Here is a 143,402-nt window from a genome sequence, read left to right as displayed (position 1 = left end):
GGAAGAATGACCAAGCTGTCTGTCTGCATATTGTGTGGGCTGGCTTACTAGAAAGTGAAGACTTTGGATGGCCAGATTTTAGCTGCTTCTCCCTAGGGAAGGTAATTATCTCATTGTAGAAATTTATAAATGTAGCCCTTGCTAATTACATTATTTGGGGGAGGTTTGATTCAAAAAAGGGTAAAGTAAAGATACGTTGGATTTAAACTGTCTTTCTTTTTGGCACTATTCTTCCGGTTGTGCTAAATCTAAATCCCAGGAAATTTAACCAGATGAAAAGTAGAGTTTAATTTTTTTTTTAATGAATTTATTTCTTGTTTCAGAAGGGATTCAAATAAATAATAAGTTGAAGGATTCGCTGACAAGTAGGGGAACAAACATACCATTTGAAGAAGATCAACAACCATACAAAACCAACGTCCAAGGAAACTAAGACTAATTTTGTCACCAACTGTCAAAGAGCAACGAATGCAAGATTTGAGAGAAAATGTGCTATCATTTGCTCAGAGGCATAATGAGGGATTTCCAAACCCAAACATCTTGGCAGACAATGGCTCAGATAATGGCTGAATTGAATAATCAAAACCACTGGAACAATGAGCCACAGACGCAGAAAGGGCCCTGGGTGGTCAGGCTCATGGTGAGGTAACAGCTTGCCAAGCATCAAGCCCCCCGCTGAAGAGTTCTGCACTTATATTCCTTCTTCCTCTGGATTGAGGTCACAGGAGATTATCTGTTCTGGTTTAACCTACCAAGCTTCCAACTACCTCCAAAGTTTTCAATGTCTAGGATGTCTCCAGTCTTGTTCTGTGGCAGGGCAAAGCCTGATTGGAGTCTGGAAAAGATATTTTATGACATATGTGTTTGTTTTTGACATAATGGAAGCCAAAGGTTGTTGAAGGTAAATGTCAGTTTCACAGAACAACTAAATATGAATAACCTTATTAAGGAAGTGTCTCATCACAGTATAAAGGCAACAGATGATGCAGAGACTATTACACCAAACGAATGTGCTGTAAAATGCATTTATCTTTGGGAGATGATAAACCAATGAAGGGAGGGGATTGTGAATCTAAATGTTAGAGCTAAAAACTATAAAACTCCTAGAAAACAGAGAAGTAAATCTTCATGACTGAGGATTAGGCAATAGTTTGTCAGCTATCACATCAAAAGCACAAGTGACAAAAGAAAAAAATAAATAAATTGGATTTCACTAAAATTAAAACTTTTGTGCTGGTCCCAGTCACTGAGCCGCCGCCCAGGACTCAGCAGCCTCCCCCTTGAGCCCCCTCGCTTCCCGACGCTCCGTCCCCCCCCCTGCCTTCTCCAGCCGCCGCCTTCCGCAGGCCGTTTCCACCGAGGAAAAGGAATCGTATCGTATGTCCGCTATCCAGAACCTCCACTCTTTCGACCCCTTTGCTGATGCAAGTAAGGGTGATGATCTGCTTCCTGCTGGCACTGAGGATTATATCCATATAAGAATTCAACAGAGGAACGGCAGGAAGACCCTTACTACTGTCCAAGGGATCGCTGATGATTACGATAAAAAGAAACTAGTGAAGGCGTTTGAGAAGAAATTTGCCTGCAATGGTACTGTAATTGAGCATCCAGAATATGGAGAAGTAATTCAGCTACAGGGTGACCAGCGCAAGAACATATGCCAGTTCCGTGTAGAGATTGGACTGGCTAAGGACGATCAGCTGAAGCTTCATGGGTTTTAAGTGCTTCTGGCTCACTGAAGCTTAAGTGAGGATTTCCTTGCAATGAGTAGAATTTTCCTTCTGTCCCTTGTCACAAGTTTAAAAACCTCACAGTCTGTGTAATGTAACCATTTGGGGTCTGCTTTTAACTTGGACTAGTGAAACTCCTTCATGCAATAAACTGAAAAGAGCCATGCTGTCTAGTCTTGAAGTCCCTCATTTAAACAGAGGTCAAGCAGTAGGCACCTGGCAGTGTCCAGCCTGAAACAAAGCAATAACAGTGATGTTTCAGCCAAGTCCAGAGCCCCAAGATCACAGACGGCTATGTCTGGCCTGAAGCTCCTCAGCAATCCCTCTACACAGTTCCCTGCCCTAAGAGAATGTCGCCACCTGAACAGCCCTCGGTGAAGCTGAGAGTGGAGGATGGGGTGAGGCAGCGACGGCAGCTGTACTGCTAGAGGGAGTCTTTGATCATCAGGGGAAAGATCCCCTGGTATCTCCAACGTGACCAGGTGGGCAGAGCTTAGAGCAGCCACCTTCATTCTGTTGAGGTGAGAGGACATCTGGCCTGCCACCAAGGTCTTTTTGACCAGACGTATCCTAGCTGATTGATGTCCAAACTAGAATGTGAGGCCAACCTTCTATCAGAGTTAAACTTTTGACAAGGGAACAAATTTCAAACCGATGTATCAGTCATGTAGCTGTAGAGCTCGCAACTTACTAGCAACAGCTGCCCAATGCCATGTGAAGTAACAAACTGGTTTTTGGGTTTTTTTGGGTTTTTTTTCCCCTTCAGTTTTAATGTTATGTAATGTATTTAAACCCTTATTTAAATAAAACTTGTTTTCAGAAAAAAAAAACAAAAAACAAAAAAACTTTTGTGCTTCAAAGAACATCTCAAAAGTGAAAAGACAACCCACAGAATGGAAGGAAATATTTGCAAATCATATATCTGATAAGGGACTTGTAGCCAGAATATATAAAAACTCTTTAAAAAAATTTATTTACTTATTTATTTATTTGGCTGTGCCAGGTCTTAGTTGCAGCACACGGGATCTTGGGATCTTCATTGTGGCATGCAGGATCTTTAGTTGAGGCATGTGGGATCTAGTTCCCTGACCAGGGATCGAACCCGGGTCCCCTGCATTGGGAGCATGGAGTCTTAGCCACTGGACCACCAGGGAAGTCCCTAAAAATTCTTACAATTCAACAATAAAAAAACAAATAACTCAATTTTTAAAGTAGGCAAAGGAATTAAATAGACATATCCATAAGCACATGAAAAGATACTCCACATCATTAGCCATCAGGGAAATGCAAATCAAAACCACAATGAGATACCACTTCATACCACTAGAATGGTTAAAATAATACAGATAATCACAAGTATTGGCAAGGATATGGAGAAACTGGACTCTCATATATTGTTAGTGGGACTGTGAAATGGTACAGCCTCTTTAGAAAACAGGCTAGCAGTTCCTCAAAAAGTTGAACAAAAAGTTACTTTGTGACCCAGCAATTCCACTCCTAGGTATATACCCAAGAGAATTGAAAACATATGTTTACATAAAAACTTGCACGTGAATGTTCATAGTAGCATTATTCAAATAGCCAAAAAGTGGAAACAACTCAAATGTCCACCAACTAATGAATGAATAAATAAAAATGCGTTGTGCCTCTACAGTGGAATATTATTCATCTCTAAAAAGGAATGAACTACTGATAAATATTACGGTAAATGAACCTTGAAAACATTATGCTTAGTGAGAAAAGCTAGATATAAAAGGCCACGTATTATATGATTCCATTTATATGACATAGCTAGTCTAGAATAGGCAAATCCATAGAGATAGAAAGTAGATTAGTGGTTGCCAAGGCCTTGGGGGGGCGGGAATGGGAAGGGGATGGGTTTGGGGATTCTTTTCAGGGTTGATGAAAATATTCTGGAATTAGGTAGTGGTGATAGTTGCACAATTCTGTGAATATATTAAAACTGCTGAATTGCACACTTTAAAGGGGTGGATTTTATGGTTATGTTAATTATATCTCAATAAAGCTGTTATAGTAAATACATAAATAAATTAGGAGAGACATAAATAAATGAATGAATAGGTGAATGGAGGTCACTGACAGCCCGATACCCTCTCCCTGATAAGCAGGAGCCCGAGGCCCCAGGTACTGACCTGGGTGGGGTGGCCAGGCTTGGCCCACATATGAGCTGCAAGGGAGGAGTGAGGAATGAGCAGGAGGAGACACCCATGGGCAGAGGTGTCACCAGTGCCTTTCAAGACAGTCACTTCTCAGTGGGAAGATCCTGGTAGGTGGCGACCCATGGAAACTGAGGAAACCTGAATTGAGCAAGAGGGCTTGGCAGGAAGGAGGAGGAGCCAGGGTATTTCCTGAGTTTAAGAGCACAGCCAATTTTATAGCTGCCTGGAACCAGGTGTGAGCAGACAGGGAGAGGTTAAGGGCACCAAGCAGAAACTGTGTGGTTTTTAAGGAGGCTGGCTTGTGGAAGTAGTCATCCACTGCCCACAAAGTGATTTGTGACACTCATTTTATTCAGTAAGATTGTGTGCCTACCTGGGACTAATTGTAGGCAATAAAAGGAATGTAAGAGCCAGGAGCTTGCAGCCTGGGAAGAGAGACAGTCAGTCTATAGCACAATAGGTGCCATGGTGAAAGTGACTTCCAGAGTACAGAGAAGGGTCACCAGATTCAGACTAGATGGTCAAGGAGGGCTGCCTGGGGGAGGAGGCACTTGCGAGGTATCCGTGCCTTTCAGGAGATATTGCTACTTCAGGAAACTGCAGCCTAGGGAAGCTGACAATCCAGGATAGAGGCTTCATAAGAGCCCATTCCCTGCTCACAAACCAGCCATCTCTTCTGTGCTGAGACCTCCATCATCCGTGAGGAAGGACTCCAACCTGGAGAAGAAGACTGTGGTCATGGGTTCTAGCTCTGATCCTGGACCAGGCACTGGGCTGCTTTGTCATCTTAGACACCTTAGATCTATTCTACCTGTGAACAATTTCCTCCCCTAAGGAATTAGAACTGTGGTCATTCTTCATGGAGGTGGTATAATTTAGGTCAGTTCTTTCCTTTTATTCAGTTGAGTCAGGTGTTCGTGCATATGAGGAAAAAGTCTAGAGACACCAAATGAAGATCCACTGAGGGGGGAATGGTGGTGGTGGAGTCAGAGTCCTGCCTCTAAGGTGACATCTGAGTACAATTGTCTAGACCCAGGCTTCCCTCCCAGTGTCCATGAGTAGCTAGGTGCCGGGTGGCCTGAGGTGGTGATCTCCTTAGTCTTTAGAAAGCTGGACAGGGCCTGCGGTGGCTAGAGGGGCCCTGTCCCTTTCCCCAGGCTTTATAAATCCTACCTTTCCCCCCAACCCCTACTGTGTGTCATGATGTAAATAAAAATGGGAAGCATTGATATAGCATCAGTGGCATTGCCAACCCTGGAACTCAAACTATTTCTTACCACAAAGCGCCAGAAATTGACAGGTAAATGACTTTTTTGCCCTAGTGATGCATCTTTGATCATAGAGTTTCTGCTCAGGAAGAAAAGGCAGAGAAATATTGTCTCCCGGAAATGAGTGACCCACAGTTAGCATGACCCTGGAGTTAGAGTTCTAAAAACCAGCAGGACAGAAAGGTTTGGCCAATCAGTCTTGGCTAATATACTGGGAAATTGGATCAACTGGAGCCTGATGATTTGTATTGACTTTCAGAAGGTAGTGGCCAAGCAGGTAACAATTTGGTTCTCTGGGTCAATTGAGTCACTGAATCCTGTTTTACTTGTACCATGTTCCAAAAATGCCTCTGTTAGGAATTGTGTTATGTTACCCACAAAAGCATATGTTGAAATCTTAACTCCAGCACCTCAGAATCTGACCTTATTTAGAAAGAGGTCATTGCAGATGTGATTAGTTAAGTTGTAATAGCTGAGTAGGAAGGACCCCTAATCCAATATGACTGGTGTCCTTATAAGAAGATGGTCATGTGAAGACAGACACACTGGGAGAAGGCGATGTGAAGATGAAGACAGAGATCGGAGAGATGGAGCAGCAAGCCAAGGAGTGCCAGGGATTGCCAGAAAACCACGAGAAGCTAGGAAGAAACAAGGAGGGGTTTTCCTGCATGTTTCAGAGGGACTGTGGCTCTTCTGAGACCTTGATTTTGGACTTCTAGACTCTGGAACTGTAAGACAATAAATTTCTATTGTTTTAAGCCATCAAATTTGTGGTACTTGGTTACAGCAACCTTAGGAAACTAATACAACCTCCCAAGGCTGAGGTTTTATCAGTGTGCACAAAAAACAGTTTGTAGTCTTTATTTGAAGGGCAGAATTTTGGCATTTTTTTCCCTAAATTTTTTTTCAAATCCACTAGGACTCTGGTGCTGTTTTTGAAAGTGCTGGAGTGTCCGGATAGAGTCAGGTGCTGGCTCTAATCCTCTTACTCCCGTGGTATGGCTTCCTGGAGAAGCACCTGGAAATGCCATTTTCAGGTTCAACGTGAGACCAAAAGAATGAAAAAATTGGGCTTCTTTTTTCTAGTTTTTCACACACGTTGCCCAACTTACAATTCCATATGCATTGGTAGTCTTTCTCAGTCACTCATTCATTCATCATACCCTTACTGCATACCTGCTGCATGTCAGTGATGGACAGATAGGACTTTGCTTGTCCAGAGGCAGCCTCACATGGCTCCACTGCTGCTGACCCTTCCAGGCTTCCTCGCTGAGTCACGCCTACCTAACTCATAGCATATCCTCAGTGGTGACAAACCTCTATCCTTGAAGGAAGAGATGAGTTTTTGGACAACCCAGAGTCCTCACAGCCATGTCTGGGGAATGAGGTGTATGATTAAACTGAAAAAAAAAAAAAAGTCTAGGTCTTTATTTTTCCCCTAAAAAATTTTTTTTACTAACAATACCAATGGGATATTTTCATAACTCAGAAGGTGATGATGTGGAAGAACAATGTTATTTGGATATTTTTAAAAATGCTTATGACATCCTGGTCGTAATAAGGAGACCCTTTTATCTCAAGCTTAAGGTCCACACTCAATAGCCTTGCCCTCATCTTTTTTCTTTGTCTTTCCTTTGCCCTCGATAAAGGGGCAGGTGAAGGAGCAGGATCTTCTCTCTCTTCTTTCTCCTTATCTCTTCTTTCTTTCTCTTGCTATTACTCTTGAGTAAATAGATGGTGACTAGTTCAAGGCTCAGAACTTTCAAAACAGCCAGTACTTCCCAGAGTGAGAACTTGTCCAGGGATCTTCTTCCAAGGTTGTCATCTACTTGTGATGTGAGCCTCATCACAGCTGACATAACATGTCACAAGACATATATACAGCAAACGCTCAGAGTTGAAGATGTAAGTGAAAACAGGAAGCAAGCTGGGCTTTTCATCACTGAGAAAAATATCTCAATATGTCTGGGAGAATGTCCTGAGCTTCTGCCTCGGTGACCTGACCCTTATCTCTTAGTTTAAAATATTCCTTTATGGGACTTCCCTGGTGGTCCAGTGGTAAAGAATCCACATTCCAATGCAGGGGACGTGGGTTTGATCCCTGGTCTGGGAACTACGATCCCACATGCCGCGGGGCAACTAAGCCCGCGTGCCACAACTATTGAGTGTGCAAGCCTCAACAAGAGAGCCCACGTGCTGCAAACTACAGAGCCCACACACTCTGGAGCCCGCGTGCCTCAACTAGAGAGAGAAAACCCGCACACCACAACTAGATAGAAACCCGAGCGCTGGAACGAAGAGATCCCGCGTGCCTCAATGAAGATCCCATGTGCCGCAACTAAGACCCGATGCAGCACCGCCCCCCAAAAAAAAGGAAGATAAATAAATTTTTAAAAAAGAATAAATATTATAAAAAATAAAATATTCCTTTATGATGTATAGAAATGGCAAAGATTAAATTCAGTGTTTCATGAAGCAATTTATCTATTAACCACATTTTGGTATATCAGAAGAAGACAACCATCTCTGCAAAGGGTGAAGGGGGATTCACTCATTCATTCATTCATTCATTCAATCATTCATTCAATCATTTATTCACCAGATATGTATGAAATGACAGGCACTTTGACAGCCAGTGGGAAAGCCAAAGCTGGAAACACAGTCTCTACCGTTGAGGGGCTCATGGTAGGGAAAGAGATAGAAACAGAACCTGGTGCGATATAGCCTGAATGTAACCAGGACTTTGAGCCACGCTGCTATACCTTGAAGACCTAGGCCAGCATCCAAATCACCGTGCTCCAAATGCCTTCCACAAGCAGGCCAAGGAGGGGCATACACCACTCATCACCAATAAAACTTCCTGATCACCCCCTCTTTAAAGCATCTCTGCTTGTTTCCCAAACCGTCTCTCACGTCGTCTCACCCCCAAAGCAGGATCTTAGCTTTTCCTCTCCTCCCCACATGACCCTTCCTCTTGCAACCTGGCTTAGTAAAACAAGACTTGATCTCAAGTGTCTCAAGATTGCTTCTGTTGCCTTGATTCAGTGTGTCTGGTGCTGCCGGACTGTAAAGTGTAAGGCAGGGGATGTGAGACCAGAGACCAAGCCGGGAGTCAGAGTAATGTGGACTTCATAAGCCAGATCATTTTTATAGTGGCTGCACCTACCCTAGATTTTTGAATCAGGATCCAATAAACTTCTCTCCTGCCTCCCTCCTTCCTCCCCCATTCTCCCCTATTTGTTGAAAACCTATTTGTTGAAAAAAATTGGGCAGTCTGTCCTCACAGTCTGCATATTGCTGATGACACTGCCGTGGTGGTGTCCTTTAACATATTTCACTGTCTCATCATGTTTCCTGGTAGTTAGATTTTGAGGCTTAATCAGATTTAGACTTTTTTGGCTAGACTACTTCTAGTGTTGCCAGGCTTGGCAAATAAAAATACAGGATTCCCAGTTAAATTTGAATTTCAGATAAATAATGAATAATTTTTAGTATATCTCATGGATTATTTGATACCTATTTATACTAAACATTATTTATTATTTATCTGAAGTTCATCTCTAACTACTTTATAAGAGGCAGTGTGCCCATCTAACAGGAGGCATATAATATCTTCCTGGCTCTGTATCTGCAACGTTAGCAGCTGTTGATGATCATGGCCTAGATTGATTATTTCCCTAGAGCTTGTAAAATTGTGATGTTCTAATTCTATTTTTTTTTCTCTGTTTCTTAGATGGAATATGTATATAAAGAGAAACTTTCCCTTACCAAATATTTACCTGGTCATATAGGAAACCAACTATTTACCTGGTCATTTACCTTTCATATAGGAAAGGCAGTTCTTTCATTTACCAGTTTCATTTACTAGTTTTCAGAACAATTGATTCCCTAGCATCCCCCAGAGGTAACCAATGAGTTGTGCTCTTTCCTTTCAAAGCATCATTATGGACTCAGGGATTTTGATGCATATGTATCTTGATCCATTGCTATCATTATTCTTTTAGACACTCAAATTGTCCCATCTTTGGCCAGTGGGAGCCTCCTGAACTTGACTTCTGAGTCCTTGTGATGCCGTCCCTGAGGTCTTTGTTAGCCTCTTTGCTTTCTGATGTAACAAAATGTTCCAGACTCATCTTACACATTTTTTTAGCCCAGATTTGGAATCAGACATTTCTCTTAGAAACGCCTTTAGTGGGAAATGACATTTAGAGATCCAATATTTCTGACTCCCCTATTTAAAATTATAACAACTTCCCATAAACAAAAACATATGCTTCCTGGGATCCCCTTACTCTGATTTATTTTGTTCCATACCATCTATCAATCTTCTAACATATCACATAATTTACTTTATCATATCTATTGCCCATCTCTCACCACTAGATTGTAAACTCCTTGAGAGCAGAGACTTTTGTCTATTTGTTCACTGCCTGTACATATTAGGCACTTAATAACTATTTCTTGAATGAAAGAATGACTGAATATCACTGAATTACATGTTAATTCTCACATGAGAATGTGAGAGTGAATTTGGGAGGTACCACTGTGAAGCAGAGGGGTCAGGCAAGAGCCTATTTCAGTTGTTCAGGTGATTGATGATGGCAGCTTAGACTAGCAAGGTGCCCGTGGAGATGGGGAGAAAAAGTGGGGAGTAGACTAGGTATATTGTCTTGGAGGTAGAACTGACTGAACATAGTGATGGCTTGGAAGTGGGGGATGAGGGAAAAGGAGGAATGAAAGGTGGCTTCTAGAATCTTGGCCTGAGCAAAAGGATGGATAAAGATGCTAAAGAGGTGAGAGGGGAGAGATGAGGGGGAGAGTTCAAGATTGAAGAGAATCAAGGGCTCCATCTGGGAAATATATGATTGGAGGTGTCTATTAGACAGCCAGGTAGAGATGTAAAGCAGGCAGTTGAGTCTGGGTTCAAGGATGGAGGTGTAAGATCAGGAGTCGTCAGTATTCGGGTGGTATTTAGAGCTCTGGGACCTAATGAGATCATCTTGAGAGCTTTAGAAAGAGACTAGAAGCTGTTTTAGGACCAATCCCTGAGATACCCCAACACGGAGCAACCAGAAGGAGGAGCAGCCTGCTAAGGAGACTGAGAAGAGGAAGTTAAAGAAATAGAAGGAAAACCAGGAGAGAGTATCACCATTAAAACCAAGAAAGAAGAGTGCTTCAAGGAGGAGGAAGTGGTCACCTGTGTCAGATGCTCCTGATAGGTCAAGTTTGATGAGGACAGAGTTAGACTCATTGGGTTTTACAACATAGAAGTTGCTGGTGACCTTGACAAGAGAGGTTTCAGTAGTAGAGTAGGAGCGGGTGAGTGAACAGGAAGTGAAGACTTGAACCATGGAGAACAGATGACTAGTTCAGGAAGCTTTGTGGTGAAAGGGAGAAATGGGAGCAGTAGCTAGAGGGAGATGAGGAGGCAAGGAAAGATATATTCAAGATGGGAGATGCTGTATATAATAGTGGAGATGACGCATGTAGCAGGAGATTCTAACGACACAGGACTGCAAAGCAACTGTAGGAGACTGTTCGTGTAAGCCAGTCAAGAAATAAGACAGGGCTTCCCTGGTGGCGCAGTGGTTGAGAATCTGCCTGCTAATGCAGGAGACACGGGTTCGAGCCCTGGTCTGGGAAGATCCCACATGCCACGGAGCAGCTGGGCCCGTGAGCCACAGCTGCTGAGCCTGCGCGTCTGGAGCCTGTGCCCCGCAACGGGAGGGGCCGCGATAGTGAAAGGCCCGCGCACCGCGATGAAGAGCGGTCCCCGCACCGCGATGAAGAGTGGCCCCCACTTGCCGCAACTAGAGAAAGCCCTCGCACGAACCGAAGACCCAGCACAGCCAAAAATAAATAAATAAATAAATAAATAAATAAATAAATAAATAAAATTTAAAAAAAAAAAAAAAGAAATAAGACAGACCTGAACCCAGACAGGGAAATAGGGCTGACTGAACTTATGAAGCAAGTGAACCTAGAGATCTCCCAATTTCAGACCACAGGCAAATGCCAGGGTGCATAATTTCTCAGGATCCAAACCTACCTGCTAACAGCCTTTGCCCTCTTCACCATCACCCCAAACAAACACACATACCGAAACATCACACCCTTTCCAAAAGCAGAGAAAGCAGGATGCATATTGGGATCCTGGACAAATGCCCACTGCCCCCAGGATGGCCTGATTTGGGTTCAAAGCCAAGAAAGCACACAGAGTTTCCTTGTCCCCCCACTGGATTTAAGGGAGTTTTTAAAGTGCTCTTCTCTGGCTACCCAAGGATTAGCCATGTGTTTCAACAAGTGATTTAAAATCATTACTCGTCTCTTTTGGTTGAACCTCAAACGTTTGAAATGTACACAGCTTGGCAGGCTGGCCAGGGCAGCTGAGCTTCAAGAGGACATGTCCCGGCCATCTGTTGCCCCGCTTCATACCAGCCTTCTGCCCTTCCCGCTGCCGAGAAGCACTGGGCTTGTCAGGCAAATTCAGGACAAAGACAACTGCAGCCTTGGCTTCAAACAGTTGCTCACACAGTGTCTTGGGTGGAGCTGGGGGGATGGGAAGTTACTGCGTTGTTTTGAAATGCTTTGCCTGGAGGTATGGAGTTTTCCCTCAATCTCAGAGATCCAGAGTGTTTTAGGAACAGGGACAAAGGACATTACTTGTGATTTCCCCTCCATCAGAGCAAACTGTGCGCAGCTACTCTGATGAGATTCAGGGATGCAATGTGAAGATGTGAATTTCATTCTAAAAGTATTGAAGTATTTCAAAAACTGCTATTATAAAGTGTTTAGTCTATAATAACGTGAATGCATTAAATAGACAATTTTGGCACACCAAGACTTCAATTGTATAAGCTGCATCATCAGGTAAGCTAACTTTTTTGAGGGGAGGGCAGTCAATTTTATGATTCTTCTAAAACAGTAGACTTTTAAAATAAAAATTTTAGATTTACAAAGAAATTGAGCAGATAGTACAGAATTCTCATCTTACCCTCCCCCTCCCCAGCTCTCACTTTCCCCTGTTAATAACATTTTACATTGGTATGGTATATTTGTCACAATTTATGAATTGATATTGAGACATTATTATTAAGTATAGTCCATTGTTGATTCAGATTTCCTTAGTTTTTACCTAATGGCCATTTTCTGTTTCAGGATCCCATCTAGGAAACCACATTACATTAAGGAGTCATGGCTTAGGCTCCTCTTGGCTGTAACAGTTCCTCAGACTTTCCTTGTTTTTCATGACCTTGTGAATACTAGTTAAGTTTTTTATCCTACTTGCAATCCCTCTATTGGGATTAGTCTGATGTTTTTCTCATGAGTTATGGTTTTTGGGGAGGATGCTCACAGAGGTAAAGTACAATTTTCATCATATCGTATCAAAGGTACAAGCTATCATCATGATTTATGACTGGCGATGTTGACCTTGATCACCTGCCTGAAGTAGTGTTTATCAGATTTCCCCACTGTAGAGTTTTCTTTTTATTTATTTTTTCTTTTTATTCTTTGGCTGTGCCACGCAGCTTACAGGATCTCAGTTCCCTGACCAGGGATTGAACCAGGCCACGGCAATAAAAGCCAAGAATGCTAACCACTAGGCCATCAGGGAACTCCCTAAAGTTTTGTTTTTAAAAAATTGTATGTACGTACGGACTCACGGATATTTATTTTATATTTTGGATTATAATTTGACGCTACTTAATTTTGTTCCTCAAATTGTTCCAGCTTTGGCCATTGGGAGCGCTTTCGTTTGACTCTTGTGCCCTGTGACATACCTCCATCAATGTGATATTTTTTTAGTAAACTCAGTTTTGTGTGGACTTTGGCACAAGCTCCTCCTGCCGTCTCTGAGCACAGCCCGGCCCTGATAGTGGGTGTGCCTTGCGCCAGCCTGGGCACGTCTGCTTACAAAGTCAGAGCAATGAAGAACTGAGTACTTCCTGCACTGGATCCACGAGGCTCCATAAACCACCAGGCTTGTAACAGTGAATACAGAGTGATAAAAGTGCCTTGTTTGTTTAGTACGTGCTGTAAGTTTTAGTTGTTTATTGCCTGACTTTTATGTTTACAATGAGGATGAAGAGCAGTTGTTGGATATTTTGACAGTTACTCATTCAACTTTGAAACAAAACTTTTCACTTCTCTTCCTAGCTTCTAAAGTGGTTTAATTGAAGACTATTCTAATCTCAAAAGACAAACTGAAAAAACACTGTTAGCAGGAGTTAAGCGCACAAACCCTGGTGCAGGACTGCCTTGATTTAAAACCTTGACCTTGGGCCAATTACTCCACTCCTTGGTACCTCAGTTTCTCATCTGTAAAAGGGGAAATTTAATTTTAACAGACCCACCTCGAAGGTCTGTTAAGTGAGTTAATATATGTTAAAATGATTAGAATAGGGCCTGGCATATGGTGGGTGCTATGTAATGGTGTTTATTGCTATTATTTATAACCATCTGCTACGGTCTGAATGTTTGTTTGCCCACAAAATTCATATGTTGAAATCTTAATTCCCAAGGTGATGGTATTAGGAGATGGGGCCTTTGGGAGTGATTAGGTCATGAGGGTAAAGCCCTAATGATTGAGATCTGTGCCCTTATAAAATAGGCCCCACAGATCTCACTAGCTTCTTCTGCCAGCCTGCAGCTCAGAAGAGGGCCCTCACCCAACCATGCTGGCACTCCGATCTTGGACTTCCAGTCTCCAGAGACATTAATTTCTGTTGTTTGTAAGCCACCCAGTCTATGGTATTTTGCTATAGCAGCCTGAATGGACTAAGACATCATCCACCTGTATGATCAGAATTTTCTCAGAACTGTGTGACCGAAGCAAAATACAAAAGTAAGTTGGATGCCTAGACTGACATATGACTGTGAATTGGCCAGGGCTGTGACTTTAAAATGCAACAGGAACTGACTCTGGATGAGTTAAGCAGAAGAGGAATTCATGGGAAGGATGTTGAGTAGCCCACGGAATCTGGGAAGGCGAGAGGGGCAGGCTCACGGCATGAATGAGACCAAGGATGCTGGGAAACAGCCAGGAGCATGGCCAAAATGGTGGCACAGAAGCTATCCAGAGAGTCCTGCCCTGGCCTCAGAACCCTGGTAAGCTTGTGCCACGACCATGGTCAGAGCCTGAGTGATGACCCTGCTGCTGCTGATGCCCTGGGATCTGGACATGGCTGCCACAGCTGCTGCCACCCCACTGCAACAAGGTTATCTGAGGGGCTCGCTCTGTGGTCTCTTATTCAGAGTCCAGGGCACTGCACCTGATTGGCTGAGTCCAGGTCACATGTCTAAGCCCTGCCTATAAAAGAGGCTGGGAAGCAAGTGTCTGGCGTTTTCAGCCTCTGTAGTGAGAGGTGAGCAGTGGGCTCTAACTTCCACTAAGACTTAAGATGGAGTCTTCTACACACCTGGGGAGGGATTCTGAAGCTGGGCAGCCAAAAAGTGACAAATGTCACCCATCACCTGTGCTTTCAATTTTTGTTCCACCATGTTAGCATCATTGATGGACTTTATAATAAGTAAAAGTTTGAAAAACACTTGCCCAGTGCTGTGGTGTCCCTCACATTTTTCAAGTCAGAGGTATAGGTGACTAACTTCTACGAGTCTTAAGGAAGATGAAGGCTCTGCTGGTGGGTTTGGGTAGAAGCTTTTCATGAAAGATGAGACTCTGGGCCTTTAAGGATATTGCACCCCTAATTTTTGTAAATGACAGCAGATGCTCTTGTGATTGATAAAATGCAAATTCCTTTAAAAGATATAAAAGTGATTGTTTTTATTATTTTGCATTTTCTTTTGATCAGCAGATACCAAAATGATCACTGCCATCCCGTGGAGTCTTTGAAATTTTTTGCTTTGAAAAAGAAGTCTTTAGATTTGATGGTTGGAAATCCTTAACATTGTCCCAACCTTCCTTTTCTAAGTGGAGAAATGGAGCCCCAAGAGGTAGAGTGACTTATGCAAGGCCACACAGCTGCTTTAGAGCAGGCTCCAGGCCTCATGCCCTAGTCCTCAGTATTCTCACATTGCCATGCTTCCAGCAGCTAGCCCAGGAGCAGGCCGGACCATCCAACCCCACAGCTGCTGCCTTCCTGAGGCACGTCTTGACAGGAGACCCAAAGCTGCTTTTGAATACAGGCCTGTGGCTGCTGCTGCTCCTTTATTCACCCTTACTTTTGGGGTGAGAAATCTTGAGTGGCTTTCTCTTTGTCTTCAGCCTCCTTCCTGGAAAGAAGAAGAAAACAATAGAGAACAAGCAGATAAAAGCCGCCATGCTGGTGCTAGGCTTCACCTGCTGGACTCCGACCTTTGCTGGTCTCAACTCTGCCTCTTCTCAGTGTGGCTAACCTGCTGCCCTAATTTGACTTGCTCCAAATCCTAGGAACCAGATTTCCCGGTCTTGCATTCACGCCCTGGCTCCCAGTCATGCGGCTAGGTTAGATCCTGACGTCTGCTGAGTGCACCCTGCGATAGAACTGCCCACCTCCTTGTCTGGCCAGCCAGATCTGGACCCGGCCACCCCTCAGGAAGCTCCTGAAGGCAGGGCTCATACCGTACCACCTCCCCCTTTCCCCCCCCCCCCCCCCCGTATCCTCAGCACCCAATAGGGCGTGGCCCAGCAAACCCTCATTGAAGGCGTGAAGGCATGTCCTGCTCTGTTTGGGTGCTGCCCACACCTCATCATGACAAACTAGAGCAAAGGGAGGTGGAGGTGCTGAGAGGACAAACAGTGTGAGAGTTTCCTTCTACCCTACCTGGGGGTATTTCTAACTTGATTGACACCACTTATTTAGAGCTGCCATAGGCAGATTCGGGCTGTGGCCTGCCCAGGCCAGAGCAGGGACAACTGGTCTTGGGAATCCAAAGAGAACATCAGGTTCAGGCAAAGTTGACTTAGCTAAACCAGGGAGCAAGACATTCATTCATTCATTCATTCATTTGTTCAGTAAATACGTACTGAGTACCATATGTGTCAGGTTCTATGCTGGGCACCCAAAGATTAATGGTGAATGAGACACACTCTCACACACTCTCTGCCCTCAAGATGCTTAGAGTGAGGAAGACAAAACAGGGGACTGGTCTTTACAATAGATTATGGAGTGTGCTGAAATAACAATAACTAATATTTATTGAATGTTCACTATGTGCCGGACCCTGCACTAAGCCATTGGCCATGCATTGTTTCATGTAATCCTCACAGGAACCCTACTAGTAGGTACTATTACTATCTCCATCTTACAGATGAGGAAATGGAAACACAGAGAGGTTGAGTGACTTGCCCAAGGTCACACAGCTCAGGTAAGTGGCATACCTAGCATTTCAATCCAGATAGCTTGACTCCAAGGCCTATGCTCCTAGCTCCTCCACTAGAATAGTTCTGCCTCATTACAATAGTAGATGATGCAGGATACTATTGGAGCACGTAAAGGTGCACCGACTGTGTGCCAAGGACATCCAGAAGCATTCAGAGACTGCAACTAGTGTTAACATGACCGGCTCATAGGGAGCGAAGACTGCAGAGAGAATAGGCTGAAGGGTTCAGTAGGCACCAGTTCACAAAGGTCTTTAAAGCCAGGCTAAGGGGTCAAGATTTTATCCAAAGGACAGTGGAGAAATGCCGAAGGATAAGCAGGAGAGTTTCACAATCGGGTGGCACTTCAGAAAGCTCTGTTTTAACTGTACTTTGGAGAAGGAATGGAGTCAAGCAAGACTGGAGTGTGTTCCAGTTGTTCAGTCAAGAGCCGATGGTGGTCTGAAGCATGGATTGGCAGCGGCCCGAGAGAGAAGCAGCCTAAGTGCTGCCCACACACCTACTCATGACAAACTAGAGCAAAGGGAAGTGGAAGCGCTGAGAGGACAAACTGTGTGAGAGAAATTACTTTGTTGTAGGGAAGTCACCATCGAGCCAGAAGACTGGTGGAGACCAAGACACCTAGGTGAGCCCCAGAGGGTCAAGGGTCAGCACTGGTCCAATGTCAGGCAATTGTCCAAAGTCTAAACAGGCAAGAGGGTGGTAGAAGAAAAAGCCAGCAGAAGGTGGTGGGGACCCAGCAACAGAAATAAGAGGCCAATGAAAGGACTCCAGTCCCTGAATGAAGAAGAGAATTTTCCCCTGGGCAAGTGGGGACAGGGGAGACACTGGGAAAACAGGACCAGGAACCAGGGTCCCTGAGGCTGTCCCAGACTGGCAGTGAGACCGAGGATGCTCACCAGCAAGACAGGGATTCAGGGTTCCTTCTGTGTCCCCCTCTCCCCACCTCTAGCCAGGTGGTTCCTATTTAATCAGGTCTGGCTTCAAAGTTGGTGGGAGGGGCAATGTGGTGAAGGGGAAAGAGAGCTTTGACGTCGGAGAGATTGGGGTTTGAATCTCACCTGGAGCCACTGGTTCTAAGACTCCAGACAAGTTACTTAACCTCTCTGAGCCTCAGCTCACTCATCTGTAACATGAGGAGAACAACATCTACATCGTGGGGTTACTGAGTGGGAATAACAGCGCCTACTGCACAGGGTTATTGTGAGGATGTGGGAGTCAACATGTGAATGGCCAGGGCTGCACCGGGGTGGGTGCTGAGTCAAGTTGTCAACCTTTCTCCTTTATCAGAAGTCATCTACCAGCTGGGCCCTGGGCCAAGGGTTTCGGGTGCTATGTTACTTCCTTCTTAACAAACCGAAGGAAATATTACTCTTCCCGCTTCGTGGGTCAGGGAAAAGTGCTGTCTGTGAAGTGTCTGAGTTTGAGACCTCTCTCTTTGCAGAAAGGGAGACTAGCGCATATTAATGAGCTGTTAAAGACACACTAGCAGTAAACTGAGACCCTCTCTTTGGCATAATCAGAAAAACAAAAAGAGAATTGAGGGCTTCCTTGGTGGCGCAATGGTTAAGAATCCGCCTGCCAGTGCAGGGGTTCAAGCCCTGGTCCAGGAAGATCCCACATGCCACAGGGCAACTAAGCCTGTGCGCCCCAACTACTGAGCCTGTGCTCTAGAGCCCGTGAGCCACAACTACTGAGCCCGTGCGCCACAACTACTGAAGCCCGCGCACCTAGAGCCCGTGCTCCACAACAAGAGAAGCCACTGCAATGAGAAGCCCACGTACCGCAACAAAGAGTAGCCCCCGCTCTCCGCAACTAGAGAAAGCCGGGTACAGCAACAAAGAACCAAAGTAGCCAAAAATAAATAAATAAATTTATTAAAAAAAAGAGAATTGAAAAGAAAATTACTTTTTCACTGTGTGATTTCATGCACATCCTTGACCTAAAATCATCTTGCTTCCTCAAGCTAAGCTAAGTGACTTGTCCAATGTCATATAGCTGGGTAGCTACAGCCTGGCCCTGGAATTCAGGCTTCTTTCTTTCTTTCTTTCTTTTTTTCAACAGCGAATAACTTTATTAGTAGAAAGAAGTGTTTTCACTGAAACCCAAACCTGAGACAATGTAACCCATGTTTTATCTAGATCTTTTATTTAATTTATTTTTTTTGGCTGCATTGGGTCATGAATGTCTAGTGACTTCTTGGCCTGAGAACTCAAATGACACCTCCCACGTCAATGTTAAGACCAATGTCCCAGGACCATTACTGGCAGAGGATTGTGACAAGACTTCCTCCCAATGTGCAGCAAGCTTAACCTTTGAGCTATGCACAGGAAAAAGCAACCTGCACAGAGTGATTAAACCTCAGCATGCTGGCTGACCCAGATCCCATGAATGCTGTGTAGATTGCCTTGACTCTTGGGTTTGTGTTTTTCTCTTCATTGTGAAAAGATTCATTTACAAACGCTGGGTGGTTATACAACCTTGCTGGGGAAGTGTGGTCATCAAATGCACAGAGAATTTCCACAGCAGCTTTTGACAGCTGACTCTGGTTTACTTTTGTTAAGCATTTCCACGTTTGGCCTCCACATTTTGGCCTGCTAGCACCAACAGTTACCAAGTCTGAGAAGAAGCTCCAAGACACAGTGTGCGTATTGGAGTTCATCCCTAAGCCAGGGGACTGTATACAACTGTGCTTTCAAAGTACTGTCTCAGAGTTTCTAGCGGCCTGTTATTCTGGAAACCTCCCCGTGTGCTGGCATTCTGGGATTGTGCCTGGCCCACCCAGCCAGATTTCCTGCTCAAATTGTAATCTGAAAACCGGGGCTTCTCATACACATGGTAACACATGTATCTAATACATGATGCAAATACTTCCCAGAAAATACTACATTTAGAAAATGCTCCTGCATGAGTTTTCTATGGCTACTGTAACACATTACCACTAAATTGGTAGCTTAAAGCAACACAGATTTTTATCTAATGGGCTAAAATCAGGGTGTTAGTAGGGCTGCATTCCTTTCTGGAGTCTCTATGAGAGAATCCGTTTCCTTGTCTTTTCGAGTTTCCAGAAGCCACCTACATTTCTTGGCTCATGACCCCTTTTCTCCGTCTTCAAAGCCAGCAACCTTGTATCTCTCTGATCATTCTTCCATAGTCACATCTCCCTCTGACTGATTCCTCTTCTACCTCCCTCTTCTACTTTTAAGGATCCTTGTGATTACATTGGCCCACCCTGACAATCCAGAATAATCTTATTTTAAGATTAGCTAATTAGCAACCTTAATTCCCCTTTGTCATGAACCTAATATATTCATAGGTTCTAGGGATTTGGACATGGACATTTTGGGGAGGACTGTTATTCTGTCAACCATAGTCCCAACTGCTCAGGGACTTCCCTGGTGGTCCAGTGGTTAAGAATCCACCTTCCAATGCAGGGGACGCTGGTTCGATCCCTGGTCTGGGAACTAAGATCTCACATGCCTGGGGGCAACTAAGCCGCGTGCCACAACTAGAGAGAAGCCGGAGCACTGCAACGAAGAGCCTACCACAACAAAAGATCCCGCGTGCCGCAACTAAGACCTAATGCAGCCAATAAATAAATAAATATTTAAAAAAAAAAAAAAGAGCTGCTCAATGTCTATCTTCCAAGCCGGACTGTGTAGAGGAGCTAAACATTTTAACTTACACCATATCTTAAATGTACAGTCTATAGCTTATCCAACTTTCCCCATGATCTGATGGTTGGGGGGATTTTTACTAAAAGTCCAATTTGGAGGTCTTGGAGTTGTATGATATCCATATAGAATCCTTTTGGTTGGTGAGTGATTTCCTGATTTAACTGACACTTAAGGAACACATATATAAGAGCTTTACAAACTAGTTTAATTCTTATAACAACCTTATCAAGTACATACAATTATCCTCATTTTACAGACAAGGAAACTGGGGGAAAAAAAGGCTAAGTAACTTGTCCAAGGTCACACAGGTAGTATGTGGTAGAGATGGGACTTGAAGCCAGGCAGTGTGTGGGCAGCCCAGAATCCTTGTTCCTAACCACCATACCAAGCTGCCTCATCCTCTCGTTTTCTGCTGGCTGTGCAGGCCCCTGCTGGTACCGGTTATGGCACATGAACTTGTGGATTCTTCAGCAGAGCCACCCCCTACCTCCCAGCACTGGCTTCCCCCCTTTGCAACTTGGTGCTCATTTCCCCCTGTGTTCTCACTAGTGCAGACCCCTGACTCCCCTGAGCTTGCTGCAGGGTCACCTTGCCCCACCAGGGCAGTGCTACAGCAGGCTGCTGGCTCTAAATGTGATAGTCATGCCATGTGGAAACCATGGGGACTCAGGAGCGCTAAGCCTCAGGGACTCGCTCTGCCTACCCAGCTTGACCACCAGGTTCACTTTGACGCAGTTGCCCTCTTTTTGGTATAAAACCACTTTGGAGGCAGCTTCATCCCAGAATTCCAGTGGGGAACTGGGTGAGAACTGCACCTCCACCTCGTGTTTGCAGTGCACTCATTAGGCAATGCGCGTTTCCTGCTTCCATCCGAGACCTGGAGCAGAGGAAAAAGCATGATGCGTTTCTGACCCTCTTCTCTCTCCTCTTTCCCCTCCCACCATCCGGCAGGCCAGAAAGGGGGTGGCTACTCTTTCACTGCCTTAAAGCTGGCCTAGCTGGCCTGGGTGGAAGGCCTCTGCTCTGTTCAGAGAGGATTCAAGGAGCTGGTCCTTTAGGCTTGGCCTTGATTTACTAAAGAAGGAGAATTCAGAAGGATCTGGAAACTGTCTTAAGTCATGGCTTGTCTCTTCAACTCTCCAGTGGGACACCTTGAGGCCTGGCCCATCCTACGCCGTCAGTGTATGGTAGTTAGTTATTACTCTCTAAACCCAGAACTTTCACACTTCTTTGCCTGCATGTAGGAAATATGTTTTACACTATGACCCCATACAAATATACACATATATTATACACAACTGAAACAAAAGCTACACAAAACAATACTTATTATTACTTAATGCAATGCATCTGATAATTTTTAATTTTTTTTTAAAGAAAAACACTGGTGGTGACCCATAACGCCCCTCTCCCGACAGACCTACTTGCTTCCTTCTCTGGAAGCTCATAGTGCCTGAGGCAAAACTCGATTATAATACTTCTCATGTTGCATTGTAATTTATGTGTCTTTCTCTCCACTAGGGACAGACTTTGTCCTTTTCTTCTTTGCATCCCTAGCACACCCACTAGTAGACATTCAGTAAGTGTTAATTGAAGGGCTGAATGAAAAACGCCTGCTTGCATGCACCGCAGAAGAGGACAGTGGTTTCTCTTACCGTGGCACACATCACCTAGTTCTGGTGTTCCAGAGCTCAGACTTGTCAGTGAGCAGCCTGGGCTCAGCACAGGATTTCTACAGAAGTTAGGACAGACACCTCCTGCAGAAAGGGCCTCAATGTGTAGAGAATGAAGACAGAGACTTTGACTATTTCCCTTCCCTTAATTTTTTCCCCTGAGCTAATCTCTTTGCACACCCCTGCTAGAATGTCTTATGTCCCCCATAGTAATTTAATAATATAAAACTGTGCAGACTCAAAATTCAGGGCATTTAGCATTTTTGCAAAGCCAGACTCTAGGAAACGTTCCCATTGCCGAACACACTGGATGTGGTTTAGGTAGCAAAGCAAATGACCTAACAAGGAATATATGTGCTGAGCCCAGTTCCTGTTAAATTAATAGATTCACGTTCTGGCATATCCACAACCTCATAAGTCATAGCAACCAGATGACAGCATGGCAACACAGCAGCTGCAGCCACTGTACATGAGAAAAATCAGAGCCTAGCGTCTCTGGAGGGAAAACAGAAATGGGCTCTACAGTTGCCAGCTTCTACGGGATTGGCTGAGGGGAGGTGGACATGGCGGGCAGCCATAAGTAGATGCCTGCCCTGGTAAGGGATGAAGGAGTATAATATCTTTCCTGCTTCCTAAAACTTTGTTTTGTGTTTTTAAAGTAAATAATTAGCTCCAGTCAGAGAGGAAATGATGCTGAGAGAAAGATAACCACCACGTGGACAGAATGTTCTTTGTAGCCCTGCAAGCAGTGTGGAGGTGATTCTTATCAGAGATAGTTCACGGCTTGCTCTTCGATTGTAGGACCACAAGCTTACATTTGGACCCTCATTGAAATCACCTATCCCTTCTGGCTGCCAGGGTTGAAGTCCTGTCTTTCAAGCTCCCCTTCCAGGACTAGGGCCTGACTCCACAGTCACTGGTTGTGCCAGAGCCTTGGGGATCAGGGCAGATGTCCTGAGGAGGAGGAAGAGGGTACCTGGACAGATGTCAATCCTTGCGACATAAAGACATCTGCACATACTATCAGGTTGATGGCATCCAATACCAGGGCTGCCAGGGACCGAGCAGCAACACACACCCTCTGACCTAGTTTAAATTCAAGGATGACCCTTAGTCTGCGGAAGGGGTAAGGGCTGGGTCTTCTGTTCTTAGGATTTACATGTTACTCTTAGATCTGGTCCAGGACCCTGCCTCTTTCTCCATGTTCTGCTTTCCAGGTGAGGGAGCAGGAAGTCTGTGTGGGGTTGTCATCGGGTCCACATGACTTCCTTCTCTTTTTCCTGTGCATTAGTTATCGATGCCTGTGTAACAAATTACTCCGAAACATAGCAGCTTGAGACAACAACTATTTATCATCTTACATTTTCTTTGGGTCAGGAATCCATGCAGCTTAGCTGGATGCCTCTGCTACCAGGGCTCTCATGAGGCAGCTGTTGGCTGGGGTTGGCGGTCTCATCTGAAGCCTTGATTGGCATGGGGGAAGGGGGAGGTATGCCTTTCCAAGCTAACTCATGTGGTTGTTGGCAGGTCTCGATTCCGGTCTACAGGGCTGCCTTAGGACATGGCAGGTAGCTTCCCCTACAGTGAGTGATCCAAGAAAGAGCAAGAAAGAAATAGAGCACCCAAGATGGAAGCCACAGTAGGTTTTTTATAACCTAATCTCAGCAGTGACATCACATGACTTCTGCCATATGCTATTTGTTAGAATTGAGTCAATTAGTCCAGCCCACACTCAAGAAGAGGCAATTATATAGGGCATGAATACCAGGAGGAAGGGGATCACTATTAGCTGGGGGCTGTCTTCAAGTGTGCCTACCACAGGTTCTACACTTTGTGGAACTCCAGCAAATGCCACCCTACACAGAGAAAAAGCAATGTGTGTCTGTGCATACATAAATATCAGGCCTTCAAACATTTACATCGTCTGCTAATTATTCCTGGGCATGCAGAAATACTGAATATTCATGAAATTGTGACTGAGAATTCAGAATCACAATTGTGAACAAAGAAATATTCTGCTCTTGTCCTAGCAAATATGGAGTATCAGATGATTGTTTTTAGAAGCATATTCTCTCTACTCCTCTTGATTATGGCATTGCTTGCCTTAAGCGGAATGCATTAAGGAATTACTTCTATCTATTTCAAAATTGAAATGGACAATCCCTCCACCACCAGCCCACAATGTGTGAGGTCATAAAAACTTCAGAGAATTATAATTATTGAGAGTATAATAATGCACTTATTTCTCAAAACAATGTTATTTTTCTTACATGATACATTTTGTATTTATAATGTGCCATTAATAATGTCTCAGTAGAAATCATAATTGTGCATAAAGGGCTGCAATGTGGGGGATTTCATGTTGCTAGGAGAGCTTCTATCTTCATACTCCTGGGGAAGTCTGCGTTTGTGGCTTCCCATTAGGTATTAACACAGACCTGGGGATCATTTCTCAGATGTTACTTTCTATCAATTTTACATCCACCTTTCTGGACAAAGCCTTCACTCAACTCTGTGGTTTCCTGTGCTTTAGTAAAAAGATGAAGCATTAGAACGGGAGATTCTGTGATCTGGCCAATGTGCTTGTAGAAGCAGTATTTGGGGAAAAAGGGAAAATTGTTGAACCCTAACTGATGCTTTTGAACCACCTTTGAAAAGGCCCCTGTTTTCACAAGCTACAATGAAGCTAACGTTTCTGTTACGAAAGCCCTCCACTGCAGTTTCAAATGTCTGCTTTTTTTTTTTTTTTTTCCTCAACCACAGCAAAGGCTAACCCGTTTTCTTTCCAGCTTTACCGGATCAGGAATTCTTCCCGAAAGACTGCTGTTTAACTACTTTGTTGCTATTTATCAGAAACCAAAAAGATGGCTTTTTGTTTTTGTAGTTTTGAATACGGTGAGCAAATTTATTTCGGGCAACGATAAATTTCAGAATTACTACTGCCTGAAGCTCCTTTTGTCAGGACTCCACCCTACCCTCCAAGTCACTTTTGGTCCGTGACGAAATACGGAATGCATCAGGCCCCAAAGAGACCTGTGAGTTGCCTGTAAAGGAGGAGGTGGAAATCGCGGGGGAGGATTAGAACAGAAACTATTTTTCAGCCCCAACTTGGGCGCTGAAATAGCCCCCTGAAGTCATAAACGCTGAACGTCCTGTGCCCTTATAATCAGTGGAAATGACGAAGGACAAGTGTGCAGATCTTTTGAGGGAATGTGGGAAGAGGAGACCCGCGTTTTAAGGCCCTGCTTAGGCATTATTTGGTGGGAAAAAAACCAAAAACAAAGCAAAAACAAACACAGAGCACTGTGCTTTCCAACAGGACCTTCTAGCTGCAACACCAAACTGAAAAACTTTCTCCTTCCCCATCCTTTGTTTTTCCCGGAACCCCAGCTCTGGGTCCCTGAACCCCAACACCATCTTCCAGATCCAGCCTGAGAGCAGCCTCGACCGCACTTCTTCGGCGCGGAAACCACCCTGCTGGAGCGAGCCTCCCCCAGAGGGCTGCAGGCTCGGCGGACTGCAGCCCGCTTTCCCCCGCAGCCGAGGGCGCGCAGAGCCGGGGGCGCGGGCGGCTGCAGGGCCCGGCGCGCCACCGCGCGAGCTGCTGGGTCACGGCCCGGGCCGCGCCACCCGCTCAGCGAGGAAGTGACGACTGCGCCGTCCCGAGAGCAACAAAGTTTGAGTCTGCGGGCCGTGCTCGCCTGCGCCCCGCGCTCGCCTGCGCCCCGCGCCCCTCCGAGCGGCCCCGGGATCCAGCGCGCAGGTGAGCCGCGGAGCTCGGCTGCCCCTCCGCAGCCGGGGCGCCGACGCGGTGCCCGGAAACGTTCGGGGCAGGGGCTTGGCCGCGCGGGCGGGGATGTGGCGGGACGGGTAGGGCCGGCTGCGCTGGGCTTGCGTGCGGGGGGCGCTGCAGGGAGGGAGCTCGGCGGCCGGGATCCGGGCCCTGGGCTGCGCCCCTGTAGTCGCCGGTTTGCCGCGGGACTTAAACCAGCCAGGGCTGCAGCCGGGCCGCTCCGGGCGCCGTTGGCTAGCGGAGGGGTGCAGGGAAGGGGCTTCCCGTGTCCTGCGTCCGAGGCTAGTCCTCCGCTCGGCGCGCCCCATCGCGACAGGCTGGGCGCAGCGGTCCCCCAGTTCCCACCCGGTGCTTCCCAAGGAAGCGTGCTCTTCCTCTTCGTAGCCCTCGCTGAGGTCGCAGGAAGGAAGTTAAAGGAACTTTCCCCCCATTTTTCTTAGCTTGGCCGACAATGACGAAGAGCAGAGCAACTCGGAAGTTTGGGAAAACAACCCTACGTATTTCCAAAATGCAAAACCAGAATTGCCCCTAAGCGCCCTTTGAACAAATCCCTCTGACTCCCCCACCCTTTCTCCTCCCACACCACGTCCCGAGCCTGACAGTAATCACTAAGGCCTAACACTTTGCAATTTAGCCATAAAAGCTGTCAGCGCACCCACCTACATATGTGAGTGTTTTCTATATAAAACTCCAAAACCCGCTTCCAGTGGACTCTTTGAGGCATCTCGCTCTTCTCTGTTTTCGAAAACTGCTAGGGCTGCAGGAATGTGCTTGGGAACTTTGATGGTGGTTCCCGCCGCCCTCGGTAGCCTCGTGGAAAAGGCTTTTTTTTTTTTTTTTTTTAAGAACAGCTGAGAAGTTTATGACATCCCTGAAAAGTAACTTGGGACTGGCGGGCCGGGCGGGTGGCGCTCTAGCTCCCTGGCTTGGAGTCTTCAACTGTAGCAGCAGCGGCGGTGGCGGCAGGGACGCGTTGGTGTGTGCAGGAATGTACGTCCGTGCCGTGGAGACTCCTTTGACATGGGATGTCTAGAAGTTGAATGGTGCAGTTCCTAGCAGCAGCTTCCTGGCGGCCTGTAATTACAGCGTGATTGCACAGTCAGGCATTGTTGGCGTGGATGTTTATACACAGGCTATTGTGCAAGACCTCGGGGCAGAGAACAAAATGCAGATTTGCATTGCAGATGCCCAGAACAGATCTGGGTCTGAGCTGCAGTCACCAAGTTCTTTTTGGTCTTTCACCTTAGCTAGGTGATTTATTTCCTCGTTTCTCCCTAAAACTCGGACAGTTTGCCAAACACCAGAGAAGTGAAGTGGACCCGGGAGGGCAGGATCCTTTCACTTCCACCTCAGGCAGCCTGAAAACTATCCCAGGAACTGTACCCTTATTTGTGCCTGTAGAAAATGTGGGATGATGTCAGCAGGAAAAGGAGATGGGAGATGGCTATCAACATCCCTAAACGGGAAAGCAGTTTGAATTAGCAAAATTGCATGGCAACTGGATTGGGGCCTGGTTGCAAAGAGGACACGTCAGACGTGTGACTGTGCTGGTGAGCTAGACTTTGAGCCTTGAAGTGTCAGCTGCAGAAACTTAGTAGGTGGGTCCTAATTCCTTCTTTGTGTTCTGGGCAAAGGGAAGGGTGCTGGGGCTTTAGGCTGTGTGTCTGTGCCAGTGTCGGGGCGAGGGTCTGACGGGGCCGGTGGCGGGGGGGGGGTGGCGGAGGCAGAGGAGTGACTCATGTTCATTTTCTCCAGAGGAACTCCCCCACCCCCTTCCTGAGCAAGGCCTGCTGCACAGACCAGGGTGGGTGTCCTCACACCTCCTGAACTGCTGTGCTGCAGGAAGGGAGCGAGAGGTGGCTAACTGTTGTAGAGGGATTTAAAACACAGTCAAAAACATGTACAGGATGCATGCTGGGTCCTTCTTCTCACATGCCAAATCTCAGCCCCCTCTCTCCCTGCCCTAGGTCGAGACTCTGCCAGGGTAGCACTCAGCCCTGCTAAGGGGACTGTGTGACTCGGCAGCAGGTACTGATAGCCTGGCACACCAGACCTTCCCCATGCCTGGCCTTCTCCCCAGCCTAGTAACTGAGTTTCACCTGGTGGGAAAATGCTGTTTTGCAACCTCATGCCAGCTGCGTGTCACGGGCACAGTGACCATTTGTCAAACCAGAACATTAGGACATAATCCCTGGCAGACACCTATGCGCTTCCAGAGACTCAAGGAAAAGCATGTGAAATCAGGACGTTTCTGGAAAGTCTGGGACTTCAGACACAGTTGCCACAGGGGAATGAGGGTTAGAGCAAAAACACCACAGAAGTAGGAGTTCCCATGAGTTGCACAACCCCTTGTTTTGGGTACATTTGGGTTTTCACTGAACTTGACAGTCAAGGTCCTGGTCAGCTGTATCACCTGACCATGGTTGCTTTAGTAAGAGCCTGCTGGTACCCAGAACTAGTCTGGAGGGGCGGGGAGGGGAGCATTCCCTTCTGACTCCAGCAGAAAGACAGCTTTGAGTTTGCAATCCTTTGTGTTCATGTAGACCGTGCAGAGACTAAAAGTGCCCAAAGGCCCCAGGGAGTGTGGGCAGGAGAGCAGGGGAGAGGGACCCCTAGCAAAGGCCAAGGAAGGAAGGACTCAGACCCCTCCCCCCGCCCCCCAGAATTGTGGAGCCACCTGGAGCAGTTTCCTGTCCATGTCATCAGTTCAGCCTGGCTGATTCTTGTGCATAACTCATGCATGCCCTTCCCCTGGCTTGCTCAGCTTTGCCTCTGTATTCACAGAACTTGCCCTGCAGTTGTACCCAGCCCAGTTTAAGACCGGAAATTTAATCCTGACTTCCTCTTCCACCTTACATAAATGCTGATTTGTGGCCTAAAGTTACTGCCCAGTTCATGGCCCCAGAGCAGCCCTGCCTACTGCCTCACTATGCACAAGTAGGAACAATATTGAAAAAGCTCTGAATCAAAACGTGACAGATTATAAAAAATCATTTTATTGTTTTAAGAGGAAAAACTATTTGGGTAGTTAGGAAGCTTCCAGCAACTTTGACAAAAACTCCGAGGCTCCACTGAGAGAGGCAGATGGCAAAGTCCTCTGCAAGAGGATGGTCTTAGTATGGAGGCCTTTTATGCTCTCCGGGCCCAGTATTTATATTTCTGTTCATCTGCCTCCTCCCAGCTGCCTCCCTACACTGCAATTCCATGTTTTGACATCACAACTAACCTCCAAAAAAGGAGGCAGAATACCTCCAGCCAAAAGAGGGCATTCCAGACTCTGAAGAAAGTGCTGCAGTTTTCCAGATGCCCGGCAGTTCTGTCCTGCAAATTTGTTTCCTTCTTTAAAATGAGCCCCCCTTCATTTCTCATTCTCACTGAAGCATCTCTTTGTGAGACCCTTAAACCTTTTTTTTCTTTGTCTACATGACACAGGGCAATGCTTTACGACTTTCTCTCTCAAGTGCCACTTGAAATACACACAGGTTCTTTGAAAAAGCCTGGGATAAAGGGCTCCTCTGTAATCTCACTTAAAACGCCTGTTTGCAAGGGTCAGCCTCCTGCTCAGCAACCTTCAGTGGCTCCCCATTGTCTGCACAGTAAGGATCGAACTTCTAGGATGGCAGTCAGGGCCTCCCACGCAGGGGTCTGGCCTCCACTGCTCTCCTGCCCTAGCCCTTTGCTCTGACCTGGTGACCCACTCTGTGTGTTTGTCCAAACTGCTTGTGGCAAGCATTCCTACCTTTCATGGTTCCCCGGAAGTCTGGAATGCCTCCTCTTTCCTCTCTCCCACTTGGCTCAGTCTTGCTCTCCTTTTTAGCCCTATTCATGTTCCCCTCCTTAAGAATGTCCCCTGTTCCACCCTGTGGGCCTCTCCCTGGAACTCCAGTAACATCCACTGGGGGCCTCTGATGAAGAAACGTTGAAACTTGGTCTAAAGGATTTTCAACTTCTCCTTTGGACCATAGCTCCGATCATACCCTTCACTTAGCTTCTTAAATGTGCTTTTGGGTGGATCAGTGTTATCACTTTTCAACTAAACTGGAAGTCCTTGTTTTATATATCTTTGTATTCCCAGCCCTGGGGTTCCTGGTGAATATTGGATGATGAGGGTGACGGTGATGATGATGAGGATGCAGCAGATGCAGTGGCTTTCAGATATTGTTGGCTGTGCATAGGCACATACCCAAGCCAAGCACCAAGGACCATGGTTCCCAGTCTTTTTTTTTGGCGGGGGCGGGGGGGTTATTTATTTATTTATTTATTAACATCTTTATTGGAGTATAGTTGCTTTACAATGGTGTGTCAGTTTCTGCTGTCTCACAAAGTGAGTCAGCTATACGTATACGTATATCCCAGTTGGTTCCCAGTCTTTATTCTGAACACTTACCCAGCCCTGCCTCCTTCTGTCTGTTGGCCTCTCTCTGGTGCCTCCTAGCTTTGTACCTCTTGTTCAGCTTCTTTTCCAGCACCTCTTCCCCCTGGTTGCTAGACAGTGTCTGCCCAGCTTCAGCACTGGCTCCTCCTTGTCTTGATTTGGGCCTAGCTGATCTGCCCCAGGGTGTCCTAAGCCTGAGCACTGGCTCTGTGGGGAGAACATCCATTATCTGGGTTGGCCTGGTCCTCCAAGGGAACCAGACTGATAGAAGGAGGTAGGGCCAACTCTCAGACACACTTGTGAGGAAGGCAAAGAGATGCTTCCTGGTTGACCATAGCTTTGATTTGCCCAAATAGGTACTGACTTATAAAACTAGGCTAAACTATAAAACTGAGTCTTGGGGAGATCCTTGCTAAACCCTAACATCAGGTTTAACTAGGAGGATTCTGTTGTCTCCACCCAGTTCTTATGCTATTAATCTCAACCTTGCCATATAAGCTAGGTTCTTTCTTTTTTAATTGAGATATAATTCACATGCTGTAAAATGCACCCTATACACTAGATTCCTTAAAAAAGTTATTTTAAAATAAAATCTGGTAGATTCTTTTTTCCCCAGTTTTCTTCTCAAAAAGGTAATATACAACCCAAAGGCCCATCAACAAATGAATGGATAAAGATGTAGTATATACATACAGTGGAATATTACTCAGCCATAAAAAAGAATGAAATTCTGCCATTTGCAGCAACATGGATGGACCTAGAGAATATTATGCTCAGTGAAATAACTCTGGCAGAGAAAAACAAATACTGTATGATACCACTTATATATGGAATATGAAAAATAATATAAATGAAGGTATATGCAAAACAAAAACAGACTCACAGATATAGAAAACAAACTAGTGGTTACCAAAGGGGAGAGGAAAGTGAGGGGGACAAGTTAGGGGTATGGGATTAACAGATACAAACCACTATGTATAAAATAGATAAGCAACAGGGATATATTATATAGCACAGGGAACTATAGCTGTTATCTTGTAATAACTTAATGGAGTATAATCTGTAAAAATACTGAATCAGTATGCTATACACCTGAAATTAATATAATACTGTAAATCAACTATACTTCAATTTTTTAAAAAACAGGTAATACATACCTGTAGTTCAAAATTCAAAAGAGGTAAGTTATACAGTGTAAAGTAAGTCTCAAAAATAATTTCAATATAGACAATAGATTACTATACAGATAAATACATACGTATAAAAATGCAATGGAATTAGAAAAATAAATGTGTATTTTAACCTTGAGGGAAGGAAGACCTTCTTAAGAAAGAGACAAAACAGAACTCATAAGAAAATACTGATAAATTTGATAACATAATCCGTTGAAAAAATAAATTTTCCATCCTCTATTGTTCCCCATTTCTTCATTCTGTCAGTGTCCCTGTCTTAGGCAACTACAATTTGTCATTTTTCAGCTATGCTTCCAGATGTAGCTTTTGCACATAGAAGAAAGTATGAATCTATAAACAAATGCTGGCATACTCTACACAGCATTCTGCCTTTTGTGTTTTTCATTTTTAATGTGTCTTGGAAGTTATTCTGTATCAGTGCTCATAGAGCCACCTCATTTTTTCCATTGGCTAAATTGTATTCCACTGTATGAAAATGCCATCATTTATTTAACTAGTCTACTACTGAAGAACGTTTGGGTTGTTCCCAGGCTTTTGCTGTTACATACAATGTTGCAGTCAATATGTTGAATTCACTTTTAATTGAAAATTCTTGATGAACATAAAAGGGGTGAAACTGGAATTTACCTAGAAAACTATTTCTGAAAAATTATGCATAAACTGCACTTAATAAACCAATATTGTCTAGAATCTGCTGTTTCACAAAATAATCAATTTTTAGAACTGTAGAACATTCTATAACTTTTAGGACCTTAGGGACTGCTATCATCCCGCCTCTCTTTTTGTTTTTTGTTGGATTTTTTTGGCTGCATTGGGTTTTTGTTGCTGCACGGGTTTTTTCTAGTTGCGGTGAGCGGGGGCTACTCTTCCTTGTGGTGCACGGGCTTCTCACTGCAGTGGCCTCTCTTGTTGAGGAGCACGGGCTCTCGGCACACGGGCTCAATAGTTGTGGTGCATGGCCTTAGTTGCTTCGTGGCATGTGGGATCTTCCTGGACTAGGGATCGAACTCGTGTCCCCTGCATTGGCAGGCGGATTCTTAACCACTGTGCCACCAGGGAAGTCCCCCGCCTCTGTTTTATAGTAACTGCAGTAACAGCATCTCAGAGAATTTAAATCTGGGAAGGGAACCTACAGTAACTCACTTTTAACTAAGTGTCAGAGACGATAATTGACTTCTCTAAGGTCGCACAGCTGCAGAATGGAAGAGTCAGGCACAAACCCCACATTCCATTTCTTTTCACCATCTTGCATTGATCATCTTAGTCATCATAATCATCAGTTCCAGCCTATTTGTGAACCAAGGATTTTGTTTACAATTCCATCTCTTTAGTTTCCTTAAGGCAGTACACAAAGATTTAAAAAGAAGAAACTTGACAAAAAACGAAACCAAAAACCAGGGTTGGAGTGAGGTCCTTAAAAAGAGGGATGCTAGAAGGCCCAGGAGCACAGACTCAGCACCCCTTGGGCAGCCGGTTAACGCAAGGCTGACTGTCCTCACTGGGCATTTACAGAACAGCTGCAGTGCTCTCAACACTGCATGTGGCACAACAAGGGGTGCAAAGCAGGGTCCCACTTGCCCCTTCTCTCCAGGAGGCTGACAGTCAGCTTCTGAGATAGGTTGTAGCCAGAGGGAAAAACAGACTCAGTGTGGATCGGTCACTTAAGAACGGAATTTGGTGGAGTTGCATTTTCTGGGGGTCAGGTTCTAAAGTCAGTGTGTAAAGTGAAAAATAAGAATATAATCAAGATTAACCTTGAAAATCCCTTAGGAGGGCACCAGGTAGGCGGCAGACATACTGGCTCTTGATACTTAAATTCATCATAGGCTGTTCCTCTAGTTCTGGAAGAAGTTGCAGTTTCCAAGGTCAAGCAGCAGATGAAGTGGCTTGAATCTGGGGGCTCTGTAGTATGAAATATGTGTGTGTTCAAATACTGCAGTCTCACTCAGCATGCCGAGATACTTATACTGTGATATCCCGCAGGCAGCAGGCAGCAGGCTCAGGGCTCTTAGCCCATGCTCACCCCTGAATAGACGGCAGGTTTATACGTTAGGAAATAACCATAGGAGGTTAAGCAAAAAAGGCTCTTAGAACAGGTGAGCAGGGTGTAAAGGAGAGATCCATGGAGTGGGTTTTAACTGCAGGATTGCAGAGGAAGGACTTATGCTTAGGGTGACCTGTCATTGCCGTGGGGCTGGGCAAGGGCAGTGCCATGTGGAACAGACACTTTTCTCTGCTCTAAGGCCCTAGCCCTCCACATCCGCTCTCCTCTCCCCTTCCCCTGCCTCCCTTCCCCAGCCTCCCTATTGCAGGCCATTGTAAGGGGCCTGCAAGGGATCTACCTCATGAGTCTGTGTCTACTTCCTCTGTGGCCTCCCAATAGCATGTGCTTTGGGACAACTTAGGAGCCAAATCCACTCCCCGATCCCCACTTCCACTTGCACTAGAGGTGGGGAAAGGCTCAGGATTTCCTCCAAGGAGGCTGTGCTGACCTACCCAGCTGGCATTTAGGATCTGAATTCCCAGTTATGGAGAAAAAGAAACCTGGCCACAGAAGTAGCAGTGGAACCCTGCCCATCCTTGTTTATAGAGTGCTTTCCCCCACATTCTTCCTTCTTTTACTCACTCATGCTGTATGCATTTATTGAGTCCCTACTGTGTGCTTAGCTCTGTGCTGGGTACTGGGGATGCCTCCCCCTTCAAGGTGTTCACGGTCTGTGAGGGAGACAGACACACACAAAAGCCAAGAGCCATTAATGCCACGGATGTCAATGTGAAACTATCCAGGGGTCTGCAGGGCTCAGAGGAGGGACAGGTCGCTTCTGCCAGGCCGGAGGAGAGAGGACCATTAGCAAAGGTCTAGGACGGCCCCAGTGCCTTGCATGGTCCCTGTGCTCAGGGAAGCCTGGGGAATTAATGAATAAGAGGCTTTCTGGAGAAGGTGGTGTTTGAGCCGAGTCCTGAGAAACGAGTAGGCGTCCACCAGGTGGCAAAGGGGGTCAGGGCATTCTAGGCACAGGGAGCAGCTCAGGCAGGGCCTGGAGTGGAGGCGTGACACGACAGGGTCTTCTCCGGCAACTGCAAGCAGCGGTTGTGATGGAGCACTTGTACGAGGGGGGTGCAGAAAGGGACAGGCAGGGGCCACGTCACGGGCCAGCCATTTGTGTCAGTGGAGAGATTTAGACCTTACTCTGAGGGCAGTGGGGAGCCACTGAGGACTGATTGTGTGTGTGTGTGTGTGTGTGTGTGTGTGTGTGTGTGTGTGTGTGTGAGGGAGAGAGAGGATCAGATTTTCTTTTTAAAAGGTCACGCACTGTGATGTGGAGGATTGACTGGAGCTGGGGGAAAATGGGCAGTAAAGAGACCAGTGAGGAGGTCATTGAGGGAGGTCACAGTGGTCCCTGCGGCGAGATGGAGGAGTCTGAGCCAGAGCAGTGGGGGAGGGAGAAGCTGGATTAGGAAGGTGTCGAGGGAGTTGGGTTGACAGGCCTTGAGGACCAACCAAATGAATAGAGCAAGGGAGAAGTTGAAGTGTTTCCTTAGGTTTCTGCTTGAAACAAAGAAGGAGGAGCAGCTTTTAGGGAAGAGACAATGAGTCTAATTCTGTACATGTTGAGTTGGAGGTGCCTCCGGGACATCCAAGAAAGCAGTTCTAGTGGGCAGTTGGACATATGGGTCTGGGGCAGGAGATTCCCCCAAGGGATGGCAATGGGCGGCATTGCCCCCTCCATGAACTCTAACCAAGCTACCTCAAATAAACAGCATTTAAGTAAAAATGATTACTTACTGTGCAGCTACAGCTTCAAGACAAGTTCCAGACAAACCCAATCACCTCCCAGTAGCCCCCTCTGTCTGTCAGACACTCTGGAACAGACACTTGGGAATCACTAGAACACAGAAGGTGGTTGGAGGTAGGGGAGCTGATGGCATCACCCATGGAGAGCAGGCAGTAGGAGGCAAGGGGGTCACCGTTTAAGGGGTACGGTATAAGGCAAGTCAGCAACGGAGACCAGGAAGGAACCAATGGTGAGGAAGGAAGAAAACCAGGAGAGCATGATGTCATAGATGTCAAAGGAGGAGGGAGCTTTGCATTTTATAACAGGGACCATGGTTTTGTGCACCTAGTACAGCACATGGCACATGGAAAGTTTTCCATAAGTCTTTATTAAACTGAGTTGAAATTGATCAACTGTTAATCACTGGGGACGTCAAGAAAGAGAGGACTGAAAAGAATGATTGACTTAGGAATTAGAAGGTTCCTGGGTCTTTGCTATGGGTGGGGACTTCTCATTTGATTTAATCTCCCTGAGAAATAGATGGTGCAGGTATCACCAGGTGCCCCAGGGTTGGAGTGACATGTGCAAGTTCTAGAACGCAGGTTTCTTGACTCCAAGTCCACCTTTCCCTGAACTGATGGGGAAATAGGGAAGAGTCCAAGGGAGTGATAATGCTTTTAACTTCTGATATTAATGCTCCAAATTGGGACATCTGGTTAGAACCAGGGGCAGGATGAATTGTTATATTCAGCATTTACGTCATTTGTTCATATTTGCGATTATTAGGTGGCTGTGATCCTCTCAGGTGTGTGAGTATTTAGATGAGACTCTTTTCCCGGAGGGAAAGATAGAAGCTTGAGCCTAGGTGTTGTCTTGGGGGGGTGGGGGGGGAGTGCAGAGGAGTCAGTGTAGAGGTAGAAGGACATGCTGGGGTAGTCTAGGTCTTTGGTCTGCAAACAGCAGAAGCTGGCTCTGGCTAAATTAATGAGAAAAGGAATGTACTGGAAGGATATCTGGTGACTCACTGAATGTCCTGGAAATCTGGAGACTGAGGCTCAGAAATCAATCAGGACCTGTGGGAAGTTGGGTAGCTGAAACCAAAGACAAGGTGATGATGCCACTGGCCTGGCATCACCGCTGCCTGCTAACCTGACTGCTGCCACCACCTCCAGTATGAATTTTGAACTCTCCCTGATTCTTTGTGTCACTCAATCCACAGGCAGAGCCCAGGCTGAGCATCTGGTTGGCCAGCTTAGGTCACATGCTCATGTTCTCACAGGTTCTGGAGGTTATAGCTTCCCCAGTTGCAGGTGGAACTCTCCCTCCCACAAGGACTCACAATGCCAGGTTCCTCAAACCTGCGGACAGGTATGCATGCCAGGTGGACAAGTGTCCACCATAGAAGCCAGAGCCCGTTCTAGCCCTCAGACTGGGATGACTGGGCAGTGCTGGACATGAGGTGGAGATGGGGCATCCCCCATAGGCCACTGAAAATATCCACGTTTTGATCTTAATCTTTTTGGACATCTTTCTGAATCCTTTAGCCTCCAGCTAAACTTTAGGATTCTTTTTTTTAAAATAAATTTATTTATTTATTTATGGCTGTGTTGGGTCTTTGCTGCTGCGCGTAGGCTTTCTCTCGCGGCGAGCAGGGGCTACTCTTCGTTGCGGTGCGCGGGCTTCTCATTGCAGTGGCTTCTCTCGTTGCGGAGCACGGGCTCTAGGCACGTGGGCTTCAGTAGTTGCAGCACATGGGCTCAGTAGTTGCAGCACGTGGGCTCAGTAGTTGTGGCCCGTGGGCTCTAGAGTGCAGGCTTAGTAGTTGTGGCACACGGGCTTAGTTGCTCCACGGCATTGGGATCTTCCCGGACCAGGGCTCGAACCCGTGTCCCTTGCATTGGCAGGCGGATTCTTAGCCACTGAGCCACCAGGGAAGTCCTAGGATTCTTATATGCTCTGGAGATCTGAGCATTTCATTAGCAGTTGGATTTTTCCTCTGGAATTTGAAGGATTCCAGTGGAAAAGAGAGCTCATCCCAGCATCTGGATCCTCCCTGCACATTTGATTCCACTTGGAAAACTTCAGCGCTGCCTTGTAAGGACAGAGGCCAGAGCTTGGCTCTCTCTGGCTAAAAGGCAGCTACAATGCAAATTCTGTTTCTCCTCTGGGGTTGGGCGAGACCCACAGGGCCGTGAGGTGTTTGGGAGGTGCTACCTTGCTTTTGACTGGGGTTTGGCTTCAGGCTTGCTGCCGAAGTTGTCCAAAGTGACAGGAGTAGGCTCTTCTCACCTTCCAAAGATGTCAACCTGGTGGAGATGTCCTATCCAATATCCTGCCTGAGAGAGAGCTAAAGGAGGTTGGGCTTCATCTGCCTGGGGCTGTCAGCATTGCCAGTCGCATCCCTGCCCAGTTTCCTCATCCAAACAAGAGGGTGTTTGTTCGGTGAGCACCAGCTCCCTTCTTGCCCTCAGATCCTCTGGTTATAGCTCTTTGACATCAGGGCACCCTGACTGAAATCTTGGCCGTTCAGTTCCAATAACCTTAGACGAAGGGATTAATTTGCTTTAAAGAGAAAAATGCAGTTTTGAACTTCTGGACTCATGGCTGTGGCGGCTACCAGCATTTCAAGGGTCTTTTCCACTGGTGCCTGTTAGTGGGTAGCTGCTGCCTTCACGAAGCTGGGTGTGTCAAGGGCTGGGTTCTTGCACCCCGGACTGGAGGTGATTCCTGAGGCTGAGGCCTGCTCACCAATGTGGGGTCAGGGTGACCCCCGGGAAGGACGGAGCAGGAGTGTTCCTAGCCAGTATTGGCTCTGGCACAGTTTGCACTGATTTGCCCATTTTTGTCCAGATGACACAGAATCGTGTTGAGAACAACACAGAAGCAGAAAAGAAGTCTTGGAAGGATCTGAGTTATTTTTACTAAAACACAGCTTTGATCACGTCACCCCTCTTAAAAACCTTTGAGGGCTGCCCAAGTCCTGCAGGAGGAACCTCACATTCTTCAGAAAGGCACCCAAGGCCCTGAGAGCCCCAGCCCACCTCTCCACCTCCTCTCCTGCCACTCCCCCTTCCCTAGCGCCACCCTCTATGTTCTCTCTGCTCCTCCGCACTCCTCCAGGCCTCTGTGCCTTGTGCATTGTTGTTCCCCCTGCCTGGAGCCGTCCTCCCTGCCCTTTTCCTGGCAGAAGCCCACAGAACCGGCCAGAAGTCACCTGCTTCCTTGCTGCCTTCCTGAGCTGCCAGCTTAGCGTTTCTGCAATCGAGCTTCCCCACAGGAGGACGCTGGCATCAGCTGCAGGTGTGCCTGGCTCCTCCCTGGCCTAGCACTGTGCCTGGCACGCAGTAGGTGTCCCGTGATGGGACCGGAAGGGCGGCCTGAGGGGATGTGAGGGCGTAGGGGCAGGCCCAGGACCTGGCCTCGGTCAGGGGGCACGTGTGGTTGGTGAGCTGACAGCCTCCCTTTGCACCTGCTGGTGGAGCTGCTGCCTTGGTGGCTTTGCTGTTTCTCTGAACCTGAGGGAGACCCTGGTGAGGGTGGGAAGGGGGTTTAGGGCCACAAAGCCCAGCACCTGGGTCCCCCGCACCCTGAGGATGACCCTGAGGAGGCATCTGTGGTGAGGAGCTGGTTTAAAGGCGGCAGAGACTTTCCACCCCATCAGCCCAACCCCTGAAGAAGGCTAAACACCAGCTGCCCTTGGAGGACCCCTTAGTGTCCATGCCTGGCACTGTCTGCTGGCTTTGCACGGAGAAGGAACTAGGGAGAACGAGTCAGCACACCATGAGAGGACGCACTGAGGCTCTAAAATGGAAAGCGCTGTTCAGCCGAGTGACTGTCAGGACAGGCTGTGGCTCTTTCTGTTGGAGGAAGAGGAGCACCCACCTGACAATGACTGCAGGATGCAGCAGGAGCCCCAGGGACTTGGGGTCTCAGTTTGTCTATACAATGAGACACTTACACCACATGTGGTTCTTTCCTGCTCAGAAATTCCCCAAGCCTGTGAACGGAGCCTGGCAGACGGTGTCTTTATGGTGCCTCACGGTGGGACCTGTGTTACCCCACAAGAGCCTTCCTGGTGTGGAATAGTTATCCGCGGTCTGCATGCCACCTAGAGAGAGCCGTGGAGGAGCATATTTCCCACCATACCTGATGAGGTGGACTTTCTTTCTTAAGAGATTTTCTTTCTCAAAGTTGAACCCGTACATGCATGGGCCTGCTTGACTGCTGGTGAGTGCATGGCCTCTGTTGTTTGCAAAATATGTTTCCATACCTGGAATCACATCGTATTTCTAAGATCTCTTTTAGGAACCCCTTGAAGTGTGTCTTTGTTCTTGGCCCTTGGAAGATCAACTCAGAGGAAACTTGAGTGGTGGGGTGGGTTTGATGTCCTAGGGAGGTGTTGGCCCATTTTGGGAGGGATCTGCCTTTGTTTCTGCCTCCAGGGGCCTGCTCCCTCCTCCTGTCCAACTCAGTCCTCCACCTTCCTACTCCCATCTCTGTCCTCCTTCCTCATCCCTCCCCAGCAAATCAATGGAGCTACCTCCGAGCCATCCTACCTTGCTTGGTAGGATTGGGAGGTGTCAGGAAAACTACTTTGGAAAAAGATAGTCCAGCTAACTCACATAGAACAATATATATATATATATTTTATAAATTTATTTATTTATTCATTTATTTAATTTTTGGCTGCATTGGGTCTTCGCTGCTGCACGCGGGCTTTCTCTAGTTGCAGTGAGCGGGGGCTACTCTTTGTAGCGGGGCGCAGGCTTCTCATTGTGGTGGCTTCTCTTGTTGCAGAGCACAGGCTCTAGGTGCACGGGCTTCAGTGGTTGTGGCACACGGGCTTCAGTAGTTGTGGCTCACGGGCTCTGGAGCACAGGCTCAGTAGTTGTGGCTCACGGGCCTAGTTGCTCCGCGGCATGTGGGGTCTTCCCGGACCAGGGCTCGAACCCATGTCCCCTGCATTGGCAGGCGGATTCTTAACCACTGCGCCACCAGGGAAGCCCCAATATATTTTTTTAAATGTAGAACTTGAAGCTATAAAAAATGTTAATTTCCTTTTACGTACTAGTATTACTCTTGGGAATTTATTCTAAGGAAATAATTCTAGAAAGGAAAAGAGCTATACGCACAAAGATATTTATAGCAACGTTGTTTAAAATAGCAAAAAACTGTAAACAGCCTGAGTGTTCCACATGGCTATATAATTGGTGATACCTAGACTCAGTGGAATATTGTGCCACTGTTAAATTAATATGAAGATGATATTAATTCATGCGAAAGTGCCGAAGAATTTTGGTGAAAAAGTGGCTTCTGTTTTAACAGGCAAATTGTACATACACTTGGTGAGTGCATACAAACTGATTACATTGGCTATGGTATAAATTGGCATAAGGTAAATACAAGATTTAGATGAAGTGGTTATGAGTGGAGTATTTGTGTGTTTGAAATTGCTTTATATATATACTTTTATATAATACTTTAATATATATTATATAATATATATTAATATACTTGAATATATTATACCTTTATAACATTTCTATTATATATTAGTATACTTTAATATATACTATACTTATATAATAAATACATGTATATACTTATATATTATATACTTTTTAAAAAAAAGGACCTTAACTTATCAACATCTTTGGATCTGGGTGGGAAGGAGGCCAGGGGGAGGAACTCCAAGCCTCCCATCTGTTACCACCTGAAAGAAGGAACTGCTGTGTCTTATCAGCCCCCTGCACTGCAGGGGCTGGAGAGTTCAGATTGGCTGAGCCTGACTTCATAGGCTGGCTAACTACATAACTTCAGGGCTCCCAGTGGACTCGGCCTGGTGCAGGCGACCTCCAAGTGGCCTCAGAGCCCCAGATGATTGTTTGCACCTGGGTTTCTAGGGAACCAGCCCAGTGAGTACATGTGGCCCTGAGGCTCTGGCTCTAAGCCGCCCACTCATCTCTAGGCTGCCCGGTCCTGCTGGCCCAGCCGCAGTGGGAGGCAGATTCTCTCTTCTGCAGTTCACACAGGCAGGGGAGAGGGTGTGCTTTGCAAAATGACCTCCTGCACAGTGTTGCACAGATTCATTATAGTATTGAAACTTAGAGTTGCCCTTTAGCCAGCCTCATGAAGCCCTCCACATTCATCCAGCCTACCTCTGGCTTGGCCTGCAGGGCCCTCTGACCCCTCCCATCTTGCCATGAGCTCTGCTGGGACTTGCAGCTGCAGGTGTGGCCTGTGGCTGAGCAGCTGACTGTCTTCTGACCGCCTTCTGACCACCTTGTATCTCTGGCATCTCAGAACCTTGGGACACCTAGTACACGGCCGTCTCACCCATCACTCCCCCTTTGGGTTGCCTCCCTGTGTGTAGCCTTTTCTTCTTAGTGGGGAACTTTCTTGTCACGTGGAGTGTCTGTTGGAGGGCCCATGATCATTCTTTCCCTGTGACTAGCACAGTCCAAGGCAGGAAATGGAGACTCCTTGTGTTGCTTGGCGTCCTGAAGTGGGTGGAGCTGGAGAGCCCTGGGCAGACCTCGAGCGGGCAGGTTGGAGCCTGCTAACACAGAAGCCACCGCAACAGAACGTGTGGGAAGATGGGTTATCGCAAGCACATATCCGCTAAAGCCAAATTCCAGAACTGTCAAAGATTTGGAGTTTGTTGTTCCACGATCAGACTGAAATAGGGCCTTGTGGCTGGCGGTTTGCCAGAGTCAGAGAGAAACTGGAGAGTGTGTTGGGCACAGGGCTTGCTTGGATACTCATGAAGGGTACTCAGGCCGGTTTCATGTCTTCCATGACACGCAGGCTTGTGCGTGGGTTTGGAGGCAGGGGTGGGGAATATCCATGTGCTTCCCTAGAATATCGTGTTCATTCCTAGATGCCGTGGTCCCATCCCCACCCTCTACAGTGACCGCCAGCCAGCTCCAACGGGATCATTGCTGGTGGTGTATTAACTGACACAGAGTCTAAGTAACATGCTGTCTTCCTGAGCCCAGGACCCAGCAATAACTGCTCGTCTCAGTTCCCTAATTTATAGACCACGTGCGTGCCCCAGGGTTGTCAGCAGCTCAGTTTCTTGAAACTTGAAACACATTTCCATAGAAACAATGCTATAAATGGTAGTTGGGTTCCTAGGCTAGCCCACAAAGAGCCCTAGTGTCACCTACGAAGTTGCTGAAATAAGGTATTAGTAAAATTGAGAGTGCAAATGCAGCAGTAAGAGTTAGCACCCAGGACTTTGGAGGTTAAATGGTGTGGGTTTATTTGTGTAATAAATACAAATGGTATTTGTATTTATTACAAATAAATAAATGGTGTGGGTTTATTTGTGTAACTTTGTTTCTTTTGGTGGAGGTGTCTTGCAGAGCCCTTCTGACAAGGGAAGCTCTGGGGCCCTCCCCCTACCTACAGTCATAACCCCTCCTCTCCCAGTTTACATTCCTTCTTCCTTCCTCATCAAGCCAGGGCCCTGGGCCTACCTGCGCTTGGGACCAGGGCTGGGGTGTTTTTATTATGAGGAAATCCTGTTCAAAGGCCTTTACATCGTCTGTATCATCATCATCATCATCATCATCATTATTTAAACCATCTTGATCAACTTAACATAATAAACATTACACCTTAGCAATTTGCATTGTTCAGAATTCTCTCCTGATTGCTGCTAATGTTCCTATGGAAGTTTTAACATAGTTGATAAGTCCACCTCTACTACTATTTTTTGTACCGATTTTGTCCTGTAACATGAGTTCATCAAATGGTTTCATCAGATTGTTTCCATGTGTCAGTCCTTTCCTATTTCATTCTGTTAACATACCATTCTGTAATCTGAATGGAGTTCCATTTGGGGGGGTGTCTATATATATAGGTGCTATGAGCATCTTTTATAAAAACTCCTTGGTGGTGCTATTTTAAGTTGTTTTCATGGGATCTGGTTCCCTGACCATAATTACCTGATCGAGTCTTAAACTCTTGCAACATAATGCAAATCACATTCTAGAAAGATTTGAGCAGTTTATGTATGTGCAGCTGTTTTCCTGATGACCCTGCCAACAGCTTTCTTGTTTAATTTCTTTACTTATTTTCATGTTGACTCTGGCCATAATGGGCCCTTAATGGTGTTCTAATCTGCATATCTTAAATTGCTGCTGAGACTGTACCTTTTTCCTCCTGATGATTTACTGCTTGTCCTTCCTTATGTGTCAAACGGTGCTCATCTTCTGTGACTGCGGAGCCTCCCCACGTACATGTATCTCCTTGAACCACTTTCCTGTTGGGAAGTACAAAGTCCTGCCTTCCTCCCACCCTCCCTGGGTGGGGCCCCACCCCTTGACCTGGGCTAGCGCTTCCCCACACCGGCCTGGTTCACCACCTCAGCCATTCCCTCCACCGCCTGCAGCCCTGGGAACTGGCTGGGACTGATGCTCTGGGTGGGGCCGGCTGGGGCTGGGAGGGACCAACAGTGGGGGCCCTGTGATGGAGGCAAAGGTGCCAGGCAGGGGCTTGCCTGAGTGGTTCTGAAATAGGTTCATGAAGTGACCTCCTTGGAGGGAGGCCGCGCTGGGAGATTCTGGGAGGAGCCACAGGCTGTGAGGGCTGGAGAGGGCACAGGAGTTCATCTGGTCTAAGGGTCACCCACTCAAAGGCCTGTAGGGAACAGGGGGGATCTCAATAACAGAGGCTGGCTGGGTGCAAGAAAACAGCACAAATGAGATGATAAACAATAGTGACCCGTGGCCTAGGAAGGGGTGGAATCTGTGGAACGTTGGAATGTGTGCGTCCCATCACAGTGCCATTCCCCCCTGACGCCACTCCCCTTGTGCTGCTACTTAGCTCCACCTGCGAGAAGGAGGGCCCAATGTGGCCAGTGTTCCAATTTTTTTCATGACAAACCAGAAATCCCGATTTTTAGCTTAAACCTCCTGATTTAAATAAATGTTGAAAATCAATTTAATTCAATTAAAATAAAATACATGAGATGGGTCAGATACAGTGTATCTGGGAATGAGAATGGCTTGTGAGCCTCCAATCTGTGACGCCTCATTATTTGACGTTATTTCTGGGAAAATACAGGCCCAGGGAGGTATCCTCATATAGCCGAGAGAAGGACTCAGAGAGCCCAGCGGTCAAATACCATCTGTCTGACCTTGGAAGAGCTGTTTAACCTTTCTGAACCTCAGCTTCCTTATCTATAAAATGAGGATAATGGCTTCCTCTCAGGGCTCTGGGTGGACCCACTGGGCTTGCATCATGTCAAGCATTTAGTAGGTGCTCAGTAAATGTGTTGATAGGTCCCACGTGGGGTCATCCAGAAAATTAGAGGAAGAACTAGGCTTAGAACGTTGCTTTCCTGACTCCCAGTCCAGAGCTTGTTCCACATCACATTGGCCTGCTTTCATGGGAATTTCCAGAGGTGTTTGGACACAGGGGTCCTTCTGGTCCCTGGGCAAATGCAGGTCACTTTATGAGAGCTTGCCTGACAGCTACTGAGCTCAGGTAATGGGGACTTAGCTCTGTGGACTTTGCCTTGCAGTCCGCAGAATCCAGGAGATCCAGTCTCAGTAGTAGTAGTAGTAGTAGTAGTAGTAGTAGTAGTAGTAGTAGTAGTAGTAGTAGTAGTAGTAGTAGTAGTAGTAGTAGTACCATACAGGGAATTCCCTGGCGGTCCAGTGGTTAGGACCCAGTGCTTTCACTGCCGGGGCCTTGGTTCGGTCCCTGGTCGGGGAACTAAGATCCCACAAGCTGTGTGGCATGGCCAAAAATAATAATAATACCATACACCACTGAACCTAAGAAGCCAGTGATTATAAAAGACCATTATTTTATTTACAACTATGAAAAAGAAAATGCTGCTAATTAAACCTTGATGTGCTATCAATTGTAAGATGCATCCTTTAATGTTCAGAGATATTAAAATGGGGGGAAATGTGCATCTTAGAATGGAAGAAACAGAATAGTAATAAAAGTAGTGATAATAATACTTACATTTTATTGCCTACCTCAGAATTCCACAAATGTTATTTGTGCATTTATCAACAAGCACTTACTAAGCACCCAGCATGTGCAGGCACTGCATAGGCACCAGGGATACAAGGTGACTAAGATCTAGCCTGTGCCCCTCAGAAGCTCTGAACCTAGTAGGGAAATGGTGCAGGAAGCAGCTGTAGAGCAAGGTGTAGGGGATGGAGTCAAGATAAACAGACCGTGCCATGGGAGTTAGGAGAGAGAGTGGCTGGTCTGATCCTTAGGGACAGAGACCAAGACAGTTCAGGGTGCCTGGGATTGATTTAAGTTCTCCCAGGAGGCAGGAAGTGAGGGAAGCAGATTTGGGCTGGGGAAGAAGCTAAGCAAGGAGGGACGTGTTGCAGCTGGAGCTAGCTTCAGCCAGATACCACAGGGAGCCCTGCAATAGGAACTGCATCACCACAGATTTTTTTTTTTTTTTTTTCATTTGTGTATTTATTTATTATTTTAAAGGAGACTTTACATTTTAGGCTGGCTTTCGATTTACAGAAAAGTTGGAAAGATAATACAGAGAGTTCCTGCGCAGCCCACACCCAGTTTCCCCTAATCCTGATACGTGTCTGTGAAACCCTTTTTTCACTCCTGACTTGCCCCCTTGTTTGAAATAGCAGTCCCAGCTGACAAGGGCGGCTCCTTCCAGCAAAATGCTAGCTGTCTATTCCAAGTCAGATAAGAGTTAGATGAAAGGACCAGGTAGATGCAGGGCAGGCAAATGCCCAGGCCCACACCTCAGCCTGCGGGCAGCCCCTTCTCACCTCGCTTCCTTTAGTTCTCCTACCCTCTTCCCAGCCCTGGCACTTCCCTGCCCTCAGCACCGGGTGGGGGGAAGGGGAGGAGGGGGGTGAAGGGAGGAGGCTGCAGCAATGAGTTGGTCTCCTCCCCTGTACCAGAGGGCTTTTTTTTTTTTTCTCAAGTGCTTTTTTTTTTTTTTTTTTTTTTCTTCTCCTGTTTTTATTTGCAAAATGTGTTTTACTCAGAGTTAGTCTGATTCTCAGAAGTATCAAAGTAAATTCTTTGGAGGTACAGACTACTTCTTAATTTAGTATGATCCTGTCTAGATATTTCTCTGGTATTAAAGACCTAGACCGCAATCAGTTTGCCAGTCATTACATTTGATTTCTCCTTCGGAAATTGTGCCTGAGACATGGATCTCAAAAGGTGGAACATTAATGGAGTCATACGCTTTAGGAATTTCTACAGCATCTACCATAATGCTTTCCTAGTACCATTAGGCGCTAGGCTTCTACAATACCCAGCAGTCATGGCTTGTGATTAATTACAGTGAAGTATAAATAATCTGAAATCTTAAAATTAATTTTTTGTTGCAAAAACAATAATGTAAACACAATCATTTCATTTAAAAAAAATCCATACAAAGCTAAAACCCTCACCACAGATTTGATCCCACCTTTCTTTTGGACCCACTCCTCTCCCCCCCTCCCCCCCTTGTCAATCATTGGCTGCAGTGCTCTCTCCTAGCAAAGGCTCCCTTTGAGAAGGGGGCAGCTGTGAGCCCTTAGCAGTCAACACTCACAGTAGCTGGGAGTCAATACTCGCAGTAGCTGCACTCACAGTGCACCAACCTGATTAAGGGGCTCTGGGAGGGCTCCAGCAGTGTACACTGCAGTGGCCGTGCTCTGCTTGGAGGAGTCAAGGAAGGCTTCCTGGAAGAGCTGCCATTAAGCTTAAGTCAGGACCAGGGTATGGCGGGTTTACCTATGGATGAAAGTGGGGGGAGGAGGAGCACGTGTGAGAAAGCAGGCATCTTGGGGAACTTCAGGTTGTTAGGCTATGTGGGCCTGGGGCTGGGAAGTAGGGCAGAGCCAGATCATTCCAGAACTGCAAGTGCCTAACAGTCTGGCTAACAGTCTCAACTTTTTGCAGTAGATGATGGGAGGTCTTGAAAAGGGATGTGATCACTCTGATGGCAGTGTGGGTGATAGGTGTGCAAGACTAGAAGATCAGTTAGGAGATGAGAAAAAATGGGAGTCAATACTTAGGAAGACTTAATGTACGCCAGGCACTGTTTTAAGCTCTTAATCATCCCCATCTTGCACATGAGAAAACCAGGTGGTTAAGAAACTTGCTCAAGGTCATCAAGCTAGTGTGAGCCAAGAACTGGACTCAGGTCTCAGCTTGTGCTCTTAACCTGGACATTCCCATGAATATGAATTTTGGCTTCTAGTCCAAGGCGCATCATTTGTATTTGTTTTCGTTTAAAAATAATGCCTTAAAGCATGCCCAGTGCACACCCTGGATCTCGGAGGGCCCGTTCCTCCTGGCCCACAGACACAAGGTAGGGAGCCTGGGCTCCAGAAATCAGATCGTGAAGGAGTCTGTTCTGGGGCTGGTTCTGCAGGGGACATGGGACGGTGCTGAAACGAGGCCTTTGGGAAGCTGGCAGCTCTGGTTCTGTGAAGAAAGGGTGTTTCTGTCCCCGTGGCCCTGCCGGCCCACCCTCCGTGGTAGCCACACCTGTTTTGTCCTTCTCCCTATCCCCAGCCAGACGTCTCTCCTAGAGTGACAGCAGCAACTGGGGACATCTGCAGAAGTTCCCTCTCAGGCTTGACAAAGGCACTCAGAACCTGGCCCAGGCCTGCGAGAGAGGGAGGTGGAGGCGGGGGTAGGAGGGCCACGGGATGAGGACAGCTGGAGGCTGCTGCGGCAGGCACGGCCCTGCCCCGGAACAGGTGAGGTAACCGTGAACTCAGGCGGAGGGCCCCCTGGGTTTTCACGGGTAAAAGAGAAGACAGTGCAGGGACTTCTCAGCACACGGTGGCTTAACTTCACAGCTGGGGTTTTGAGCTCCCTGCTCCCTCAGAAAGGACGTGGCAAAAAAGGGGTGAAGAGAAGGCACAGGCATCAAAGGAGCGTCCCTATTCGGGCTGGGTGGGCGCACAGTGGAAAAGCTTGGAGGGAAGGACACAAAGAGCAGGGACTGGGCAGAAGCCTTGGAGAGACACCTGGATGGGACATTGAGTCAGTGTTGGAAAGAGTCTCTCTGGGCAGAGCCCAGCATAGGGTCACCCTGAGGCTGATGGGGGTGGACCTGGGGTCATTTCAGAGGAAAAAGAATTTTGACTGGACTAGGTTTTTGAAAGGGAGAAGCTAGTTTTGGGAGAAGGGGATATAGGGTAAAACATTAAAAAAAAAAAATTGTAACCTCTTATAGGTACATAGCATGATAAAGCAGTTTTCTTGTCCTTGTGATTCTCCAAAGTCCCTAGAAAGCAGGCATTCTTTTATTGTTTGTGTAGCAAATACTTACAGTACATCTAGGGAGCCAAAATGCAAGACTTGGAGAAGGTAAGTGTCAACTTTCCTAAGATCACACAGTGGGTTGGCTTTAGTTAGGCAGGACCCAAACTCAGTCCTGGTTCCCTGTTCTTTCTACAACCTTGTCTTTCTTCTGTTTTAACTGTAGGTAATGAGGTCCTAGAAGTAGTACCTTTATTCTGAAAAGGGAAATGACAACAGGGACACAAGGAACATAAGGGACATAAGGAACCCAGCATTGTGGACTTGGGATTTCCTCAAAGGTATTTGTACCCCCTATTCCCCACATTCCTGTAAAGGTTGGTTATTCACTTAAACACACCATGTGTGCTGGCCTCGATGGAAAGTCCTGACAGAGAAAGGACAATGGAAAAAGGACAGGAAAGCAGGCATGGGGTTTGGGGTGAAGAAAACTCCTCTTTTAAATCGTGAATGATGGAAGCAGAAAGTTAGAGGCAGGTGGATGGGTGGTGAGAACCTGGCTTCCTTGGAAGCTTTGGGTTTTTTTCTCTTAAGAACAGCTTTATTGGGATATAATTCACATACCACAAAATTCACCCTTGGAAGCTTCTTAATGGTCTCAAGTTGTCCCAGAAGTGGATGCTGATGATGACCACTCAGGGCAGTGAGGGATCACTCTGAGCGGAGTCCAGAGAGCTGATGCCATTCTAGGAAGCGTCTCTAATGCCATATTCTACTGTCACTGGGACCCAGAGTTTGAAATCCTGTCTAGGATGCTTTGCTTCCTGGAGTGTTTCTCAGCAGATGCACTCCCTGGGAACTGGAGCTCTGTACCTCTCTCTTTTCTGCAGTTTGTAAAGAAGCTTGCTGGTGGAGAAAAGTCCGCTGTATGGGTAAGGTCCCTGGAACACCTTTATTTTTTTCTTACCCAAAGGGCACTCTTCTTAGCTGCCTCTGTAGGAAGGGCTGGAGCTTCTAAAACCAAAACTTTCACTTCACATGTCAGTGATTCTGCACTGTCATATCTGCAGCAAAACTGACCTCCAGGGCTTTCCTGGAAGAGCTGCAGCTTTCTTTATACATCCTCAGCTGCCTGCCTTTGGGAGGGAGACTTCTCCTGCCAGGCAGGGGCCATCTGGGACAGTCTTGGGCCCTCCTCCCCTACACACGCACATGCCGTTTCTCCTCCCTCTCTTCCTTTGTGAGCATGAGCTGCTCCAAGATGAGCAGGGCTGTTCCAGGTCACTGACTTCTGTTTCTCATGCATCCTGCCACCTACCTCTGCTCCCTGTGCTGCTTCCTGGGCCTGGCCCAGCATCCCGGCGTAGAACAGAGAGGAAGTCCTGGCGGGACAAGGCTGAGGAGTGCCCTTTGGAGCGGCTCCCACTTGTTCCCTGGAGGCTAGGCTCTGGCTTCATGGTGGCAGGCTCTTCTAGAAATGTGCTCCCCAGCCAGGGTTCTGCTTGGTGGGGAATATCCCTGGGCTTGTCTACACTGGCTATTGGGGGACTTGCTCTGGACTGGCTCGAGGCCAGCTCTGGGGGCCAGGCCCAAGGGGGAGGTCGGGATGGCTGCAGGTTTGCAGAGGAGTGAGCATTGCAGACCAGGCGGCTTTGCTTTTGCTTCCCTCACTTGGATGAGGTGTCAGTGGGGAGGAAAAAAATCAAATGGAAAAAACAAAAAGGTTTTACACAGAACCTCTGCCAGGAGTCCTGAGAGTCCAGCCTCTACTTGGGGGCCAGCATGCCTGAGCGTCCCAGTCCCCCAATTGCTCACTGCCTTCCTCTAGGGGAGATGGGAAGAGGAACAGAGAGATGACAGACTACTGGCTTGCTTTGTGATCTTGTGCAAGTCACTCAACCTTTCTGAACCTCAATGTTTGCATCCATAAAATGAGCGGGATGAAACTCTCTCACACACAGGGTTGTTCAGTAGGCTGTGTGTGGGGACATCCTTTGAGAATTGTCAGGAACAATACTGTCAGAGCAGACGCTAAATCCGAGAGCCTGGGCTTTTCTTTGTTGGAGGTTGTTTCCCTGGCTCCTCCATTCATTTTTTACAATCACAGAATCGTGGATTTTAAACTGGAAGGAATTTTAAAAGGTCATCCGGTCCAGTCCCCTGGCATAATTATCTTTATTTTGCAGATGAGACTAAGTTGTCATTACTGTGACATGTCTGTCATACCATGGTGCAGATAAGCCCTTTTCCTCCTGGGTAAGGTGTGAGCGCCAGATGCACACAGGTGCTCCCGCCAGTGAAGGGATGGACGAGGACAGGAAGGTCATGCCCCTTAGAAGCAAGTGTGGGGTTCTGAAGGTTTCTAGGCAGAAGGTACCAGTGTCATCTCTGTCATCCACTGGGGGCAGAGGGAGGGGCGTGGTGGGGAAGGTCCTTGCCCTGCAGGTTCAGAGTGACGTGAGAATCTGCTGCCCCTCCCCTTCCCCCTGAGAAAGCAAGGGATGCACCTGCTTCTCACGACTGGCCACAGGGGAAAAGCAGCTGCCAGGACACAGTGTATTCTTCAGTGGTTTTTCCTTCAAAGAAAAATCTCCTTCTGACCCATCTCCTTGGGGAAAAGAAAAAACAAAAACAAATGAAAGGAACTAGGAAAAAAGGGCTCCCTCCCCAGGACTTTCTCCTGGCCCTGGAGCCTCATTGTATGTGGGGGCCAGCAAGAACCTCCTGAGTAGCAGAAAGGTTTCCCATCTTCCCGCCAGTTAAGGAGGCATCAGGGGATGGTAGGGAAGGTAGGTGAAATATAGGCATGCAGTCAAAAGCTGCCTAACTTGGGCCTCAGCTGCTAGAATTAAACCAAGGAGCTTTTCACACCCAAGTAATCAAGACATGGGTCTTTCATAGGGGCTGGGAGCAGTTTCTCAATAACCTTACCACCACTAGGATGCTGATAAGCCAAAAAGTGAAGCTTGGGGAGACTTAATGAAGTGCCTTGGAGAGGATTAAGCATGCTTTACCGTATCCAAAACGAGAGTTTTCTTTGTGGAAGAAAGCGACTTGTGTCCTCCCCAACATCACACACATACTTTCCTGGCAGGCCCGCTGGGTTTCCAAACATTTCGTCACCGTCTCGTTCTGACCTTGGTGTGAAAGGAACGAGCCGCGTGGCCTGTTGGTTCCAGCAAAGCCATCGGGGGCGCTGGCCTGGGCTGGGGGAGGGTGGCGACTGACTTGGGAGTGGAGGTGAGGTCTGCTGGAAATCCCCAGCCTGGGCAGCCGCCGGAGGTTTAAAGACGCCTTCTCCGGCCTTATTTGGTCGCAGGAAGTGGGCGGCGCCGGGCCTGCTGGCTTAGAGGCAGACCCGAGACAGTTGTGCTGATGAAGTGGTAGAGCTGGTTCCTGCTCGCCGCCGTGCCGCGCGCGCCGGCCCGCCGCTGGGCGCTCCGCGCTCCCAGCCCCGAGTTGTGCAATCCTTTGTAGCACGCCAGAGAGTCCTCCTCCTTCGCTGTTGCCTCTCGCCCTCTCTCTCTCTCTCTTTTTTTTCAAGCTGTGAGCTCAACCGATGAGTCAGAGCAGTGCAATCCTGACACTGCATCGCAGGACTAGGGGGTGACACGAAGGGAGGGAGAGCGACCGCGAGGCGGACACCACGGGCGCGGGTTGCGCCGAGGCTCCTGTGCCGGGAGCGAAGGGTGACAGCCCGCGCGTCCCGCCCGGGCCCTGCCAGCAAACTTCCCGGCCTCGGGAGGCGCGAGCTGGCGGAAATTCTGCGAGCGCCGCGGGGAGGCGGCGGCGCCTGTTTGTTTTTAAAATCGGGAGTGCGTGCAGGCGGCTGGAGCCTGGGAGGCGACCGAAGGCGGCGGCCCGCGGCGGAAAGGGGACAGCCGATGCCGGAGCTCGGGTAGGAGCAGGGTAAGTGGGGCTGTTGGGCCGGCGGCCGAGGCCTGCACGCGGCTCGGCGCAGAGCCCGCCCTGGCTGCGGCGGCCAAGGGACCCCGGGCTGCGCGCAAGCAGTGGCGGCTGGGCACGCGGGCTGCAGCTCTGCAGGCGCGGCCCAGAGCGGGGGCGCGGAGCCACGGGGGCGCGGCGCGGCAACTTCTGCTGCCGGAGCGGCCGGGGGTGGGGGCGCGCGCTTGTGTACGTGCGTTTGCCGCCCCGCCGCCCGCCCCCTCGGCGGCCCGCACCCCCCCCCCGCCCTCAAGTGCCTGTGCAGCGCCAACCCGCCGTGTTTGTGCAGCTACGCAGCTCGCGCGCGGCCCCCGCCCACCCGGGCGCGGCCCCGGCAGGAAAACCCTCCCAAGCCTCCGGGCCCGCGGCGGTAGCGGCGGCTCCTCCTCCGCCTGAGCGAAACGTGGTGTCCGCCAGGACCGGCTTGCGTGACCGAGCCTGGGTCCAGGAGGTACGGGAGGGTCTCGCGAGCTGCGGGAACTTGGTGCGGGAGCCCTTTCCCCTTCCCGTGTGCACCCGAGAGCGGACGTGGAAACTGCACGCGCGCCCAGAGTTTGGGGGACAGAGGTGCAGGAGTGGCAGGGAACCGGGGCCAGTGCAGCTGAGGCCTAAGCTGGAGCGTTTAGGGCGGGCGGACCGGCCTCACCCCGCGCACCCCGGTGCTGCCGGCTGCTGGCGCACCTCAGACCTGTCATCCTTCGCCCAACCCCTCACGCCCCGTGCAGCTGCGGCCTGCGGAGCTTTCCCGCCGCCTCACCTTGTGCTGCGTTTGGTGGTGCCTGTGCGGAACTCGGGAGCCCGGGTTTTTTTTTCTGGAGCCTGCGTAAGGCCGGCTTGGTGGCGGTAGTCATACCCCCCTTACAACTCACACATCCAGGAGCGTGTCCACCAAGTTGCACCTATAGGGCCCCCACCAGGCTTCTGGATAAGGGCCTGACGCTTTCAAGCCTCAGCCCCAAGGAAGCCTCAGGAAGGCAGACCTAGAGGAGATACCTGCCACTCTAAAGTGGGAGCCCCTGGGTATTGCAGCCCAGCCTCCAGAGTGAGCTGCTGCAAGCATGAAAGGGGAAGTTACTCTCCCCTGTTTAAAACTTTGTTGGTCACAACTTTAGTGGCTACTTCCTGCTTCCACCGTCCCACCTGGGACCTGTGTGCCAGCCTGTGCAGCCTCACTCAGGGGACGGTGGGATGGGGGAGAGCTGGCAGGCCTTGGGTGACTCTGGAGGCCGCCTAGGCACGTGTGTGCAGGGGATCCTTGTTGGCAGCTGTGGCTGGAGGGAGGGAAGGTCTGGCCTGCTCCAACAGGGGGAGCCTGGCCTGGTGGCAGCCTGGAGGTCTGGCCCCTCCTTGGCCTTGCAGCTTCAGGATTGAGACTGGAGGCCTGATGAAGGTGGAAGAAATGCAGCTCTGAGGAGAAGCCTCTTCTCCCTTGTGGGGCCCCGGCTAAGGGAAGGAAACCACTTGTCTTGCTCCAGAACCTCCTAGGGATGGTGTGCATGTGCCGCTTTAACATCAGAGAAATGCACCCTTGTCACAGGCTGTTAGATGGCTTCAGGATGAAGGGGAAAGGAGAAACCATCCCTGGTTGGGAATTTGTGGATCCTCTTTTTCCTACGGCTCTGGACAGTGAATAATAGGGGTGTAAACACTCAGTTACTGTGATAAACCATCTCATTATATGGCTCTGGCCCAGTCTCCACTCTAATTGGATTGGCCTCTGGCAGGTTACTCTGGTCTCAGTAGCTCCCAGAGGCCAGGCGGGGTGAAGAACCTGGAGGGTTCCTCCCCCCCCCCCTCCCCAACCATGCAGCTTGCTCTGGGACAACCTGACCAAGCATCGGGAAGAACCCACACTCCTCCTGGCTCTGTCAGCCCCTCACCCCACCCTAGGAAAGAGTGCCCTGGAGTGCCCATGGGGATGAGAGTTCAACTTTTAAATGTGGGATTTAAAAATAGCTTGAGTGTTTAGCCCTGTGGGCTGCTGCTTTTAATAAATGGAGAAACAAAAAGGCAATATGCAGTTACAGATTTCAGCTGAAGGCCTCCTGTGGCTGCAGAACTCAGGGAAGGGGTGCCCAGTGGAGCCAAGGCCTCTGGGCCCCTGAGTGGGAGAAGGATTGGCAGGGGGGTGCGCATGGAGCAGAGTATCCTGGAAGGGGAGTGGGTCCAGTCCAGGAATCTTTGGCATTGATAGCCCCTCTCCTGCAGTTGGGTCTCCCAGAAGGAAACCTTGCTCCTGGTGGAATGGGGATGGCCACAAGTAGCTGGGAGATTCCTGCGTATCCTTCTAATCCTATTTCAAATGTCACTTCTTTGGAGAAGCCTCAGCCTTCTTCTGAATACTCATTTCCACCTTATATAGTCATTTGTGTACGTACTGTAATGTGGTGGTCAAAACATAAACTGGGAGCTAGAGTTCCTATACCTTCAAAGAGTCGAGGTGAGGATTTTGCAAGTTAGTACATATACATCAAATGTTGAAAGCACATTTCAGTATTATCATAGCTCTGCTCTAGCATATGCTCTATATTGTTACCACAGTGTCCGGCATCTAGTAGGTGTTTAGTATATGTTAGCTGAACAAATGAATGAAAGATCTCCATCCAGAAAACGTGGACTTAGCATGTGGTGGGCCCAGTGAGTCCTGCTGTGGGATTCATACTGTGCCATTGCTTTCAAAAGGGTTGGTCCATGTGTGAATCTGCTGCTGGTGAACCCAGTCTCCTGGCACTGCCCTATGGCTGGCCTTCTGGAGAGTGTGTCCCAGTAATCCTGACCCCAATGGGACCTCAGGGTGAAAGAGTGTTGGAGCCTTCTGCCTGGGAATCTGCTAACCTGGGCATTTCCTTTGGCCAGGCCAATTGGCACCCTTCCTGTGTGTGCTCGAATTAGTATAGAAGCAGCCTGGGGGCTCCATTCTTCCCTGACACACCACAGGCTGCAGGAAATGCAGCCAGGGGTCGTGTTCCATCGGAAGAGTTGCTTCTGCACAGGCAGGATCGCTCTGGCTGTGTGGGGCTGAACTAAATAAACTCCTTGAGCTGGGCTGGAGCTGGGTGGAGTGTGCTGAAATCCCCATTTCTTATTTGTGGGATCTGCATTTGCATTCGAAGCAACATTCAGGATATCGTGAGACTGTGAGCTCATTTTATGAATCAGAAGCATTACAGCATAACTTCGGTGTTGGAAACTGCTCTTTGGAATCCAGATCACCCTCCCTCCACCCCCAACACACGCACACTTACAGGGGCTCTCACAGTCACACACTTGGGAACAATAACAGTTAGTGGGACATCAATTCAGATTCCAGAGCCATCAGGCAAAACTTGTGCACACCTACTTCCGTCCCCGCACTCAGAACACCATTCCTGGATGGTGTGTGGACGATAACCTGGGCAGTGACTCTGAAGGAAGCCTGGCAGGGGCATAGGAATGAGGCCTGGGCAGAGGTTCGTTCTTCAGCTTCCCCACTTGCTGTGTGGCTTTGAGCATTGTTTAACTTCCTGAGCCTCAGTTTCCCTACCTATAAAATGGGGATGATAATAATTACTCATAGGGTTGCTGCAAAGGTTAAACAGGATTGTGCATGCAACGTGACTGGCACACAGTAGGTACTCAACAGATGATGGCTAGCATCTCACCAGTTCCTACCAAGCCCAGCTCCTGTTTGCCTTTTGCTCCTTCCAGGGAAAAGGAAATGAAGGGTGTCCTGCTTGTGGTAGGAGGGTACCCTTCCAGGCCACTGGGCTTATGTAAATGAAGCTCATTTTCGAACTCCCTAGGCCCTTGGCAAAACTGTGTGATGCACTCCAGCCTGGACCAGCCCAGACCCTGCTGCCCATGTACTTTTGCAAGGGATTCTGTCCCTGCAGCGGAGGGTTAAGGGCTCAGCTTCCCAGAGAACAGATTGTGCTCTCGGGAACCTACCCGCCCAGGCCTCGGGCTGAACTGCTCACGTGGGTGGGAGGAAGGCTGCTTTCTAAGCCAAGGAAAAAAATCCCCTTGTCTTCGCTTCACCTGAAGCCTCTCATTGTGACCTCAATGGAGTTCGGGTGGAGCCTGGGGTGGGAGTTGCTCCTAAAAGCACTTTGGCTGTTTCACCAAGTAGCAAGGGTGGAGTGGGAGGGTGGGGGGAACACCAAGATATTATATAAGAAGAAAGTTAACACATGTCTGAAGAGAGCTGGGGTTTTGCAGGGGTGAGGGTCGGGGGCTCCCTGCGGGACTCAACTTACTGGTTGTGGTTTTCGGGGACTGGTGGGGAGGAGAGGGGCTGGAGGCCTGAGCCGTCCCAGGCAGTGGGTCTTGATCTTGCTCTTCCTGGAACAGATCCTGGTGCTATGGCCACCCGGGGAAGGTGCTCCCTGTTCCCTCTGCCTTTCTTTCCAGCCACAGGGAGCTTGTGGTGAGTGTTATTTTTTCCAGGCAATGCTTCTTCCTCTAGGAGTCTCAGGAAGGGAGGAGGGGAGCAGCCAGGGCAGGTTTGTCCTGGCCGAAGCTTGGAGAGAGGCAAGTACAACAGGCTTGCAGCCAGAAGGGGGTTCCCTCTGAGGCCACCCATCTTCTCTGGGGAAATGGGGTCCAGAGAGGAAGGAAAATAGTGAGGGATTTCGATTCCCAGCTTTTTCCCAGCAGCTGGGCAGACAGAGACCCCAAGCCAGCCTGCTGTTGCCAGAATTTGCCAGTTCCTGGGAGGGGAAGGCCCTGGAACTCAGAAGAGATCTCAGAAACGGCTTGAGTGATAACTCAAAATCCTGCAAGTGCAAGTAGTCTGGCCTTTCTCCCCCTTCCTCCTCCTCCTCCCCCCAGCCTGCCGGCAGCTCTTGGGGCGCATCTGGCTGGCCTCAGATCCTCCATCCCACCTGACCTGGCTTTGTCTGACCTCTTCAGCTGGCCCTGGGTCCTAGTTCTGGGCTCTCCAGCTTCCAGGAGTTACCCAGAGCTGGAAAACACTTTGGGACCTCTAGTCCTTCACTTTCAAATGGGGAAGCTGAGAGGCAGCGAGTGCCTTGAGGTTCCATAGACTGTCCCCACTTTCGCTTCACAGAGGAAAGGCTCCTCTGTCCTGCCCCTGGTCCCTGCCCCTCCCAGTTTCGAAACGGGGGAAGGGCCGCTTCAGTGCAGGAAGAGCCCAGAGGAATACTGTCTTGGCTCCTGGGTGTGGCCCAGTCTTCAGCTGGCTCCATAGTTATTTGTCTGTTTGTGTGTGTGTGAGTGAGTTTTGTGGTTAGGAGACTGGATCTGACTGAAAGCAGAAGTACCCATGCTCTGTGGGCTGTGCAGCGTGCAGATTGGGCTGTACAGGGACAGTCGGGAGAGGAAGACAGGGGGCAGAGGCCCCTCTGCACGGTGGCTGCTGGTGCTCTTTTTGTCCTTGCACAGTGCTTGCACACTTGAGTGTAAACAGCCCTTCCAGGTTGCTAGCAGCTGCCTTTCCTTGCTGGCTTTGGGCAGAAGAGGTACCAAAAATAACCAGGCGGGCACTTCTACTTGTGGGGCTTTCACTGTGGTGGCCTCGGGGCAGGCTTACTTGCTCCCTGCAGGCCCCAGTGCCTCTGGCATCCCTGTTCAGACTTTCAGTGACCACCCTCTCCCCAGCCTCCCTCAGGTGATGGCACTTTCCCTTTTATTGCTCTTAGAGGGAGCCCAGGAGGGTGGAGGCTGCACTATGGGCTTGGAAGCTCTGCCAGGTTTTATCTGGGGACTCTTGTCCCGCCATGTCCCTGCAGGCCCTGCTGGCGCAGCTGAGTTCTGGGGAGGCCTGTGCTGAGTGTGCTTCTCGTGGGTCCCTAGGCCAGATGCCTGCAGAGCCCAGCACTGTTGCTGGGATTCCTAGTCCCCTTGTCCCGTTCCTGTCTGGTCAGCCCTGCTCTCAGCCGGCTGTGGAACTGGAAGAGGCCATTTCATTCCCTTCCAGGTGTTGAAGACTAATAATGAATGATTTGCCCCTGCCCAGCAAGGGGGAAATGAAATCACATTTATCGAGCTCTTACTTTGTGCCAGGCACTCCATACATAATATATATATATATATAAAACCCTCATTTAATCCCACAAGAACTATGAGATGAAGATATTGTACCCATTTACTGGTAGGGAAACTGAGGCCCACAGAGAGGCAGGTGATTGGAGAAGCCAGGACACATCCTGTTTGACCCCAAAGCCCTGTCTTTTTCCCAGGCAGCTCCCACACTTCTCCTGGCTATTTTCATGTGCACAGGGAACAATGCTTTGACCCTCGGAATGAAGTGTTGATGGTAGGAATTCAGGCACTATTAGCTGGCTGATAGGGGAGATATTTTGGGCTGGGAAGGGTGGGGAAGACCCCTCTGAGGCCTCCCTCTCCAAACACTTTACAGGGTAGCGAGAAGCCCAGCCTGAGCCACGAGACCCTGCTGTGCAGGGCGATAGGCACATGGGGGTCCACTGTGTTTGTGTGTTGGGGGGGATTGCTGGGGAGTCACTCGTGCATGGGAGGAGTGGAAAGGTTTAGTTTAGCCCTCCCAGAAACCTTGCAAGCGTCTCCATCTCCCCAAATATCCCAGCCTCCGTAGTCTGAGAACAGCTCTAGGACCATAGGCTGGGAGTGGGTGGGATCTTAGGCCTCCCTTCCTGGCTGCTGGGTCTGACCCCAGGGCCCATCATGCTGGCTGGCTTGGCCCAGGTCCCAGAGAGCCTGGTTGGTGTGTACTCGGGGTTTGGGCTGGATGCTTTGCTGGTGCCCGGTGCCAAAGGCCTCTGGGTGTATTTCAGGAACAATAAAGAATAAATCAACACAGGAGAAGAGGGCCTGCAGCAGCTGCTCAGAGACTGGAGAAACGCAAGGAATGTGTGAGCATTTGGCCGAAGCCCTGGATCTTGACCGGGACCTGAGAAAGGCCATGACACTGACTGGATGGCTGGACGAGGGGGGCAGGTGGCTGGCTCTCTGTGCCCGCTCTGCAGCCTGTCTAGGAGGCCCCAGGCAGCCATGTTGAGAGCTGCCCCACCTCTGCTGGCAGCAAGGTTTTGTTCTTCTTGGTCACTAGCAAGTATTGGGGAGCCATATTATCCCCATTCTTATCCTCCAAACCAGCAGGATGACCCCCTGAAAAAACTCCCCTCCCACTCTCCCCCCAGGCCATCAGGTAGGTCTTGGCTCCTTCCGGAGCTGGCCAGGCAGATGAGCCAGAGCTGATGAAGACGCCACAACTAGACACCGCTCCCACCCCCCCCACCCCCGCTTCCTTTCTCCTGAGAAGAAGAGACAGCAGAGCCAGGTCTGAGGGAGTGCTGAGTGTGAGAACATCCCCTGGGAGGCCCTGACCACAGCTCTACCCAACTAATGAGCTGTGTGTTCTTGGGCAAACCATGTTACCTCTCAGGGCTTCAGTCCCATCAGCCATGAAATTGAGATTTGGACCAATGATCTTTGGAGTGGGTGGGCACTATCTGTCTCCCTTATTTAGGAATGTGCAATGAACAACCTTTATTTAGTAGTTTCACTTCGTGAGAGGAAACCCTTCTGAGAGCCCCATGCAGAGAGGTGGCTTGTCATGCTGGGGCTGATGCTCAGTGCCCTGGGTGGGGGGCATTGGCACTAGTAGGAACCCAAGCATGGACTGACTTGACCCAGATTTCAGTGTGCCAGGGGAAGGGGCAGGAGCCTGGGCCCCATGGGGTTTTGGGGCGAGTCACGGCTTTATTTTTAAAGAGCTGTTGGCCAACTGTGGGTGTGGGGTTGGAGAGTGTGGGAGGGATGTGGCTTCCTCTTGAACTGAAGATGTTGAGCTTCACAGGTTGGCCCAGTGGTGGTAATCACCAGTAGCTTCATTTTCAAAGCCACTCGCCTCCCAGGCCTCTCTCACTCACCTTTCCTGACCAGCCACACTTCCAGGACATGACTGGTTTTCAGGCCAGCTGAAGCCGCTCTCCAGGGAGAAGATGTGAGCAGCCCAGAGGCTGCTGCCATCCATCCCAAATAGCCTGATGTGTACCCAAGCAGGAGGCTGAGCCTGAAGCCCTGCAGAAAAGGCTCTGGGTTCCAGTCCTGGCATTGCCTCTATACTCCTGTGACCTCAGATCTTCAGGTGCCTCGTTGAGAAACGGGAGTGTAATAATACCTGCCTTGCCGTGAGGATTAAACGGGATCATGTGTGTAGAGTGCTCAGCACCATGCTTGGCACATAGTAGTGCCCTCAAGAAATGTCAGAGGTGGAGATGATGGTGAAGTAGAAGACTTACATTTGTGATGTTGAGGTTTCACTTTGGCTCCAAGCCCTGCCCAGTGTCTTGCCAAAAGGTGCGGCCTCCTAAATGGAGGCATGAAGCGTTGTTATTGGCGTCCTTGATTCTGGGCCTTGATTCTTGCTCCTGTCTGTGTATTTGCAGGCAAGTTTCTTTCCTTCTCTGGGCTGCTTTGTGGAACAAGGAATTGGACTGAGTGAGCTGCAACATCCCTTGATATTTGGAATCTGTTCAGCTTCCGTAGCTATGCCCTGCTTTGGTGGTTGGCTCTGAAGAGAGGCACAAGCCACCTTTCTCCATGTGGTGTGGAGGCTCTTATTCCAGAGGGTGATCCTGCTGACTGCAGCTCCCAGCTCACGCCTGCAGTCCTCCCACCTCAAAGCCCTATGGGCTCTCCTAGCTTCCAGGGGGTCTTACAGATGTTCACGATCTCGAGGGGAGACTGTTTCTGCAGGCTGGGGCTGGGATTATTTCTTGGGAGGGAGTGTCATATACTATGCTGTACTTGGAAATGGCCCCAGGAAAAGCATCAGTTCTGGGAGGGAACATGAGAAACGGGAGGATCCACAGCTGGCTTTGTGGGGTTCTCATGTATAGCATTCCTTCTGAAGCCCACAACAAGTGTAGATTTGGGATTTTTCTGGAAGGATGATGGAAAGACCAGGGACTTTAAAGGCAGACAACAAGATTTTGAATCTTGCTTCTGCCACCTTAATAACAGAGCCTCAGTTTCCCTCTGTAGAATGGGGACAATGAGATGCCTGGGTGGGAAGTTTGTATGCATGGATTAGGGTATGTCAGGTGCCTGGCGTGGGGTAAGTGCTCTGTATATGTTAGCTCCCTTCTTTTGGGAAGGATCTGCCTTTTGGACATTCTGTAGACTGGCTGGGGAAGTGAAGATGTTTGCTTGTGGCCGTCTTCTCAGGGAGAAGTAGGCTGAATAACAAGCTGTTAACAGCCCTAAAGGGCTCTCCCTCCCCAGCTGTTTTGATTCCGGGATCAAGATTGGGGTCAGGTTCAGTGTGTGTCTGGTGTGGAGCTACCCAGGCATTTGCAAAAATCTGAGGTCTGCAGCTTCCTAGGGCTGTGCAGAAGGTGTGGAGAATATGGTCTGAGTAAGGAAGGAGTGGCCTTTCTGAGCTGAGAACTTGACAAGTTACTTCTAACTTTCATTTCCTGTAAATTCCCCAAATTTCCTTCTATTTTTGATTTCTAATTTTATCTCGTTTTGATTGGAGAACATACTTTGTATGATTTCAACCCTTTCAAATTTATTGAGACTTGTTTTATGGCCTAATTTATGATCTATCCTGGAGAATATTCTATGTACCCTTGAGAAGAATGCATATTCTGCTGTTGTTGAGTGGAAGGTTCTATGGCTATGTGTTAGGTCTATTTGCTTTATAGTGTTCAAGTCTTCTGTTTCCTTACTGATCTTCTGTTTAGTTGTTCTATCCATTCTTGAAAGTGAAGGCTCCAACTCTTATTGTTGAATTGTCTATTTTCCCCTTCAATTCTGACAGTTTTTGCTTCATGTATTTTGGGGGCTCTGTTGTTAGGTGCAAATACTTTTATAATTGTAATATTCTCTTAATGGGTAGACACTTTTGTCATTATAAAGTGTCCTTCTTTGTCTCTAATAAGAGTTTTTGTCTTAAAGTCTATTTTGCTTAATATTAGCATAGCCATTCCCAGCTCTCTTTTGGTTACTGTTAGCATGGTATATCTTTTTCCATCCTTTTACTTTCAACCTATTTGTGTCTTTGAATCTAAAGTGTGTGTCTCTTGTTAACAGTTGGATCGTGGTTTTTTTAAACCCATTTTCCCAAACTCTGCCTTTTAATTGGGGTGTTAATCTATTTACATTTAAAGTAATTATTAAAAAGGTTGGATTTATGTCTGCCATTTTTGCTATTTGCTTTCTGTCTAATGTCTTTTTTTGTTCCTCTCTGTTACTGTCTTCTTTTGTGTTAAATAGATACTTTTGAGTATACCATTCCAGAGCTGTAAAATGGGACAAAGAAGAGTGAGGGTTAAATAAGATGTTGCTAGCAATACACTCAGCGCAGTGTTTGGCAGATAGTAAAAGCTCAGTAAACATGGGCACTCAGTTGGGCCTTAGGCACTCTAAGAGCCATAGTCAGCCCTAGGGCTCATGGGACCCCTCATGCCTCCTGTGCAGGGCACGACACCCTGGCAGGTGGCTCCCAGGGGAGTGAGGAGCAGTGGGTCCTTGGAAACTGCACCGTGCCAGGCCCTGACCCTCTAGCCGTTCCTCTGCTCCAGCATCTGGGCACCACCTGGGCTGCTTATGAAGCACTGTGGATTTCCCACCTTGATTTCCCCCCGTTACCAGACCCATGAACTAATAATCTCTCAGGGTAGGTTTGAGAACCACTGCTCAACACTGACAGGCAGCAGAGTGTGATGGAGACCTGGTTTGGACTTGGTAGACTTGGATTAGAATCCTGGCTCCTCACAAAGGACCTCCGGCTGTGACCTGGAACAAGTTACTTTTCAGAGCCAACCTTTCCTCATTTCTCAGATAGGGATAAGTGGTTATACAAATGAGCGATACTCACACACATTGGACACATGAGCAGTGCTGGTGGCTACTATTTATTGTGGCAGTTGCTCATTACAAAGGTGATTCCTGGACACAGGCCTTCTCCACCCCCGCACCCCAACCCCCGGCTCCCAAATTCCTCAAAGGCAGAAACCATTGAGTGGTGGGTCCTGGACCAGACACCGGGTTACCTGACAACTAGTTCACTGCCCTCTCCATTGGGCCACACTGCCTCCAGGCTCTGCTTCTCCCAGCCTTGCTACGGAAACAGAAGGGAATTGCAGAAGCCTTGTGAGCTAGTGGTTAATAGCGAGTAAGAGCACCAAGATTCAGAAAGGGTGAGAACAGTATGTGCCGGAGGGCTGCCTGGAAGAGGTAGGCTTTGAAGGGAGGCAGGTTGTCAGAGTGGAGGCAGGGCTTCCAGGCAGAGGTGACAGCTCCAGCAAAGGCTCAAAGCCAGGGAACTCTCCCCAGGGTCACTTATTCCCTGTGTGTATCTCGAGCCCCAGGACAGGCCACCTTGCATTATAATCAATGTGTGTTTCTGTTTTTCTCCCCCAATGGACTGGGAGCTCTGTGTGGGTAGGGACTGTACCTCGTCTCCTGTGTCTCCCCAGAGCCTGGCTTACAGCCAGTGCTCAGCAAATGCTTGTTGAGTGGATGAAGGGGCAGTGGGCAGACCTGCAGGGCTACAGAGGGTGTGTGTGTGTGGGAGGGCGCAGTAAGCAGGGCAGGGCCATGTTAAGGGAGGTTCCTGTGAATGGCCTTCTCTGTATGTTGGTCTGGGACAGAGTCTGGCACTGGGCCTCAGGCACAGACTCCAGGGAGCCCTGCCCTAGACCTGCCGTTGAGCCAGGCCCTTCCAGAAGGAGAGCCAGGCCCTTCCGGAAGGGGAGGGGGGAGCTGGAGCAGCATCTGGTGGCGTGAGCCCTGTAGGGCATAGAGAGGGTTGTGAGGTCCTCATGAAGCCCTCTCCAGAGGCTCAGTCACTGAAGGGCTGGCTGCAGGGACACTTGCTTTGTCTCTTCTGGAGAGAGCCTAATCCTGCCAGCTTCCATTTTACCCCCTGGGAGTCCCGAGTCCTGTAGAAGGGGGTTTCCTGAGTTGCCTGTGATCCTTTGTGGCCCTTGTCTAGGAGGGAGGCAGCCAGTCCCCCCCGAGTATGGGCAGAAGCTGGGCCTGGAGGCTCAGTCCTTTCCTGGCTCTGCCTACGACTCAGTGTTTTCTCTCTGCCTCAGCTTCCCTCCTATAAAACGGATCTGCTATCCTGACTTTTATGGACATCCTGGGGGTGTTTGTGGGGTAGTGGGGGAGGAGATGATAAAGGTAGATGGCCTGAATGAAGCCCTGGGGGGTGCATCATAAGGCAAAGGATTTCCTCTTACCTGTATTCCTTTAAAAGCATCTCAGTGTTGGCATTTTTACAGTCAAAGCTCAAACTGCAGGCAGCTCGAACCCTGGCCAAGCCTCTGAGCCTGTCCAGCTTGATGGCTGAGCCCCTGGGACTCATGATGCCCTGGCCTATAAGGGCTGAAGTTCAGTCTGGAGAAGTGATAATCCAGGGACTCTCTCTGGACTGGGAACGGGCACAACGCGGGGCCTGCTCTCTCACACCCCCAGGGGAAGTGACACTTGTGGGAGGCAGGTCCTCATCTCTGTGGCTGGCGTCTCCTTCCTTATTGGTTTTCCATATCCCTTGAGAACAGGACTTGTATGTCCAGTGGCTTGGAGAAATGGGGCCCTGCAGCCTGGGTGTGAACTCCCAGTTAGAGGGGGTGTACACAGCATTGAGATGATTGCACTGTGCCCAGAGGCAAGGTCTACCTAGGGCCTGGGTAACTCTAGCTGGCCCAAGATGGCAATTTCAGACCACTCGCCCAGTCTGGCTGTAGCCAAAGGCCCCCGAGTATTTGAGAGAGAGCTTTTCAGGATGTGAGTCTGGACTGGAGGGCCAGCTGGGCCATGCAGGGCTCCTCTAGGGAGGGGCCCTCATCACTGCCCCGGGCATCCTAGCCAGATACCTCGGTGTCTTCAGGCTCAGCCCAGCCATGTCAGGGCATGAGATAAACAGATCCACAGGCTCACGTCCCTGGCCTTGGTCTAGGCAGGAGGGAAGCCTTGAGGGAAGAAGAATGGGACGGGGCAACAGTGGGACTGGCACTTTCTCAGTTGTCCTGCATGTAGTGTGGGGCAGTGAGTGACAGTCAAGGGGCAAGTGGCGTATGGGCCTGCAAGTGGAGAAGGATTTGTGTTCAGCTTAGTTGGATAGGGCCTGGGGCCACTGATGGGATGGGATGGGGTGGGGTTAGGAGGCTGGGCCTCTTCACTTCATCTCAGCATGATGTGCTCAGGAGCTCTGATGTGCATCAGGGAGAGAGACCAGAAGTCAGGGCTGGGCAGGAGCCCAAGGTGGATACACTGGCCGTGAGCAGTGACTCTGACTCACCTTGGGTGCAGTCTTGAATGAGCAGCCTAAGAGGCAGGTACAAGCCAAGTGCCAAGGTACAATGATCTGCAGACTCTGCCCCCTGCGGTTTGCTGTCTGCTGGGGACTAAGAAATAGGCACCCGGAATTCAGTGTGCTGAGTCCAGTCATGGGGTTTAGGAAGTATTATGGGCTCAGAGTATAGTACCTGGCTCAGACTTGGGATGAGGGCAGACTTCCCAGAGGAAGCAGTGTCTGAAACCTAAAAGGTGAGTAGGACTTGGTCAGATGAAAAGGTTGGGAATGTGTGCTAGGCAGAGGAACTGCCTGGTCACAGACCTGGAGGCAAAGCAGGAACAGCATATTGGAGCAGGAACAGCACTGAGTGATGGCTCCAGCGTGGAGTGTTGAGAGAAGTGGCAGGAGCCCAAGTCTGCAGGGACCTGTGGGCTGCATAGGGAGTTTAGACTTTGTCCTAAGACAGCCTCTTTGGTGCTCCGTGAGCTGGCTGGCCTAGAGATTCGGGGCTTCGTTGGGTGCCATATTTAAGTCTGTTTGCCTCGGGTTGGAGATGCATGAGCTGTGACTCCCCCTCTTCCTAGTGCTGAGTCTGCGGGGCCAGGCGTGGCCCAGGTAAGAGCAGGAGCTTGGAGCATTAGCCTCCCAGGGTCGGGGGGTCCTTCAGTCGGCTCTCAGCCCCAGGTCAGAGCTGAGCCCCCGTGGCCACCGGGACCAAGCTGGGCACCCCTTTCCTGGCCTGTGTAACCTTGACTCACAACAGTCTTGTCTCTTGGATGGCCGCATTGAGTGCCCCAAGCTTGTGAGTGGCCCTGGTCCCCTCAGTGGTCATGCATGCCCTGGTCCCATTGCCCTGTGGTGAGGGCTCACTGGACTCCCCCAGCCAATGTCACACATGCGGCTGGGCTGCTGATGGCACGGGGGAGCAGTATGTGTTCTGTTTGCTGTCCTTGGAGGGCGTGGTGTCACCACGAGCATAGAACACCCAACAGCCTTTTCAGTACCTTCCCTCATGTGTCTGCAGAATACATGTGGTTTCAGCACTGTTTTCTTTACTTAGTGCACATTGCTTCTTTGGTAGAGAGAAAGTGTTTCTCACCATAGATGCTCCTGAAAGCCCCAGCGGTCCCTGGCTGTTGAGATCAGATGCTGGCTGTGTCTTCTGCCCAGGGCTGTCTGTGGTGTGGTCAGGGACTGGTTGCAGCAGCGAGGCTCCCGGAGGAAGGGAAGAGTGAATAGAGCCTTGACAGTCAAACAGACTGATAGAGTGGGTGTGAGTGTCTGGGGCCCCATGATGTCTGTGGGTTTCCTTTTGCAGTGTTTCTGCATCCGTTGTCAGAGGCCCTGCAGCTGGTCCCAAGGGTGAGCTGCCTGCAGGAGTTCCTCATTACACCCTCTTCCCTGCAACTTCAGGGAGTTGGCCCATCGGTTGGGAGCCTTCAGAAAGGACAGCTTGCTTCCTCTTCCTCATTGTGAGGAAGACCAGGCAGACTTCCACCTGAGGGACAGAGGAGGAGGGCTGGGGCAGAAGAAATGGGAGGAAGTGGCTCAGTCCTGGCCAGACTCGCAGGCTGTGAGGTATGAGTGGCGTATGAGAGCTGGCAGCCCCACCTGCAGCCACCAGAACTGAGGCAGGGGTGGGCTTGCAGGGGCTGGAGGGTCCAGATCTGGAGAATGAGGCGGAAGTGACCAGTGCAGTCTCAGGCCTCCCTGCCAGTGGACCTCTCACACCTGCTGGCGCCTCTGTGAGGCGGCCCCCCTTCCCTTCCCTCCCTTCCTGTAGGTCTGAGGGTCTCAGCTGTACCAGCGCAGAATAGGAGAGGTTTCCCTGCCAACAGTTCAGGTGCGGGGAAGGGGCTTCCTAGCGCCAGTGAGTACGGATATCTGTGTTGGGAAAATCCTTGCTCTGAGACTGTCAGGAGCATGCTGTGGGAGGGAGGTGTGCAGAAAGGGCCTGGTGTCTTAGCGGCATGGCTTAGGGACAGGGAATAAGAGCTTGGTCTTGGAGTCAGACGGACCTAAATTCAATCCCTGGCTCTGCAACGTAGTTACCGTGTGACCACTGGCAATTTTTTCAGCCCTTTAGAGCTTGTCTATCTCACCTGTAAAATGGAGGTTAAAATAACACTGCTTCATGCTGCTTTATAAAGCTGTTGTGGGAATTAAACATGCACAGAGTACTTAGGATCTGCCTGGCACAGGTGCGTTGTTGTTGTTGTTATTATTACAACTACTAGCTGTTACTACTACTGCTACATACCCTACTACATACCCTGCTGCCTTGGTGTGTCCCCTCCCCTCCTACCTCCCAGGCCTCTTCCACTCTCTCCCCGCGCCCCCCCCCGCAACAGCCCAGATAATGACCTTTCTTCTTCGAGGGTCCCAGGTCCGGGTGTCTGTGCTCTTAGCATCGTTAGCAGCCTTCCAATGGGGATGACAGGGAGGCCTCTGCAGAAGCTTCAGCCTCCCCAGAACTGGCCCCCTTGATTTCTTCTAAACAAGTCCCTGGTCCAGCTTTGGAAACCTACTGTGGTGTCAGGAGTGAAGGCCCCCCTCGATGTGTAGGGTGGGGGGTGGGAGGCAGAGCAGGCCTGACCAAGCAGCTGCAGGCGAGCCAGCGTGGACTGGGGCAGGAGCAGCCCTGCCTTGGATCCCCTTTCACAGACTCCGCCCCCATCTCCCCAGCCCCAAGTGTGCAGTCGCCCTCCCCTAGGCGCTGAGCGGCCATCCCCGCGCCTGGTACCCTCCATCAGGCAGCACGCGCACGTGCACTCAGACCCATCTGCCACGTGTGCCTTCCCTTCCTCCAAGCCCCAAGCCTGTGCTGTGGCTCACCAGGCAACAAGGCTGCGATGGGGGGGGTGCCTGTACTGCCGGGGGAGGGGAGGCTCCCAGTTCCCTGGAGGCACGTGGACCTGCCAACTCCCCCCCCCCGCCCCCCCCCCCCACAGCACGTTCTTCCTTCCTCTGTCTTGCTTCTGCAGGCACACATGTACTTGTAGTTGGTTCATTCTGATTGGAGAGGCAGAGCCGGACTCCTATAGCCGGGACGGCCCCACCCTGCAGCTTCACGATGGCGCCCAGGGTTGTTTTCAGTCTGGGGGCTGGCTTTTGGGCCTCTGCTCTGTATTGGGTTGGCTGTCAGGGAATGAGAGTTTAAAAGCAAGAGAAGGGGGTTTGTTCAGAAGGCGGTTTCTGTGGCCTCAGCACTCGCTGCTTGTCCGAATCCTCCCCCGGTGGTGGGGCCTGGGTGACTTGGACGCCCTCCTAGTCTCCCCCTCCCCCAGCTTCCATATGCGAGACAAAGCGGGTGCGAGCACGGAGAGTCGCTCTCACTCAACAGCAGGGCCGGGAGCTGAGGAAGGAAATGGAGGAGGAAGTTCCTCCCCTTCTGGGTGCTGGGTGAAAGTGAAAGGCAGCAGGGGGTTGGAGTGAGTCACGGCCGCCGCGGGAGGGGAAGGGCTGGGGAGGTGCGGAAGCGTGCGGAGGAGCGATAGCACGGCCGCCTCCCTGGGGCCAGGGGCATCAACGGGTGTAGCCAGGGCTTCATACCAGAGCCTGCCCGGCATGCCCAGCCAGCCCAGCCAGCCCTCCTCTGCGCCTCTCGGCTGGTTTCCTGGGAACTCGCGGGGCTGCTAACGATGACCTGGGGCGTCTAGGTTCTGACGTCTGAGGTCAGCCTGGACCTTCAGATTTATTTGCGGGGGCTTCCTGAGCTCCCCTCCTCTGCTAGACGGACTGGCTCAGGAGCAGAATCTTAGCACGGGGAAGAGGTGGGCCATGTAGCTTCCACCCTCACCAACTTCCCAGAGAGGCAAACAAAACAAAAGACAAAACCAACCCTCTCTGAAGAAAGAAAAAGTCTTTGAAAATACACGCAAGGTATAGGTGTAAGTTATAACTTGCATGTAAGTAATAAAAACACATGTAAATTATAAAATACTGGTCTCAATTCCTCTGTAGCAGGATAAATAGAGCAACCTTTTTTTTTTTTTTTTAATCAAGTTAGAAAACAAACACAGGAACACTGTGAGCACTTTAGTCACACCATGTCATGGAGAAATCTTCTGGACTTAAGTTCTAGAAATCTGCACCCCCCTCAACATCGTAGCTATACTCTTCCTTTGCTCAAGATGCCAGGAGTTCTTTGGCAGTGGAGGAGGGTGGGTGGGGACTGTTGACCAGCTACCAGGCCAGATCCTGTCTCCAGTCAGCCCAGGCTGCAAAACAGGTTTCCATGCTCGGTTGGGGAACACTGGCAGCCACAGTTCCACCCAGCAGCTCCTCCCAGGGGTGGGGTTAGGACTGCACACACCCTTCTGGGGCCTCACCTACGTGCCTCAGTGTAAAGGACGTGGACCCAGGACTCTGTAAGGGCCTGGTGGAGCTCCCGGCCCATGGGCTGCACAGTTGGGAACGGCTAATATTTTCTCCATTTCCTGTCTGAGAGGTGCATGGAGTTTCAGAGGAGGCACTGGCTGAAAACACTCCTGCGGGGTCTACTGGGGAGGCCACTGCCTGGACAGATGTGAGAGGACCTGCTTGGCTGCCCAGTAGGCTGAGGCATGGCTTCAGAGGAGCAGGGAACCCAGCATGGCCTTTGTTACCCCTTATCCCAGCTTGACTGCAGGGGCTCAGGCTGGATCTCAGCCCCACTTGCCCCCTCGGCAGGTGCTTTTGTGCAGTGCGCAAGTTACACAACCAAACGCAGCAGTCCTGGACACTAACTAGGAGGGTGAGGTGGTGGGACAAGGGAGAGTCCCAGAGCACCCTGGGGGATGTTGCCGCCTTCTGGTAGCTTCTGGTAGCTCCGCCAAGGTCCTGGCTCCTGCCTCACCAGTGCTGCTCTGTGACCTTGGGCTTGTCCCCAGGAGGCAGTGGAACTGTAGGACCCTTGAGACCCTCCCCTCACACTTGTGCTGCCCTCTGGGGCATCCTGGGAGGCTGTGGCTGACACTATTACTGTTCTTCTGTCTGCAGGCTCCAGGGCCCTGTGCAGCATCATGAACTGGGAAGAGTAGAGGAGCCTGAGAGCCTCTCTGCAAAAAGGAAGGAAGCGCCAGCAGTTCTTTCTCCCCGTGCCTGACCGCATCATCCAGTGTTTCCTCTGCCCCCTCTGGCTGCTGGACTAGGGCCAAGCTTCCAGCAGGACCATCCCCCAGGGGATGGGCAACTGGTGAAGTAGGTCTCACTGCCGGGGCCCAGTTGGCCACACCATGAACCTCCAGGCCCAGCCCAAGGCTCAGAACAAGCGGAAGCGTTGCCTCTTTGGGGACCAGGAACCAGCTCCCAAGGAGCAGCTCCAACCCCTGCAAGCACCACAGCAGCCCCCGGCCCCTCCACCGTCCAGAGTGAAGGAGGAGCCTTACTTTGCACACGAGGGTCCGGCAGGGGCTGCCCCCGCCTCCCAGCCTGTGGAACTGCCCCCTTCCAACAGTCTGGCCCTGCTGAACTCCGTGGTATACGGGTCTGAGCGAACCATGTTGTCTCAGCAGGTGGGCTCGGTCAAGTGGCCCAACTCTGTGATGGCTCCAGGGCGAGGCCCGGAGCGTGGAGGGGTTGGGGGTGTCAGTGACAGCGGCTGGCAGCAGCAGCCCGGCCAGCCTCCGCCCCACTCGACGTGGAATCGCCACAGCCTGCCCCTTTACAGTGGACCCAAGGGAAGCCCTCATCCTGGCATGGGGGTCTCCACCTACTATAACCACCCTGAGCCGCTGAAGCGGGAGAAAGCAGGGGGGCCACAGCTGGACCGCTTTGGGAACGCTGTGCGGCCAATGGTGCCGCAGAAGGTGCAGCTGGAGGTTGGGCGGCCCCAGGCACCCCTGAACTCTTTCCATGTGGCCAAGAAGCCCCCGAACCAGACGCTGCCCCTGCAGCCCTTCCAGCTGGCATTCGGCCACCAGGTGAACCGGCAGGTCTTCCGGCAGGGCCCATCGCCGCCCAACCCCGTCGCCGCCTTCCCACCGCAGAAGCAGCAGCAGCAGCAGCAAGCGGCCCTGCCCCAGATGCAGCTCTTTGAGAACTTCTACCCCATGCAGCAGCCACCGTCTCAGCAGCCCCAGGACTTTGGCCTGCAGCCAGCCGGGCCGCTGAGTCAGTCCCACCTGGCTCACCACAGCCTGGCACCCTACCCCTTCCCCCCAAACCCTGACATGAACCCAGAACTGCGCAAGGCCCTCCTGCAGGAGTCAGCCCCGCAGCCTGTGCTACCTCAGGCGCAGATCGCCTTTCCCCGCCGTTCTCGCCGCCTCTCTAAGGAGGGCGTCCTGCCTTCCACCACCCTGGATGGGGCTGGCGCCCAACCTGGGCAGGATCCCGCCAGCAACCTGTTCCTGCACCACTGGCCCCTGCAGCAGCCGCCACCCGGCCCCTTGGGGCAGCCCCATCCTGAAGCTCTGGGATTCCCGCTGGAGCTGAGGGAGTCGCAGTTGCTGTCGGACGGGGAGAGACTGGCACCCAATGGCCGGGAGCGGGAGGCTCCCGCCATGGGCAGCGAGGAGGGCACGCGGGCTGTGGGCACAGGGGACTGTGGGCAGGTGCTACGGGGTGGGGTGATCCAGAGCACTCGACGGAGGCGCCGGGCGTCCCAGGAGGCCAATTTGCTGACCCTGGCCCAGAAGGCAGTGGAGCTGGCCTCACTGCAGAGCACAAAGGTGAGAGTGGCATGGGCTGGGGGCAGACCTGGCAGAGGGCAGGGCGAGCTGTGTCTGGGGCCAGGGGAGAGCAAGTGACTCCAGGGTCACAAGGGCAGTTTTCTTCCTTCATTGAGGGAAATGAAAGAACCCATCCATTTCAGGGAGTTCTGAACTCTCTGCATGCAAAGAATCTCTAAGTAGGTGTATCCATACCTGAAGGGAAGATGGGTTTTATACACATGCAGGGTTGCAGGCAGGAAAATGCAGTACACCATCGTGGGTTGCCTTCTTCATTTGGGACTTGCAGGGTTGGGAGTGGAGGGAGGTGAAACCATTTCCAGATCCAGTATGCTAAAAGACAAGAATGTGGTAGTGGTTACACAGATGGTTATACTTGTCAAAATGCATCAAACTATAATTAAAAATAGGTGCATTTTGTTGCGTGTAAATTATACGGCAATAAAATTGATTGGAAAGAAAAGACAATCTAAATGGGGAAGAAGAATGAGTAGAATTTGAGCACCTATGTTGTACTTGGAGTTTATCTTTGATCACAAGTAATTTCTCATCAAATCCTATGAGAGGGATGCTGGCATTTATCCCATTTTATTGCTAAAGAAGCTAAGGCCCAAGTGGGATTTCCCAAGGTCACAAAGGTAGGACAGAAGCTAGTATCTGACTCCAAAGCCAGTGTTTGCCCCTTCCTTCACTAGAGGTCTCAACCCTCGAAGCCTATAGGGCCAGACCTATATGTAGGAGGCTGCAGAACTTGACTTCACTCCAGCCAGTTGCCAGTGGGGAAATAGATCCAAAGACCACCCTTACCTTGCCACAGGTTCCTTACTTGCTTTCTTTTGCAGAGATATGTTTTGAATATGTAGATACTATTTCACATGCCATGCACCGTGTAGACCAAACAAAACACATCTATTAGCCACTTTTGGCCTGAGTTGGCCATCTGGGGATTCCTGCTCCAGGCCAGGATGGGAGAACCTGGCAGAAGGGAGGTTATGGAGAGTATTTGGGAATATGGTGGGGGAAAAGGTGGTCAGGGAAAGGCCAGGTTGCCAAAGACCATTGGGAACCATCATGGGTGTTTGAGTCCCTGAATCAAATGGGACTAGGGGTCCTGGACCAGCAGATCAGGACTTACCTTCTAACCGTCTCCATTTCCTCTCTCTCTCCTTCTCCAGGATGCCAGTGGCTCTGAGGAGAAGCGGAAAAGTGTATTGGCTTCAACTACCAAGTGTGGGGTGGAGTTTTCTGAGCCTTCCTTAGCTGCCAAGCGAGCACGAGAGGACAGCGGGATGGTACCCCTCATCATCCCAGTGTCTGTGCCTGTGCGGGCTGTGGACCCAACTGAGGCAGCCCAAGCTGGAGGTGTTGACGAGGATGGAAAGGGTCCTGAACAGAACCCCACTGAACACAAGCCGTCGGTCATCGTCACCCGCAGGCGGTCCACCCGTATCCCCGGAACTGATGCCCCAGCTCAGGTATGAGAGGCGCCCCATGCAAACAGCTCAGTACCTGAGTGCTCCTGGGGACCTAATATTATATGGGAAAAAGGAGAACACGGCAGTATAGGAGGGATTCAAGTCACCCATGGGGATATTATTTATATTTTCCAAACAAAACTTTTGGACAAATGAACTTATGAGGGACAAAGAGACAATTTTATACTTGAAATTTGGACTATTTAGGAAAATCCAGAATGTGTGAATCTCTTTTATTTCAGGTCAGCAAATTTTGATTTGGCCTCTAATACGGGTCAGGCCTTGTGCTAGGTACCGGGATGTAGAAATGTTTGCTTATTCTGTCAGTACAAACATGTATGTTGTACTCTCCCACTAAGATTGAGGTTTTGTCTATTTCTTCTTAGTTCTGTCAGTATTAGTTTTATACATTTTGATGCAATGTTAATTGCATACTTATTTAGAACTGGATTAGACACTATCATGAAATGTTTCTTTTTTTATTTTTAGTAATCTTTTTGCCTTTTAAAGTCTACTTTGTCAGATATTTCTCTTTCTTTCCATTAGTGTGGGTGGGAGGAGGATGGGATGTGTATCTTTTCCATCTTTTTACTTTCAGCCTTTCTGTATCATACCTTCTACTTAAGATATATCTTTCAACTGGATTTATAATTGGGGTTTGTTATCATCTGTTCTAACAACCTTTGTCTTTTCGTTAGAGCATTAATACGGTTTACATTTAATGTAATTACTGATAAACTTTGGTTTAAATCTGCCATCCACTTATCCCATCCTGCCTTTTCTTTCTTCCTTTTTTTTTTTCCTCTTCTTTTGTTTTCCTTTGGATTGATTGGGTTTGTTATTCCATTTCCCCTCTTTATTAATTTATTAGTTATATACTTATGTATTACTCCTTTAGTGATTACCATAGCAGCCTTTATTACCTGGATTTCTGTTAGAGAACTAAGCCCTGCAGAAGGGGATTTGAGTGACCATTTTCTCAATTATCTGGAGGATGGTACATAGCTAGTACCATTCTAGATGTGTAGGAGAGAAGTCAACTTATTACATAGTGAATGCCTTATGACATTAGAGCTTAATCCTCTGGTTGAGAAGGGTTCCTAGAGATTAAAATGCATTCTTAGCATATTGAAATCTAATATAAGTTAGTGCTTTACCTCTTCTTGGACAATGCAGAGTTCTTGTAACCCTTTAACTCCATTTTCCCCTAACCCCTAACTTGTAGAATTATTGACATGAATTTTCATTCTCTCTATATTTTAACATTGATAGGACATTATAACATTATGGTTTTGTTCAGTTGTTCATTTTAGATTTATTCAAATACTCAAGAGTGTTTTGTTGCTTTTTATTTCTTCTCATGTCTCCAAGCTTCCATCTCAGTTCATTTATATGCTGTTTGAAGAACATCCCTTAGTATTTCCTTTAGTGTGAGTCTGTTAGTGATAAATTTTATTAGTCTTTGATTGTCTGGAAATGTTTTTATTTCATCTTCATTTTTGAAGGATAACTTTGCTGGGTAGAGAATTCTGTGTTGGTATTTTTTTTTTTCTTGGCACTTTAAAGATGTCATTCCATTGTTTTCAGGCTTCTATTGTAGTTACAGTATTGAGAAATCACTATAACCCATATTGTTGCTCCTTTGAATGTAAGGTATCTTTTTATCTTGTTGTTTTTAAGATTTTTTTTTTTTTGTCATTGGTTTTCAGCAGTTTTGCTGTGAAACCTAAGTATTGATCTCTTTGTATTTATCCTGTTTAGAGTGCTTCTGCTCCATTTTCTCTCTCCTCTCCTTCTGGGGCTCCAGTTACACGTTTTGTTAGCGCTTTTCACTGTATCCCCTATTTTGTCTGTCATGCACTTTTCTATGTTTTCCATTTCTTTTTTTTTAAGTCTGACCTATCTTTCAGTTCACCAGTTCTCTCTTTAACTGTGTCTAATATGTTGTTAAGCCCATTCATTGAACTCTTGTCTTCAGTTATTTTATTTTTCAGTCACCTGAATTTTCATTTGGTTCATTTTTAGAGTTTCTAGTTCTTTGATGAGATTCTCAACCTTACCTTTTATTCTATTGCATAACTTAAGCATAGTTTTCTTTTCTTTTCTTTTCTTTTTTCCCTTTTTTGGCCACACCGCATGACTTGTGGGATCTTAGCTCCCCAACCAGGGATTGAACCTGGGCCCCAGCAATGAAAGTGCCAAGTCCCAACCACTGGACCACCAGGGAATTCCCAAGCATAGTGTTCTTAAAGTTTATGTCTCATAGCTCCATTAATGGTATCCCTGTGGGTTTGTGTTTATTATCTGCTATTTCTTGTTTTTAAATCACGTCTTACTCTTTTGTATATCTGGTTATTTTTTATTGAATGTCAGACATTATATATGAAAAATTGTTAAGGTAATTAAAGACTCTGGATGCTGTTCTCCTCTACTGGAGAGGATTTGTCTTTGCATCTGACAGGTAGCAAAGAGCACAAGCAATCCTGGATTACTTTAACTTAATCAGATGATTTGAAGCTGGGCATTATTCCATTTGAGAACTAATCTATATCTGATTCACCTTTATTCTGAGGATATAGCCCTTTGGAGTCCCAATCCAAAGCCTAGAGGTTTACCAGGCTCTCCTTCCTTGGCAAGCTCTAAACTCCAGTTTTTATTCTGCTGGTTCCTTGAATTTATTAAAAGCTTTACTCAGTTTCTCAGCCTCTCCGTTGTCTCTTCCATAACAGCATCTATCTCTAGGGAAAACACAGTTCTAAATGCTGGGCTCACCTTTTTGGCTTTCCTTTTTTTTTTTCCTGGATCTTGGCTCTTTAATTCTTTGCCAACTGATTTGTTCTCTGGTACCTGCAGAAATGTGGTTTTGTGTAGCATCTAGATTTTATTAGTCATTCGCAGCTGGAGAGTTGGCCTGCATGCCTGTTGTCCATAACAGAAAGGAGAGCTCCAAGATCATCATGAGTAGCACAGTCTCTGCTCTCTGGAATCTTGTTCTCTGGTTGGGGGAGAGTTTGTGGTGGAGGCTGGAGGCTTGGGCAGCTTGTCCTGAGGATGGCAGGAAGGAGCCTGAGCAACTGCACAGCTCAACATGCCCATTTCATAGATGAGGAAATAGGCCCAGAAAAGGCCAGAGGCTTACCTAAGATCATACAGCCAAGTAGTGGCAGAGCTAGCCCTGGAATTTGGATCTCTTGAATCCTGCCTGAGGACACTCACTATACTAGGCTTTTGGGGAGGTCTGTCTCTTTCTTTCTCTCTCTCTCTTGGTGTTACAGATATTTGCAATCATGCACAGAAGTAGAGAAATGGTATAATGAGTCCTAATATTTAGCCATCACCCTCTTTTACAGTTTTCAAAATACAACCAATCTTCTTTCATTTGTACCTCTACTTCTCCCTGCCACGTGATTTTTTTTGAAGCAAATCCCAAACATCACATCATTCCATCCATAAATACTTTGGTTTTGTACCTGAAGTACCCCATACATAAGGATTCCTTCCCTCCCTTCCTTCCTCCCTTCCTTCCTTCCTTCCTCCCTCCCTTCCTTCCTTCTTTCCTCCCTCCCTTCCTTCCTTCCTCCCTCCCTTCCTTCCTTCCTTCCTTCCTTCGTTCTTTCCCTCCCTCCCTCCCTTCCTTCCTTCCTTCCCACAATATCATCACACCTAAAATATCAATATGAGGGCTTCCCTGGTGGCGCAGTGGTTAAGAATCTGCCTGCCAGTGCAGGGGACACGCGTTCGAGCCCTGGTCCAGGAAGATCCCACATGCCGCGGAGCAGCTAAGCCCATGCGCCACAAGTACTGAGCCTGCACTCTAGAGCCCGCAAGCCACAACTACTGAAGCCCACACTCGTAGAGCCCGTGCTCCACAACAAGAGAAGCCACCACAATGAGAAGCCCGTGCACTGCAACAAAGAGTAGCCCCCGCTCACCACAACTAGAGAAAGCCCGTGCGCAGAAACAAAGACCGAACGCAGCCAAAATAAATAAATAAATAAACAAACAAAAAATCAATATGAAAAATATTGTCAAACATTTAGAATAGTTTAAATCCGTTTTCCATATAAAATCACAAATCATTACAGCTAGCTTGAGTTCATGTTGGATTTCTTGTCTAGAAGTTTGGGGGCCTTTGGCTCCACTGCGTTTTTTTCTGTGCAATCATATTGTTCCCCTAAGGGGGAGAGAATGAGCAATGTCATTTCTTCCTAGTCTGCAGAAGAGCAGAGAGGGCACAGATGGCTAAAAGACATGGCCAAGGCCTCATGGGGACTCAGGGCTCTCTGCTGGAAGGTCTTGTGGGAGCTGGAACCTGGGAGGGGGAGAAAGCCTGTTGTTCCTGGGCCCAGTCAGTGTGGCCAGTCTCACCTGTGCCCCCAGGGAGATGATCAATGTCACTCACTCGTGTAGGGCTCCATTCTCTCTTGAGAGGATAGGGATGCAGCAAGGAAAGGCCTCTATTCCTGTACAGCCCTGCCCTCTATTCTGTATGGAGGCCCACAGGGCATACCAAGCAGGGAGAAGTGTAAGCCAGGAGGGCTAACCTTTGACAGCAAAAGTAGGACTAATACTATGAGAATAAAAGTTGTTCAAGGACAGGGCTGTCCTGTTCACTCTGTGGTCCCATGCCTAGCTTGGGTCTTGGCACACGATATGGGCCTCCATCTAATGCAGAGCTTGGAGTTTAAGTAGTGATAGCAGTCAGTATTGATTGAGTAATTACTGTGTACCAGGTACTGTTCTCAGTGATTTCCATGTATTAATTTATTTAGTCCTCATAGCTACCCCATTAGGTAGGCATTTGTTATTCCCATGTTAAAAATGATAATGCACACAGAGTTAAGTATTTTAAGTGATAATTAAAGGAAGTAGATCCCAGTCCAAGCAATCCAGTTCCAGGGCCTGGCCCTTAACTACAATAGTTCCCTGCCCTGTAGCATACTTTATAGCAGGGGTTGGCAACTATGGCCTGTGAACCAAATCCAGCCCTAAGACAGTTTTTTACACTTTTCAAAGGATTATTTTAAAAGGGCAGGGGGTGGGGTCAGGAGAAGAAGAAGAATATGCACCGAAGAATATGTGTGTGGCCTACAAAACCTAAAATATATACTATCTGGCCCTTGACAAAGACAGTGTGCTGACCCCTGCCCTAGAGGAGACAGTAAGAAGGGCTTTTGGATCTGCTTCCTGTCTCAGGCTTGCCTTAGTGGGTGTGGTGGACAGACTAAGTTCCAAAGGTGAAACTGGCAAGCAGTGGCCAAGACTTCAGTTTTTCCCAGGATGTAGGTGGCTGAGCCATCTTGGTCTGTTTCCTTCTCCAGGCTGAGGACATGAACGTCAAGTTGGAGGGGGAACCAGTGCGGAAACCAAAGCAGCGGCCGAGGCCTGAGCCTCTGATCATCCCCACCAAGGCGGGCACTTTCATCGCCCCTCCCGTCTACTCCAACATCACCCCTTACCAGAGCCACCTGCGCTCCCCTGTCCGCCTAGCTGACCACCCCTCCGAGCGGAGCTTTGAGCTGCCCCCCTATACACCACCCCCCATCCTCAGCCCTGTGCGGGAAGGCTCCGGACTCTATTTCAATGCCATCATATCGACCAGCAGCATCCCAGCCCCTCCTCCCATCACGCCAAAGAGTGCCCATCGCACCCTGCTCCGGTCTAGTGAGTGACCCCCCCCTCGGCAGCCGTGAGGGCAGGCATTGTGGGAGGGCGGTGGGTAGGGAAGACTCAGCTTCTGGCACTGCTGGAGTTGGGCTGGAATGCTGTGGGAAAAGGGGCTCTACTGTCTCCTTTGAGAGAGAGAGGGAGGTTGTCCTGATTCAAGTACACGCTGGGGTTGGGGAGAGGAGGTGTCAGCCCAACTGCTTGGACTTAAATCCCAATTCCACCATTTACTGTTCCATCCCCTGTGGAAGTGATTTAAACTCCCTGGGTCTCAGTTTCTTCAGCATGTAAACGAGGATGTTAGTAGTGTTTGGTTAATGATGAAATTGCCAATATGTATTCAGCTATGTTTAGAACCACAAACAGCAGTTTCCTATGGTTCAACCTAATAGCTACCTCAGAGGGTTGTGGTGAGGTCCAGATGCATTAACACACGTAAAGCACTTTACATTGTGCCTGGCGTGTCACATTTGTTCTTAATATTAGGTGGCAGATCCTGTTTCCTGGGTCTCTTGAACAGTCATTTTGGCCCAGAGCAGACATTTTGGCTGGCTTGGGTGGTGAATTGCTGAAAAATGTTGCCCACTCCACACAAGAATTCATTTCCCCTGAAAAATGGGATAATCCTATCTCAGTGTGATAGAGAAGATTGAGAGTAATCCTGACCAGAGGTAGCACAGGGATGAGGCAGTGCCGTCACAGGATTAACCTCTGACCCTGACCTCATCATGGCATGCCTCTCTGGTGCCCTCTGGTGTCTGGGTGAGAAATGGCTCACCCTGGGCTGGCTGGCCTTTGGCTCTTCCACTTCTACTGGAAGCTTGGAAGCTTCTCTCCCTGCCTGGGTTGTGCAGGAAGAAGTCGCTGTAGAGACCAGCTTGAAGGCAAAGAAGAGGTCTGTCCATCCATGAGGATTTTTCTTGCACTCAGGTGTAAAGCCTGAACTGGGTCCTGTGAGGGCACCAGTAATGTGTGGGAAACCGTGGTCTGTTCTAAAGAGAGTGCTGGGTCATTAGGGAGTTGACTTGAAAGCCTGGGAGACAGGAAAGCAGAAGTTTCAGGCAGAGTGGAATCAGCAGTCAGTGAGTGAAGCCTGCAGAGGCTGCTAGCCCTAGTGGTGAGGAAAGCATTTATTGAAGAGAGGGTGGGGTTAAAGCTGAGCTTGAACTAGGAAGCAGGTGGGGAGGGCACACTAGGCAGAAGAAAGGAGAGGTGCAAAGGCCCAGAGGTGGGACTGTGCAGGGAGCGCGAGGGGCCATGAGGGGGCGGCCTGCGAAGATGGATGGTCCAGGTAAGGCGGTGGTGGGATGCATAGCTGGCCGGGGAACTGCCTTGAACACTGAGCTGAGGAGTTGAAGTTTTCTCTCAGGTTGCAGAGGAGTCAGCAGATTTTGCTTTTGGAGCAAGAGAGTGTCTTGATCACACAGGGCATTAAGATTAGCTCGGGAGAAACCAAGGCAGAGAACCCAGCAAGGAAGTGAGAAGAGAATTGTGAAACAGCGTTCTCCTTCACCACCTCGTTTGTGTGGCGGAAGTTTCAGCCTCTTTACGAGAGCAACCATAGTTGAATGCTGGACTTAATGCTGTACTGTGGGCGCTCCCAGGGCAGAACATGGCTCTAGTAGTGGAACTGGTAGCAGTAGTAATAAGAGTAGCTAATATTTATCGAGGGCTCAGCTTTGTGCGTGATTTCATTCAATCCTCACATCAACCTAGGGAGATAGGTAGCAACAGCAGGCGTGAAAACGGAGGCACCCACATATTTGGTAAAGTCACAGCTAGTTGTCACAATTGCAGGCTGCAGAGCCAGGGCTCAGGGTGCCTGGTTTCCCAGCGTGAACCTGAGTCACTGCTGTGGGTCTTGTGCATAAAGAGCAGCCACCTAGGGTTGGAGAGAGTGGCTTTGCTGAAGGGCAGAGGATGCCATTTACTAACCTACCTTTTGTCCCATAGATAGCGCTGAAGTCACCCCGCCTGTCCTCTCTGTGATGGGGGAGGCCACCCCAGTGAGCATCGAGCCGTAAGTTCAGCCCAGCCTCTGACTCAGGGGGGAGGGTGGCCAACTGGAGTCCAGTGCATGCAGGTGGGCCCTACGAGGAAGAGGAGGCTTCTGTGGGCTGGGGGCTGAGCAGACCTCTCTGGGCTTCTGCACTTAGCCCTGGGCTTCACTGACCCCCCCACCCCCACCCCCAGCTTCTCTGTGGAAGTCACAGGGAAGGAAAGGACCAGCTCAGTTTGAATTTGCCTCTGAGGAAAAGTAGAAGAGCAGTCCAAGAGACTCTTTCCCTGTCTGTAAACCTGGAGCTGCTTCTCCCCTTTCCAACCTCTGGGCCTTGCCTTTCTGGCAGCACAAGGTGCCACTTGCCAGGCTGTCCTCATAGAAGCCAGGTTCCCTTACACCCAGCTGAAGCCTTGCCACGCTCGGCCTCTGCCAGCTACCCCCGCATCTTCTCCATCCTCAGGGAGGAAGCTGGGTTCCCCACCCCCACATGGTGAAGCCTCCCTCCCTTCCCTTTCCGCCCCTGCAGACGGATCAATGTGGGCTCCCGGTTCCAAGCAGAAATCCCCTCAATGAGGGACCGCGCCCTGGCAGCCGCAGACTCCCACAAGGCCGACTTGGTGTGGCAGCCATGGGAGGACCTAGAGAGCAGCCGGGAGAAGCAGAGGCAAGGTGAGAGGGCACGAGCCAGCAGGCAAAGCAGGCAAAGGCTGGCTATTGGGCAGTGGGTGGGCTAGGCTCCGCCCCACCCAGTCAGCCCAGCCCAGCCCTAAAAGTGCTTTTCTCTCCTCCCTCCCCAGTGGAAGACCTGCTGACAGCTGCCTGCTCCAGCATTTTCCCTGGAGCTGGCACCAACCAGGAGCTGGCCCTGCACTGTCTGCACGAGTCCAGGGGAGACATCCTGGTGAGACACTGCCCCCGGTGGAGGGAGGGCCCCTTGGGGAGGCTGGCAGGGATCTGTGTGTGCTGTCCAGGAGCCAGGCCTGTCGGCGAGCTGATTTGAGGCAGGCAGGAGGGTCTGACCAGGTTGGGGATGGTAGGGGGTCGGCCCGAGGGAGCCCTGGTTCCAAACTACAGACTTTGCTGTGCAAGGTCCACCCCAGTCTCTGATTCTGGGTAGTGGGTCCCCACCCTCGGACAGGGCTGTCACTGAGGGCCTTCTCTATCTGTGGCTGCCTGCCTTGGGGACCATGTGTTTCCTCTTTTAAGAGGCCCTGAGCAGCCCAACCCCCATGCCCTTGCCATCCTGCCAGACCTCTTGCCCCTCCGCAGTTAAGAGGGCCAAGAGTAAGTGCCCACCCTACTCAGAGGCCCAAATTTTGCCCACCAAGACCCCGGCCAGGGCCTTGACCTTTTCTTCACTTCCCTTTTAGGAAACGCTGAGTAAGCTGCTACTGAAGAAGCCCCTGCGGCTGCACAACCACCCATTGGCAACTTATCACTACACAGGTGGGCTGGCAGGGTGGGCCTGGGGCCTGGGGCCTCGAGGGGTCTCCAGCATCAGTGGGGCTCAGTTCAGTGCTGAGTCACAGCCCAGGGTGGGGCAGGGGTGGAGAGGTGGGGGGCAGATAAGCCAAGATCCAGTGTGAGGGAACTGACGCCAAAGCTGGGGTGGCTCTCAAGGGGTTTCCTGTGCCCTGCAAGGGAAGGGAGAAGGGCATAAGCAGGTGGGAGCCCATCTGAGTAGAAAAGCCCAGGGTGTGGGTATAAGGGTCAGGAACCCAGGGAATGCCATCCAAATTGGCATCAGGTGCTGGAACTTAGAGGACCCCTGGAGTGCCATGTCCCATTCTGGGGACTGTGCTTTAAGAGGGACATTGACCAAGCAGCATAATCATAGCCGTCACTGGTATCGACCCCCGTCGAGTGGTACATCCCGTCTGTGCCAGGTAGATCACCAAGGGCTCCACATGCATTGTCTCACTTAGTCTGTACCACAGCTGGTGAGGTGGCTTCTATTATTAGTTCCCGTTTCACAAGTGGGGAAAGTGAGGCTCAGAGGCTAAGCGACATGGCTAGTAAGTGGCAGAAGCAGGATGTGGAGCCAGCTCTGAATGCCTACAGAGACAGCGGCTAGATGACCTCACACTTTTCTGCTGGTCAGAATTGCCCCTGCAGTGCTCACAGTCCCACCCCCTCACTACCCTGGCTTCCTCTTTGCCCTGCAGGCTCTGACCAGTGGAAGATGGCTGAGAGGAAGCTGTTCAACAAGGGCATTGCCATCTACAAGAAGGATTTCTTCTTGGTGCAGAAGCTGGTGAGCTGGGGCTCTGTTTTGGGGGCAAGAGAGGGGCAGGAGCTGCCTGCATGATTTGGGGGCTCCCTCTGCCAGTGGGGGACCCTGCAGTTGCTTACCAAGGCCTCTTACAAAGCAGTTAGGTCAATGCCGCTAAGTAGCTTCAGAGACATTTTTTCTTTAATAAATTTATTTATTTATTTATTTATTTTTGGCTGCATTGGGTCTCCGTTGCTGCACGCAGGCTTTTTTTAGTTGCGGCGTGCGGGCTTCTCATTGCGGTGGCTTCTCTTGTTGCGGAGCACGAGCTCTATGCGTGCGGGGCTCAGTAGTTGTGGCACGCGGGCTCTAGAGCGCAGGCTCAGTAGTTGTGGCGCATGGGCTGAGCTGTTCCGCGGCATGTGGGATCTTCCCGGACCAGGGCTTGAACCCATGTCCCCTGCATTGGCAGGCGGATTCTTAACCACTGCGCCACCAGGGAAGTCCCCAGAGACATTTTTTTCTAAACAAAACAAGAATGGAAATGATCAGCCCTTTTCCCCCTTGGTTCTAAGCCCCTTCCCTCACCTTAGGGTAGCGTGGCCATACTCTGAAGTCTCAGTCCAGAGGGGGGCCTGAGTGGGCACCAGACCCAGTGGCACCAAATAAATAGTGACTTGCCTAAGGGAGAATAGGAAGAGAAGGAGGGCTGCAAGCAGAGGTGAGCCACCCTAAGGGGCTGGAGTACTTCAAAGGCCACAATTAGTGGGAGGAGAAGTCACCCCGAGATGAGGGGACCGAGAGCTAGCAAGTGACTATAACTGACCTAGAGGGCTTCTGCCCACTTCCTGTCAGGCCCGGGGCTTCCTTCCAGTAACTCAGCTGACAGAATAGAGGAAGCCTGGGCCTAGTTTTCCTAGATTCTCTTGTCCTCCCCCTGTGTTCTTCCGGGAGAGTGATCTGCTAATCCAAGGGCTTGCATCTTCCCACCAGCCCTGTCTCACAAAGCCTGGGCTATGGGGAGAGTGAGCTGTGTGGACAGCTGAGGGAAGAGCACTTCTCAGAATGTGCTCTTTCCTCCTGGGATTGTAGGTTGTACCAGGAACGCCCTGGGGCCTGGACCAAGTGCTGACAAATTCTCCTACAAGGGCCCTGTTGTGAGGACAGTCGTTTGCTGGGCTCCCTGATTGGGCAATATTGCCGGGAAGTACATGCCTTGTGAAGCTCACTGAGGCGCCCCTAATGCCTTAATGAAAAGAGCAGACCATTAGTCAGGCAAACAGATGATCAGAGGGAATTGATAGTAAAAGTGTAAACAGAATCTAGTTAATAAATTTGTGACTTGGCCATTCCTGGGAGATGAGTCATGTCTGCTTCCTGCTCATGCACAGAGGGCCCTCACTGACCCTTTGGGCTCTGTGGACAGGGCACCCCAGTTCCCAGTGCAGCCCAGCAGTTGGCTGAGCAGTCTGGGAGTCTGGGGAGATGGGGGAGAGTCAGAGAAAACAGCTTGGGGTAGGGGGGAGGTAGTCCAGAAACCAAACCCAGTGGCCAAATGGATTTGTGAAACAGGAGGGCTAGGGTTTCAGAGCTTGGGAGGCCCTTGGGGATCATCTGGTCTCATCCCACTCACTACTTTCACACCAAGAGCCTTGCCTAAGGCCACACAGCCATTTAGTGGCAGAGTTAGAACAAGACTTAGCCTCCTGCTTCCTCTTCAGGTTTTCCAGGGCTTTTGTGTTAGTCTCCCCTGAGTTCCTCCCCAACATAGGGCAGTTTGACAATTCTCTGTCCTCACTGCTCCCTGAAGAGGAATGAAATTGTTTGCTCTGATTGATGTAGAGAGGCTGTGTTGCCAGGTCTAGTCTGGCTTTGAATGTGGATAGTGCCCAGACTTTTTCCCCTTTAACTCTTCATTTTGAAAAATCTCAAGCTTACAGAAAAATGGAAAGAATAGTATAATGAACACCCATATACCTCTCAGATATACCAGTTGTTAACATGTGCCACATTTGCTGTCTCTCTCTGTCCGTAAATAAACTCACACACACAGGAATTCTCTCTCTGTTTTAACTAATCATTAAAAGTTACAGACATCATGACATTTGACCTAAATACTTCCTAAAACAAAGATATTCTCCTACAAAACCATAGTACCATTATCACACCCAAGAAATTTAAACTGACACAGTAATACTCTCTAATACGTGATCCGTATTCAAATTTCCCCAATGGCTCCATGTTGTCCTTTTTAGATTTTTAAAAAAAAATAGTGCTGAAGTGTTGAATTGGTCAGTGGTTTGTGCAGAGCAGGTGTTGGAGACATGCTTGTATTTCCTGGGTTTATTGGGTTTAGTGTTTGCTAAGGTTAACGGAGGGGCATGCAGGGATAAGAAAGGCTGGAGTGCCCCCAGGCAGGTGAGCTGAACCAGGAACTCTGACCTCAGTTTTGGCTTCAAACCAGATCCAAACCAAGACCGTGGCCCAGTGTGTGGAGTTCTACTACACCTACAAGAAGCAGGTGAAGATTGGCCGCAATGGGACACTAACCTTCGGGGATGTGGATACAAGTGATGAAAAGTCGGCCCAGGAAGAGGTTGAAGTGGATATTAAGGTGACTCCCTTCCCTGCCTCAGCTGCTTAGGCTGAGGTGGGAGCCTGAGGCTAAGCTCTCCAGGACTCCCTGGAGGGCAGAGAGAGGAAGGCAGTGTCCCTGACAGCCCCAGGGAGCTGATGTCCTGGACACTGGCCCTGGACCTTTGGGTTCCCCTCTCTATCTGCCAGTGTCATCGTAATAATACATTGTGTTGATGCAGAACATTGGGGGAAATTTCCCACAGTATTTGCACCAGCATTGACTTCTTGTCCCCTCGTAGCAGACCTCTAACACTGTTTCCTAAATTTTAGTCATTCTTGTATCACCTTTATGAATTCTGCTGTATCTGCATCCTACCACGTCACCATTACTATTTTTGTCACGTCCATACACCACTTGTGCTTTTAATATTTTTCTTTAAATCAACCCATTTTTTACTCAAAAGGGAAGCTTTATATCACAATCATAAATAGAAAACCGGTGTTGCTTGCCATAGAAGGTACTGGTAAAAATAAATATATATGAAAACCAAACAATGTTATAAAATTCTAGCCAGATACTATAACCTGCCGAGGCTCTGAGATGAGGCCTGACCTCTCCTTGTTAAGTCTAGAGCAGTATAAAAGACACATTAACACCAACTCGGAGACTTTGTCCTTGACATAATCAGGATTGAAAGAGAATTGAAAAGAGAATGTTATTCAATTCTGTGTCCATGTATCCACCTAATATCATCTTGGGGTCACAAGTCCACACTTGGTGACACGCTGCTCTAAGACAGGGAGTGATTTAGTTCCCATTTTGCAGATGGGAAGAGGGTAGAGATACAGAAAACGTTACAAAGATAGCTTAGAATGGAGCTCAAGGCTGCTGCCTGGTTCCACCAGACCACCCTGCCCTAGAATGTGTCTCTTGGACACACCCAAGAGGACAGGTGGCCTGTGGGGAGGGACGGGCATGCTCCCTCCCTGCCCCAGCTCCATCTCAAGTGCTTGGTCTCATCCTGAGGGCTTCCAGGCCTCAAGGCTCTCTCTCATTTTACAGGCGGATTAGCGGTGGGAGAGTATAGAGTCTAGCACAGGGGGCCGCACTGGTCCAGGCCAGGCTAGCAGGACTAGCAGGGCCTAGTGAGCCCCTGGCTGGGTCAGAATTGGTGCATATGGCTGCATGACTGAGCTGTAGGCTCACTGCCCTGTTCTTGTTCCCCATAGACTTCCCAGAAGTTCCCAAGGGTGCCTCCTCCCAGAAGAGAGTCCCCAAGTGAAGAGAGGCTAGAGCCTAAGAAGGAAGTAAAGGAGACCAGAAAGGAGGAGGAGGAAGAGATGCCAGAGACCCAGGAGAAGGGGGAGCAGGAAGAGGGGCGAGAGCGAAGCCGGCGGGCAGCGGCTGTCAAAGCCACGCAGACACTACAGGCCAATGAGTCGGTAAGTGTGACCTCCACTGGGGGAGCCCAGGGCCAGGAGGACGGCTGGAGCTGGGCCCAGGGGTGTGGGAGGGAGGGCAGAGCAGGAACATGATGATGATGATCATCATCATCATGGCAGGAAAGCACTAGATAGTTTATGCTGTTAACTCATTTTATCCTCATAACTCCATGTAGTAGGTACTGTCAGTATTCCCATTTTACAGAGAAGGAAATTGAGGTCCAAGATAAGACAGCTAGTAGGCAGCCTGACTCCAGAATCCGCTATTAATTTTACACTATACTGCTTCTGTATCTGAGTCACAGAGGAAAAAGGCTTTGTGAAAACCCAGAAGGTGTGTGGGACACTGGGGAAGCATTCCTGACTTTCAGTTCAGATGGGGCTCCCCCTAAGAGAGCTGTGTCCCTGCCAAGAATTCTGAAACTGAGCTGAGACAATGGGAATAACAGCAACAGCCCCTCACGCATGTTGTCTGCGAAGTGCTTTCCTGTTCATTATCTCATTCATCCCTCGTGATAACCCCATAAAGTGTTAGCCCCCAGCTTGCCGATGGAGGAAGCTGGGTTCAGAGATGCTAAGTGACTTGCCTGAGGTCCCACCCCAGGTCCTTCTAGTGCAGTGTTCTGTCCACCACATCACAGGCCAAGAAGCAAGACATACCAGCCAGAGCTGTTCCGTGTCAGGAGGTCCCCCAAGAGAGAGAGGGCTGGGTAGGGTCTGCTGCGGAACTACTATGAGAGTCTTTGTTTGTTTGTTTAATTTGTGTTGTACGCTTAAACTTGCAGGAAAACCCTCACAAACTGTAGACACACAGCTGTTTGCTCCCTTCTGAGCCTTGTCTGTGCTCCTTTTCCAAGAGCTGTGCTCTGTGTACACACTCCACTGAGTTCTGCTGAACTTTTATGAATGCTTTCCTGTGGGGTTTGATCCAGTGCACACGTGTGTGACTCCTAATGGCCATCTGGGGCTCCCCTAACCCGAGGTCCATGGTTCGCATACCCTGAGCAGCACCTCTCCAGGTCTGCACCAGGCATCCTGTGCTCTCTGGCACCTGCTTGGCGTTTCCCATGGTGGCTCATGTTGTCATGAGCTAACTGCCTGCATGTCTGTCCCTTCAGACTGTGAGTTCTCTGATGGCAGGGGCTCCTGTCACCTCTGTATCCCCTGTGTAACCTGGCATGTTACACAGATTTGAAGGCCATTTATGGAATGAAGTCATGAATAGACTAAATGACTGAAAACATGAACCCATGTCATTAACAGAGACACCAAGACCCCTGTCAGATGCATCAGGAAGTCCTATAGCAGCTAGGGCTGTCCCACGTAATTACGGTACCAGCAGTTTGTGAAAACAGAGCTGTGGGTGCCTTGTCACTGGAAAGATTCAAGAGGGTGTTAGGGGACCATTTGGAAGGAGTGTATGATCTTTAAAAGCCCTCTGTTCACTGATATTCCATAATTCGGGATCCTCTCTTCCCCAGTCTCTCAGCTCTCCTTGTTTGACCCTCTCCAGGCCAATGACATCCTCATCCTCCGAAGCCACGAATCCAATGCCCCTGGATCTGCGGGTGGCCAGGCCTCAGAGAAGCCAAGGGAGGGGCCAGGGAAGTCACGTAGGGCACTTCCTTTTTCGGAGAAGAAGAAAAAACCAGAGCCATTTAATAAGAGCCAGAATCAGGAGAACACTTTTCCGTGTAAAAAATGTGGCAGGTAAGAAGGCAGACCCAGTCTCCACTGGGACCTGGTAGGTTGGCTGCGGTTGGAGGAGGGGCAGATGCCGATTCCTGGGGAGAAGTAGGAGGAGTCACAGCTTTCGCCCTGTCTCCTGATTGGCTCAGAGGGTTTCCCCGGGCAGTGACGTCCCTTGGCAGCTTTTAGAAGAGGGATGATGGCACTGAATCAGGAGCCCATCGGTCCCCTTGTTGGAGGGTGGGGCTGGACCACGTGGCGCGGAGCAAGCCAGAAGGGCCGGGGAGCCCCCAGAACAGACACGCACGCACGCACGCGCGAGCGCAGGTGCTCTAGCCTGGAGGTCCCAGGGTTGGAGACAGACCACTTACTGGAGCCCCTCCTGTCCGACTACAGGGTGTTTTACAAGGTGAAGAGCCGCAGCGCTCACATGAAGAGCCACGCTGAGCAGGAGAAGAAAGCAGCCGCTCTGAGGCAGAAGGAGAAAGAGGCCGCGGCCGCTGCGGCCACTGCGGCCGCCTCCCCCCACCAGCCGGCCCTGAGGGAGGAGAGCAGCGCGGGCGAGAGGGGCTGACGCCCGGGGCTCCGGGCCCTGCTCCAGCCTGAGACGCCCTGCCAGCACTGGAACCTCCGGAGGGAGAGATCACGTGGACTTGTCTCTGCAAAACGGATACAATTAAATAAACGGCTCTTTTACTTATACAGGGCCCAGGAGCAGTGTTAAGGGCTGCAGGATCCAGTTCTCTTGCATTTGGTTTGTCGGAAGTTTCCCTCGTGCTTTCCTGGGACTGGGAGAGTCCCTGCTCGCTGGGGCTGCCCCTGGGGAGGGGCTCCAGCGCTGCCACCGCTGCCTCTCACATGGACCTCTGCCGCCACGCCACGAGGTCGCTTCTCTCCCTCTTTGTTTCCCTTTCTCCCTTAGATCACCATGGAGAGACGAGCACAAGCGCGCCCCCTAGGCAGCATTAATCCCCCGCCCCAGGGGACCTGTACTAAGCCCTGGAAAGAGGGACTCCGTAGGAAGGAGTGTGGTGGCCATCTCCGAGAGGGAGCTCAGCCTGGCATCTGTGCTGTCTCCCGCGCGGCAGTGTCCAGGCCATGCTGCTCCAGTGACTATGTCCTCAGGAGGCCACGTCCTCCGTGGGAGGGAGGCTGCCAGAACGGGTGCAGGGAGAGAGACCAGGACTGGTACCTATCCCTTTGCTGCTCGCTAGCAGCCTGCTGGGGCTGGAAAGTTTTCTCAGATGTTTGGGGAAGGAGCCAATGTTCTTTGCAAGCTCTCAGCCTGCTGGAGGGAAGGAAACTGTGCAGAGGAAGGAAGCTGCAGGGCTGCTACAGGGCTAGGCCTGAGGGAGCTTTTGATAAGCCTTGGCTTCTCCTGCTTCCCACCTTTTTGCCAAATACCTTTGGGCCCTGGAGGCTGCTAAGGGAGCTTAGCCTAGGCCCAGCCTGCTCCTCCTTGGTGCAAGTTTCCTGCCTGCCTCTGTCCTGCCCTTGGCAGCTGCCACCTAACCCCACCTCACCTGGTCTAGTGCTGATATCCACAGCTCAGCCCTCAGTCCTGCATGCTGGAGATTTCTGGATCCTTCCCTGGGAGGGGGAGGTCTCCTAGCCAGATGGGACAGGAGCCTTCATTCCTTGACTTGTGTCATTTGGGAGCTATTTATTTATTCTTAATATTTAATTTTTAACATCCTCTCAGGGACCAGGGGCTTCCTCCTTTCCAGAGGCCCAAGTGCATTTATCCCAAAACAAGGCACCTTCTTGGCACCACCCTCCCTCCCACATTTCCAAGACCCTAAAGTCCCTCGTTTTGCCAATAGGAATGATAGTAGCACTGAAAGAGGGTGGAAAGGTGGAAGATGTCGCAAAGCCACACAGAGACTAGCAGGATCAAGGGAGATCAAAGGCAGTTCTTGTTGCTACCTCTTCGTTGGCTGTACTTTCAAGTAGCTTGAGGGGATTGGCTGGAAGCCAGATTCTGGTTTTGTTTCTGGCTTGAAGAAGCCATATTTGGTGTGGAGTCACTGAAGTGGAAGGGCTGGAAGATTCTGGAGGTCCCTTCACTTGCCAGTCCCATAGGAGAGCTGAGTTATTTTTCTGATCTTGCTATTCAACTTTAGTTGTGTAAAAGAAGTTCTAAGTGAATCCATGTTAGGAAGGAACCAAAAAGTATTCATTCTGCTACCCTTCTGAGATAGCCTAAAGGCGTCGTATTGGTAGCTGGGAATGGGGAGGGAGTTTTATTTCTAAACTATGCACTATCAGGTATGTGTTAGCATTCATTTATGCATTAATATGGTTATACATGAGCCCAGCTATGGGAGTTAACAAAATTCTCCCCCCTCCCCAACTCCTGATGGCTACCTAGACCTCTAACTTCCCAGTTAGTTTCTTCCACAGGCTTTTACAAGCTCAACGGCCCAAGACTGCAAAAATCTGGTATACCCTCCAAAAACAGGAGGGTAGCAAATTTAGGCTCTCTTCTAAATCACATATGTAATATGAGTGCCTTCGCAGCTTTGCCCCAAAGTGCTACTTATGTTTCCCAAGGTTTTTTCTATTTAAACCGTATTTAGTTTCAGGCTTCTTTTTTGGACATGTGGTAACAGAAACCTCCTTCGTCTAGAGTGATTCTCCTAAGCTCACGGAGACCAGACCAGGTGAATATAGGTGGAGAAAGTCAAGATGGTACCTCTCTGTATTAACCCCACCCAACACCGTATTTTAGAAGGGTTTATGCTCCAGAATGGATTTATATCTAGAATGCAGTGTAAAAGGTAAAATGTTTAGAGGGCAGATGCAATTGTGGCAAGTGACCTGCCAATAAAGTAGGTGCAGCCATAGAAGCTGGCATAGGTATATCCTTTATGGTGCTTTCTCCCTGTGAACCATTAGGCTACTTTGTTTTTTCTTTTTTCTTATATTCAGAGCTCTTTGCTTTAAGAAGTTAAATGACAAACACCTTCAGCTTTATAATGTCCTCCCCACACCATCTCACATATCCATCTCTCAGCCTCCATCTACACTCAGCTAAGGGCATGAAACTAACCTAGTGCCTGTGTTCTAAACCGTTTCTGAGGTCTCTTACCCACCCACAGAGACAGTGCTTCAGCACTGTCCACCATGCCTTCAGCAGCCCCCCTCACAACTAAGGTACACACCCATCCCTTTTGCTACCCCACTTCCACCCCTGGCACAGAGGTCGTGTGCTGCTTACGTCTAAAGGGATCCCCTATATTTAACTGCCTCAGTGACCTAACCTCTTTCTTCTCATGTGCCAGATGTTAAGATGAAGGAGGAATACAACACATACTCAAGCCTCAGCTATTTAAGTATGTTTTTACTGGGGCTCACGTTTCTGGGACGGTATTTATTACCAGACTGGCAAGCCTAACTCCTTAGGTTTATAGGAAGTATGCATATTTTTATAAAACAATTGTATGTCCTCCCCATATTTTTGCTGTGTTAAGATTTGCCTCTAACAATTTGCAGCTGTTTCAATTTTTCATTTGTCTCTCAGTCGAAGGCCTTGTTGGAGGGGACAGAGCACAGGAATAGCCTTGACAGTCTGTAATTATTGTACAAATATTTTAATAGCATATAAATAAGTATATTCCTTTTATTTTGAAAAATATCAGACACTGCCTTTTGTGTGTTTGCTGCCTGTGGCACCCTTTTTTAAAAAGACTGTTACATATTAAAATAGTGTACATATATATAAATATTACCTCTTGCTGTACAGTTGTGATAGACCAGACTGAAGATTTTATTTTTTGTGTGCTTTTTATAAAAAAAAAATTAACACACTAAAGAAAATCTTGCTGATGTGATTGTAATGTACCTATGTAACTTATTTACTTTTGAATGTTCTTCTGTATCTTTAAACCTTTTATTAAATAAGGTTTTAAAAATTCAGAGTTGAATGCTGTGTCCTTCTGGGGAGATTTTCACCATCTGGGATTGACGTAAATAGGCCATGGTTTGCTTGCAAGGGATTACTTGACGTTTTTGAACCGTAAGGATTCTGTTTTATCAGCTAACTGTCAATGATGCCAGGACAGGGGAAATAACACAGTAGCGTTTGCCTGGCTGCAAAGGTTACTAAATAGATCTAGATCTTCTTACAAAATTTTAGACAAGGAAAAGTCTCAACTCAGTGTCTCACACAAACACACGGCACATTTCCAACGTTTTAGTTTCATTGGGATGAAATTCGCGGAGGTTGCTGAGTGCGATCAGATGGTATAGGGTATTTTCTTATACAGCATTGACTTGAACGAGCGACGTGAATAGACAATCTTCCTTGACGGACGCATATCATCTTAAATTCACTCCAGAATTATATTATCTTTTAAACGCAGTGCTTTGTGAAAAAAAAAATCTGGAAAACGTGAAAAAGGAAACGCGCTGTCAGAGAAATTAATGCCCGGAGCCCCTTGCTGGCACCAAGGCAACCGCTCGCCTCTGCGGGCCTCCGGAGCACTCCGGTCGTCAGTCTTCTGGGCCGCCGTTTCCGTGGCTACGCTCGCGCAGGCTCGGCCGCGGGGGCGGGGCGGGGCGAAAGCCGCTTGCCGGCCGGCCCCGCCCGCCACTGCGGCCTTTACGGCTCGGCTGGCTGCGGGTCTGACCAGTTGGAAGCCACGCTGCGCCATCGCGCCTCAACCTGCTGCAACCCGGGCGCGCTGTCACCGCGGCCTGCCTTCGCCTGCGCCGCCTCTAGCCTTGCTTCCGCATCCTAGCCGCGCCTCCGCTGCCTGTGTTCTGGGTCCCAGGCCGGCCGTCCTCGCAGCCTAGACGGGCACCTGCTCCAACGAAGGAGACTCTCTCGGGCTGGCCCCGCTGCCACCGCTGCGACCTCGGGGTAGTCTCTTCCTCCGGAGGCGGCACAGTTCTCGTCTGCAGGGAAGCGGCTTCTCGCGCGCCTGAAGGCCGGGCTCCGACCGCGAAAGCCCGGTTGACGCCGTGAGCAGCCGCGAGTGCCTGGCGCCGGGGCTGAGAACAGAAGGCCACGCCCCGCGATTACACCCCGGCGGCCTCTACAGCCCGGCGGCTGCTGCCTTCGCCGCCCGCCCTCACTCCTCGCCTCTGAGCTGCGACGCGACACCCTGCCTACAGGTGGAGGACCCGGCCCGCGGACCCCGCCAGAGACGCAAGATGGCGGAGGCCGCGTAACTGAGCATCCCGCAGGCTTCGCTCCGAGAACGCGGAGGACTGACATTGGGGGGCAGCGAAAGGACGAGAGCAGGACTCTGGTGTCGTTTGTTAATCGTGGTTGCGTGAAGCTTGACTCCTCGGGCATATTGCGGGGGAGTGTTTGCTGTCGTCCCAAGTCCTAGAGCACAGGGAACCACAGTAACCCGGATTTTGTAGAATTGGGGCCCTTGATAGTTGGCAAAATGGCGATGGCGCTGTTGGAAGACTGGTGTAGGGGGATGGATGTGAACTCCCAGAGAGCCCTGCTGGTCTGGGGGATCCCCGTGAACTGTGATGAGGCTGAAATCGAAGAGACCCTCCAGGCTGCGATGCCCCAGGTGCCCTATCGAGTGCTTGGGAGAATGTTCTGGAGGGAAGAGAATGCCAAAGCAGCCTTGTTAGAGCTCACTGGTGCTGTCGATTATGCCGCGATCCCCAGGGAGATGCCAGGTAAAGGAGGGGTCTGGAAAGTGGTCTTTAAGCCCCCGACTTCCGATGCTGAATTTCTAGAAAGGTTGCACCTCTTCCTAGCAAGAGAGGGGTGGACCGTGCAAGATGTTGCCCGTGTCCTTGGGTTTCAGAACCCCACTCCGGCCCCAGGCCCAGATATGACAGCAGAGATGCTAAACTATATTTTGGATAATGTTATTCAGCCTCTTGTTGAGTCCGTATGGTACAAGAAGCTGACACTCTTCTCCGGGAGGGACATCCTGGGGCCTGGGGAGGAGACATTTGGTCCCTGGCTGGAGCACACTAATGAGGTCATAGAGGAGTGGCAGGTGTCAGATGTGGAAAAGAGGCGGCGGTTGATGCAGAGTCTTAGAGGCCCTGCTGCTGAGTTCATACGCATTCTCAAGATCAGCAACCCTGCGATTACCACCGCCGAATGCCTGAAGGCGCTTGAGCAGGTGTTTGGGAGCGTGGAGAGCTCTAGGGATGCGCAGGTCAGATTTCTGAACACTTACCAGAACCCGGGAGAAAAGTTATCCGCTTATGTCATTCGTCTGGAGCCTCTGCTGCAGAAGGTGGTGGAGAAGGGGGCCATAGATAAAGATAACGTGAATCAAGCCCGCCTGGAGCAGGTCATTGCCGGGGCCAACCACAGCTGGGCCATCCGAAGGCAGCTGTGGCTGACCGGGGCTGCGGAAGGGCCAGCGCCAAACCTCTTCCAGTTGCTGGTGCAGATCCGCGAGGAGGAGGCCAAGGAAGAGGAGGAGGAGGCTGAGGCTGCCCTCCTGCAGTTAGGCCTGGAGGGGCACTTCTGAGTCCCCAGAAAAGGGGCTTTAGTGCAGACCTAGATCACAGCTGCTTTTGTTCGTTGTCTTTGTGCTGTCTTACAGGTGTGTCTCCTAGTAGTAAAGACTTAGCCATGTTTTTTGGGCGGGGGGAAGTCAGGCCTGCGTATTCATGTAACATTAGTAAAATCGTGCAAGCAAGCACCAGAGCTGCTGCGGTACAAGTGAGTCATGCTAGCTACGATGCCAGGGAAAGGTTTGGACATGAGTGCTCAGTGCAAACTGTCATCAGCTTGCATCATCATCAGTTGTGGAAAACGTGAACTCGTGACACTTCCCGTCGAGGCAATTAAATGTGAAATTGCACGTTCAGATGTTTAGTGCAGGGCCTGGCTAACACAAGAAGTGTTCAGTAAAAATGTGAAATGTTATTACTACTATCGTGAATAGTTTTTGTGTTTACTGTAAATTGTTCCTGATTTACATTAACGGAAAGAAATGTGAATTAGATATTCAACTTTAGAGTGCAAGTTTCTTATTTTTCATCTTTAAACATCTAAATCAGTTTAACTGAAAAGTGTTCCGAGACTACAAAATGGGTTGTTAGAAAAATACTGCACTTGTAGAGCTGTGTAAATCAAGTTTTCACTGGACAAGATACAGATTGCAAGCGGAGGTTAATATGAACCAGTTGCAGTATCTATTCCCCCGTTTCAAATCTTTGTCATTGAAGTGTAGTTTACCTTGTTCATGCTGAGTCTAAGTGTTCTAAATTCGAAGTTATCAAATACATGTATATTAATAAAAATATTTTTAAAATTCTATTGTCTTGTTTTTCTGACATGTATAAAAAACTTTCAGTGTAATTAAGCTCTATTATATTTTCATTTCTTAGGAAGACTTCCCCATGTCACTGAAAAAAAAAAAACCCCAAACCTCAATTGTTTTACTTTAAGCTTTATATCATAGTATGTAACTTTAAATTGCAATACTTTTTTTTTTAAATTAATTTATTTTTGGCTGCGTTGGGTCTTCGTTGCTGCACGCGGGCTTTCTCTTGTTGTGGCGAGCGGGGGCTACTCTTCGTTGCGGTGCACAGGCTTCTCATTGCAGTGGCTTCTCTTATTGTGGAGCACGGGCTCTAGGTGCACCGCTTCAGTAGTTGTGGCTCGCGGGCTCTAGAGCGCAGGCTCAGTAGTTGTGGCGCACGGGCTTAGTTGCTCCACGGCATGTGGGATCTTAGCAGACCAGGGCTCGAACCCCTGTCCCCTGCATTGGCAGGCGAATTCCTAACCACTGTGCCACCAGGGAAGCCCCAGCAATACTTTTTAATATATTCAATTTTTGCATGTTTTCTACAAGACAAACGTTTGAAGGCAAAATAGACACAAGTAAATGTTAACTTACTATTAGATGTTAGAAAATCCTGAAATGGCTTAGGAGGTTATCTAGTAATGCTTTTTTTCCCCTTTTAAATCTTTTTTCAGCTAAAAATGTTTCACTGCAGGAATAACTCATTATACCTGTATAAAATTAATGCTTCAGTATTGCAGCAGCCATTTATATCAAGAGGATATAAAAAGGGAAATACGGCTTAAAGACACGTTTGTTTGGTTGCAGAGATTCAGTGACTGAAGATGTCCATCTTTTGAAATTCTAGTAAATCCAGAAGTGATTAAATGAACATAAGAATTCACTGGGGTTTTCCCCTAGTAACAAGGCTTTAAATTTATAGCCGGCCTGCATAACAATCACAAGGTAAAAAATTTTATTTATGAAGGCTGATATTGGTATATGTTCTAAGATCTTTCTGTACAATTATTCATGTCCTCACTTATCATATGTCTGTTCCTCCCTGTCACTCTTTTCTCAACACATCTCCACATCTTGGACCCCACAACAGACACGCAAATCTTCACTTCCCCCGGCAAACGTCCCCGTTGCCCCTCCTCCCCACTCATAACTTCCTCCTCCATTCCCACAGGCATGGCGCTCTGTACACTCTCCATACCTCTCACAGTCCTGTCTTCACACTCACTCCTACCTTCTCCCCAACTCCATCATAAACATACTCCCTCCTCCCACCACACACACACACACACACACACACACACACACACAAACACACACACATTACATTTACAACAAAAAGAAATAATAGGTTCTTCACTTTTTTCACCCAGTATGTTATGGGCATACTTTACCTGTACATAGGGATATGCCATCTTTTTATGGCTGCAGAGTTGATTCCATTTTAGAAGGGAAGGTCATCACTTAGGATTCTTTTATTATATATAATAATTGTATATATCTACATATACATACATATATTTAATGTAATACATATATATGGCAGAAAAAATGTCAGAATTCTAGATGTTCACCCTTTGTTCTAGGAAACAATGAACTAAAAATAATGTGCTATTTATGATCTGAATTAAGGTTTTCTCTTTTATTTAATTATTTATTTTTATTTTTGGCTGCATTGGGTCTTCGTTGCTGCACGCTGGCTTTTTCTCTAGTTGTGGCGAGCGGGGGCTACTCTTCGTTGTGGTGCGCAGGCTTCTCATTGCAGTGGCTTCTCTTGTTGCAAAGCACGGGCTCTAAGTGAGCAGGCTTCAGTAGTTGTGGCTCGCGGGCTCTAGAGTGCGGGCTCAGTAGTTGTGGCTCACGGGCTCTAGAGCGCAATCTCAGTAGTTGTGGCGCACGGGCTTAGTTGCTCCGTGGCATGTGGGATCTTCCCGGACCAGGGCTCGAACCCGTGTCCTCTGCACTGGCAGGCGGATTCTCAACCACTGCGCCACCAGGGAAGCCTAAGGTTTTCTCTTAATAGGCACAAATTAAAATCTTTCTGCTTCTTAAAGGAGGAGAGCAGCAAGAAACATATCCTCACAACCAAAGAATTGTGGAATAAAGAAGTAGAAACTGTACTATATTCCCATTCTGTGACCAAAATTACATTTGACTGATAGCACAGAATATATGCTGGGAAAATGTGTAATATTACTGCTATTTATTGCTGGGTTCTTCCTGTTTCTTGTGTATCAAAAAAGAGCTAGCCAACGTCAGGTCATTCCAGACCACAAATCAAGGGCCTGTCAGCCAACCTTAACCTTGTACACTTCTGGAAGTCAGGAGAGGACTAGAAATAACCAAGTGCAGTAGTAACTTGCTGTCTCTGGAAGTGCTCCTTCCAGGATCCTAGTCATTTGAAATTGTGCCCAGAGAACTTCTGGGGAAGACTTACAAACTTGAGAGAGGAGGTTATCATTGGTAGTAAACTACTGAAAAAAAATTTTTTTGGCATAAAGAAATGAGTCAATCCCTAATTCTCTCTTTCTGTCCCTCTCCCTCTCTCACACACACAAGCTGTGTGGACTATGTTATCCAAACACTGAGTTTCTTCGGAACTGAATATCATTGGAAGTTCACATAGTTGTTCTATATTAGGTAAAACTAATGGACATGTAACCAAAAAAGATACACATTAATTTTTTTATAAAATAACACAATTTATTACTATTTTAAAACGTCTCACAAAATAACGTTCAGAAACTCAACATTTCTAAATAATTTAACAGTAAGTTTAGTCATAAAGACATGCTACAAAATTCCTGCATATAAAAGATTATTACCGACGTATTAATAGATGTTAAAATGTTCTTCAGAATGGAGTTGGTTCTAGAAGCCAAAGATTCTGGAGTGATGCTCGTGATCATGACTGACACCCTGGGAGAAGCTAGCCATATGTATATTTTCTACAGCTACCAACTCACCAGTCTTTTGATGGGATTGATTGCTCTAGGCAATAGCACCTCAGAGGCAGGTACCCTGCTGATCAAACAAGCAAAGAACTCCCCACCCTTGTAACATTAGCCACAACTTAATCTAGCCAACATCTAAATTAATTTTTAAAATCTAGATGTAGGAAAGATAACTCACAAAGTTTCTGTTCTGAGTAGGAGATTCTACTTGATACATCCCCCAGAGGGATGACTGTTAATGTAGCAGACATAGAAGATGACACCAAGTAAGGAAATAGGGAAATCCTGGCTCTGATTATGCTGACACACAACTACTGCTCAGGTGGGCTTAGAATGAGCAAGGATGAGGTTTGATTCTCTAATATCCACATGCAGGCTAGGTATTTACCCATCTGCCCTTTGAGAGTACTTTCCACCAACATCCAGTTCATTTTAAAGTGCAAATCTACTGAAAAATAGCTTACTCTCCCCCACCCCCTTGTTAAATTTGCTAGATCATAATTGGTTGGCTGGTTCCCTTCTAACCTGCCCAATATGGGAAATTAAGTAGAATCCAGTAATGACTTCTCCAAGTGTCAAGTGAAAATTTATCTTAGGTTAGAAAAAGGTAAGACTCAGTCTAGTTTTTCAGTTTTCTTTCTTTGTAGTCAGTGGTTGATAAAAAGGCAAGAATAGAGATATAGATGAGGGATTTCTAAAAGTTCAGTGATTTAAAAAAAAACACCTTTATTTTTTTATTGCACTTACTTTATAGTTAAAAACACTCATGCTAAAATGAAGATTAAGGAATATGGTCAAGTTAGCTATGTCAGAAGCACCAACTCTGCTACACTGAATCTTGTTTTATATTTAATTATTTACAGGCACGTTAAGCAGCCCAAATAACAAAAATGTGTGCCAAAGAAATTAATTTCTGGTAAAGTATAACTTTCAGTTTAGCAGTTATTTTTTCCTCCTTTACCAATACTTAACAATGTAAGGTCTTTGTGAACAGACAATCAGACTGCAGTTAAAGAGACAATCAGACTACTCATGATTGATGCTTTGACACTTCCCCCCCAATTTTTTAAAGTTAATGATTTAATCCAACCTCTCTAGGCCCTATACTTTTTTCCATTTAGTCCTAAGAAAAATCCAGCTGGAAGATTCTGGGTCACATAAATAACCACCTTCGACTCTACTTACACATCACCAACTCTGAGAATAAGTTAACAGTTAAGATTCATTTCGTACTCCTCTTTATTCTACTTCAGACCACTGGTAAGAGGTATCAGAAGAAGCATCTATTCAAATCAAAATTTCTTTCTATACAGGAACCACATTTACGTGTCTTATACCACCACTATTTGTGGAATAGATCCAGTAACCATATCAAGTTATCATGACCAGACAGTCTTCGGTCCACATGCAAAATCAGTGCCTATACCAGCTACTTTCATATATGATTACCAAATTTTATACAATATTTTTCTGTATTTAATGACTGCTACAGTCTACAAAATTTGTGCATTATTGGACAATGAATGCTTAAAGAATGAACACCTAAGAAGGATGATCCATTTTCTAAAGTACACTTAAAATGTTAAACTTTAGAGACAAAGCAAAAATCTATCATAAAGTTGGATTCTGTTGATAGTAGGAGAGAGGTAGGTTAATAATTACTGTCCTAAGATAAGAATGCTAAACAATAAAAGCTGAGGCCCTGCTAAAAAACAATTTGAACCTTCCAGCCCTGAGTTTCTAATGTTATGTGAAAATTATTAAAATGAGCATGAAAAGGAAAACACCAGTGACCATTTCCTTCCATCCACGATTATTAAATACATCACCTTCTCTCAAATAAGAACTCAGGTAGCATATGGCTACAGAGTGAAAATAAATGGACCTTGGAAAAAGGAATGTTGCTACAAAGCACTGGTTCTTAACCGGGGGTGAATTTGTTCCCACCCTTCTGCCCCAGAGGATAGATGGCAATGTCTGAAGACACTTCTGATTGTCACAACTTGGGAGAGGGTTCTACTGGCATCTAATGTGTAAAGCCAGAGATGCTGCTAAACATCCTATACTACAAAGGACAGCCCCCCTCCCCACAACATTGTCCAGACTAAAATATTAATAGTGCCAAGGTTGAGAAACTCTGGTTTAAAGGAACAAACGCCTATTTACAGAGAACACAAAAACCTTTCAAGACCTGACAAGGTAATACAGCCATAAGCTTAGAGTTAGGGAACATAGGAAAGCTGAATTCCTTGGTAGACGAAAATAAAATTTCCTGTGAAAAATTAAAATACTGTACTGATTCCATCATTATAAGAAGAGAAGAAATTGAATGATCCACTAAAATGGCATAATGCTTTAAACAAGGAGCACAGAGGGAATCTCTTCCAAGGAGGTCAAATATCTAATCCAAGAAGCATAAACCAAAAGCATTTAATATCAGCTAAATTTGCAGCAGTAAAGGATGATTTAAGGAATGATTTGAGAGAATATTCTGAACTTCTTCATATACCTTATCTTCCATTTTCTAATAACATGGATTCTGGCTTTAATTCCAAGAAAAGGAGGCACAGAAGTCATTCAATATTTGTTGAGTGGAACTGAATTATGAATTTTGTATGAAATGGACACAGAAAAGCACCTTACACTTCTCTGAGAACTACCAGTGATTAAAAGACATTAAGAAACAAGGAGAAACAGAGAAAATTAGTTTCTATATTAAGAATTCAGAAAAACCAAACACCAACACTGTAAGCCATTTTATAAATAAATTCAGTATGAAGTCATTCATTCATTCCCTACTATATTCACTTCCAGCGTAACTTTTAGAAAATACAGCCATACCTAGCAATAGGGCTTTAAGCTTACCTACTAGATGAAGTGCAGAGTACAAGAAAAGATCGTCTTCTTAGTTTAAACATCACCAAGGAAAATTCTCATTGCCTATGGTTCACAAAAGAAATAGTCAAAGGCTTTGAATGTATAAGCCAGTCAGAGTAAAGATTTCTTCCTATCAGACTGTAAGGAAGAGCAAAAGGAAGCTAAAAAAAGTATTGGACCTTTATTTAGAATTGATTGTCAAAGCAGTGGTCCCTTTTGATCAGAGTGACTCAGAGAAATAACGTAATTCCTACTTAAATGACAGCTGAAAACTTCGGAAAGCCAGGACTACTTATGCAATCACTTTTTAAAGATGACTCTTCCCTCTTTGACTAGTTTTACACAAGTAAATGGGGAAATAGGAGCCAATAGTCTCTGGTTGAGGGACTTTAGGCACAATATGGCAGAGGGCCTCTGACTTCTTTTTTGCAATCTATCAGTGACTCAGTCACAGCCTACCATGGACTTCATCTGGTTACTGACTACTGTATCTTGCATTTTCCAAAAACAATTTTTTCTTATATGATAAATTCCAAGCTCTGCATCCAACTATTGCTTTGCAATTCTGAGGTTAAATCACCTGCTACGCTTCACAGACGAGACAATCCTCAAAAATAATGCCGTTTGCCTGGGATTCCATAATGAAACATCTCTTTTCCATCCACAACCATATACATAATTCACTTTAAGAGCTGTTTAACTTAAACTTTTTGAAAAAATATATTTTGAAATACTAAATTTCACTTATTGAAAGGTACCAAATCCAGTCTTTCAAGTTCTACACCCTTACAACAATCACTTCTCTCAACATGAGGGTCAACAGACAAAAGTTATTAGGGCAAATTTTAAAAAATATGAATGGCCAACATTTAGGCTAGGAATTCAAATATAACTACTGCTTATATATATTTACTTATCTAACATATTGGGTTGGCCAAAAAGTTCCTTTGGTTTTTAAGTAAAAATAAAAGACACATTTTTCACTTTAATCAAGAACTTTATTGAACAGCATATTCACCCTTTTGTTCCACTACCTTCTGCCATTTTTCAGGCAACTTCATAATTCCATCTTCCTAAAACTTTTAATTTTTTTGAGCAAAGAACTGTTCCAGGTGCCTTTTACAGTCTTCCAGGGAATTGAAATTTTTTCCATTAAGAGAATTTTGTAAAGACTGAAATAAATGGAAATCTGAAGGTGCAATGTCTGGTGAATACAGTGGATGAATCAGAACTTCCCAGCCAAGCTATAACAGTTTTTGCCTGGTCATCAAAGAAACGTGCAGTCTTGCATTATCCTGATGGAAGATTATGTGTTTTCTGTTGACTAATTCCGGACGCTTTTCGACGAGTGCTGCTTTCAGTTGGTCTAATTGGGAGCAGTACTTGTTGGAATTAATCGTTTGGTTTTCCAGAAGGAGCTCATAATAGAGGACTCCCTTCCAATCCCACCATGTACACAACATCACCTTCTTTGGACGAAGACCGGCCTTTGGTGTGGTTGGTGGTGGTTCATTTCACTTGCCCCACGATCTCTTCCTTTCCATATTATTGTACAGTGTCCACTTTCATCGGCCGTCACAATTTGTTTTAAAAACGGAATGTTTTTGTTACGTTTAAGTAGAGAATTGCATGCAGAAATACAGTCTAGAAGGTTTTTTTCGCTTAATTTATGTGGAACCCAAACATCAAAGCGATTCACATAACCAAGCTGGAGCAAATGATTTTCAACTCTTGATTTGGATATTTTGAGTATGTTGGCTATCTCCAACATGATATAACGTTGATTGTTCTCAATTAATGTCTCGATTTGATTGCTATCAACTTCAACTGATCTACCCGACCGTGGAGCATCGTCCAGCGAGAAATCTCCAGCACGAAACTTCGCAAACCACTTTTGACACATTCGATCAGCCACAGCACCATCTCCATTTGCTGCACAAATCTTCTTTTGCGTTTCAGTTGCGATTTTACCTTTCTTGAAATAATAAAGCATAATATGCAGAAACTGTTGCTTTTTTTCTTCCATCTTCAATATTAAAATGGCTACACAAAAATTCACCAATTTTGATAATTTTTTTTTAAAATGCATGCTGATACGACAGCTGTCACAATACAATCTAACAAAATTGTTTCAAATGAAGTTAAAGACAACTAAGTGCTACTAGAGCCATCTTATAGAAAAAACCGAAGAAGCCTTTTGGCCAACCCAATATAAGGAACTATAACCAAAAAGTATGCCTAAGATCAGGTCCGTATGTGTAATAAGGCCAAAGTATTGGTCAAAGGAGTGATCATAACAGTCATTTTAACCACTGACCTGGATCATGGAATGACTGGCTGGCTGTTTGCAGGACTAGAGTGGACATGCAGGTAAACACAACATAAATTCCAGTTGACAATGCACACACTTTTGGAACAACAAATAAGTAAATATAACATGGGCTATAAGGCCTCCAAGGTACTAATTTTTCCTTTTTTCACCATAGTTTTTCCAGCTGGACTTTGGAGTCTTGATTCTAGGACTGCTGCTATATTTCTAAGAGGAGCTCTTCCCAAACCAAAGGCATGACACATTTGTGCTTCTGAGTCATAAAGAGATGGACGTTCAAGAAAGATGGCCTACAGATTCAAAAGTTAAGTGTATACATTTAAATGCCTGGCCTAAAAAAAAACAAAAACAAAAATGAAAAAACTAAACAAACTGAATAAAGAATCACATTTGTTCCTTTGTTGTTAAAAATGACTGGTCTATAAAGGTTTCAGTAGATGGGGCCACGCAGTACATAACTGGGACTGAAGACAAAAATTGAAAATTTATAGCTTCTAAAAAGAGAACTAGAATATATAAAGTTGGTGTTATCATTTTGGGGGAGAAACACTGAATAGGTTATGAGAAAAAAAGGAATGAAAGATTTGTTTTATCTTAAGAACCATTTGCCCCACACAGAATCTTTAAAATAGACAACTATACCAAACTTATCTATTGTTCTTATGACATTTAAATAAGTTACACAAAGTGGAAGATGTGGTGTTAGTTATCTTCTTCCTCATCCTCTTTAATTACTGGGGTACCTAAAATGAAAAAGAAAATTATTACTGGTCATTTGCAAGAGACTGTTAAATTCTAAATGAAAATATTTTTCTGTTAACCTGAGGAGTTCTGAGATGCTGAGAAGTGTGCCATAATAAAAATAATATCATAAAATAATCTTTTAAATTTCTAATTAACCAAAAAGCCTCTCAGGAGAATTCCCAAATGGATTAATATAAGTAATTATAAATATTCAGGTCCCCAAATGCAGAGTTACAAATAAAAACACCTACAGGTACCAGGCAGAAAAATAAGGCCCTATACACACTAAAAACTTTGTATGTTAAACACAAAGAAATATTCATTTTTCGCAATAAAATACGCAATCCCAGTATTGCCAGAATCTGAATTTTTATGTTACTCCCCCAAATACTAAACATTGGGGATAAATTGGAAAAAAATAAAAAGAACCAAGGCACAGAAAATAAAATACATCTGCAGGCTCTCACTGGCCCAAGAGCCAGCCAGTTCTGAGCTCTGGCATTTGAAGCATGCCCACAATCTGACCCTAGTCAACTGTTCAGTCTTCACTCTTCAGCCAGTCACCCTCTACTCCAGATGAACTGATCAACTCATTATCTTCCAAACTCATCTTGCAGACTACTACCTCTGGACTCCTGGCTAACAAAGTTCCTCCATTTTGGAATGCCCCCGTAACACCCCTTCCATCTAGGCCCTACCCTTAATTAAGAGCCATCTCCAGTGCCTCTTCCTGTGTGATTCTTCTTTATGGCAACGAGCAGAGTCTTACCCCTCTGTACTCCCCACAGCATCTGTTTGTGGGGGGTAGTGAATGTTTTATTGAAATATACATACAAAGTACACAAATTATAAGTGTACAGATTGATAAATGTATACAAAGTGAACACATCTGGTAACCAGCACCCAGCTTAGGAAGAGAACATTACCAGAACCCCCAAAACTTCCTCAGGTCCCCTTCCAGTCACTGTCCCCCCACAAAAGGTATATTCTATCCTAATGTCTAACACCATGGATTATTTTGCCTGACTTTGAAACTGATATGAATAGAATGATGTAGCGTGTGCTCTGTGTCTGGCTTCTTTTGCTCAACATTATGTTTATATGATTCATGTATATTGTGTGAAGCTATAGTTCATTCATTCTCATTGCTGTTTAATATTCCATTGTACGAATATGTCATAATTTACTTATCTATTCTTTTGTTGTTGGGCGTTTGGGTTGTTTCCAATTTATAGCTATTAAAATAGTGGTGCAATGAGCATTGTCATACAGGTCTTTTGGTAAACATCCATGTTCTTTTCTTCTGGGTATACAGCTAGGAGAAAAGTTGCTGGGTCATGTGGGATATGTATGTAGAGCTTCTGTAGATAATGCCAGTTTTCCAAAGTTATACCAAGTTACATTACTATCCAGCAGGGTATGAGAGTTCTAGTTGCTCCATGTTCCACTAACATTTGGTATTGTCTGTCTTTTTCATTTTAGCTCTTTAACACCCCTCAGTTTTTCTTACAAGCAACTGAAGAGGAGCAAAAAGAGGCAAGCTAGCAGCTGTGGCCACCTGTGTTCTGGTCCATCTCACTGGTTTAGGATAGACCAGCTGGTTTTTCTAGGGGCTGTTCAGATTGGCCTGAAGTCAATATTTGGTCCAAAAGGCTGTATATAATGTGGCTTGGTCTATTCAGGGTCTACATAAGGGATTCTTTTCCATTCTTAATGGAAGGAGTTCACTTCCTGTGCACAATGAGAAAGGAAGACAAATGATTTCAACTGGTTTCTAGAGGTCAAAGTTGAACATAAAAAGGCTGAAGTCCAAGGCTCTAATGTACCCTCTCTTTTGTTCTATTTTATTTTAAATTATGAAATATTCATTCATATAGATACAATATAAATAAAGAGTAACAAAACCGGGCTTCCCTGGTGGCGCAGTGGTTGAGAATCTGCCTGCTAATGCAGGGGACACGGGTTCGAGCCCTGGTCTGGGAAGATCCCACATGCCACGGAGCAGCTGGGCCCGTGAGCCACAACTACTGAGCCTGCGCGTCTGGAGCCTGTGCCCCGCGACGGGAGGGGCCGCGATAGAGAAAGGCCCGCGCACCGCGATGAAGAGCGGTCCCCGCACCGCGATGAAGAGTGGCCCCCGCTTGCCGCAACTGGAGAAAGCCCTCGCACGAACCGAAGACCCAACACAGCCAAAAATAAAATAAATAAATAAATAAAATCAAGTAAAACTTTAAAAAAAAAAAAAAAAAGAGTAACAAAACCAATTATTGTATACCCACCACCCAGTTTAGGAAACAGAACATCACCAGTATCTAAGAAACCTGTTTGCATCTTCCTGTTTATTCCTGTACCTCCCACAAGAGGCAATCTACTGTCTGTGTTATTTTACCGCTAGGTATGTAACCAGAGGGAAAAAAGGGAACATTCTGCATGATTCCATTTATATAAAACTCTATAAAATACAAACTAATCTATAGGGACAGAAAGCAGATCAGTGACTGCCTTGGGAGGGATGGTGGTGAGCAGCAGGAGGGAGGGATTACAAAGAGGCAAAAGGAAATTTTTGGGGGTGATATATATGTTCATTATCTTTTCCCCCCAACTTTATTGAGATATGATTGATATATAACATTGTGTAGGTTTAAGGTAAAAATGGCCTGGCTTCCTCATAGGACCACTGGAAGGAGGAAAGACCCAGGGAGGTCTGTGACTCTTTTATCATTTCTGGTTTTCAGATGACAAAAGAACAAAGTTTGGTGAGATGAATTAACCAGCCCAATGACAAAAAAGCTAGAACTGGGACTTGAACCCGGTCAGTCAGGGATCTCTCCTGACATTTTCACCTATCTTAAGTATTGAGAAACTAAAATTAGGGGGGAGAGGGAGAGAGAACATTACAATTTTGATCCAATTGTGAAAAATCAACTCCTTACTATTTATATCTAATTATTTTGCAAAATAATACGTTTGGGACTTGAGAATAAACCCAGCTTTCTTATAAGCTTTTGGTTTAGGGATGATCTTATACCAGTCTAAATATTCTAGAAGTCTTTCATCTCACTCTGGCCCAAACTGGGACCACAAAATTTCCTATGGACAGAAATGGCCTTGGAGACCAGAGATAACCTATCATTTTCTTTAGTTTTGCTCCTTTTCATGATTCCGCACTACAAATTCAATTCTTACACCCAGAAAACATTTCCAAGCTGGCCCAGAGTCACTCACCATCTAGCTTTTTCAGTTTGGGCACTCTCTTGGTTGCCTCATCAATCCAGTTCCCTTCAGCAGAATGTTTCTCTTCCAAGGGATTGCCTACAAACACCAGGTCTTCTAGGCATGGTAGTTCTGCCAGCTTCACAAATTCACCTACAAGTACAAAGAATACATTCCATATTAAAATGGCAAGTTTTACTCTTATGATTTTGAAGGGTGAATCCCAGTATCACTAGCCCTCAGTTTGTGACTATTCAGAACAATTCGTTGTTTAAGATTTTGAAGGAAGTAGGGGAAATGATACCATATGAAGTCATTCTCTGAAGACACTATGGAAAGGGAGGGAAAGCGAGATGTACCTCTTCTACCTTTATGCTAATCTAAGGATGGGATAAGAAGAGGAAATGAGGTTCAGAATCAACAAATCAATCTCCAGTGACAGGTCTTCTCTATACTGTACTACATCAGTATCAGCTGAGCTAAACTGCCTTTGTCTCTACCCATTCTCTCATCTCTAAATTCTTAAAGCAACTCATTCAAGCCTCTGTTGTAGAACTTATCACACAGTTTTCTAATTATTAACTCATAAACTAATCTTTCCCACTAAGCTGTGAACTCCTTGAGGGCAGGGATAATGTCCTATTCAACTATGTAGCTCAACAGCCTGGCATAGTTCATGGCACACAATAGGGCTTTAAAATGCTAAATGGATAATGTACAATAAAAAAGAAAAGCAATATATACGTTAAATAAGTCTTCCACTCAAGAATTATTAAACCGATTCCTTTTGGCCTTTGGACAATAGTTTAATTTTTTTCATGATTAATAGGACCAGGACCTATTCAATTATAATCATTCTAAGTAAATATTTAAATGTAAATTTCAAGTGTTTAGATGAAATATAGGAACTCCTATAAGCTATTTCCCTCTGTGCTTAGAAAGAAATGTCCCCATTTCGTATCTTGTTCCCTATAGGGCTATTTTCTATAAACATGAGGTAGAAGGTTAGCAAAGAGCCAGCCTCACTTACCCCAGTCTTTCACCAGGTTATTAGACATGTAAAGAATCTTCAATTTCTTCATTACATGGATCCCTTTCAACTTCTCAATAAAATTGTAGGAGATCCACAGTTCTTCTAACGTGTCCCCTACTGCTTCCTGAAAAAGAAAGCAGTTTGATTTACATACTTATTTTTAAGCTTTTCCTTCTGTCCCCTTCCTCATAAACATAAAGACAATGGCCTTCAGAGAGAACTGAGACCAACCTGTCCACAGCAGGAGAGCTGAAGGCTGTGTGGGAGTTTTTTCTCATTAGGAAAGCCAAGTAGAACATTTTCTTCCTCTCTTCAAACTGATCTGAACTAAGAATAGCTACTGAAATCACCAAGAGGGGAAATAAGAGCACTATTTTATCATTTTTATTGAATAATACACTTTTCAAATTACTTCCCTATACATTGTATTATTTGATCCTTATTTAATTAAGATAGGCAAAGCAGGTTATTTGATTTCTATTCTAGATATTCTAGATAGATTAAGGGATTTTTCTAAGCTCACAATGCTATTTTTTTTTTTTTTTTGGCTGCACCACGCAGCTTGCAGGATCTTAGTTCCCCTACCAGGGATAGAGCCCAAGCCCACGGCAGTGAAAGCGCGCAGTCCTAACCACTGGACCACCAAGGAATTCCCAACAATGTTATTAAATAGTAGACCTATGTCTAAATTTCAGGGTTTTTAAAAAACATTTATTATGAAAACTTTCAAACGTAAAAAAGTTGAAAGAATATTATAGTAAATACCCATATATCTACTACCCAGCTTCTACCATTAACATTCTACTATCCTTTTCCTGTCACATATCTGGTCCATCTATCCATCCTGCTATCTATGCATCAATTCACCTTATTTTTTCTGATGTATAAAACTCAACTTAACTACCAGAACAATATAGTAACTAAAGTAAATATACCAAAACTTTTACTTAAAAAAAAAAAAAAAAACTCAACTTAAAACCCATAGTCTTTTCATTATACTATAATGATTATGTCACACTGACCCTTAAATGCTAGATACAATCAATAGTGGCACAAAAACTTTTCCTTCTTCCATATACAAAAGACAAAATGTAGTGATTATTTGTTCCTTAAAAAACAAAAAAATGACTAGGCAGAATCAATTCGATGCTCAATCCCCTCTTAACCCTAAAGAATTTACCCAGGTCTATGTCCTGGTAACTGTCCCTTTGCAGACTATAAAGAGAAAAAATGTACTCTGGATAAAGATCATTAATGCATTTTCCATACAGATGGAACCAAGGGGAAAAGCTGAGAATGGAGTGGTCTGAGTTAGTTCTGTATGTCATCCCAAGGCCCACAATTCATCTTAGTTTCAACTTTCTCAGTAGAAGAAACAACAATTTCGAAGTAAAAGAAACTTTTTAAATCAGTCCATCCTGGCACTGAAAGTGTGAGGCAGCAGAAAAAATAGTGACTAAATAATACTAATTAGAAAGTTTAGGCTCAATTCTGGGTTCTGCCACTTACTTAGTGTCGTTTTACATGTGCAGATGAGGACTCTTGGTCAGTTTTCACCTAGCCAATTTGATCAATTCTCCAAACAGCCAATTTGCTGAATTTACTCTTTTACTGATTTACTGAAAAACTGGTTAACTACTTACAAATTATAGCAATTTGTTTTAGATAGGATAGGATAGAAATTACTTTAGACAGGATAACTTCTGAAGATGTCTGTTGTGCTTTGTTCATTCCTTACAAGCATTAATTGAGTTTCAGTTTAGTTTTCAGCCATTTGGATGCAGCTGTTCTGCCACGACCAAAGTTCTGTGCATTTGGGGACTTTACTTGGGAATATAAATTCTCATTGCAGAATGAGAATTTCTTATGTATATTGACTAACAAATGTTGTATAGATTTTGGGTGTCCAGGGCATAGTTTTGTCTTTCAGTACATTTTCAATCTAGTCCACTGTTTTTCCTACTTCCCTAAATATAACAATTCACTACCCAACTCAATTAGATTACTATTTTTATGTGTTTTAATCATTTGAGAAGTGATCAGTGTCTAAAATATGAAACTGACATTCTACAAAGATGGACTGACAAATCTAACAGCTGGGATAAAACAGCTGCACTAAAATTAATACTAAATAAAATCTTAAAGAAAACTTTAAAAGGTGTTGAAACCATTCCAAGCAACACAATTTTCTATATATTTTAAGTAGGTAATAAAGACAAACTTTGGTGAAGCAATCTGGTGAATGTTAATCACTAAAAACTGGCTAAGTCTGTGTGACTCAATTCAGTGAAATCTGTCATTCAATAAACTAGCCCTTTGGAGAACTGTACATTGAATGAACAGGCATTTAGCAAACTGGTCTGCTTCTGCATGTGAATAAATCACTTCTCTTCTTAGTTTCTAACTCTGTAAAATAAGGAGGCTGGCACAATGAGCTAGCACCTCATACCTGTTAGGATGACTACTGTCAAACAAACAGAAAATAACAAGTATTGGCAAGGATATGGAGAAATTGGAACCCTTGTGCACTGTTGGTGTGAATGTAGAATGGTGTAGATGCTATGGAAAACATTTTGGCAGTTCATCCAAAAATTAAAAACATTATGAACCAGCAATCCCACTCCTGGGCATATATCCAAAATAATTTAAAGTAGGGTTTCAAAGAGATATTTGGATACCCATGTTCATAGCAGCATAATTTACAAGAGCCAAAAGGAAGAAACAACCCAAGTGTTCGTTGATGGATGAATGGATAAACAAAATATGGTCTATTCATACAACAGAATATTATTCATCCTTAAAAAGGAAAGAAATTCTGATATATACTACAACATGGATGAAACTTGAGGACATTATGCTAAGTGAACTAAGCCAGTCACAAAAAGACAAATACTGTATGATTCTACTTATATGAGCTATCTAGAGTAGTCGAATTCATAGAGACGGAAAGTAGAATGGTGGTTGCTGGTGGTGAGGAGACAATGGGAAGTTACTGTTTAATAGGTATAGAGGTTCGGTTTTCTAAAATGAAAAGAAATCAATTCTCTCCAAGTCAATCTATAGATTCAATGCAACTCTACTAAGACTTCCAATGGGATTTTATTTTTTATGAACTTGATAGGCTGATTTTCAAGTTTCTCTTGAAGAGTAAATGTCCAAGAAAAGCCACAAACATTTTGAACAAAGAGAGAGGACTTTTCTCAATAGATATCAAAACATATTATAAAGCGAAAGAAATGTAAAGCAACATGATATTGGAGCTGAAATATATAGGTAACACAACAAACAGAAAGAAACTTGAGGGACTTCCCTGGTGGTCCAGTGGGTAAGACTCCACGCTCCCGATGCAGGGGGCCCAGGTTCGATCCCTGGTCAGGGAACTAGATCCCACATGCCGCAACTAAGATCCGCATGCTGCAACTAAGAAGTCTGCATGTTTCAACTAAAGATCCTGCACAGCCTAAATAAATAAGTAAATATTTTAAATAAATAAATAAAAAGCACTTGCCAAAAGGATTAGCCTTAAAAAAAGAAAGAAAGAAAGAAACTTGACCATCCAGTAACCTACCCATGCATATACAAGAGTTTATTTAGTATGTGGCATTTCCAAACAGTAGGAAAAGGAGACTTTTCAATATATGGCTAACCATTTGGAGGAAAAAAAATAAGGTCTGATATCTGTCACATGCAATTTGCAAAAATAAACTCCAGATGGATTAAAGGTATAAACTTTTTAAATTTATACTTAAAAAACAATAGAAGTACTAAAAGAAAATATAAGATGATTTTTTTATAATCTAGAAGTGAAGACCTATATAAGATACAAAACACAGATGTTATAAAGATTTGACAAATAAAAATTTTAAAACTCCATATGGCAACTATGAATAAAGTAAAAAGACAAGTGACAAACTAAGAGAAAATATATTAAATAATTCTGAAAACTTTGCATTAAATTGCAGTGTGGAAATTGCAATCAGATTGCCTAGATTTGACTAAGTCCTCCACCTTTTCCTTTTCCCTCCTGCCCTTTTTCTCTCCTTCATCATCTTTTCTTTTGTCTGTTTAGCTATTCATTTGTAGATGGACACTTGGGTTGCTTCCATCTTTTGACTATTGTGCATAATGCTGCTATGAATATGAGTGCACAAATATTTTGTTTGTATTTTGAGGGGGGATCATTAGTTGTTTTTTTTTAATTTAAAGAGTAACATACATAATCATCACCTAAATAAAAATATAAAATATTTTTTAAAAAAGAGTAACACACAAGATAACAACATAACAAAAATCAAATAGTGCAAACAAGTATAATGAAAAGTCTCTTTCTCACCCACGCCCGTTCCCTTCCCCAGAGGTAACAGCTATCATCAGAAATATTCTATGCATATATGTACAGAGAAATATCCACTTTGCTTCTTTTCATTTAATAATATACTTTGCAAATTATTCTATTTCAGCACATATAGGTAAGTCCTACCTCATTTTCCCCCTTGATATATTTTGTTTAGCTAGTCTACTACTGATAGGCACTTAGATTGTTGCAGTCTTTTATACAAGCTATATTTCAATGAATGTACTTGGTCCACCTTCTTTGTTCATGTATGTGAGTATGAAAAACTCCTCGATATAGAATAGTTGGGACAAACTAAATACACATTGAAGACACTGATAGCTATTGACAGACTGTTCACCTCAGCAATAGGGTTTAACAGTGCCTGTTCACTATACCTGGGCATTTTACATAACTATCTGAGCCTCAGTTTCTTTATCTTAAAATGAGGACTGAGGATTTTTTATCTTAAAATGAGGATATTATCTACTTGTTGTGAGTTTCAAATGAGATAATGCATGTAAAGAGTCTGCTACACAGCTCATAAATGTAACAACAATAATAGGAATAACATTATCAATACTGGATAAATATTAGGAATATTGAGGAGTGCCTAGAATTTAATAAGGAAAAGATAAAAGTAGAAAATGGGTAAAAAAGGTTAGGTCAATTTCCAAAAGAGGAAACATGCATAACCAATAAGTATATAAAAAGATGTTCAAAGTCACAACTAACTAAAGAATACAGATTAAAACAATGTAATACTCCCTTTTTGCCTATCATATTGGCAAATATTAAAAATATGGATAATACTCAGGGATGTTGAGGGTGGAGGGAGTAATCCTCACCCTTATACCATTGATGGAAGTGGAAACTGGCATAAGCGTTGTGGGAGCAATCTGAGGTACTTGTCAAAAATGTAAATGCACAAAAATAACCTCAGCTTTTCTACTTTTAGGAATCTAGCCCATGTAAAGATTCAAATAACTGCTAAAGGATATATGTAAAAAGATGTTCACTACAGCATGATTTGTAATAGCAAAAAAAAGAGAGACAGACGCCCCTTCCTCAATAAAATATCTGGAAATACTCTAAATGTTCAGCAGTATATGAATAGTTAAATACATTGCCATATACTGATAATGTAGAAGACAACAGCTATTGAAAAGAATGCATTAGATCTGCCGTTTTTACATGGAAGGATATTCCTGATACATTATTGAATGAAAAATCAGGAAAAATATGCCCAGTATATTATCAGTACAAATATATATTACACACACACTCACATGCATACACATGCATACACACACACACACACACACACACACACAGATATCTGTTTATTTGTGCACAGAAAAAAATATAAAGTATACCAATATTATTTCTGTTACCTCATGGACTTGAAGAGGTAGGGAGAGGAAAGACTTTCACAGTGTATTTCATACATTTATGAATTGCTTGATTTGTTTTTTAAATACAATTACATCTATTACTCTTAGAATTAAAATTTTAACCTAATAGTTTTTCTAATTAGTAATATTACAAAGCATTATTAAGTCACAATAAATATTTATAGAGTGCCTACTACATGTATCAAGCACCAGTGTAGATGGTGATGAACAGAACTGACTTGCTTATCAGGATTTGTGTGTGTGTGACACAGAGAGAAAGAGACAGAGACAGAAGGAGAGACAGAGAGAGGGAAAGAGAATAAACAAATAAGAAAAATGGAAAAAAATTATAGGTGATAAGAGTTATTGTCTAGAGGACTGCTTTATATATAGGATAGTTGGGTCTCTTTTGAGGAAGTGACATCTGAACTGAAGTGTGAAAGTTAAGGAGCCAGTAATGTGGAAATCCAGGGTAACAGAGTTTTTTAAGGCAGAGGAAACAGCAAGTACAAATGTCCTCAGGTGGGAATGAACCTGGCATGTTCAAGGAAGAGAAAGAAGGCCAGTGGCTGGAGATTACCAACTTGGAAGAAAAGTAATATGAAATGAGATCCGAAAGGAAAGCAGAGGCCAGCCAATCACATATAAGAACAGGCTTATAATGTAACTTAATAGTCAGTTTTCCTAAGTAGTTTTAAATAGACTCCTTTTCTTCAATTTAACATTCCATGTTTCACATATTAGAGTAGTTATTTGTAACTTACTGAGGCAGCTATTCAAATCATGCTATGAGGCTGATGTGTCTAGATGAATAACTCAGTTAGCATGTGAACCTATTTGAAGTCCACCATCTGTATCCCTACGGAGACGTATTTTTCTTTAGTCTTTGCATAAGTAGTAAACCTTTTGGACTGGTTAAATGTTTTTGGTGTATGTATACACACACACACACACACACACATACATACATCCTGGGGAAAAAACCAACTGTTGGGGGTTATTGATGGCAGTCTATAGAAAGTAAAGAGATCTAAGTAAATGATGGTTCAGCTAGATAATATCGCCATACATGCCTTTAATCCTATATTTACAATTTCTTTGTGGTTTCTAGGTATATATTACATTTATTGGGAGAAATTATACACCATATCAATAGTTGAGAATCTGGTGTTCTGTAAATACCTGGGGGAACATCAAGCATTTATCATACTGGCCCTAAAAATTTAGGGGTATATTTATTTGCAAACTCTTCCTTTTCAGATAATTCAAAGTAATGTTTAGCCTGAAGTATAATAAATTCTGAATTTTTGTACTATAATTTAATATTTTATCCATTATGAATAATGTCCCTATATATGACATTTTTACCATCTAAGGCTCACAGAATGAAGAGAAGGCAAAATGTCGTTACATTTACCAATCATTTAGAACATCAAAAAAAAATTTTTTTATAGATCATTAGGATTTTATTCATCATATCTAGCTAGAAAGCAAATAATTCATCTACTGGTTATTGTTTTGGGGGAGAAAACTCCCTTTATTTAACTACAGAATGTAATCTCTAAGAATTTCCAAGCATTTTATAAATTTATGTCAGTAAGTAGACATGTAGATGTGGGAATATTATCAGATAATTCAAGATAATTCCAAAATTGCACCTCTGAACACTGACTCCTATTCACCTGTTTTGGCTGTTTCTGTAATGGGTGGGGGAGGGGAATGGTCATTTTAGCCTGTCTGGTCTTGGGAGGTTATTGTTGGGAAGCACTGCAGTTTCAGCCTCATTGACTCTTATGAAGAACAAGCTAGAGTTATCGGGCTTAGGGGGGGACAGGAAACCCAAGTGACAAAATATTTCAGGGTTTTTATGAAGTATTTAACAATCAGCACTTTAAAAAAATTATTATCTTTTGGGGAACATACACAAGAAAAAGAAATTAGTTTCATCTTTTCTGAAATTGCCTAGTTTTACAATATTGTTTCATCTCAACTTTGCAAGGAAATTCAAATGGCCAATAAATATACAAATAAAATACACTGTCAAAAACTTTAAAAAATTTAAAAATGCCCAAGGTTGGTAAAGGGAAATGAAAACCCTCATACATTATTGATGGTAGTATAAATTGTTACAAGCTTTCCAAAGGGTAACTTGATAATATGTCACAAAAGCCTTAAAAGAAATTCATACTTTTGACCCAGCAATTCCATTTCAAGGAATTTATCCAAGGAATTATTCATAGATGTGTGCAATAATATAGCTAAAAGGAGATTTATAACAGCATTGATTATAATAACTCCAAACTGGAAATAAATAATGAATAATAACTTATTTAAATAAATTATGGTACATCAATAAAACAGAATATTATGCTGTCATTAAAAAAGTATGGTTGAAAATTATTTTAAAAACTTAAATAACATCCTCTGATCAAAAACCTCCAATGGCTTTGCAAGCCACTTGGAAAAAAATCTAAAATCTTACCAAGTCCTATAAGGATTGGTTCTTGGCTCCCTCTCACCACTGAGGACAATTCTCCCTCATTCAACTCTTGCTCTTACTCAAGCATACCAAGGAGCTTCAGTTTCAAGACATCTGCACTTGCTGTCCCTCTTCAGTCTGGAGCACTGGTCCCTTGGTCAGCTCTAGAGCCTACATTCTCACTTTTAGAGAGGACTTCCCATCAATCTACGTTCTCTTATATGCCTCATTTTTGTTTTTGTTTTTTTTAAATCAATAATTATATTTTATTCCATGAGCACCATAAAATCCATATAAATGCTATAAAGACAGAGATGGCATGTTAACCACATAGGAAGATAACATAAATTTGGAAAAATATATAAATTAGGAAAATATAAAATTAGAATTTAAAATTTTCTGGCCAGGCAGAAACTTGAGATAACTTTTAACAGTAAAATTTAATGGAAATAATTATCTATTTGGAATATATATGTCTCATTTATCTTCATTGCATTCATCACCACCTGATGTATTATTATACAATTATTTTCTAGTCTGTCTCCCTCCACTATAATTTAAATTCAATGAGAGCAAGGACTTTATTTTATATCCTGCTGTATCTCTAGTGCCTAGAACAGTGCCTGGCTAAAAGCAGGCATTCAGTAAATATATTGAATGAATTTGCTGAATGAATGAATGACATGGAAAAAATGATCTTTATATACTAAGTAAAAAAAAGAGATGCAAGACAATATATATGGTATGATTTCATTCTCTACATACCCACCAAATAATAGGAAAAAAAGGCAAGAAAGATGTCAATCAAAATGTTAGCAGTGGTTTATAGGTAATTTTTATATTTGCTTTTCTATTTTGTAAAGTTTCTGCAACAGACAAGTATTATTTGAATACTCAAGAAAAAGAGTGTATGCTTTTTTAAGTAATAAATAACAACTTACCAGTCCATTTAAGTTCTTTATGTTGTTTCTTCCTAAAGACAATATTCTCAAGTTTTCTGTAGAGGAAAGAAAACAATTTTGGTTTATTAGAATCATATTACACAATTGTTATAAATCTAATATAATAAAGCTTTAATACATTTATATAGGGACTTCTCTGGTGGCGCAGTGGTTAAGAATCCGCCAGCCAATGCAGGGGACACGGGTTTGAGCCCTGGTCCAGGAAGATCCCACATGCACAGAGCAACTAAGCCCATGTGCCACAACTACTGAGCCTGCACTCTAGAGCCCTTGAGTCACAACTACTGAGCTCGCGTGCCACAACTACTGAAGTCGTGCGCCTAGAGTTCATGCTCCACAGCAAGAGAAGCCGCCGCAATGAGAAGCCCATGCATCGCAACGAAAAGCAGCCCCCGCTCGCTGCAACTAGAGAAAGCCCATGTGCAGAAACGAAGACCCAATGCAGCCAAAAATTTAAAAAATAATAATAATTTTTTTAATTAAAAAAATACACTTATATAATATCCTTATATAATAAAAAAGGCTGTATTAATAAAACATGGTAATCAAGTAAGAAATAACATAGACATATCACTAAGGTAACCACTACAACTACAATTGCACATCATGCCAATGTTAAATTTTAAATGGTTAGCTATTTGAAATGCATGGTTTTAATATTATAAGGATAAAATAAGAGTAAAGAAGATTTGAACTTTAAATTTGGGAGCATATATATTTCAAATCTCTTATAATATGAGGACTTACACTAGAAAATAGAAAACATATTCATGTTTGGTCCACCTTGCTCCACAAAGGATTAGAAGTGAAATCAAATGAATCAGTATTTTAAAAATCTTTTGCTTTCATTTTTTAAAATAATTAAATTGTGATTGGTTAAAAAATGTCTATTTGTATTTTTTAAAAGAATGTTTCTATTTTTATATCTATAGGCTATTTCTGGAAGAGAAAAGTAGAAACAGTGGTTGGTTTGGGGGAGGAACTGAGAGTCAGTCTATGGTCAGAGGAAGATATTTTTATTTCTATTTATTTATTTATTTATTTATTTATTTATTTATTTTATTTTGGCTGCAACGGGTCTTAGTTGCGGCATACGGGATCTTCATTGCGGCATGAGGGATCTTTAGTTGAGGCATGTGGGCTTCTTAGTTGTGGCATGCGGACTCTTAGTTGCTGCATGCAAACTCTTAATTGCAGCATGCATGGGGGATCTAGTTCTCTGACCAGGGATCGAACCCAGGCCCCCTGTATTGGGAGCGTGGAGTCTTACCCACTGGACCACCAGGGAAGCCCCTGGAGGAAGACATTGTTAACTGTACCGTCTTCTGAACTATTTGCATAAAACCATGTACATACATTATTTTTCAAAATTAAAATAAAAGATTTCTAGTAAAACACAGGAAACCTCACTTCTGTCCTAGAAAACTACTGTGATTACTTATGCATAAGTTATACATTTAATTTTCACAACTTAAACTTCTATAACTATGCTGTCCAGTATGGTAGTTACTAACCACATGTGGATATTTAATTTAATTAAAATTAAATACGATAAAAAATTCAGTTTCTCCATCACGTTAATCACATTTCAAGAGCCTAATAGCTACATATGGCTAGTGGCAACTGTATTGGGACAGTGCAGATAATTCTGTTGGATGGCACTGTTCTATAACATCCATAATTCAATGGTTAAGAGCACAAATCCATAACTGAGTTCCAATCCTAACTCTCTAGGGAAGTAACCAAACCTCTTAGAATCTCAGTTTTGTCATATGTAAAATGAGGAAGTATAGGATCTACCTTATAAGAGTATAAGGATTAAATGAGATAATTGTCTAAAATATTCAGCACAAGGCTTAATCCATGGTAAGTACAAATAAATGATGTACGTGTGTGTGTATCAGGCATATATATAGTGAGAGAGGAGTCAAGATATTACCAAGGAGTTTGGCCTGAGCAACTAGAAGAATGCAGTTGTCACTATCTGAGACAGACACACAAGAAGTTGGGTTAGCTAGGGCTGGGGAAGGACATCAGGACTCAGTATTGGACATGTTAAGTATGAGATGTCCAGTAGACATCCAATGGAAATGTCGGGCAACTGAATGTGTGAATCTGGAGTTCAGAGGAGATGTATGGACTAGAGATATAAATTTGGGAGCCATCAGCATATAGATGGTAAAACCATGATCTGGATGAGATAATCTAGGGAGTAGGTGAAGATAGAAAAGAGAAGAGATCCAAGAACTGAGTCCCCAGATACTCCAACATTTAAAATTTGAGGACATGAGACTGGGAAGAAGTAGCCAAAAAGGCAGGAGAAAATCAGAAGGGTACAGTGTCCTAGAAATCCAATACTGAAATTGCTTCAAAGAGAAAAGAAATCATCCATGTCAAAATACACTTAGGTCAACTAAGATAAGAACTGATCTCAGAAATTAGAGATAACTGATATATACAAATCTTTTAAAGATAGTATCTAACTTAAATACACACAACTCCTTTTTTTAAAAATGCACATGAAAATGGCAATGAAAGGCTAAAGAGATCTTACTTATTGCTGTACGGGGAAGTAAATAATGATATCAAACAATAGATTAACTCTTCTAACATTACAGAATTATGCATTTTCCATATTTTATATGCTGCATAAGTAGAGAGCACCACTAGAAGGAAAACACTGTTTTTTTCTTCTTAGGTCCTGATGAAAATCAAAACAATATCTTAAAGTTTTATGTTTACTTATTTAGTAAACTGAAGGAGTATACTTTTTTACCAAGAAACTTTACTTTCTAATCTTTAATATGAGAGTATTAATATTCACATTGTACAGCTTTTTAGTCACAGTTTTGAACATAGTCATGTCATACAGTTTTGTAGTCTCAGTTTTGAAACAATATATACTGCTGTTAGGGTTATTCTGCCTTATAACCCCACTGTTAAATAGGAATACCTACTTATTTCAGATCCTCTTATCACAGCGTAGTAGGTAAGACTATAGTGCTCATGAAAGGAAAGGGGTGGGAGGCAAGCTAGCATCATATATTCAATCTCTTGCATGAATCAGTTGGCTTCATTTTGCTTCATAGTCACAGACAAAGTGTATTCTCTCCATAGACTGCAGAAATACCATTTGTTATAAGCAGAACTAAAATGAGATGCATCAAATATAGCAAATACATGGTACAAATGCCTATTCTCTCTCATTCCATGCCTACATCAGTCATCAATAATTGATCAAGGTACTCTTTTCCACTGAATTTTTGGAACTCTTCTTCATACGACTTTCCTGAGAGTCACTACCAATTGACCAAAGAGAATATGAGTTCAAACCCATTACCAGCCTTATATAGAAGGTATTTCATATTTTCATTTTCATATTGTCATAGTCATGTTTTTATGAAAGAAAAGCATGTTATCCATACTGATAAATAATATGTTATCAATTTAGTCTCCTTTAAGCAAGTTATTTCAAATACAGACAAAGAATAGGGAATAAAATGAAATATAAATTGTTTAATGAGTCAGTGAAAAATGGAATAGACGGAATCATCTTATACACAACTCTAATAGTGAACACTTCCTCTCCAGCACTATGTAAATACTGAGTGCACCTTTGAGTACGGTACTGGGGGGGGATGGAGATTTGGAATAGAAGAGAGAAAGATTAATAAGATGTGATATTTGCCCTCAAGGAGCTCATTATCTGAAGAGACAGAACATATTCCTCACTAACTATAATAACAGCTAATATTTCTTGAGCATTTATATGCAGTAAGCACTATTCTAAGAACTTTATACACACTACTCATTTAATCTTCACAATAACTATATGAAGTAAGTAATTATTATTATAATCTAAGGTAGACTGTTATAAATGTTCCCAAGAAAGAGTAATTATTATGATGATGGACACTAAAGAAGTCTTTAGGGGTCTCCCTCTAAATGACATTTAAACTTGGCATTCTTAATCTTAATTTTGTTTCTTGTAGGGTTTTCCTGCTAGAGGAAGGGGCTGTTCTCAGTGAAAAGCACTGCATTAACAAGTGCACAAAGTCATAAAAAAAGAATTATATGTTTGGGTGTGAAAAGGATGTCACAAGCTTTTAGATGACCCTGAATGCAACCTTAAGGCATCTGGTCTTTATTAGGCAAAGGGGAGGCATTAAAGGTCTCTGATCTGGAGGAATGATAATGAGAACAATATTTTTAAAAAGAAAACTCTGGTGTCAGTGCTGAAGGTCAATGGAAGAACAGAAAGATAGGAGACAAGGAGATCAACTGGGAGGCTATAACAGAAGTTGTAAGGCAGTGTTTTTTCAAACTGTGGGTCATGTGAAATCAACTTAGTGGGTTGTGACAAGCATTTAAAAAACAATGAAATCACGCTAAAAAAATTTACACTGGAACCTATGCTATAAGGGTAAATATTGTTTTACAAATTTTAATCCAGTTCATATGTATATGCTATATTTGATATGTGTATTCATATGAATATATATATACTGAGTCGTTAATTCAAATGTATTTCTTACTGTGGGAAGTGATAAAAAAACATCTAAAAAATATGACCTAAGGGGGAGATGATGAGGGTCTAAATTAAAGCTGTAGCTCCTGGAAATGGAAAAGCAACAAATTATTTGAGAGCTCTTTCAAAGAATAGAGTTAACAGGACTTACGGATGAACTTGCATGTAGGGCTTGAGGGAAGTAAAGGGAAATATGATAGGCTAAATAATGGCTCACCAAAAGATACCTATATCCTAATCCCTAGAACCTGTGAATGTTACTATACGTGGGGAAAAATTACTTTGCAGATGTGATTAAGTTAGGGATCTTAAGATGGGGAGAGTATCCTTGATTACCCAGGTGTTCCCTAAATGCAATCACATGTATCCTCATAAGAGGGTGACAGAGAAAGATATGACAGAGACAAAAGAGGAGAAGGCAATATGACGACAGAGGCAGATATTGGAGTGACACAGTCAAAAGCCGAGGAATCTGGCAGCCATCAGAATCTAGAAAAGGCAAGGAAAAGATTCTCCCCTGAAGCCTCTAGAGAAGGTGTGGCCCTCTTGATTTTGGCCCAGTGAAACTGATTTCAGACTTCTGGCCTCTAGAACAGTGAGGGAATACATTTCTGCAGTTTTAAGCCACCAAGTTTCTGCAGCCACAGGCAACTAGCACAAGGAGCCTTGGCAACTGCGAAGGTGTCGATGTCATTAACAAAGACAAGGAGCACAGGAAAAACAGGGATGGTCAAGAATAAAATTTTAAATACAATAAGTATGAAACATAAGATAAATCTGAACAAAAAAATATAAAAAACCTGATTTTCTATTTAAGATATTTCAATTCTAACACTACAAAAACTTTATAATATCTTTAAACTGCTCAGGTTTCATGTTATCTCTACTTTTCTTTGGATAATTAAATAAGACACATGGTTTATATATTCTTTCTGACATCTGACAATTACTGTGGTTAAAACAGGTGCCAGCTTCTAGGATTATGTAGTGCCTCTGGAATGTTTATTCCAAATAACTACAAAATCCAAGAACCATCTGTTACTGTGGATCACTTACTTAAGCCATTCAGGTTTGCAATTTTTTCAATGCAGTTTGTAGACAGTGAAAGCTTCCTAAAAAAAAAAAAAGGAACACTTGAATTAATAAGAAAAAAATGTTAATGGTATATCAGAAATTATTCCTCAAGTACCCACAGAAGATGATATTTAAGTCACATTTCCTTTTACACTGAATCCTTTTTTCCCTCTCAGACATGACATGTATTCCTTCATTTTGAAATCTTCATACTTTTTCCCTGATTACAAAAGTTAATATACACTATTGTATAAAATCAAAAAAACCTTTTTGAGGGTAATTTGGTGTTATCTATTAAATTTTTAAATGCATGTATTTTTGACCCAGTAATTCATTTCTAGGAATATGTCCTATTGAAATACTAATACAAATGCCAAAAAATAAATGAATTAGATTATTTACTGTATTATTGTAATAGCAAAAAAGTGGGAAAAAATTTATAAATACCCATCAGCTGAGGAATACAGATAATGAAATACTATCTGCCACTAAAGCAAACAAGATTGGGCTATACATACCAACTTGAGAAAATGTCCATGATATGTGTATAATAAAAAGTTATGTAATCCTAACCACCCCACACATTCCTCCAGAGATAATGACTTTTAATAGTTTGTATATATTTTTCTAGATTTTTTTCCTATACATACTTTAATTGTATAAAAACAAATTTTTAAAGGGAGCATAATTACACATTATTAATCTTCCTTTCTTGACAAAAATGTTTAATATCTTAGTAAATTTCATGCAAAGAATATAATAAAAGCTAATTTTATTGAACACTTAATGTGTGCCTAGTATTCTTCTAAGTACTTTACATGTATTAACTATTTTAACCATCAGAACAATCCTATGAAATAAGTATTATTATCCAAATTTTACAAATGAGGAAACTGAGGCACAAAGATGTTAAGCAATTTGCCTGATAATTATACAACCAGAACGTAGCACAGGCAAATTTAAGACGCCAAAAAACTGACTCTAGAACATATGATCTTATCCTTCTGATTTGACCTGAAGAGGAATTCTTCTTTTTTTTTTTTTTTTGGTTGAAACACTAAAAGCAATTACTGTACACTGTAAATTACTGGTCAAATCTGTGTATTTTCTAGTCATTCCCCATTCTCAAGAACAACCAGTTAAAGTGAAAAATGGACTGGAAAATCTGGGACTACGGTTGGGGAATGATTCTTTAATTGTTGTTTAGGCAACCTGCTCAAAGAGTGTCAGCAAAAATATGAACAGGGTGACTCTTTCTAAGCAGTTTCCAAGGTACTTTGGTATGGGGTACAGAACCTTCTCAAATGCTTGCCTTTGAAATGGCTTTATGATAAAAAGATATTTGACCACTTTGAAATAATGCTCTTTGAAATCATGATTTTTGAAGCCAAAAACACATCTAAGGTGGGTTTTTATGTAATACATTGTGTTCTCATCACAAAGGACAAGTTGCATACAATAACTAAATACATTTGCTTTTCCCTTTAATTCCAAAGACAGGTATTAGTCTAATGCATGAGTTCACAAATATGCATCTAAGAGTCATTCAGATTGCTTATTATAAATACAGATACCTAGTTTCATCAGTAGATTCTGTTTCTATAAATTTGGAGTGGGGCTTATCTACTGCACAAGGAGATTCTTATATAGGTAGCCAGGGGACCACAGTTAGAAAAACACAGGATGAAGAGATCAGAAGGAACCCCAATTGATTCTGTAACATTCTACACCCCTGACAAGACACTGCAGCCTGAGAGCACGGTTACAAGGTGTCATGGTATAATTGCCTCAAATTAGCCACAGAAACCTGCTAAAAAGTGTGTATTTAGAAAATAAGTTAAAAGGAATAAATATAGATCTGATACTTAAAGTCTTGGATAAATAGGATTACAAATAAATGTAACTTGATCCCAATTCGGAAAAAAAAATTAGAAGGTGCTATATCAAAATGCTGAGACTTCCCTGGCGGTCCAATGGTTAAGACTCTGTGCTTCCATTGCAGGGGGCAGGGGTGAGATCCCTGATACCTGGTCAGGGAACTAAGATCCCACATGCCCTGCAGTGCGGCCAAAAAATTAAAAAAATAATAAAAAACAAAATGCTAACACTGGTTCTCAAAAGGTGTGCAATTTTGGTTGATATTACTTCCCTTTGTGCTTTTAATATTTTCTAGGTTTTTTTTTTTTTTTAATTATTTTGTGTCCCTCATGACTTTTAAAGAGGGCTCTTTTTTTTTTTTAATTTATTTTATTTATTTATTTTTGGCTGCTTTGGGTCTTCATTGCTGTGCGCGGGCTTTCTCTAGTTGTGGTGAGCAGGGGCTACTCTTCGTTGCGGTGAGCGGGCTTCTCAGTGCAGTGGCTTCTCTTGTTGTGGAGCACAGGCTCTAGGCACGTGGGCTTCAGTAGTTGTGGCACGTGGGCTCAGTAGTTGTGGCTCGTGGGCTCTAGAGCGCAGGCTCAGTAGTTGTGGCGCACAGGCTTAGTTGCTCTGCGGCATGTGGGATCTTCCCAGACTAGGCATCAAATCCGTGTCCCCTGCATTGGCAGGCAGATTCTTAACCACTGCGCCACCAGGGAAGCCCTTCTAGGTGCTTTACAATGTATTTTCATAGTTTGAAAAGTATTTTTTAAAGCAGTATCTCTTATGTCTCTGAGTAAGTATAGTATTGACTTTGGTGGATAATCTTAAAAGGGAAAGTACTAGATTTTATGACAGAGAAATAGTTTAATTGTGTTATTTAGCTTCTCCTAAGAGACAAGGAAATTTCTATTCTCCAGGCATATTGTAAAAATTGTACTGTAAAAAAATACAGTACAGGATTATTCAGGATTAATCTATTAATAATCCTAGAAACCAATAATCTTTTATGTTTGGCTTTGCCAAAGCGAGAATCAGAAAAAGAAAGAAAGAAAGAAGGGAGGGAGGGAGGGAGGAAAGAAGGAAGGAAGGAAGGAAAGAAGGGAAATGAAGATCAAGAAAATAAATATATTTTTCTAGTTTGTGTATTTAGAAAAGGAAGTGAAACTTAATAGCAATACTAGAAAGGACGAAGAAAGACAAGAGAACTTACTCGCAATTAAAGAGTGTGGACAAGGACGCATCCATCTTCTCTATAGGGGGAATCTGGGCATACAGCTTTATCTCTCTGGCTTCGGATGGCTTCTGACTGGTTTTCTCTTCCTATGATAAAAATTAATTTGGAAGAAAATAATCCAAATGTGGAACTAGAAAAGGCCAAAATTTCTCAAGGTTTTTCAACGTTTATTTCAAAACAATTATTAAAACTCAATAATTCTGTACATTCTTGACAGTTCACTTATTGACAACATTTACTTACTGAACCTGATAACTAGCCTTATACATGGCTGATTCAGATAATTCACTCTTAGGTCTCAACAAAATGGAAAAGAGGAGGAAAGAATCTAACTTTTATTTCTGTAATTTTAAAAATCCTTTTAGAGCCTATCAATTAATAAACAAAAGTAAAACACAACAACAAAAACATTTTCCTGGGAAGAATTCCTTTTCCCTAAACAAACTTTTCCTAAGTATCAGATTCAGACCTATAAGATCAACTCTTTCTGTCATCTCATCCTTCTGTTCCTATATACAATTTAGTCTGAGCTAGAACCACCAAATACCAAGAATTTGGGAAGATTTTCTCTTTATGACAAAGCTGAGGTCAAATTTATTTGCTCTACAATAATTTACTACTAAATTCTACCTTAGAGTTTAATTTCAGTACTAAGTACACAGTTTAAATTTTAATTACCAGGATATGCTGCCTAATAATAGTTTCTAAGTACATCAATACTTAGAGTTAGCTCTATCTCTCCAACAAAACAAGAAGATCCTACAGCTCAGGGACCATTTTCTTACTTTCCTATATTTTCTATAACCTGATATTAGACACAAAAGAGGCTTGTTTTTAAAAAATCAAATCATAACACATCAATAATAGGAAATATATAATCAGTTGAAAGAGATCTAATACACATTCACTCAGTATTTTTTCTGTGCCATACATTTATAGGTTAGGAGATGGGAGACTGACACCAAGTAGATCCTTAATAAATGTTGGGTTAATGAGCGCAAGAATGAGCATGATGTCTTCAAATAATCTTAAAGTCAAAGATTTATGGCCATAATGTAATCTAGAAATAGAACCTACAAACCAAACCAAAAAACCAACCACTTGTTATTATAAATAAATAAAATAAAATCCTAAAATCTGATTGAAGGATTCAAATCTAATACTAAGCCTACTCCACACTTTTTTATTAAACAAAACAGATCTTTCACTAACTAAGCAGAAAAATATATTTTTAATGTAATTAGAGTACAAAGAAGTTTATAAGCACTAAAACGAAAATTCAAATATTTCATTATCCTACCCATTTTGTCTATTTTCCCTAGACACCAAGTTTCTTGAAAGACTTTTTATTTAAAGCCCAGCTACAAAAGCAAAAGATACATTATTATACAAAAAAACAACTGATAACATAGTCAAATATGTTATCACTGGGCATAGAAATTGAGGAGCCATCTCTATACTCTATGGAAATTCTATCTATAATGCTGAAATACAACTGTTCAAACTTTATAGAATGTTATATTCAAAATATTTGTTTATATTTAATGCATTTTTTACAATGCAGTTTCCTCTCTAATATTACTATATGCTTTTTAAAAATGTATTTTGTGTATGTATTGTGTACTTTTTCCAGATATAATGACATATAGCACTGAATAAGTTTAATATATACAGCATAACAATTTGACTTATAAAATCACAAAACGATTACCACAATAAGTTTAGTGAACATCCATCATCTCATAAGATACAAAATAAAAGAAAAAGAAAAAAATTTTTCCTTGTGATGAGAACTCTTAGGATTTACTCTCTTAACTTTCATATATAACATACAGCAGTGTTAATTATATTAATCATGTTGTACATTACACCCCTAGTACTTATTTACCTTGTAACTGGGAGCTTGTACCTATTGACCATCTTCATCCAATTCCCCCTACCCCTACTCCTTGGCTCTGGTTACCACAAATCTGATGCCTTTTTCTATGAATTTGTTTGTTTGTTTGTTGAAATATAATTGACCTACAATACTATGTTAGTTCCCAGTGTACAACATAGTGATTCAACATTTCTATACATTATAAAATGATCACTATCTTTTACAGATTTATTGAGATATAACTGACATATAACATTGTTTATGTTTAAGGTATACCACGTGATGCTTTGATACATGTATACATTGCAAAATGATTACCAGAAAAAGGTTAGTTAACACATCCAGCACCTCCTATCATTATTTTTTTCTGTGCTGAGAACATTTACGATCTACTCTCCAGACTTCGCTGGTGGCACAGTGGTTAAGAATCTGCCTGTCAATGCAGGGGACATGGGTCCGAGCCCTGGTCCGGGAAGATTCCACATGCCACAGAGCAACTAAGCCTGTGCACCACAACTACTGAGCCTGTGCTCTAGAGCCCACAAGCCACAACTACTGAGCCCACATGCCACAACTACTGAAGCCCACGTGGCAAGAGCCCATGCTCCACAGCAAGAGAAGCCACTGTAATGAGAAACCCGTGCACTGCAATGAAGAGTAGCCCCCGCTGGCTGCAACTAGAGAAAGCTGGCATGCAGCAACAAAGACCCAACTCAGCCAAAAATAAATAAATAAATAAATTTATTTTTTAAAAAAATCTACTCTCTTAGCAACCTTCAAGTACATAATACAGTATTATTAAATATGCTGTACATTAGATCCCCAGAACTTATTCATCTTATAACTGGAAGTTTATAACCTTTGACCAACTTCTCCCTATTTCCTCCACTCAGCTCTGGCCACCACCATTCTAATCTGTTTCTATGAGTTCAGCTTTTTTAGATTCCACATGTAAGTGAGATCATACAATATTTGTCTTTAGCTATCTGACTTATGTCATTTAGCATAATGCACTCAAGGTCCTTCCTTGTTGTCGCAAATGGCAGGATTTCCTTCTTTTATGGCTGAATAATATTCCATTGTATACAAATATACATTTTCTTCATCCATTCATCCATTGATGAGCATTTAGGCTGTTTTCATGTCTTGGCTATTGTGAATAATGCTGCAATGAACATGGGGATACAGATATCTCTTTGAGAGAGTGGTTTCATTTCCTTCAGATATATATGCAGAAGTGGGATGGCTGGATCACATGGTAGATCTACTTTTAATTTTTGAGGAACCTTCATAATATTTACCATAACACTGTACCAATTTACATTTACATCCCCACCAAAGTGCAAAAGAGTTTCTTTTCTCCGCATCCTCACCAACACTTTTCTCTCGTATTTTCAATGATAGCCATTTTAACAGGCGTGAGGTGATATCTCACTGCAGTTTTGATTTGCATTTCCCTGATGATCAGCGATGTTAAGCATCATTTTAGTATTTTTATTCAATGTTTTTTCAGTTGTCTATGCATGATTTTCGTTTGTCCACATTGACTGACCCTGTTCTAACCTCCAAGAGGCTAAAACCATCACTTGTCTAAAACCTAGATAATCCACAACACATATCAATCTATCACCTGAAAATGACATGTAGTTTAAGGATGATAAAGTTGAAAAAGAAAATGTACTGTAACAGAGATTACAGCCATTACAGTAACAGATGAATCAGCCTTTCCATATTTAAATTCTCCAATGGTCAGATTTTTTTAATTGAAATTTTTATTGAGACACTTGAAAATTCATGTGCAGTTATAAAAAATAATACAGAGAGATCCCTTATACACTTTGCCCAGTTTCCCCCAATGGTAATATTTTTCAAAACTATAGTATAATATCACAACCAGGATATTGATATTGATGCAATCCACTGATTTTAATCAGATTTTCCCAATTTTATTTGTACATATGAGTGTAAATGTGTTTGCATGTGTATTAAGTTCTATACAATTTTATCACCTGTGTAGGCTCATGTATCCACTAACACCATCAAGATAGCTAAACAGTTCCAATACCACAAAGATCCCTTGTATTGAATGGTCATATTTAAATAACTATCCAAAAATTCTCCTTATGTGGTTTCTAGAAGAAGTAAAAACTCATAAACTCACCCATCTGGCTAGGGCTTCTTTGATTGTTGTTGCTTTTGCCTTAAAAAGAGAAGAAAAAACAAAGCTGTCTTTATTGGTGTGATTTGTTGACCCAATTTTCATGCAATAATTATTAGCCCTGGCATCTACCGCTAAAAAGATTAACTTCTTTTTTTGAGACTTTATATGCAAAGAGAGTGTTTTAATTTCCTGAAATCAGAAATACTCATTTAAATACCTCTCAGAGAAATTAAGGAAATCGTGATGTAATGTCAGATACTTCACTCCCACTCGGTTTACAAAAAAACATATAGCTTTCAACACTGATATTAAAATATATCTCATTTCATTGATTCTAAGATTTATATCTTCTTCTATATTTTAATATCTTTGAAATTTGGATACATCTTACAACCAGGAACAATTTATAATTGCTGCAGCCAGGTAGCAGTGATGAAGTTTTAGAAAAATATTAACCATCTTGGGCTTCCCTAGTGGTGCAATGGTTAAGAATCGCCTGCCAATGCAAGGGACACGGGTTTGAGCCCTGGTCTGGGAAGATCCCACATGCTGCGAAGCAACTAAGCCCGTGTGCCACAACTACTGTGCCTGCGCTCTAAAACCTGCGAGCCACAACTACTGAAGCCCATGAGCCACAGTTACTGAAGCCCACGCACCTAGAACCCGTGCTCCACAACAAGAGAAGCCACTGCAATGAGAAGCCCGCGTACCACAATGAAGAGTAGCCCCTGCTCGCCACAACTAGAGAAAGCCCGCACGCAGCAATGAAGACCCAACGCAGCCATAAATAAATAAGTAAATAAATAAAAATAAGAACAGGGAACTATATTCAATATCCTGTGATAAACCATAATGGAAAAGAATATGAAAAAGAATGTATATATATAGTATATATATACACACACACATATATATATAACTGAATCACTTTGCTGTATGGCAGAAGTCAACACAACATTGTAAATCAACTATACTTGAATAAAATAAATTTTAAAAATATAAGAGAGAACAAGAGATAGAAAACAAATAAGTTAAGCATTCAAGATGTTTGAAAAAGTACATCATGAAGGCAGAAGGAGATACAAAGGAAGAAATCAATGAAAAGCAGAATGAGAGGAAAAAAGATTAACAAAACTAAAAGTGGGTTCTGAAGTCTCTGGCAAGCTCAACTGAGCTAAAAAGAGAGATATACAAATTTAAAATATAGAATAAATAAGGGGAAATAACACAGATATCACAGAGATTTTATTTATTTATTTATTTATTTATTTTTGACTGCATTGGGTCTTCATTGCTGCACGCAGGCTTTCTCTAGTTGTGGCGAGCAGGGGCTACTCATCATTGCAGTGCGCGGACTTCTCATCGCGGTGGCTTCTCTTGTTGTGGAGCATGGGATCTAGGCACGCGGGCTTCAGTAGTTGTGGCATGTGGGCTCAGTAGTTGTGGCTCACGGGCTCTAGAGCATAGGCTCAGTAGTTGTGGCGCACAGGCTTAGTTGCTTCGCAGCATGTGGGATCTTCCCAGACCAGGGCTTGAACCTGGGTCCCCCGCATTGGCAGGCGGATTCTTAACCACTGGGCCACCAAGGAAGTCCCATCACAGAGATTTTAAAAATAAAATATTATAAGCAAATATATGGTAATAAGTTTGAAAACCTAGACAAAGTATGCATTTCTAGAAAAAACAAAAGTGCCGAAGCTCACAAGAAGAATCAGAAAATCTGAATAGACTAATTATTATTTAAAACATTAAAAAGATAATCAGAGATTTACCCTCACCCTCCTCCCCTAAAGCCCCAAGCCTAGATAAATTACAAGTTTTACCAAGCTTTCAGGGAACAGATATTCCTTGTTATACAAGTGGTTTCAGAAATCAGAAAAAAGAGGGAAAGTTTCCAACTTATTTTATGACGCCAGAATAACCTTGATGCCATAACCAGATAAGGAGCCCTCTTTACTTTTCAAAACAGATTTGAAAATCCTAGATACAACATTAGATCTCCAAAGCCAATGGTGTATAATGATCATGATCAAAAATGGCTTATGCCAGGATCATAAGGATTGTTTAACAACAGAAAAGTCTATAAATATAAATCATTTATTAATGGATTAAAGGGGAAAATCACATTTATTTTAGTAAGTGCAGAAAGAGCAGCTGATAAAGTTCTACAGCTGATATTAAAAGCTCTCAACTAAGGGTTAAAGTGAAATTTCTTACTTGATAAAAGCTACACATCAAAAAGCTTCAACAGGGGCTTCCCTGGTGGCGCAGTGGTTGAGAGTCTGCCTGCCAATGCTAGGGCACACGGGTTCGAGCCCTGGTCCGGGAGGATCCCACATGCCGCGGAGCGATTAGACCCGTGAGCCACAACTGCTGAGCCTGCGCGTCTGGAGTCTGTGCTCCGCAACAAGAGAGGCCGCGACAGTGAGAGGCCCGCGCACCGCGATGAAGAGTGGCCCCCGCTTGCCGCAACTAGAGAAAGCCCTCGCGCAGAAACGAAGACCAAAACACAGCCAAAAATAAATAAATAAATAAATAAATTAAAAAAAAAAAAAGCTTCAACAAACATCACACTTAAGGGAGCAATTCATTCATTTCAGCAAATATTTATTGATTACTCCTATGTACCAAACATTCTTTCACTTGCTGAGGATATATCAGTGAACAAAACAAAGATCCCTGCCTTCATGGAATTTACATCTACTGGCGGGAGACAGTGGTAAATAATATAATAAATAAATACATATTAATCATATAGCATATTAGAAGGTGACAATTACTAAGGAAAAAGAAAAAGCTGAGCTTGGTAAAGAGTATCAGGATGTGTGTATATGTGTATGGAGGATTTATTTTAAAAAACGTGGTCAACGTGGGCCAAACTGGGAATGTAACATGAAAAGCATTCTCAAACTCCTAGAAGAGAACATAGGCAAAACATTCTCTGACATGAATTGTAGCAATGTTTTCTTAGGTCAGTCTCCCAAGGCAATAGAAATGAAAGCAAAAATAAACAAAAGGGACCTAATCAAACTTAAAAGCTTTGCACAGCAAAGGAAACCATAAACAAAATGAAAAGACAACCTATGGACTGGGAGAAAATATTTGTAAATGATGTGACTGACAAGGGCTAATTTCCAAAATATACAAATAGCTCATACAACTCAGTAACAAACAAAACAAAACAAGACAAACAAAAAAACCCAAACAACACAATCAAAAAATGGGCAGAAGACCTAAATAGACATTTCTCCAAAGAAGACATGCAGATGGCCTATAGACACATGAAGGATGCTCAACATCACTAATTATTAGAAAAATGCAAATCAAAACTACAATGAGGTATCACCTCACACTGGTCAGAACGGCCATCACTAAAAAGTCTACATTGGGACTTTCCTGGCGGTCCAGTGGTTAAGATTCCACACTCCCAGTGCAAGAGGCACAGGTTCGATCCCTGGTCGGGGAAGATCCCGCATGCCATGTGTGGCGACCAAAAAAGAAAAAAAAGTCTACACTGATTCACTTTGCTGTACACCTGAAACTAATACAACATTGTAAGTCAGCTATACTCCAATAAAAAAATTGTTTTCAAGTCTACTAATAATAAATCCTGGAGAGGGTGTGGAGAGAAGAGAACCCTCCTACACTGTTGGTGAGAATGTAAATTGGTGCAGCCAGTATGGAAAACTGCATGGAAGTTCCTTAAAAAACTAAAAATAGAGTTACCATATGATGCAGGAATCCCACTCCTGGGCATATATCCGGAAAAAACCATAATTTGAAAAGATACATGCACCCCAATGTTCATTGCAGCACTATTTACAATAGCCAAGACATGGAAGCAACCTAAATGCCCACTGACAGATGAATGGATAAAGAAGATGTGGTAAATATATACAATGGAATACTACTCAGCCATAAACAAGAAATACTGCCATTAGCAGCAACATGGATGGACCTAGAGATTATCATACTAAGTGAAGTAAGCCAGAGAGAGAAAGACAAATATCATATGATATCACTTATATGTGGAATCTAAAAAAAATGATACAAATGAACTTATTTACAAAACAGAGGCAGACTCACAGACATAGAAAACAAACTTATGGTTACCAAAGGGGAAAGGTGGAAGGAGGAATAAATTAGGAATTTGGGAGCAACATATATATACTACTACATATAAAACAGATAAACAACAAGGACCTACTGTATAGCACAGGGAACTATATTCAATATTTTGTAATAAGCTATAATGGAAAAGAATATGAACAAGAATATAAATATATATATATGACTGAATCACTGCTGTACACCTGAAACTAACCCAACATTGTGAATTAATTATACTTCAATAAAAAAATAAATTTTAAAAAATGGATAATTCAAATAGCAAAAAAAATAGATAAACAACAAGGTCCTACTGTATAGCACAGGGAACTATATTCAATATTTTTAATAAGCTATAATGGAAAAGAATATGAAAAGGATATATATATTTAAATATGTATAACTGAATCACTTTGCTATACACCAGAAAACACAACATTGTAAACCAACTATACGTCAATAAAAAAGAAAAAAGTATTCTCTCTAAGATCCCAAACACATCAAGGATGCCTATCTACTATCACTGCTACTGTTTAACATGGTACAAGAGATCTTTATCAATATTACAATAAAAAGAAATACAAATTGGAATGATTAAAGGAGGAAATAAAACTCACTATGTGAAGATGATCATCTGTGTAGAAAACACAATAGAATAAACTAACAAATACTAGAACAGATAGAGTATAGCAAATGAAGAACTCTGTTGACAAGTTAGAAAAATTAAGAGATGATATTTTCAATGTAAAACCAACAAAGGACTACTATCTAGAATATACAAGGAACTCCTAAAATTCAAAACCAAACAACCAAAAAAGGGAAAAGTTGGTAAAAATTGTAAACAGAAAATTCACAGAAACTGAAAGCCAGATGACTAATAGTGAGGTATTTGAACTCAATGAAAATCAGAGAAATGCTGAGTAAAACAATGGGATATTAATACATCCTCAAATTGGCAAAAGTTAGAAAGTTAGTGAGAATGTAGAGAAATAGGAACTCTCATGCATTACTGAAGTAAGTAAGAACTAGTATAGTCATTCTGGAAAGCAATCTGACAATGCCTAGGGAAATTAAGTATGCATGGACTCTAGGACCCCACAGTGTCACTCCTGGGTATACTTCCTAGAGAAATCCTTACATGGGTCCAAAAAAAGACACCTATAAGAACACTTTCAAGTTGGAAGCAATCTAGTTATCTACAAATTGGTTTATCAGGTCACTAGTTCCCCTACAGATAGCAGGAGTCAAAACCTGAAATGCCTAAAGGACCAACAGACATCATTAATGTGTAAAGCTGGCCATGTAAAGAGGATAACCTCTACTTGGTTCTAGAAAACTGTTGGCAGGTGGACTTGGGACAAGAGTTACCCTAATATCACATTTCTCCAAATATGAAAACTCTCTTAATTGAAAGTAACACCCTTATTTTATGTACCATTAAGAAAGAAAAGATGCTGCCAATTATATCACACCAACATATTTCAGTAGTACAAAAATATGAAAAAAGATGTGTCCGATAGTGAAATATGGTATTTCTGATTTTTCAGAGAAGCCAGAAATCTGCGTTTTGATGTAAAATATGATCATTTTTAAGACACTGGAAGCTAATTTTTTTTAATTAAAAAACTATGTGGGACTGTATTTCTAGAGGGCCCCAGAACTACAAGTTTGCAGCCTCAGCTAGCTTCATCTAATTACTAGTTCTGATTCTCTATTTGAAGATTTTCAATAATTCTCATGGTTCATACTTTCAGAATTATTTAGGGCTAGTATTTCTTCACCTAAATATAAATTTAGGTTCAATAATTTTTTACTTTCCTTGGTTTTCAGCTAAATGCCTGTGGAATAAAGTAAGGAAGGCAGAGGGGAAAACTACTTTTAAAAGAGTAGGATTTAGGGACTTCCCTGGTGGCACAGTGGTTAAGAATCCGTGCCAATGCAGGGGACACGGGTTCGAGCCCTGGTCCGGGAAGATCCCACATGCCACGGAGCAACTAAGCCCATGCGCCACAACTACTGAGCCTGCGCTCTAGAGCCGGCAAGCCACAACTACTGAAGCCCGCGCGCCTAGAGCCCGTGTTCCACAACAAGAGAAGCCACCGCAATGAGAAGCCTGCACACCGCAAGGAAGAGAAAGCTCCCGCTCTCCACAACTAGAGAAAGGCCATAAAACAAATAAATTTATTAAAAAAAAAAAAAGAGTAGCATTTAATCTCTTGGTTGAAGTCAGGCATGATTTCCTCATCACTTCAATTTCCTGGGCTCAATTTCTGCCCACTTATATAGCAATGGAATCACAAAAAGAAGAAAACAGGGCTTCCCTGGTGGCGCAGTGGTTGAGAATCTGCCTGCTAATGCAGGAGACACGGGTTCGAGCCCTGGTCTGGGAAGATCCCACATGCCACGGAGCAGCTGGGCCCGTGAGCCACAGCTGCTGAGCCTGCGCATCTGGAGCCTGTGCCCCGCAACGGGAGGGGCCGCGATAGTGAAAGGCCCGCGCACCGCGATGAAGAGCGGTCCCCGCACCGCGATGAAGAGTGGCCCCCACTTGCCGCAACTAGAGAAAGCCCTCGCACGAACCGAAGACCCAGCACAGCCAAAAATAAATAAATAAATAAATAAATAAAATTAAAAAAAAAAAAGATTGAATTTGTTAATTAAAAAAAAAAAAAGAAGAAGAAAACTATTTAAACTTATTCTTTATAAATATTTCCATCAGGCAGGACAATCACATACTTTGCTAAATAGCTTTGGCTGGGTCTGTAACTAACCAACAACATCCCTTTTTCAACTACTAGCTGGATCTACCAAGTATATAAGCAAGAGAGTGCTCACTTTACGTAGGAGTTGAGGAGCATCACTAGGTAAAACCATTACTTCATAAAGAGCTTTGATTAGATAGCCCGCCGACAGATTTCAAGTCTAAGATAGCAGTATTTCTCAAAGTGTTGTGGGAGCCCTCCAATTTTAGAATCACTCGAAATGCACATTCCTGAATCCCCCCCCAATTAATTAAACATTCATAATCTGCACTCCAATTTAGGCCAAAATCATACTCATGCGTACTGAAATTTGAGAAACACTACCCTAATATGTTGTGTTAGAGAGGGTTTTATAATGTTACAATGTTACTAATAACTGAACTGACAGTCATTCAGGGGCAACCTGGGCGTATCACAGGTTACAAATACTGCGGCAATCAGTGTTACACACATTCCTCTCGTAACCAACACCACCCTCTATCTCGCCGGGGCGGGGGGCGGATTACTTCCATGTAAAAAGATATCCTTATTCACACTCCCCCTTCCATCACCTTTCCCACTCTACTCCGCTCTTTGCTTTTTGCCCTCTGCTCTTTGCCCTCCCTTTTCTCTGCCAGAGTCTCTGGCAGAGATTAACCCAACCTCCAACCAGCCCCAGACCACCCGGTGCCAGGGCTTCTCTTTCGCCTCAGGCCTTAGAATCTACCGAGCCAGCATCCGCTACCGGCTTCCTTCCGCTGTTCGAGGACCTCCGCCATCCTCAACCCTCCAGTTACCCTTTTCCACTTCCAATCTTCTCTCAGCTTTGGCTACGAGGCCTGGAGGGTACTCACCATTCCGGCGGTTGCTACTGTCACTGCTCTGGTTGCTAGGGCCCGCCGGGGTCAGTGCGCATGCGCATCTCTTGGCGCTCTCCTTGGATCTCTACCCCGGCAGTGGTCTTTTCTCTCCGCCCTCAGTGTGGCGCAAGCAGGGCATTGTGGGACCGCGCGGCGTACGCCGGCGTCATCCCGCTCCGCGGTCGCTAGTTACCCAGGGACTGCGAGCGCAGCAACGCGTGGCGCGGAGGGGTCGAGAGTATAACCTCGCTGAGTGGTTGGGAAATGTCTTTTTCCCTGGTGAAAGTAATTTCAGCTAATCTGGAGTGACGTACCGGCTTAAAGTTTAAAACTTTGAAACCTCCCTGTAACAACTGCCACACCCGTAAAGGAACTTTAAAAATTCCCTTCCTTTGCAGATTGCCCTTCCCGTTCTCTTGACTCCCTGCTGTAATTTACCTAGTTGTCCGACTGAGGATACCCAGACACGGCTGCATTTTTTCAGTTAGATTCTCCCAACCCTTTCAGGCAGCCTGAGGCGGCTGAAGCATGAAATGCTGGTTTTACATAACCGAGGTGTCTTTTTACCCCCAACTATCAGATGAGCCAAAAACTAAAAATGTCTACAGTTGCTAGGGGTATGGAGAAGTGGGGACGCATACATACACTGCTGTTTGTAATTGATACAGCCTTTCCGCAGGCTGTTGGCAATGTTTTTAAAGCTTTAAAAACTTTTGCACCTCTGTGACCCAGCAGTTCCACTTCTAGGACTTCATCCTGAAGAAATAATCAGGCAAATGCACAGAGATATATGTTCAAAGTTTTAATAGCGAAAAGAAAACCCAAATGTCAACAACAGAGAATTGGTATTATCAAGGATATTATGAGCGGGTTCCCTGGTGGTGCAGTGGTTAAGAATCCTCCTGCCAATGCAGGGGACACAGGTTCGAGCCCTGGTCTGGGAAGATCCCACATGCCGTGGAGCAACTAAGCCCATGCGCCACAACTACTGAGCCTGAGCTCTAGATCCCGCGAGCCACAACTACTGAGCCCATGCGCCTAGAGCCCGTGCTCCGCAACGAGAAGCCACGACAATGAGAAGCCCGCGCACCGCAACAAAGAATAGCCCCTGCTCGCTGCAAGTAGAGAGAGCCCGCATGCAGCAACCAAGACCCAACGCAGCCAGAAATAAATAAACAAATTTATAAAAAATAAATATATAAAAGTTACATGCAATTTTTTTAAAAAAAGGATATTAGGTGGTTTTAATGTTTGTTATGGACTGAATTGTGTCCCCTCAAAATTCATATGGTGAAGCCCTAAGACCCAGTGTGACTGTATTTGGAGACAGGGCCTTCAAGGAGGTAATTAAGATTAAATGAGGCCATAAGAGTGGGGCCCTAACCCAGTGGGACTGGTGTCCTATAGGAACAGACACCAGGACTGGTGTGCAGAAAGGAAAGGCCACGTGAGGACACAGTGAGAAAGTGGTCATCTGCAAGCCAAGAACAGAGGCCTCACCAAAACCAACCCTGTCTGCTCCTTGATCTTGGATTTCCAGCCTCCAGAACTGTGAGAAAACAAACTTCTGTTAAGCACCCAGTCTATGGTATTTTATTACTTGCAACCTGAGCCGACTAATACAAGATTCATTTTGCTTGTCTGTTTTCTGATTGTTCTATAACGTGCCTGTTTTAAATTTTGAAATAAGAAATAAATTTCACTTTGAAAAAGGTAATTTAATCAATTCCTAAAAATAGGAAAAAGTAAAATTTTTACTGAAGAAAAAAATGTATATTCATAACATATCCAACTTTTGTTCTTGTAGGTTTTTCTCGGTTTTTTTTCAGATCTCCACATCTCCACAGCTCTGCAAACTAGGATTCTTCTTCACCTGCCACAATCTGTACCAGTTTTGTTGATGTGACTGTAATGGGCATCTAATCCTTAAACATATCTCATAACCCAGCAGAGTAGTCCTTTTACTCAAAACTATGGATTATACGATGAGGAGTTGGTATTAATAATGAAATATCATTAATCAATCAATTTTATCTTCACGCTTGCTCAGAACATTACTTCTACTTCCTTTTTGTCATTGCAGTGGTAAACTTTGATCATAAATATGTTTTATTTAACACCATATAAACTATTTACCACTATATAAACAGAAATCTGCTTGTCTCTGCAAATGAACTCACAATATCTTGATACATGTCCCATCAAGTATATTTTGAGTTTCAGATACTCAAAGGTTAAAAACAGTCACACAAGAAAAAAGAATTATGTAACTGGGATCCTTCCTTTGTTTTTTTAAATCCTGCAAAATGACAAAATAGATTCAAAAAGCTATTCACCAGAGAATATAGCTTGGGGTCCACTTGCTCTTGTTGCAGGCCTGGGTAAAAGAAAGTTGAGAGAAAGGTTAAAAATCTTATTGAAACCATTTCCCCAAATTCAGAAAATCTCTGGAGAAAAGGGACCCCTCCTCTACTGTTGGTGGAAATGTAAATTGGTGCAGCCACTATGGAGAACAGTATGCAGGTTCCTAAAGAAACCAAAAATAGAGTTACTATATGGTCTTGCAATCCCACTCCTGGGCATATATCTGGAAAAGACAAAAGCTCTAAATCAAAAAGATACATGTACCCCAATGTTCATAGCAGCACTATTTACAATAGCCAAGACATGGAAGCAACATAAATGTCCATTGCCAGATGAATGGATAAAGATGTGATACATACATACAATGGAATATTACTCAGCCATAAAAAGAATGAAATAGTGCCATTTTCAGCAACATGGATGGACCTAGAGATTTTTTATCATACTAAATGAAGTAAGTCAAAGACAAATATATAATATCACATATGTGGAATCTAAAAAAAGATACATATGAACTTATTTACAAAACAAATAGACTCACAGACATAGAAAACAAACTTATATTCACCAAAGGGGAAAGGGGGAGAGGGATAAATTAGGAGTATGGGATTAACATATACACACTACTGTATATAAAACAGAACCCTAATGAGTTCAGTTTATTTTATTAAGAATGTTTAAATTGAATTATAAGTGAAATATAATATTAGCTTCAGGTATATAACACAGTGATTTGATATTTTTATGTATTATGAAATGATCACCATACAGAGTTATTATGATATTATTGACTACTTTCCCTATGCTGTACATTACATCCCCATGACTTGTTTATTTTATAACTGAAAGTTTGTACCTCTTAATCTGCTTCCCTCATTTCACCTGTCCCCTCTCCCCTCTCCCCTCTGGCAACTACCAGTTTGTTCTCTGTATCTATGAGCCTGTTTCTGTCTTTTTTTTTTCTTCCAATTTTAGTGAGATATAATTGGCATACAGCACTGTATAAGTTTAAGGTTTACAGCATAATGGTTTGACTTACATACATCATGAAATGATTATCACAATAAGTTTAGTGAACATCTATCATCTCATATAGATACAAAATTAAACAAAAAAAATTTTTTTCCTGTGATGAAAACTCTTAGGATTTACTCTCTTAACAACTTTCATATATAACATTCAGCAGTGTTCATTATATTTATCATGTTGTACATTACATCCCTAGTACTTACTTATCTTACAACTGCAAGTTTGTACCTATTGACCACCTTCATCCAATTCTCTTCCACCCCACGCCCTGCCTCTGTGGCTCGTGGGCTCTAGAGTGCAGGCTCAGTAGTTGTGGCTCACGGGCCTAGTTGCTCCGCGGCATGTGGGATCCTCCCAGACCAGGGCTCGAACCCGTGTCCCCTGCATTGGCAGGCAGATTCTCAACCACTGCACCACCAGGGAAGCCCCATGTTTCTTATCTTTTTGATGACAGCCATTCCGACAGGTGTGAGATGGTTTTGATTTGCCTAATGAGTTCATTTTAAACACATTTCTCTCCACCATTCCACTCACCTTTGGGTGACTTTGCACAAATGTAGCTGCCTCCTCAAAGTAATCTAAATTTAAATCTTTCACGATTGGAGGTAGATCTTCATAACCAAAACATGGCAAATCCTTGACAAGCCAGGAGACTCGCTTAAGATTCATTTAACCCTCCATCACCAACCATGTCAATCAAACCAGGAAAAGGACCATCTCCTATAAATCAGGAAAGGGGATTAATCTTGGATTAGATGACAAAACATTTAATGAACTATGATACCCAGCTAACATTTTCTAAATCAGAGTCTAGTTGTATGATGTATTCTTTTCTTTTTCTTTTTTAAATATTTGCCTATCTGCTTGGAAAAGAAAACATCCGTTTTGGTTGAAATAGGA

General features: G+C 45.1%; 4 protein-coding genes and 1 non-coding gene across 10 annotated transcripts; 4 read left to right on the top strand and 1 right to left on the bottom strand.

The window, feature by feature from the left end:
* Positions 1-1,245: 1,245 nt before the first annotated feature.
* Positions 1,246-2,272, top strand: LOC130707635 (eukaryotic translation initiation factor 1-like). The gene has a single exon (XM_057543551.1). The coding sequence runs from the start codon at positions 1,380-1,382 to the stop codon at positions 1,719-1,721; it is 342 nt and encodes a 113-aa protein (XP_057399534.1). The 5' UTR covers positions 1,246-1,379; the 3' UTR covers positions 1,722-2,272.
* Positions 2,273-24,990: 22,718 nt separating this feature from the next.
* On the top strand, positions 24,991-93,015 carry MIDEAS (mitotic deacetylase associated SANT domain protein). Of its 5 annotated transcripts, XM_057543053.1 has the most exons (15): positions 24,991-25,611; positions 48,433-48,547; positions 49,097-49,138; positions 70,366-72,038; positions 73,214-73,513; positions 78,835-79,177; positions 81,134-81,200; positions 81,709-81,851; positions 81,980-82,083; positions 82,553-82,628; positions 83,348-83,436; positions 85,859-86,008; positions 87,202-87,414; positions 88,928-89,124; positions 89,500-93,015. In XM_057543053.1, the coding sequence occupies exons 4-15, from the start codon at positions 70,602-70,604 to the stop codon at positions 89,675-89,677; spliced, it is 3,297 nt and encodes a 1,098-aa protein (XP_057399036.1). In that variant the 5' UTR covers positions 24,991-25,611; positions 48,433-48,547; positions 49,097-49,138; positions 70,366-70,601; the 3' UTR covers positions 89,678-93,015. The 5 variants fall into 5 exon arrangements, with proteins under 5 accessions (XP_057399036.1, XP_057399035.1, XP_057399033.1 ...); XM_057543052.1 differs by lacking the exon at positions 49,097-49,138; XM_057543050.1 differs by lacking the exons at positions 48,433-48,547; positions 49,097-49,138.
* A 700-nt stretch (positions 93,016-93,715) lies between these two features.
* On the top strand, positions 93,716-96,356 carry PNMA1 (PNMA family member 1). The gene has a single exon (XM_007184429.2). The coding sequence runs from the start codon at positions 94,503-94,505 to the stop codon at positions 95,562-95,564; it is 1,062 nt and encodes a 353-aa protein (XP_007184491.1). The 5' UTR covers positions 93,716-94,502; the 3' UTR covers positions 95,565-96,356.
* Positions 96,357-99,013: 2,657 nt separating this feature from the next.
* DNAL1 (dynein axonemal light chain 1) lies at positions 99,014-139,215 on the bottom strand. Of its 2 annotated transcripts, none has more exons than XM_007184428.2 (8): positions 139,104-139,215; positions 131,402-131,440; positions 127,338-127,447; positions 124,247-124,302; positions 118,642-118,697; positions 109,492-109,618; positions 108,474-108,614; positions 99,014-105,247 (listed from the first exon to the last, which is right to left on the bottom strand). In XM_007184428.2, the coding sequence occupies exons 1-8, from the start codon at positions 139,104-139,106 to the stop codon at positions 105,207-105,209; spliced, it is 573 nt and encodes a 190-aa protein (XP_007184490.1). In that variant the 5' UTR covers positions 139,107-139,215; the 3' UTR covers positions 99,014-105,206. The 2 variants fall into 2 exon arrangements, with proteins under 2 accessions (XP_007184490.1, XP_057399834.1); XM_057543851.1 differs by lacking the exon at positions 139,104-139,215 and adding an exon at positions 139,047-139,066.
* On the top strand, positions 112,802-112,874 carry TRNAR-CCG (transfer RNA arginine (anticodon CCG)). The gene has a single exon. It is a non-coding gene; the product is annotated as a tRNA-Arg (tRNA).
* Positions 139,216-143,402: the final 4,187 nt, after the last annotated feature.

This window comes from Balaenoptera acutorostrata, chromosome 3 (genome assembly GCF_949987535.1).
Source record: "Balaenoptera acutorostrata chromosome 3, mBalAcu1.1, whole genome shotgun sequence".
NCBI lineage: Eukaryota > Metazoa > Chordata > Mammalia > Artiodactyla > Balaenopteridae > Balaenoptera > Balaenoptera acutorostrata.
Note: the sequence above shows the minus strand (reverse complement) of the source record. Positions and strands in the feature narration are given on the sequence as shown.

Bases quoted from the DNA above. Each gene is read 5' to 3' on its own strand.
- LOC130707635 (XM_057543551.1), top strand. From the start codon at position 1,380: ATGTCCGCTATCCAGAACCTCCACTCTTTCGACCCCTTTGCTGATGCA.
- MIDEAS (XM_057543050.1), top strand. From the start codon at position 70,602: ATGAACCTCCAGGCCCAGCCCAAGGCTCAGAACAAGCGGAAGCGTTGC. The intron at 82,084-82,552 runs GTGAGACACTGC...CTTCCCTTTTAG, and splicing joins AGTCCAGGGGAGACATCCTG to GAAACGCTGAGTAAGCTGCT. The intron at 82,629-83,347 runs GTGGGCTGGCAG...TTTGCCCTGCAG, and splicing joins GGCAACTTATCACTACACAG to GCTCTGACCAGTGGAAGATG.
- PNMA1 (XM_007184429.2), top strand. From the start codon at position 94,503: ATGGCGATGGCGCTGTTGGAAGACTGGTGTAGGGGGATGGATGTGAAC.
- DNAL1 (XM_007184428.2), bottom strand. The intron at 109,619-118,641 runs GTAAGTTGTTAT...TTTCTTTTTCAG, and splicing joins TAAAGAACTTAAATGGACTG to GAAGCAGTAGGGGACACGTT. The intron at 105,248-108,473 runs GTGAGTGACTCT...TTTTCATTTTAG, and splicing joins CAAACTGAAAAAGCTAGATG to GTACCCCAGTAATTAAAGAG.